At 40.2% G+C, this 131,334-nt stretch overlaps 3 protein-coding genes and 1 long non-coding RNA gene across 4 annotated transcripts in view; 3 read left to right on the forward strand and 1 right to left on the reverse strand.

The window, feature by feature from the left end:
• Positions 1-886, reverse strand: part of ufsp2 (ufm1-specific peptidase 2) — a 19,145-nt gene extending 18,259 nt beyond the window's left edge. Inside the window, exons 1-2 of the mRNA XM_034188585.1 lie at positions 767-886; positions 500-590 (exon numbers count right to left, since the gene is read on the reverse strand). Of these exons, the coding sequence (XP_034044476.1) occupies positions 500-590; positions 767-769 (94 nt within the window). The 5' untranslated portion in view covers positions 770-886. The remainder of the gene's footprint in view (positions 1-499; positions 591-766) is intronic.
• Positions 887-4,130: 3,244 nt separating this feature from the next.
• Positions 4,131-9,203, forward strand: LOC117527049. The gene is made up of 3 exons (XR_004565419.1): positions 4,131-4,293; positions 5,005-5,007; positions 9,193-9,203. It is a non-coding gene; the product is annotated as an uncharacterized LOC117527049 (long non-coding RNA).
• Positions 9,204-21,669: 12,466 nt separating this feature from the next.
• Positions 21,670-37,169, forward strand: gucy1a1 (guanylate cyclase 1 soluble subunit alpha 1). The gene is made up of 8 exons (XM_034188005.1): positions 21,670-22,173; positions 22,470-22,537; positions 24,793-24,881; positions 24,999-25,714; positions 30,304-30,789; positions 33,400-33,543; positions 35,944-36,098; positions 36,371-37,169. Exons 1-8 carry the CDS (start codon positions 21,940-21,942, stop codon positions 36,519-36,521), a joined length of 2,043 nt encoding a protein of 680 aa, XP_034043896.1. The 5' UTR covers positions 21,670-21,939; the 3' UTR covers positions 36,522-37,169.
• A 6,182-nt stretch (positions 37,170-43,351) lies between these two features.
• Positions 43,352-120,835, forward strand: gucy1b1 (guanylate cyclase 1 soluble subunit beta 1). Its single transcript, XM_034187693.1, has 13 exons — positions 43,352-43,492; positions 43,727-43,800; positions 54,904-55,004; positions 56,546-56,664; positions 56,823-57,020; positions 64,701-64,931; positions 65,227-65,343; positions 108,883-109,016; positions 111,278-111,475; positions 115,173-115,410; positions 116,121-116,261; positions 120,071-120,225; positions 120,476-120,835. The coding sequence occupies exons 1-13, from the start codon at positions 43,490-43,492 to the stop codon at positions 120,621-120,623; spliced, it is 1,857 nt and encodes a 618-aa protein (XP_034043584.1). The 5' UTR covers positions 43,352-43,489; the 3' UTR covers positions 120,624-120,835.
• Positions 120,836-131,334: the final 10,499 nt, after the last annotated feature.

Below are 131,334 nucleotides of genomic sequence, written 5' to 3' on the forward strand. Positions count from 1 at the left end.
TCAGCAACTTCTCAGACAAAGGAATTCAGACGAGGGGCTGGACGACTCCTCCCACAAGGAGTGCCCACAGGCGAATGACGTCACCGACAGGCGTGGGAAAACTCACGCATGCGCACGAGGGTTCAAGCATGTCTGACGTAAAAACATATGAATGAAATCCATATAGTTTTTGAAAAAAATAAAAAGGACCTATACTTTATGGACAGACCGCGTATATATATATATATATATATATATATATATTGATATCCTGTGGTTGTACACAGAAGTCAGTGGGAAGCAGGATTCCATAAATGGAGTTCTGTGACATATGTCGCAAAAGTCTTAAGTGTTCAGACCTGGGCTGTGCTTACAATATTTGTATTTTTACATACATCAACATGAAATTGTGCAGCTCTCAGGATATTTAACGTGAATCCTTAAACATGTCCAAGTGTTGTGCAAAATGAATGTAGCATATTACGTATTTAAATACATTCGCAGAAAGTTGTGACCATACCATCAGAGCTGTCCAGCTGGAATCTGAAATCCAGCAGTCCTCTCACACGTACGATGGTACTGATGTCAGAGGGATGTGAGCCAACAACAACCTGAGGTAAAATAAGAGTAGTCAGTCGGAGCGAAGCAGCAAACCTTTGATTATAAGTTTTATTTTTCTTCCTGCATCATGCCACCAGCTGGCAGTAATATCCACCAGCCTACAGCTGAGCCACACGCGACAGGCACAAAATTAACTTTTCGTTTAATTATTCAGCCACTCGCTCACCATGGTTTCGGAGTTGTAAAAAGTTTAATTTAAATAATAAAACAAAAACTCGGTTAGCTGTTCGCACAACACTGCCCCCAACCCTTCCCCTTCTTCTTCTTCTACTCCTCCTTCTTCTATTACTTCTTCTGTCGAGTTTATTGGCGGTTTCCAAACCGACACGGTGCATTACCGCCACCAACTGTTTGGATATGGAACATTAATGGAGTCTGACGTATACTGTAAAAAAAACAACAACAACAAAAAAAAGACAGAACCGCCTCGGGCTCAGCAGAGACACCCTACTGGACGGTGTTAAAAATAAAATAGTTGTTATCCCCCCAAAAAAATTCCACTTTTGAAAATGGCACACGTGTCTCTTGTTGCGTAATTGTATTGGTTCACATTAAGCCCGCCCAAGATTGATGCATTCGCCTTAACTCGTAATTTTGCCAATTTTAGCAACTTTTTTTGGGGGGGCGGCATTGTAAAGCGTTTCTGCATTGTGTGTGTGTTTCTCTTTTGTATTATAGAAATAGAAAAAAATAATAATAATAAAGAGAATTGTCCTCATGGGACCACAAAGTGTTTTTGTCAGAGAAAGACCAGCAGATTTGAATCTTGAAATCTACAGTAATATTGCTATGGAGAATTTTGTTTGTATTATTATTATTATTATTATTATTATTATTATTATTATTATTATTGTTGTTGTTGTTGTTTCTTCTGCTGCTACACAAGCTGAAACAAGTAACGGATATATACAAATTAATTTAAAGAAAAAACATTCTTATTTTGTAGCTTGACACGCTATAAAATCTGCATGATTCATCTACAGCAACAAACAGAAGCTAATATTCAATGTTTATTGAATTTATCAATATGATTTTCATTCAAAACAACAGGTTTCTTCACTGAAAACGATTCAAATGTAAAGGTGTTATTTCATATTTGAAGCTTTCCAGTATTTTGCTGCAACCCCTGTCACTCATCAGGACGCCCCATAAATATTTCAACAGACCGGGAAAGAAACAAATCAGACTGTAAAGAACCTACAAGCAACAATAATTGTAGATTTGTTATGACAAAATAAATCTGCAGTGTGCTGTGCCCCATTTAGAAACATGAACATTTCTGCAGAAATTGTAGTGCCTGAAATCTTCTATCAGCTTATTTGTGTCCTGTTAAATGTGCTGCAGTGGGCTCTGCTAAAGGTCTGAGGCCTGCTAGCATTTAGTGAAGCGTACCATATCGAATTATTCCAGCATCAGTGCTCATGTCACCCGTCGTATGCAGCGGCTGAAATGATGCATCAAATTCTTTCAGAATCTGTGTTTCTTGTTTTCTAGTATATTCATTTATTTATTGTTCTTATTCGATTCTGGCACACGAATGCTGCAGAATACAAATACTTGCAATGATCACAAAAGCGTGAATAGATTTTATTGGTGCATTGTGAAGTTGCCTAAGGGTTTTTTATGGCAGCCATGCGTGCTGGAACAGGCAGGCTGAGTGGACACAAGGTCAGACGTGCCACAACTTTTGCACACATAAGTGCAAGTTTTCATGAGCAACCTGCTGTAGCAACCACCACCAACAAACATCTCTGAATCACACACAATGCAACAAATAATTTTGTATTTGAAAAGTCACATTTATAATCCCAAGGCCGTATCACGCAGTCTTAAAAAAGGACAATGTACAGTAATAACGATAGATAGGTTAATGCGCTTGGTTTCAGTTCAGAAGGTTCCTTCAAATCCCACCCCTGCCACATTTCTCCATGTAATGTGGATGGAGTTGCTTCAGGAAGGGCATCCGGCATAAAACCTGTGCCAATTCAACATGTAGATCCACCTTGGATTTGCTGTGGCGACCCCGAGCGCAAACAAGGGAGCAGCCGAAGGGACTTGATAGATAGATAGATAGATAGATAGATAGATAGATAGATAGATAGATAGATAGATAGATAGATAGATAGATAGATAGATAGATAGATAGATAGATAGATAGATAGATAGATAGATAGATAGATAGATAGATAGATAGATAGATAGATAGATAGATAGATAGATAGATAGATAGATAGATAGATAGATAGATAGATAGATAGATAGATAGATAGATAGATAGATATTTTTGTATAAACCTGCTGTGAGTTAATGATATTTGAAAATGAAAGGACACGCTGAAAAAGGGTTTACATTACAGCCTTGTCGTTTTAGGTTTTAGATGAGGTAATGGACCTTTTATAGTTTGATATGTTAAAACATACAAATTATTTTTAGTCTTTATCGCACAAATACAATACATGCCAGGACGTGAAGGTGAAGCAAAGATCAGTCAGTGTATGAGATTTGTTCTAATGATGGTTCTGGTTAAAATCAGATGAGGGTTTGTTAGGATTAGCGGAAATAGGAACTGAAATGGTTCTTCTCAAAAAACAGTCAGAATCAATCTTCTGGTTGTAACAAATTGAAACACAAGAACTGTGTAAACACAAGTTACAGGGTGAAGATGTGTAATGTGCAAATGTTTTAGTATTTAGGAACAATGCTCAGTGCATAAGATACATGATTAAATATTAATGAATCACGTTTGACCTTTAAAAATATATAATGTATTTCAAATGGCAAATCAGGGTTTTTTTAAACAAAGTTTTTGCAACAATTTTGTAACTGATTGATCACTGGCAGTTATCTTTATTTTGGGTCACATTTCTGCTGTTTTGTTCTAACCTCAGGGTTGCTGTATTTCTAATGCTACCTCCTATGTTTCATTGTCACCTCCGCCAACAAAGTGGGAGTAGTTTATGGTTTTCTCCCTGTTTTTCTGTTGTTGTTTTTTTTTTCTGTTTGTGAACAGCCTGGAACCCACAATTTTTCATATCATTATGAAATTTTTGCTGAAGCTTCAAATCCTGATAGGCAAGAACTGATTTCATTTTCAAGGTCATAGGTTAAAGGTCAAAGTAAGGAAAAATCTTGAAAAACTGGGATAATCCTTATCCTTTAACACTGTAGGAATTTTCAAAAATTCATAACTCTGTCAAAAAAGATGAAATTTCTTTCATATTTGAGAGCATTATGTAGGACAATATCCTTTGCCGACTGATTGAGGTTGATCCAGATCTGATCCAGATTATAGATTTTGTGACCATTTAAATTAAGCATTGATAATCCCATTTAATGTATATTTTACATTATATTTTAATTAATAATGTCTTTCATGTTTCATGTCGTAGGATGGCATCCTTTATCAACTGACAAAGTCTGATCCAGATCTGATCCAGATTACAGATTTTGTGGCCATTTACATTGAAAACCCCATTTAAAGTACATTTTACACTATATCTTTATCAAACTTGCCCCAATCACTCTTGAAAGTGAGATGCAGACTGGCACTCACTATCACAGGACAAAGTTGGTTCTGGATCTGATCTAGAGTGTGGATTTTGTTGACATTTGAATTTAATATTGAAAAGCCCATTTGGTGAACATTTTGCATTATATCTCAGTCAAAAGTGCTTCAGTCACTCTCATTTTTCTGTTATGGGTTTACCTACACCACCAAAATTGGATGGAGGTTCCACTTTTATGCCTGTTTATCTTCCAGCTAGTCGGAAAAGTGCCAAAAAGCAGTGACACATTATGCATAGCAGAGATAACCAATGTTCTGTGAAAATGACTTGAAAAAGAATTCAGAAACTGATAAAGTAAAAAAAAAAAAAAAAAAAAAAAAAAAAAATCTGACACCACAAAAAAGCTTTGATTCAAGTGCATGAACTAAATACAAACTCCTGACATTTGAGCACATCTAATTTATTTTATGAAAAGTCACTTCTAACAGGACTTTGACCTTAATTTTTTTTTACAAGGTAAAATTTTATGGAATTGTAAACTATGTTGACGGACGTTTGTGCTCTGTGTTGTCTCATTGTTGTCGAATGATATTCTCCTCCCTCCGTGTTAATTGCTCTTTGCGGTCTTTTGTGATTCTCTATTAGTTATCTCTTTTGTTCTTATTCTGTCTAATCTTCTGTGTTTTCTGTGTAGTTTTAATTGCTGTTTTCTGGGTTCACATCGCTGCATTTCCATCTTTAGTTGCTTGTCACGCTATATAATCACTCACTCACTCACTCATGATCCAGAGACCTGCTGGTCCTTCTTGCCATTGTGGGAAATGACTTTCAGCTTCCAGCACAGTTCGTATCCTACAGATGCCTCCCAGGTAGCCTTATTATCAGTTATCCATGCTAGGTAGTGGCCAGTGGCCAAGAAGGACCCACAATCTGCCATTTGTTGATTGGACATTCCTTCTCCCAAGCCATTGGGAAGGTTTTTGATGATGCGGTTAAGTTGTGGACTATGGCCACAGACAGCAGCTGGAACACCTCAGTACTCTGTGATGTCTTCATTGAGGGCCTCTCCAAGCAGAAGGATCATCGACTTGACCTACCCTTGAGCCTTGGTGACCTGTCAACCTGGATAAGCAGCCATCTCCAGTTCAAGTTTCTTCTGAACAACCAGTGCAGATTGGTCAATATTAAGTACCCCTGAAACAACACCATCAATGCATGAACTAAAAGGGTTGTGCATCTACTGCAGGTTTGCCGCACACTTCATCGAGATCTGTCTGGTAAAAGACCAAGCTCATCATTGGACCACTGGATCTCAGCATGTTTATTGATACTGGAGCTGACAAGGACTTCATTGACAAAAATCTCATAGCCCAGCTTCAAGTTCCCCTGAAGCCATTGGGAGCGCTGCTCTGGATGGCTGGCTACTGATGGTTGTTACTCACCAGACTAGTAATGCCAGGCAACATTCTGAATTTCTACAATTCCATGTTATTTGTTCTCCTGTAAAACCACAAATTTTTGGTTTCCCGTGATTATGGGTTCATGAATTCATATACTTGCAATTAGTTAACAAAATATAGTTCAGTCTGTTAAAAGAAATACTTCAATATTTCTGAAGAAATTCTAAAATACACAGTAAAATCACCTGTGTCAAATTAATACTGACAGTTTACATATGGTCCCACTCTGGCCAGAGTAAGACCATATGTAAACTGTCAGTGTTAATTTAACACTGTCAGTATTAGTTTTACACTGGTGATTTTACTGTGTACTAAATTCAATATTTCTTACGAATTACATCCGTCATTGGCATTTATTCATTTATTTATTTGTCTGTCTGCCTGTCTGTCTGTTAGCAAGATTATGTCAAAACTACTACACTTATTTTGATGAAATTTTCACCACAGATAGATATTAGTCCATGGAAGGATCCATTAAATTTTGGAGGTGATACAGATCTGGAGCCAGATTCTGGATCAAGTTTCACTTTATATAGTCTTTGAAGGATTACGTCAAAACTACTTCACAGATTCTCACCAATTTTGCACCACAGATACACATTAGGGCATGGAAAACTCCTGATTTTTAAAAGTGATCTGGATCCGGATTGGCGGATGTCAGAAATCTCTGATCACTCTTGTTTCTTACTAAATTATTGAGTGTACAACCCCAATTCCAATGAAGTTGGGTCGTTGTGTAAAATGTAAATAAAAACAGAATACAATGATTTGCAAATCCTCTTCAACTTATATTCAATTGAATACACCACAAAGACAAGATATTTAATTGTCAAACTGATAAACGTTATTGTTTTTGTGCAAATATTTACTTATTTTGAAATGGATGCCTGCAACACATTTCAAAAACGCTGGGACAGTGGCAACAAAAGACTGGGAAAGTTGATGAATGCTCAAAGAACACCTGTTTGGAACATTCCACAGATGAACAGGTTAATTGGAAACAGGTGAGTGTCATGATTTGGTATAAAAGGAGCATCCCCCAAAGTCTCAGCCGTTCACAAGCAAAGATGGGGCAAGGATCACCACTTTGTGAACAACTTTGTGAAAAAATAGTCCAACAGTTTAAGAACAATTTTTCCCAACGTTCAATTGCAAGGAATTTAGGGATTCCATCATCTACAGTCCATAATATAATCAGAAGATTCAGAGAATCTGGAGAACTTTCTACACGTAAGCGGCAAGGCCGAAAACCAACATTGAATGCCTGTGACCTTCGATCTCTCAGGCGGCATTAAAGTGAAAGTCATACATCAACAACATCCAGAAACACTGCTGCCTTCTCTGGGCCCAAGTTCATTTGAAATGGACAGACACAAAATGGAAAAGTGTGCTGTGGTCTGATGAGTCCACATTTCAAATTGTTTTTGGAAATCATGGATGTCGTGTCCTCTGGACAAAAGAGGAAAAAGTTTAAAAGCCAGCATCTGTGATGGTATGGGGGTGTGTTAGTGCCCATGGCATAGGCAACTTACACATCTGTGATGGCACCATCAATGCTGAAAGGTATATCCAGGTTTTGGAGCAACACATGCTGCCATCCAAGGAACATCTTTTTCAGGGACGCCCCTGCTTATTTCAACAAGACAATACCAAGCCACATTCTGCACGTGTTACAACAGCGTGGCTTCGTAGTAAAAGAGTGCTGGTATAAGACTGACCAGCCTGCAGTCCAGACCTGTCGCCCATTGAAAATGTGTGGCACATGATGAAGCGCAAAATATAATGAAGACCTCGGACTGTTAAAGAACTGAAGCCATACATCAAGCAAGAATGGGAAAGAATTCCACCTACAAAGCTTCAACAATTAGTGTCCTCAGTTCCCAAACGTTTATTGAGTGTTGTTAGAAGGAAAGGTGATGTAACATAGTGGTAAACATACCACTGTCCCAGCTTTTTTGAAACGTGTTGCAGGCATCCATTTCAAAATGAGCACATATTTGCACAAAAACAATAAAATTTATTAGTTTGAACATTAAATATCTTGTCTTTGTGGTGTATTCAGTTGAATATAAGTTGAAGAGGATTTGCAAATCATTGTATTCTGTTTTTATTTACATTTTACACAACGTCCCAACTTCATTGGAATTGGGGTTGTCTAAAGAATACATATTTGGTGAATATAAATTGTAGATTTTTAAGTTTTCTGAGTGAATGTCTGGTTTTGGCATTTCTCACTGATTCATTTCACATTGTTTTTTTGTTTTTTTTTGCTTCTGTAGTTGTAAAAATTGCTAATCGCTTTGATTATTTCATCAGGCTTAATGAATGAAACCGTTTTTTTCATCGAGGTCTAAAAAAAGCAGTGTGTCTGAATAAAAGGATAAGCACTTTGGCAAACTGGTTTTGACCCTCAGTGTTGTGGTTCAAAAGACCCACTTTAAAATCCTCTTTAGTAGCCGACATTAAAAGCAACATTACCAAAGGAGATTTACTGTCAGTTTCTAGTAAAGTGCTTTATGTGCCTGAATGTTGTAACATGTCCTAAAACATGTTTCTTTTTGTTAGATTAAATCCAGCTGTCTGTACCTGCTAAGTATTGTACATATATTTTCACTGTATTATCTCCTGGCTCTGAGTTGCTGTGGAGTTTGCCTGTCCCACTTTGATCTGTGATGAGATTATATCTCAGGGATATCATAAATATTTTGCAGACCTTTGGGAGGCTGTGTGCAGGGGCGGAATACATGGCACACAACCACATTACAAATGCACATTCATCACAATGCACATCTATCTTTAGAAATATTTGATTGTGTAAATCTGTGACAACATGACAAATGGTAGGATGTTTGAGTAAAAAGTTTCAAGATATACAAACAAATACTTGTGAGTGTAAAATGAAGATTTTGTTGTTTTTTTTTTCAGGAAAACTTTCTGCTTTCTTTCTAAAATGTTTTATTTACTTGTCTTTTGTGATTCAGTCACTGGCACCTAAAAAAATGTCGTCAGTTTATTTTTTATTTTTTCATAAGAAAAAATTTATGCTTTCTTAAAAAAAAAATTGCTTGTCCTTTGTGATTTGGTCACTGACACCTAACAAATGTTTTCAGTTTTTTTTTTTTTTTTTTTTTTTTTTTTTTGGAAAAACTTTCTGCTTTCTTTTAAAATTTTTATTTGTCTTTTGTGATTCAGTCACTGGCACCTAAAAAAATGTCGTCAGTTTTTTTTTTTTTCTTTTTTCATAAGAAAAACTTTATGCTTTCTTAAAAAAAAAATTTGCTTGTCCTTTGTGATTTGGTCACTGACACCTAACAAATGTTTTCAGTTTTTTTTTTTTTGGAAAAACTTTCTGCTTTCTTTTTAAAATTTTTATTTACTTGTCTTTTGTGATTCAGTCACTGACACCTAAACAGATGTTTTCAGTTTTTGTTTTTTTTTTTTTGGTTTTTTTGGAAAAACTTTCTGCTTTCTTTTTAAAATTTTTATTTGTCTTTTGTGATTCAGTCACTGACACCTAAACAAATGTTTTCATTTTTTAAGAAAACTGAACAATTACTTGTAAGCTGTTTACACATTAAAATGTCCATCTTTTGTCCAAGTGCAAACAAAAGTGACAGCAGCCAGAGACAGATATCCTCTGCAGTGGTAGGGATGGACTGGTTACCTGCCTGGATGTTTGCCATCCAAACTGTAAAATAATTTGTCCAATGGTCACTTAAAAAATGTGGAAACAAAGTGACACATAATATAACTGAATAGATTTTAAGTTCTACAACCATTAGTCATTTTTTTTTTACAGTGCAAGACCCAATGTAGTTCCATTGTAAGGTGGATGCAGCAACATGCAGCACCAACGTACGCTCCCGGATGCCACCATTCCTACCTTGTGGTGCTGGTGTGGCATTTCACACACACTGTAAAACCGAACAGTACATGTTACTAAATTAATAAAGTTAACTCAACTCAAACTTTGAAAAAAGTTATAGTCACTCATTTCTATTAATTAAACAAACTCAAAAATGAAATATTCTTGTAACAACTCAAATGTTTTGAGTGCATTTAAAGTTTTGGAAGCAATTAAGTCTTGGTTATGTATTTCCAGTTCATTCCATTAACTCATTTAAATAGAGTTTATACCAATTTTAAAAACTGTGAGTCCAGGGCCAGCATCAAACGGCCTTGAAGAAGGGAAGTTAACTTCCTTTCCAACTATCCCCAAGGAGAAACAAAGCAGATACTTGAGACCCAGAGGCTTGTAATGGTCGAGCAATTCAAGAGGACATCGTTGGAAAGAGACATGATTTCCATCAATCAACATATGCAATGCACCTTTGCATTCAGACATGATGAAATTGTGGATTTAGCTCCTCCAGTTGCCGAACTGAAGGACAGATGGCCTGCACTTTTTTGTAAAGCCCAAGTGAGTAAAAATTTACACATAGTACCGAAAGCTATGCATGTGTATCATCAAAGTCATTATTTTTTTGTTTTTCATGCAGCTCTACAGTGAATTCCACAGGATCACAAATGTAAACCTTCCATCGACATTCTATGCTGCTCTTGACAATTACACACCTCAGCTGCTACAGCTCTACAAAAAGATGAAGACTGGCACTTTTGGACAGAGGATGGAAGCAATTATGATGGCATTTAAACAACAGGTAAATATTTTTTCATCTTTCATGCATTAACTTGTTGAATGTGAACCGTGAACACTAACATCTGCTCGTATATATGGTGTCTTTCTGTAACAGGACAAAAATGATATCTGCACAGCTCGTACAGCAGCCCTGGCCGGCTTGCCGCTCTACTTGAAGGAGGATTCATCAGAAATCTTAAGAACATGCAAGGTAATCATGTGTTCAGCTGTAGCTCTTTTCTGCATTGTTTAGGAGTGGAATTGTTGATACAGAAATTTGAATTATTGCTGTCGTCCCCGAGTCTGGCTGGCTGACTAAACGTTGCCTCTGCCTGCTTCATAATGACTTGCTATGGGCATTCACTATAGCTGGGGTATGTTCATGCTGACCATGTGGCTATTCTATGCCCAGTCCTTTGACAATGTAGGAGCATTAACTAAAAAAAAAAAAATCTTATTTCCAATTAATGTGAGCCTACAGAAATGAAGTATTTGACTAAGGCCCAATCTCAATTCCACCCCTCAGCCCTTGCTCTTGCCCCTTCACCTTGGGGGAAAAAAAGGGCTAAGGGCTGAAAGACTGCCCTAAGAAATGAGACAGCTCTGATCTTTCTGCATTCTTTGCACAAGCACAAATATAGGGGTGATAATAATCTTCATATGTTCGAGACAATTATTCATTTTTCGAAACATGTTACAAATTAAGCCTTTCAAAGATGTCTATAGCCTACTACATCAGTAATTTGACAGACTGATGTTGTGACCTGTTGCATCTATTTAATGTCAAAACTAGAGACCCTGGAGCTCACAGTGTCAGCCCAAATACTCCACAACTATCTAAGCTTTTCTGTTGTTTTACAGCTACTCATCCAGAGGCAGCTCTGAGGAGGTCTACTCTCTAGCTGTCCCCGCTCTCTGACCGTCTCCGTTCTGAGTGCACTGTGGGCGGGAGCGTAGCGCTAAGATCCGCTCTTCCAGCGTGATGCACTGAAACTGGAAATCCAGACACTAGCAACATATCGAGCTTTTAAATGAAATGTAATCTGCAAATGTCACATTTATAACCACATGGGGAAGTGTGTAAACTCAGAAATCAGCCTAGATACATGTTCACATTATATTTGGGAGTTTATTTTGCCAGAATGTGTCAGTGATTAGTGAAGCTCCTCCTATCCCTTCGCTGTTAGGGGTATGTGAATTTGCTCCATTTGGAGGGGTAGAAACCCCTTTGCCTTCGCCCTTAGCCTCCCTAGAAGAGAGGATTGAGAAAGCCCTTAATTTTTAAGGCCCAATCTCAATTCTACCCCTTACCCCTTTGCCTCAGCCCCTTACCTCAGTTTTGCACGTTCACGAGAAACCAAGGGGCATACCATTCCTCTCTTCTCGAGAGGGTAAGGATGAAGGCAAGCAAAACGGATCAAATTCTCATGCTACCTTACAGCGAAGGGGTAGGAGGGGCTTCACTGAACACTGACACATTCTGGTGAAATAAACTCACAAATATAACATGAACATGTATCTGGACTGATTTCTGAGTTTACACAATTTCCCACGTGGATATAAACAAGACATTTGTGGGTCACATTTCATTCAAAAGCTCTATGTCACTAGTGGATTTCCAGGTTCAGTGCATCACACTGGGAGAGCGGAGCTCAGCGCTACGCTCCCGCCCACAGTGCAGTCAAGGGGCTGGGGACAGTCAAGAGTAGACCCCCTCAGAGCTGCCTCTGGATGAGTAGCTGTAAAAGAACAGAAAAGCTTAGATCGTTGTGGAGTGTTTGGGCTGGCACTGTGAGCTCCAGGGTCTCTCATTTTGACATTATATAGATGCACTGGGTCACAGTATCAGTCTGTCAAATTACTGATGTAGTAGGCTATAGACATCCTTGAAAGGCTTAATTTGTAACATGTCTCTCAAATGAATCTTTCAAAATTGTCTCAAACCTATGAAGACTATAATTCCCCTATATTTGTTTGTGCAAAGAATGCAGAAAGATCAGAGCTGTCTCATCTCTTAGGGCAGTCTTTCAGCCCTTAGCCCTCATACCTTTTTTTTTTTTTTTCCTTTTCCAAGACGTAGGCAAAGGGGCAAGGGCTGAGGGGAAGGCAAAGGGCTGATGGGTGGAACTGAGATTGAGCCAAAGGTTTGAACCCGTTATCATGTTTCAGTCAGTGGTGGAAAGTAATAACTATTAGTTCAACTTTTATGTAACTGGATTAATTCTGATTTATATCTGGTTAGATTTGGTTTAGTCTTGCACATTTACTTTATTAATTATTTAAGTAAATTTGTTGCTCCTTTATCTGTACTGCAGGAAAAATTTGTACTTCTTCCACCACTGGTTTCAAGACACGTCAAGTTACTGGATTGCCATTTTACGCCTTTAGGTGCCTTTTTACTTTTTGATTGGCCCTGCGGGCCGTCCAGAAAAACAACAACAACAAAAAAAAACTAATGGTATGCTGGATGTTCAGCAGTAGCCCATGCCTAAACAGCATGGTCCCCCGACATGCACCATGCATTTTTTTTTTTTTCTCTCTCTCAACAGCACCCAGTCATTTGCTGTGAAGTGTGTGTGGAGGTGGTAGGACAGGCCTTTCCCTTGTCCTTTAACAGTTGAAAAAAAAAAAAAATGCATAGGGCATTGTGGTGATGTGGTGCTTACACTTGGCCTACTATTGAACATTTAGCTATCCAATATTTTTACTTTTTTTTTTTTCCCCCAATGGCCCTGCTAATTAGAGAAATTGGCACCTAAAGGGTTAAAAGACAGTTAAAGGCCTGGCCTGCTACCTCCACACACACCTCACAGCACAATGACTGGGGTGCTGTTTGGCATTTGATTTGTAAAATTTATCATTGGACTGTTTTTTTTTTTTTTTTTTTTTGGCCCTTCTTTAGGATGACTTGGAAGGTCCCCAGGTGTGAGCAGTAGCTCTGATGGCAGTGATTAATGACGAGGAGGATGAGATGCTGCAAATTCCCTTTTCAAACCCAGCATATATCCATTGTTCTTGAACATATTGTCATGTCACACACATCATGGCCTGATGCACTGATGAATTTATTTGCATTGGTGTATGCACTGCATTTGAAGAACCCGGAGAAGGTTAGTGGCTTCTTTGAGTTCATTCAGGTAATTCTCCTTGACCTGGATGATGGTAGGAAGCAGCTCAAGCCTAAACGATTGGCCTTAAAAAATGAGCTGGAGTAAAGTTTTATGGTAAAATTGCATTGTAAAGCAGTTGTCTGAAGTTTTAAAATATCTGTTTATTGTAGTTCTGGTTAACAATTTTTCTATGCACATGTATTGTATCACCAGTTTTAATTTAGCACCAGAGAGGCAAGTCTGTTCTGACTTAAAATTATTAATCATTAAAGTTTTGTTATGCTTGTAAGGCATTACCAGATTTGATACTGATTGATCTGAGTCCAAGAGCAGCGAGACTGTTCTGATTTCAGATGCTAACTTGACATTTTGTCAAAGCTTTAACACTGTTAAACTTTCATATGCATGAAATGTGTTACAGGTTTTGTCACTGATTAATTTGAGCCCTAGAGAGGCATGTCTGTTTTATTGTATTTTGGATGTTGAGCATTCAATTAAATAAAACTGTCAAGTTATGACACACACTTTAAGTTTGTGCTTTGTTAGAAGTCATTGTTTAAGGCAGTGTTTTTACTCAAACTCAGTTGTCAGAACTAGAATGTAATAATTTATGAGATGATAGTAAACTGAGTAGATACAACTCAAGGAGTAACAATTATGTACAAAAGAATTTAAGTTACTGGTATTTAATTCTCCTCAGTTCATGTAAACATTTTGAATAAGTCTGTGGAACTGTAAAAAACAAGTACACTATACTTATTAGGTTTAAGTTAATTGAAATGAATGAAATAGTACTTTAAACTTAATTTAACCAAGTTAATTAACAAGAAATAATTAAGAGTAACTTGAACAATTCAACTGTAGAAAATTAATTGATTTAAGTTAATAAACTGGTGACAAAGGGCAGCCCTGGCGGAGGCCAACATGCACTGGAAACAGGTTTGACTTACTACCGGCAATGCGAACCAAGCTCCTGCTGCGGTCGTACAGGGACCGGATAGCCCTTAGCAAAGCACCCCGGACCCCGTACTCCCGGAGCACTCCCCATAGGATGCGCCGAGGGACACGGTCGAATGCCTTCTCCAGATCCACAAAACACATGTGGACTGGTTGGGCAAACTCCCATGAACCCTCGAGCACCCGATGGAGTGTGTAGAACTGGTCCAGTGTGCCGTGACCAGGACGAAAACCACACTGCTCCTCCTGAATCCGAGGTTCGACCATCAGTCGAATTCTCCTCTCCAGTACTCTGGAATAGATCTTACCGGGGAGGCTGAGGAGTGTGATCCCCCTATAGTTGGAACACACCCTCCGGTCCCCCTTCTTAAACAGAGGGACCACCACCCCGGTCTGCCAATCCAGAGGCACTGTCCCCGATCGCCACGCAATGTTGCAGAGGCGTGTCAGCCAAGACAGCCCCACAACATCCAGAGACTTAAGGTACTCAGGACGGATTTCATCCACCCCAGGAGCCTTGCCACCGTGGAGCTTTCTAACCACCTCTGTGACTTCGGCCTAGGTAATGGATGAGTCTGCCTCCGAGTCCCCAGTCTGCTTCCTCTTCGGAAGACGTGACGATGGGATTGAGGAGATCCTCGAAGTACTCCTTCCACCGCCCGCCAACATCCCCAGTCAGGGTCAACAGCTCCCCACCCGCACCGTAAACAGTGCTGGTGGAGAGCTGCTTCCGCCTCCTGAGGCGTCGGACGGTTTGCCAGAATCTCTTCGAGGCCGACCGATAGTCCTCCTCCATAGCCTCCCCGAACTCCTCCCAGACCCGAGTTTTTGCCTCTGCGACCGCACGGGCTGCGGCACGCTTGGCCTGCCGGTACCTGTCAGCTGCCTCTGGGGTCCCACCTACCAACAAAGATAAGTAGGACTCCTTCAGCTTGATGGCATCCCTTACTTCCGGTGTCCACCACCGGGTTCGGGGATTGCCGCCGCGACAGGCACCAGAGACCTTGCAACCACAGCTACGAGCAGCCGCATCGACAATGGAGGTGGAGAACATGGTCCACTCAGACTCCATGTCTCCAACCTCCCCCGGGATCTGGAAGAAGCTCTCCCAGAGGTGGGAGTTGAAGACCTCGCTGACAGAGGGTTCCGCCAGTCGTTCCCAGCAGACCATGATACGTTTGGGCCTGCCAGGTCTTACCAGCTTCCTACCCTCCCAGCGGATCCAACTCACCACCAGGTGGTGATCAGTTGACAGCTCTGCTCCTCTCTTCACTCGAGTGTCCAAGACACGTGGCCGAAGGTCAGATGATACGACTACAAAGTCAATCATCGACCTCCGGCTCAGGGTGTCCTGGTGCCACATGCACTTATGGACACCTTGTGCTCGAACATGGTGTTCGTGATGGACAAACTGTGACTAGCACAGAAGTCCAACAACTGAACACCACTCGGGTTCAGATCGGGGAGGCCGTGCTTCCCAATCACCCCCCTCCAGGTCTCACTGTCGCCGCCCACGTGGGCGTTGAAATCCCCCAGGAGAACAATGGAGTCCCCAGTCGGAGCACTATCTAGTACCCCTCCCAGGGACTCCAGGAAGGTCGGGTATTCTGCACTGCCGCTTGGCCCGTAGGCCGAGACAACGGTGAGAGACCTGTCCCCGACCCGAAGGCATAGGGACGCGACCCTCTCGTTCACTGGAGTGAACTCCAACACTTGGTGACTGAGCTGGGGAGCAATAAGCAATGCGACCCCAGCTCTCCGCCTCTCCCCGTGGGCGAAGCCGGAAAAATGAAGCATCCAGCCCCTCTCCAGGAGTTGGGTAGCAGAGCCCAAGCTGTGCTTGGAGGTGAGCCCGACTATCTCTAGTCGGTATCTCTCAACCTCCCGTACAAGCTCAGGCTCCTTCCCCCCTAGCGAGGTGACATTCCACGTCCCAGCAGCCAGGGGCTGTGAGCATGGACCGGGCCGCCGGGCCACCCGCCCTCGACCGCCACCCAATACTCTCTGCACCCAACCCTCATGGCTCCCTCTGCAGGTGGTGAACCCACAGGAGGGCGGGCCCATGTCACTCTTTCGGGCTGAGCCCGGCCGGGCCCCATGGGCTAAGGCCCAACCACCCGGGGAAGACCCAGGACACGCTGGAGGGACTACATCTCTCGGCTGGCTTGGGAACGCCTTGGGGTTCCCCCGGAGGAGCTGGGGGAGATGTGTGTGGATCGGGAGGTCTGGGCGGCTTTGCTTGAGCTGCTGCCCCTGCGACCCGACTCCGGATAAAGCGGAAGAAAATGGATGGATGGATGGAAGTTAATAAATTTAAATGGTTTAAGGTAATCGGTTACATCAAATGGTTTGAGTTCAACTAACTCATTAGGTTTTACAGTGCACCTACCCCGCAAAGCCTCTAACCCCTAACCCTACTCTACTTACCGTCTGAAAGGTGATGGGATTGGGTGTACCGAAAGCAGCATGGTCACTGCCAACATCAAACAAGTGCACCTTCGAAAGTGGTTGTATTTTTGGTTTGCGGGCAGATCACATCTGTGAGCATTGGCTGGTTCCATGTATTGTAGCACCGCCACCCGGACGGGCTTCGGGTCTTGGATGGCAACCACCTGGTGCATCCTCACCTCTCAAAAGTCAGGTGTAATGTGGGTGTCCCCTTGGCCTTCTCCAGCTGCTGAAGTCCCCACCACTGAGGCAGCTGGTGCTGTGAATGGCCAAAATGTCACAGCTGACATTCCTTCACAATGCATAAATGCATACATGTAATGCAGTAAGACAGTAAGCATCAGGATAGTCAGGATTTGGACCTTCGTTCTCCTGCAAAGATATCAGCATCACCAAACAACTCTGTCCAGGGACCTCATGATTCTATAAACTTTTCCCAGACTATTCGTAGCCTCAGAGGCCGAGAATCCAGAGACATGAATATCACTGCCAAGATAAGAACATCTCTACAAGTACTTTCACAGCATACAAATACTTTTCCAATGGCTGAGTCCTGGAAATCGTTGAAAGCACAGCTATTACTCTTAATCCAGGACAGTTACAAACTCAGACAGTAATTTGGTTTGAGACTCACATGGAAGAACATGCTACCCCCCAAACAGGCAAAGTTCAAAAATAGGTTACCAGCTCACTCCATTTAGCTTGTCTAAACCTAATCGTAAACAAATGCCTCTGTGACGTGCACGGTCTTTGATTTTCTTTCAAACACATGAGACAGTTAATGACATTCACCAACCAACAAAGTGTGTTGTTCTGTCCGTGTCCAGTGATTTGACCTTCCGTTAGGACAGAGCACGTAGGTTTTCAGTTTGTTCTTTCTTTCCTGGTGGGCTGATAAGCTCTGCTGAGATTATATATCTCAGAGATAGTTCAGAATTATTATGTTACTTCTCTTTGCTGTAAAGGCACAGAAGAGTAAAATAAAACCTAGAAAAAAAAATAAAAGTAGAATAAAACCTATTTTTATTCTCTCTTATGGATAGTTTTTATTTTTATTTGTTTTATTCTTTTAGTTGTTTTTATTTATGTATTGAATTTTTTATTCATTTTTAATTATTTATTCAATTTTATGTTGACTTGTTTTATGTAAGGCACCTTGAGACGACTTTTGCTGTGATTTGGCGCATTATAAGCTAATTAAATTAAGAGTCCGCATGCAAAAATGGTAACAAAAAAATTAGTTTCAAGAGATTATGAGGTTTTAATCTGACAATGTATTAAACATCACAGCTATAATAATAATAATAATAATAATAATAATGTATTGCTGAAACAACTGCACAGTGTCAAATATTGAGTTCATCAGCTCTGATGGCAAATGTCTGTACTTTGTGTTGTTTCACATCGGTTGGGCTTTGCATCCATTCAGCAGCATGTTGGTGAAGAGCTCTCCACGGTCATAGCCAGTGGAGTGCTAATGGGTGCCACTTCCCCCCAACTAACCCTCATACTTACGGCAGAAAAGTTGGAAGAGGCCTTAATTGTTGGCCACCAGAACCTAGGCTTTCAAAATTAAACAAACTGACAATCAAGCTAATTTCAAGCTACACGTAACTTTACCCTCACATTTTTTTGTGCCTCCGTCACGAAAATGGGGAGCTTTTTGTTATGCGGTTTTTGAATTTACTGTTTACCCTCAGGGCAGCACGGTGGCTTAGTGGTTAGCAATGTTGCCTCACAGCGAGAAGGTCGTGGGTTCAATTCCCGTGGCCTTTCTGTGTGGAGTTTGCATGTTCTCCCCGTGTTTGCGTGGGTTTCCTCCGGGTGCTCCAGTTTCCTCCCACATCCAAAGACATGCGGGTTAGGTGGATTGGAATCTTTAAATTGTCCGTAGGTGTGTGTGTGGGTGTGTCTGTGTTTGTTTGTCTGTTTGTGGCCCTGCGACAGACTGGCGTCCTGTCCTGGTTGCACCCTGCCTCACGCTCTATGGCTGCTGGGATAGGCTCCAGCCCCCCGTGACCCTTAAATGGACTAAGCTGTAGAAGATGAATGAATGAATGAATGTTTACCCTCCCTTCTCCTAACGCTAACCATAATGTAAGCATCTTCCTTCCCCTAACCCTAACATAATGCCCCAGACTCCCCCGTCACCCTACAGTCCATGCCCCGTCTCAAATTGAATTTGTACCCCTGTCAATGAAAAGCGCACCATTTTGGTGACAATATTACAAACCAATAGATTAATTGACTTTTCACAATGCCATCATGAACTGCTGTGAGACTGGGTTGTGCATGTGATGTTATTCCCTGCAACAAGCCCATTCATGTCCAGAAGGTAGTAGACAAGCTACATGTGAGTTCCACTACCTGCTCCTAATTTCCCACACCCACATTTTCTGACCCTTGCAATGATACATTATGAAAGTGTACTATTTTTAACACTACACATTCTACTTTAACACTGCTCAGAATAAAAATCATAATAGTTTGGAGGATGTTTATGTGAATACCACAAACAGCACAGGTTGGTTTGAAGAGAGGTTGTTTTAATTGTTGCAAATTCTTTCCGAAAACTGAACTCACAGTAAATTTTGCAGTGTTAAATTAACACTGCACAAAATGCATATGAGCCCAAATCCATTGTGTTAAATCAACTCTATTGTAGTGTTAAATAATCTTGTTTTAAAATACCACTCAAGATCTTCCAGTGTATGAGATTTGAATGGGACCATATGCAGTGTTAATTTAACACTGAAAACTGTACTGTATGTAGAGATTACAAAACACAGAGGTTCTTCGATCCTTCTCCTTCTGTTATGTGTCGGACGCAGCTCGGAGAACCGACCAGTGTTTGAAGGACCCAGTATGAAATAAGCAGAGCACGGTACAAAGGCTAACTGAATTTAATACATAACAGTGATACAAAAAATAACAAAAGAAAGTGCGGTCTGGCGTGGTGCGCTCCCAGCAGCGCTAACGGTCCGGAGCCAGAAGCTGTTCGGACCCAAGGACCCCGCCGACACCCCCCAGGTGGCCGCAACAAACCGAGTCTGTGAAAGAAGGAACCATTATGTGAGTCCACACTCTACACACAGAGAGAACACTTAAAGGTGTACAAACAGCAAACACTTCCTGGCTTGATTACTAATCAGCTTCCCAACCTGCAGGCATGGAACATCCAGTTCACAAAACTCCACTGCAGTGGAAGCCGATACATGACTAACATACAGCTCAATATAAAAAGGTGTGAGGGACACCACATTTGCTGACTGTATAAATGTTAGTCACAAAATCTAACGTACCTCAGGAAGTGTGCTGACGAGTGTGAGACCTCACCCCCTCCTCTTTCACAGACCGTGCATCAAACCCTGGACGTTCTCTGCATCCACTGATGATGAGATGGCTCCCGAGACGACGATCTCACCCGTCTGGTCACAAGGTCGAGTCTCTGGCAAATACACACTGTACACTCCAGTCTTAAATGCCACCATGTTCCAATCCATATAGATGCACCACAGCTGTGAGTCCTGACGAGCCGCAGGTGATCAGGGTGAGGTCCTGATAACCTCAGCAACACAGCCACTCAGTCCCAAATGCAAGCCACCTGGAAGGAAAAACAAAAGACAGAAACAAAAAGGCAGCCAGGCCCCCCAGCCATACAACACCTTCAGCTTGTTCTTTGAGTGTTTTGCCTTCAGTGAGCAACCTGTATCTTGGCTTGGATTTAGCGTTCAGGTCAGATGATGGCACATGTCTGTTCCACAAGTTCCTGGGTTGGGTGTGGAGTCTACATGAGTGCCCATCAGCAGGGATGCTGCCAGGGATTTTGGGCCCCATGAAAAGAAATGTTACTGGCCCACCCCCCATATTATTTTGTCAGTATTATAATTGTATTAGGGGCCTCTTTGGGCCCCTGTCAATCATAGGCCCCCACAATCCTTCTCCTTATTCTCTCCTTTACAGCACCCCCGCCATTGAACCATGGAATTTTTTTAAAGCATTCAGCTCAAAGTTATCAGATCAAAATTCGTCCTCCTGATTTTGAGAGAGCCAGTTCCCCTGGCACACATGTCCACATCACATCACCTCCACCAGGTTCCACGGATGAGGTGACACAATTTTCCACCTTTTTTGTTGCTTTTTATTTCTATTTCCATAAATGGACTGCATTTATGGACTGCATCAGACGCTCAAAGTGCTTTACAATTATGCCTCACATTCACCCCGATGTCCGGGTGCTGCCATACAAGGTGCTCACTACACACCGGGAGCAATAGGGGATTAAAGGCCTTGCCCAGGGACCCTTAGTGATTTTCCAGTCAGGTGGAGATTTGAACCCATGATCTTCTGGACTCAAGCCCAACACCTTAACCACTAGACCATCCTATATCATAGGATGTTGTTCCAAATATAACTGTGACACTTAAAATATAGACATTTTTGTGCTTATTTCACAATGAAATGAATGGAATAAGATGCTGGTGGTGGGCTCCTTGTCCAAATATTTTTGCTCCCTGCAAAAAGCGCTGCAATTCCTAAATAAATCGCCTACAGTGAAAAATAAAAAGTAGATGCGTTTTGAGCTCCTGCGTTGATTGGCCGAGAGCTAAATTAACAAAAGCAAGAAATACAGCACAGTTATTGACATTAAATATTTAAAATAATATAAATAATGTGATCTAAATTGCAAGTAGCTATTCTGTAGTGATGTAGGAACTCATTATGTTGCCATTGCAGGTGCAGTTTAACGCACCACTGAGCGCCAGACGCGCGCATGGCCTACATTGCAGTTCCGTCAGAATATCAATAATTCCTCATGAACACGATCAGGTTTGTTTGTTTATTTATTTTTTATGTAGACCCAGTCCAAAGGTTGATGGTGGGGGAAAAAAATCCAATGCATCCGACGAGTCCCTTGGAAATAATTTCTCATTGCTGATAGGCTGTTGCGCCAGCGCCAGTTGCGCATGGATTGGTCTAACGGTGGGCTTTTTTTGTGCAGTTTCTCATTGGCTTTTGGAAATGACAGTTCGGTGCCATCGTTTGCCGTTTTTCAATGAATGCTGTATGCACTTTGTGGCTCTGTTGTTGTTGATCATTTTGGATCAGTGGCGCTGCGAGAAAGATGCGCGCGTCTGATGATGGAATTTCTCCCAGAGACCGCAACGGCTCCATCGTCTCCGTGCGACATTAGGTAGAAGCAACCTGACAGCGGGAAGATGTTCTGCTCCAAGCTCAAAGAGCTCAACATACCAGCAGAGTGCTCGTTCTCCGCCAGCGCCGCAAATGATGCGCTCGGGGACTTTCAGGAGCGCGCGAGGGTCGCCGCAGACACCGCGGCTGGAAATAAGGACGAGCACGGAAAAACAGGCGAGGATCGACAGAAAACCATCAGAGCCAAAGTTAACCTCCATACACTTGGAGACAGCATCCGAAAATTGGCATGTCCCGAGGTACGTATTTTCATATATATATATATATATATATATATATATATATATATATATATATATATATATATATATATATATATATATATATATATATATATATATATATATATATATATATACACACGTGTGTGTGTGTGTGTAATTGCAGCTGTGTGTTAAATTAAGCTTCTTTCTTTTTTTAAACCTGCTCATTGTTTTTGAATTATTGCATTTTACTGTTGCTTCTGTAATTAAATATGCTTTTAAGTGCTGTCAGATGATGACCTTTAACCCTTTGCTGGCCGTTTACCATGCAGTTTGACAGGTTGCATGCTGCCCTCCAACGAATGATGAAATTATCCGCTAATAGCAGGGAGTCAGAAAGGTAAGAGGTGTATTTTTTTAACAGATCATATCAATAACAACTAGCTTTTTAGTGCCACTCACACTTCCACTGTTAGAAGACCCCTATTTAGACCCGATACCACTATTACTACAACACATGATTCATTGCTCATTTCTACTCCCACTACACATGCTGATAATAATAAAAAAATATCGATATACGTAGGTACTACAAGGGGACTTGGAAGCACATCAAGGCTGAGCCTTCCTGGAATTTTGGATTGGGATTAATCATATTATTGCATGTTTATTTTTTGTGACAGCTCAGCAACTTCACTAATAGTATAAATATATATTTTCACCAGAAAAGAGAGATCTTTTTTTTCCAGATCAGCATCATTTCTGTCTTGACTGTTAGGTTTGATCAAAATTGGCACATGTGAGAACGTGACAGAATGTCCAATCTTGACCCATTTCTCCCATGGAACAGAAAGATTGAATAAAACTCCACATTTCACATCTGATCTCTAAGCACTGGTCTAATCCCATCACATATTGCATTGAGTAGTGGACAGCCTTTTCAGAATTTGCCGAATGTATCAACATAATTACCATAAGTCAAAAGGGCTCTGAGAGTGCAGCAACGCCCACCCACATTTCAAAGTTTCAACTATCAAGCATGGAGAGAAACTGTTAAATGGGTTTTTAAATACTCTAGTTCACTAATAATAAAATGTCATCTCATTTCCATCAAATTAGATATTGTCCTGTATATTGGCAGAGGTTGGAAGTTTGACCTTGAACTCTCCTTTGATCGTTGATAAATTTGCCAAAAAAGAAAACTACTTATTCCCACCCACTGGTCCAGTCTACCTGCCAAGGTGGCTCAAAATGTTCTTAAGATATCGTGATACAGCATGCGCATACAAACAGAGAGACCGTGATCACTCCTTTGAATCCCAGTGATAGTGGATTTATTCTCTTGATCGATTTACTTAGTTCACCAGTTGTTGTGGTGACTGGCTGAGTTTTTGTTTAAAATGTTTAAAAAATAGCCTCACACAGAATGTAAAAGACATCTGATGAAATTAGTCAGAATCTTCCTCCAGATCCCAATCAACACCAAAATGTAATGGGGCTCTTCCTGTTAATATGTTTTTGTCATTTCACCACATTTAATGGTTATTGGCTATAAACCTGCTGACAAATTGATCAATATGTCAAAAAGGCAACTTACCTCAATTTATGATCCAGAAACTACATAAAGATCCTAATCAACTAAACATTTAATTCACTTCTTCACTTGGTAATTTTGCTAATTCTGTCAGTTGCTTGAAAACCCTTTATCATACAGAACATGAAGTAAAAAAAATTTAATTAAATGATCCAGAAACCACATCCAAATTCCAACTGACACCAAAATTTAATGGACTTCTTCACTACATAAGTTTGATCATTCTATCAAGTTCCGCTGCAATTATCTGATAATCTTAAAAGAAACTAATCAGCATGTAACCCCCCCCCACCGCCCCCACCGCCCTAACAAAAAAAACTAAAAAAATTAAAAATAAAAAAAATTGCTTAAAAAGTTAAAGGAAGCTTTGAAAAGATCTAGAATCCACATCTGGAGCCTGGTGAAGACCAAAATTCAGTTGGATCCTTCTATGAGTAATGACCGACTTTAGCGTCGACTGGCTGAAAACACTGAGGAATTCATCAATATGGGACCCCCCCCCCCCCCCCCCCAACAAACATGCTAATAGAAAGTTAAAAAGCTCCCAGATTCCATACTTATTTGTATGTGATCGGTCATTCCAAGAAGTGCAATAAGTGACAGACTGATTGATTGAAAACCTTTTTCAGAAATTGGTCTTTATATCATAAAGCATCTCAACTTGCAAAATAAAAAAACAAAAAAGATCCAGAATCTACGTCCATATCCCAATCGACCTTCCTTTTGAGATAATGGGGCCAGAAATTTGAACTTGACCTGTGATCTTGATAATTAACTGATCCTAATGGAGATCAACTCTTGCCCGGTGTACCCGCCAAGTTTGATCAAAATCAGGTTAGATGATCTTAAGATATCTTGCTCAAACTGAGACACTCAAACCAGCTGCACTGCTTAATGATAATAGCAATATAAAGGTATAATTATGGACCCACAAGCTTCTCATTAATCTACCTTGATTTGGTAAAGCATTTTTTTGTAATGATCTCAGTATTATTCATAATGAATAACTGAAGAGAAAATATAGCTTTGGACTATAACAAAGATGTTTATTGTCTTTCCAGCCCAGTATTGTGCAGTACTGACTGTCAAAATTGCAGCGATAAATCAGAGCATTTATTGGAGGTTATGAACACTTACGCAACCAAAACAGGTAATGTCAAGTCTTCACTTGTGCTACTCTTCATCCAAATGACTGTCATTGACATTTTGAGGCAGCGGGTCATGTGGGCCGCACGTCGTCACCTGTTTCCCCTCGTGTGTTCAACAGAAACACCGATGGACACTTTGAAAGTTGCTCTTGGTGAGGAGCTCTTCAACATGTGCTATGAAGAGGATGGACATATTTTGCGGGTTGTAGGGGGCGCTCTTCAGGACTTCCTCAACAGCTTCAATGTTTTGTTGAAGCAGAGCAGTGCTCAGCCCAACCCAGACAGAGAGGATTGTGGAAATGAGCCCTCGGTGCTGTGCTTAGACAAGGATCCAGGCCTGCTTACTGTCTATTTCTTTAACCCCCAACTGACCACCGAGCTGTTTTTCCCTGGAGTCATCAAAGCGGCTGCCCACCTACTGTACCAGACCATTGTGGAGGTGTTGATGGACCCCCCTTGTGCCAAAGACAGCATCTTGCAGTCCAGCCCACAGCCCAGTCTTCTGTACACAGTTATAGTGAAGGATGCTCAAAATCTGACACCTAGTCCGCTACAGGCCACCGCAGCGGGGACCCTTCCTACGTCTCTTTTCTCCACCATTTTCCCTTTCCACCTGATCTTGGACCAGGACTTGGTCCTGGTGCAAATAGGACACGGGCTCAGGAAAAGACTGATCAGAAAGGATGGACTGAGACGTTCAGCTACTTTCCAAGAACACTTCTCTATTGTCTCGCCACAGATCAGATGCACTTTTCAAGGTATTCTGTCGATGTTAAATACCCAGTTTATCATTCGGATCAAGCATGGAGTTTCCAGCACTGATAACACCGGGAAGGTATGGTAGAGTTTTTGTGAGCTGTGTCTTAAAAATTGTTTATTGGGAAAAAAGTTATTTTTTAAATCACATCTTGAATCTGGTAGTTTATGCAGTTGCTTATTTGTGATGTACTTAATTGGGTGCCTAAATCTCTGAGGAAGGGATTGATGTTAGACCCCCTACGTCCCCCGCTGAGATGTGAAGTAAATGTCAGAGCATTTTCACCATCAAAGGCGCATCCATACTCATGCTGTTTATGTGAGGATGCAAAGCAATTAGCTGCTTTAGACTTTAGATGTTGGTACCACATCTAAAGGGCTTGATGGTGCTAACTGTTGTATCTAAACCACGAGTCCCTTCATTACAAACAGGATTATGAAGTGTTATAAATTCAATACAAAATTTGCTGGTTTCAAATTATATCTTGATGGATTTTATTTATGTATGACATAACAAGAGATCCTTCCTGCAGGATAGAAGAAGTATCCTATAATCCCTGAGGTCTGTTGCTTATCTCCAGATTCCACAGTGTCAGGGTCTGTGACTCACAGGAAGCCAGTCTGACACAGGTTACTTCCCCAGCTGAGGCTGGTACCCATTTACAGCCAGGGGGACTGACACAATGTCAATTAAGTGTCTTGGAAAACAGTTACCACGAAGTCTACATTTTGGGTCATTCCATTTGAAATCACCCAAAGGTTCCCAGGTCACTCCTCAGCCCTGTTTAGCTAATTTGCTATGTTGTTCCAAAAGTTACAGTGAAATACCAAATATTAGGTCTGTATCTTGAAAAGTTTGAAAGTTACAGCCCAAGGAATCTTTTGTGATTTTTTTTTTTCACATTTTGCGAAAACTGAGTTTGTACCAACTTCAGACATTAATAACTAACTTGTTATTAGATTCACAGATGTGAAACTGCTCATTCTGGGCTTACGTTTCATGTAGAGTGAGGAATTTGAGTTATTTTTGGTCTGTCTATGTAATGTGGTCTGCCTTTCACAAAGGCCTGAAAAAGGTAGCAAGCCCAAAATTTGACATGTCGTTCATATTTCTGATTGCTCAAAAAGCAAAGAAATACACTAGATATGGCAGTTTAATTTTTTGCACCATAATGTATGATATGTTAGAGCATATTTATACAGTCAAATAATAAATCAGGCTGTTTGGAGCAAAATCTATACACAGTAAAATCACCAGTGTTTAATTATCACTGCCAGTGTACAGTGGGACCATATGTTCACTGGCAGTGTTAATTTAACACTGTCAGTGTTTGTTTTACACTGGCGATTTTACTGTGTAGTCATTAGAAATCTGCTAATTTTGAACAAGATTCAAAATATGCCCATTTTCTGCACCCCAGGTGGCAATGTGGGTATTTGAGCATTGCATTCATATTTTTACCATGTATTCTTGCATGTCTCAAGTGTCTAAGTGACTCTAAGCTTCCTTACAGCCCTAGAAAATTTTGATGAATTCTTCACATTTTGCAAAAACAGTGTTTTGTACCAACTATCGACTTTAATAACTCACCGGTTATTAGCTTCACACATGTGATACTGCTGATTTTTGGGTAACTTTTCATGTACATTGGGAAAACTGAGTCAGTTTTGGTTTGTCTTGTGTGATCTGCCTTCCATGAGGGTCTGGAAATGGAAGCAAGCCATATTTTTGAATGCTCAAAAATCAAAGAAATACACTAGATATGGCAGTCTATTTTTTTTGCACCATGATTTATGGTGTGTTACTGCATATCTATACAGTCAAATCATAAATCACATTGTTCGGAGCAAAATCTATAGTTTCATTTAATTCAGCCTTTATGTAACCAGATTAGTCCTGCTGAGATCAAGATCTCTTTTGCAAGGGAGACCTGGACAATTATAAAGTTTCCAACTGTTTTTTGGAAATATGCTAATTTTGACCATTCTTCAAAATATACTCTTATAACCCAGATGGCAATGAGGGTAATTGACCATTATATTCATATTTTTTTACCAGGTATTCGTACATATCTCAAAATGATGTGTAGCAAATATGGTGCAGAGTTTAAGCTTCCTTCCAGTCATGAAGAATATGAATGACTTGTCAAAGTTTGGGTTTGGTAGCATTTTCAGGACTTTGTTGAAGGCAGAACACACTAGACAGACCACAACGGACTCAATTTGCCCACTCTTCAGAAAAGGTTAGTCCAAGGCGAGCAATTTCCAAGATGAGAAATTGAATACAACATTAATAACTATATGTTCATTAGTGTCTAATTATCTGCAACAATGTGTTTTCATGAGCTTAGAATGGACCCTTCACATCTACACACTCAAAAAACTGACTCATTGGATTGGATTTCCATCTAATAAATATATGTAGTCCCAACTAAATGAAATGTATAACCCCTGGCAAAAATTATGGAATCACCAGCCTCGGAGGATGTTCATTCAGGTGTTTAATTTTGTAGAAAAAAAGTAGATCAAAGACATGACACAAAACTAAAGTCATTTCAAATGACAACTTTCTGGCTTTAAGAAACACTATAAGAAATCAGGAAAAATAATTGTGGCAGTCAGTAACGGTTACTTTTTAGACCAAGCAGAGGGAAAAAAAAATATGACTCACTCAATTCTGAGGAATAAATTATGGAATCATGAAAAACAAAAGAACACTCCAACACATCACTAGTATTTTGTTGCACCACCTCTGGCTTTTATAACAGCTTGCAGTCTCTGAGGCATGGACTTAATGAGTGACAAACAGTACTCTTCATCAATCTGGCTCCAACTTTCTCTGATTGCTGTTGCCAGATCAGCTTTGCAGGTTGGAGCCTTGTCATGGACCATTTTCTTCAACTTCCACCAAAGATTTTCAATTGGATTAAGATCCGGACTATTTGCAGGCCATGACATTGACCCTATGTGTCTTTTTGCAAGGAATGTTTTCACAGTTTTTGCTCTATGGCAAGATGCATTATCATCTTGAAAAATGATTTCATCATCCCCAAACATCCTTTCAATTGATGGGATAAGAAAAGTGTCCAAAATATCAACGTAAACTTGTGCATTTATTGATGATGTAATGACAGCCATCTCCCCAGTGCCTTTACCTGACATGCAGCCCCATATCATCAATGACTGTGGAAATGTACATGTTCTCTTCAGGCAGTCATCTTTATAAATCTCATTGGAACGGCACCAAACAAAAGTTCCAGCATCATCACCTTGCCCAGTGCAGATTTGAGATTCATCACTGAATATGACTTTCATCCAGTCATCCACAGTCCACGATTGCTTTTCCTTAGCCCTTTGTAACCTTGTTTTTTTCTGTTTAGGTGTTAATGATGGCTTTCGTTTAGCTTTTCTGTATGTAAATCCCATTTCGTTTAGGCGGTTTCTTACAGTTCGGTCACAGACGTTGACTCCAGTTTCCTCCCATTTGTTCCTCATTTGTTTTGTTGTGCATTTTTGATTTTTGAGACATATTGCTTTAAGTTTTCTGTCTTGACGCTTTGCTGTCTTCCTTTGTCTACCAGTATGTTTGCCTTTAACAACCTTCCCATGTTGTTTGTATTTGGTCCAGAGTTTAGACACAGCTGACTGTGAACAACCAACATCTTTTGCAACATTGCGTGATGATTTACCCTCTTTTAAGAGTTTGATCATCCTCTCCTTTGTTTCAATTGACATCTCTCATGTTGGAGCCATGATTCATGTCAGTCCACTTGGTGCAACAGCTCTCCAAGGTGTGATCACTCCTTTTTAGATGCAGACTAACGAGCAGATCTGATTTGATGCAGGTGTTAGTTTTGGGGATGAAAATTTACAGGATGACTCCATAATTTATTCCTCAGAATTGAGTGAGTCCATATTTTTTTCCCTCTGCTTGGTCTAAAAAAGTAACCGTTACTGACTGCCACAATTTTTTTTCTTGATTTCTTATAGTGTTTCTTAAAGCCAGAAAGTTGCCATTTGAAACTACTTTAGTTTTGTGTCATGTCTCTGATCTGCCTTTTTTCCTACAAAATTAAACAACTGAATGAACATCCTCTGAGGCCGGTGATTCCATAATTAGTGCCAGGGGTTGTAATTATCCTGCATGGATGTGCTTTAGTTGAGTTGGGGCTACATTTTTTTTTATAATTAGATGGAATCCTGCTCATAATTGAATTGAGTTTATCCATTGAGTCATTTTTTTGAGTGTATGGGAGTGGGCTCCCTCATGGAAGCCACCATGCAGCAGTGCCATGAGTATCCCAAAAGAGACATGTTTACTCCACCCTGCACATTTTGCAGTGCGATCAGAAAACTAAAGAAAAAGGAAGAAGAATCAGTTGTTGCTCCCCTTTACACTGTCTACTGGTTGCTAGTGCAGACTAACAACTTTGAGAACTCTCATTTTTGTAAAATATGGGAACATACATAATGATTTTCACTGGAAAAGACAAGGGACCATGAATCCCTGTTGCCAACCAAGCAAAAAACGTGATGGGAAACAAAACCACTATCGGCGATGGTAAAGGTCAATCTGCAACCTCCCCACTAGATGACACTAAGTCCTGCACACTGTAGTTTTAAATTTCTAAATATGAAATTGTCTCATTAATTGATTTTTCTTTGCAGCTCATGGACATTAAAGGTCAGATGATCTACGTTCCTGAGTCTAATGCCATTTTGTTCTTGGGCTCGCCTTGTGTGGACAAGCTTGAGGAGCTGACAGGTCGCGGCTTGTACCTGTCTGATATCCCCATTCATAACGCTTTGCGTGATGTTGTCCTGGTTGGTGAACAGGCCAAGGCTCAGGATGGTTTGAAGAAACGGTTAGGGAAAGCCAAGGCTGCATTGGAGCATGCTCACCAAGCACTAGAAGAGGAGAAGAAGAAGACGGTGGACCTCCTCTTCTCCATCTTCCCTGGCACTGTGGCACAGCAGCTGTGGCAGGGACAAACAGTCCAAGCCAAGAAGTTTGACCATGTTACCATGCTCTTCTCTGACATTGTGGGCTTCACTGCTGTTTGCTCACACTGTACACCGATGCAAGTGATCACCATGCTCAATGAGCTGTACACCAGGTTTGACCACCAGTGTGGAGAGCTTGATGTTTATAAGGTACGGTAATGAAATATACAAGGCTGATAGTTGTGACATATGTTGGAATTCCTTGTGCATAGCAGGTCAAGCATAGGAGTAATAGAGTCAGGCAGTCAGACAATGGCTCTACAAAAAGTAGTTTGGGTTCTGATAAATACCGATAAGGACCAGTGAACCTCCTATTATGGGCCATATTGGTTTTTTAACCATGCATGGTGACCATTTAATTTAATATTTGTTTAACCAGGTTAGTCCCATTGAGATGGAGACCTCTTTTGCAAGGGAGACCTGGACAATTATGAAGTTTCCAATTAACCTAACCTGCATGTCTTTATATGTGGGAGGAAGCCGGAGCACCTGTAGGAAACCCACGCAAACATGGGAAGAACATGCAAACTCCACACAAAAAGGCTACACATGGGACTCAAACCCATGACCTTCTTGCTGTGAGGCAACAGTGCTAACCACTCAGCCACCGTGCACTGTAAAAAATGTCTGTGAAAATTACAGTGAAAACCTGTGAAATGGCAACAGGAATAAACTGTAAAGCAAGAAGAAGCTTAAACACTGAATTACCAATAAATTTAAAAACTGTCAAAAATGTTATTTTTAAATGTTTTAACATGTGAAATATATGGTGAAAAGCTGAAATGGTGACAGCATTGGACAGTCATATTAAAAATAGCACATTACTGTATTATTCACGGAATATCACCCAAGTCATCCAGAGGCATACATTTTTAACTTATGGCTCAAATTTTAACCTACTCATTTTGGACAAGTTATTTAAAATTACTGTCATGTCTGAAGTTTTATAAAGTGAAAATATCAGATATATGTTTTCATTTTAAAGTAATGTGCTAATTTTTAAGAACCAATCAGTGTTTAGCAGAGGCAATTTTACCCAGAATGCTTTGCGGTCCGTTTGTTACAAAACCTCAGAATTAGTGCATTATTCAACATTAAAAGATATATGTTATATTTTAACTTTGTACAAATGACAGAATTGACATTAATGGAGTTATTCTATCAGTATTTTCACAAAACCATAAGTTAGTATGACTTTATTTTTCAAGACCTCCGCCTGACCGGACCATTATGATTAGTAGAGAGCTGATTTTGTGGGTGCTCTCAGGATTTGTATGTGCAGCTTCCTACAGGGGGTAGTATGGTCAAATGTGGAAATACTGGCTCATTCTTTGGGTCTTTTGTATCGTGTTAAAAGTCAATTTCAGCTTCTTAGTAATTGCAAATGTACCAGAAAAAACACCGGAATTTATTGATTATCTCTAAATTCCAATACATTTTTGTGCTGTTGTTTTTAGAAGGAATAAACCATAAAATAGGGTAATAAATTATGTGGAATGGATAGAAATTCACCTTAAAAGCAAAGGGTTTATACTGTGAATTGAACAGTCATACCGTCAAGGCATAAATAATTGTGCTGTTGTTTTAACAGAAATTGACCATAAAATAGGACAATAAATGCTGTGGAATGGATAGTATTTCACTTAAAAAGCAACAGGGTTACAGTGTGAGTTGTACAGCTATACCATGAGCCTATATACAATTTCACCATTATTTTAACAGTAACTCATCTTTATTGGAACATTTTCAAACTGTTGTTTTTACAAGTGTTAATATACCTTACCGTGAAGCCATATACAATATCACTGTATTTTTTACGGTGAAAAAATGGCAACCACAGCTGCCAGTTTTTCACCGTAAATTTGACAAGATTTTTTTTACAGTGTGCTGCCATAATACAAAATAAAGACATACTGATCTATCAGTGCATGTGTCATTACTGATTGAAAGATTTGAATAGTTTTAATTATTAAAATGTTCCAGTCAGTTTCCCCCAAAATGTTTAAATGCATTAGCAGCAAAAATTTCAGTATCAGCGGTTCTATCAGGTAGAATATGTCCAAAAGTAAGTTAATTTAAAATGATTTCTATAAAATAAGAATATATAAAATCAGGGTTCAGGCAAAGTGTATGATCACACAGTGGTAAATACTATATCGAGTTCCTTCATAGAGTTTTCATTGTTTTCATCAAGATGCTTTTTAGAACATATGAAAACTGTCGGCAATAAACATTGTACCAACCAAAGGCTGATCTAATCTACAGAGAGGCTGGTAATGTAATCAGGCTGTCACTGAAACATAACAGTGAGAACAGAATGTTTGATGAATACCTTGTAAAACTCTAGGAAGTCAAAAGATCCTGCAGGACCCTGTTTCCACTCTATGGGTATGCCTAAAAATAGTTTCCCTTCGTCACGTAGCTGCTGAAGGCTCAGCTCCAAATTTACATGTAAGAAAAAGGAGAGAAACCACTAACACACTTCTAATCCACGGATCAGGCTTTAACAATAGTGTTTTTACGCTCTGGCTCCTTCTGCAACACAAAAAGCATCTCATAAGTGTTTTCACAATGACATACAGCTATAGCTGGGCTTCTACAGGATTTTAAATTTTGGATAAATTACCTTCGCACAGTTCGTGACCTCCAGTGCAGTCATCATGAAGTGGTGAAGTAAGGGTGGAGGGAGTATAACAAAGTCCTGAACACACTGTTTGCATCTCCAGCTCAGACATGACTGATAATTGTGTACTTTTTTAGGTGGAGACCATTGGTGATGCGTATTGTGTAGCAGGTGGCTTACACAAGGAAAGCAAGACTCATGCCATCCAGATTGCACTCATGGCCTTAAAGATGATGGATCTTTCAGATGAAGTAAAGACGCCTACCGGAGGACCAATACAGGTGATAGTCAGACTACTGTAATACTGATTATTTGGCTTTGTGAGGTATTGTAGTTATATACATCCTACCCTAGAGATTTCATAGAAGGAAGTTTTATTGGAACAAAACATTTCCAGCAGAAGGGTTGCATTGGTTTTAGTGGGGTTGAGTGCCAGTTAATGTACATTTAAAGCAACAGTCAAAGGAACGTCTTTTTCTGAGGTTGTATCACCTCCTAGGAGGCCAACTCACTGAGCTAAGTAAGCTTTGTTTGATGGTTGACAGCCTATTAAGAACAATGGGCCTCACAAACCGTTCTTAAGGATAAATTTGTTCCTAAGTCCTGCTTACGAAATTTTTACGAAGATTTTGGCAGTCGTGAATGGTTTCCTATCCAGGTTTCTGACGAACACTCAAGAGTACTCTTGTTGTCTCATGTTGTCACGTTGGTTGCGTTGTCTACTTATGTGAAGGTCATTAAAATACAATATTGCAGTGATATGTCCGTGATATCTCTGTTTATTATTATATGTTGCATTTTGGTAATTTACTGAGTATTTTTTGTGTTAAACTACACTATAAAAAATTATTGCCCCATTAAGTTAAGTGAACTAATGTCTTCTCATTTACTCCACTTGGAATGGCAAGTTTAGGATACTGGACTCAAGTTTATATGTTTTCATTTCAAAATCTGAAATTAAAGCTAATCTTTAAGGTGAGTTAACTGACATTCAGTTGAATTACTGTAATTCACCTATTCAAGGCAGCTGGTGAACCTCAGTTTTTACAGTGTACCAACACTTTAACATTAATCAAGTGGCGTAACAGCCGCATAGGGAGAGGATGGAAGTGTTGCCTCTGGGCCCAGGTCTGTATCCAGAGTTCATGGTACTCCTAAAAAGTAGGGGAAAATTAAATATAAAATGATTTAGATTTTTCCCGTAGCCTACCAGAGAGTGCCCTCTCCCGATGATGGCCCTCATGCACTGGTCCAATTCAGACAGCTTTTGGGTGTCTGCTGTTCCCCCTCCAATCAGTTGCGTCTTCCGTTGGGATTTTAAGATTGCTTTTTTAGTGTCGGATTTTAAATCAAACCATTTCTAAATTGATTTTCCTTTTGCTCTCAGCATTTTGTTTCATCTTTATGACATGGACATGCAGTTCCATGCCCTTTTATGGGCATTGATGGGCTGTTACTTATGCTAATTATACATTAATTAGGCTCACCTGGCACGCACTTTCAGTTTATGAAGATGTGGGATTCATCAATTTAAGAACACAGCTGCAAACAATTCTGTGGTTTAAGAAAACATTGATGAATCTGACATAGAGTTTTCTTAAGAATCTTCTTAGGAACAGCTTAAGAAGGAATCTAAGAAGATTCTTAAGAAGATATTGGTGAATGAGGCCCAATCTTTGCAAGCAGCTTTCCCAGCACAGAGAGCAGTATAATACCCCTGTAGTTATTACAATCGAGACAACCACCTTTTCCTTTCCAGAGTGGGAAGGCAGTTGCTTTCTTCCAGTCTGCCTCCTAGACCAAAATAGATAAATAAATAAAGACCATTGGCGATGACAAAAGAACAGTATCTTCACCAGTCTAGAGGAATTTATCTTCAGTATCAACCATCTCTGGAGCTTTCCCTCCCCTTAGCTTTGCAGTTTCATCATCATGTGGTGGCTTACATTTTACTGGAGGAACAGCCACCACAAACCTGGTACTGGAGATGTTTAACATCCTGGCAAGAGGATCGGTCTTATACAACTACTCAAACTAGTGCTCCCAATAGGAAAGTACAGCGAAAGGATCTGTCAGGATCAAGCTGTCACCCACCACAACAGGGCAAGATGTAGGTTTGGAGGAACAAAGTGCTTTGATTCCTCTGTAACCAGGTGAGGGTCATTAGACCACAAATGGTGAGTCACCTGATCATAGCTTCTTGAGCATAGGTCTCTTCATCTACTCTCTGGGCCATCACAGCTTGCTTTCTGGGTTCCTACACAGTCTGGAATTCCCATCAAACCACTGCGGCTCCTTGATCATTTTAAGACTGCCCTCAGATTGGGAACATCTCCTCCTGTACACATTAGCGACTGCAGTTGAATTCCCATGACTTTCAGGGTCTGGCTGTAGAAGAACTCCCACATTCCATTGAGGTCACCATTTGTGTCCACGTCTGCAAGCCTTCCGAGCAGATGCAAAGTCCCGGAAATTCGGACCTTGAACTCTGATCCAATTTATTCTTGGATGCTGACAACAGTTTTCAGTAGTCAGGACTCCAAATTAATCCGTAGGGAAGCTACAGGAAGTCTGTGATCAGAAGTTACAGTGTTCAATAATAATAACAACAACAATAATAATAGTAATAATTAATAATAATAATATGTTCTTTCTTTCTTTCTTTTTCTTTTTTGTTTTAGATGCGCATAGGCCTCCATACAGGTTCAGTACTGGCTGGTGTAGTTGGTGTACAGATGCCACGATACTGCCTTTTTGGAAACAATGTGACATTGGCCAACAAGTTTGAATCGTGCAGCCAACCTCGAAAAATTAACATCAGCCCCACAACCTACAGGTGAAGTACTATACTGCAAAGGCAGGTTGTAGTATACTGTAAAAGCAACTGTTGCAGTTTATTATGATTAACAGAATATGTGCAAATGCATTTTTATTTCCATAAAAGTTACAAAATGAGAAAATGTCTGCACATCTTATTTACGCACCAATAATGCATGAAATCAGCGCTCTAGACAGAAACCGTAGAGCAGCACTGTGTCTCCTCTCGTGTCAAATAATTTGCCACAGCGTACTCAGATTTGTGCTTTGTTTGTGTTCTCTTTGTCCCAGATTACTGAAGGATCATCCAGAGTTTGACTTCATTCCCAGGACCAGAGAGGAGCTTCCAGCCAATTTCCCAGAGGACATTTCTGGCGTTTGTTACTTTTTGGAGGCGTCCATGAAAGTGTCAAGTGACTCTGAAAGAAAGTCAAGCTGTTAGAGCCCCGAAAATATTAGACTGGAACAAGCTTAAACTTATGTATAGTGCAAACACCTTGTACAGTTCAGTTTGGGTGGTTTAGATTATAATATTGTTTTCAGTCAGATTCTTCCAGAAGCTTACAGAGATGTCAGTTTGGTGTTGAATATTTGAGTCTTGTCCATTTTTTAATTGTAAAGTTGTAGTTCAGAAAACTTTTTTTTTTGGTCTTAATTTTTTTTTTTATCATCGCGAAGCTCCTGTCTGAGTGAAAGAGCATGCCAGATAGAGATGATGAGACACATTACCATTATTTAAGGTGCAGAAATGTCAAGAATCATAAAAAAACAGGACAAAATATTTAAAGGGATCATATTGTGCAAAATTTTTTTAATATCCCTTTTGCAGTTAAATATGCGTTGCATTTTGTGTTAAATATCTTCAAAGTCTCCCAATTCTAGGTGCAAAATAAACCCATCTACTACAAGCAAACATTATGGTGAAAACAACTTGTTTAGTCTTCCGTGACTTATGTCACAAAATTTGTGTGTGGATTCCAGCTTCGATCTTTGAAGCTACGCTCACATTAGCTACAAATGACGGCAACTAGCATTTGGCTTTGTCACTTGCTGGGTGTCCCCGGGGTGTGCATGCTAACATCTCTGTAAAATGGCTATCGAGTATTGTGAAAACTTTGCATCTGTCCATCCGTCTGCCTGTGCTCAGCAGAAGTCCAGTCCTATTACTGGGACATAGTTCAAAGATGGCTAACCTTGACTTATTTTAAGAGGTATTTTCAGAGGTTAGAAAGCCACATTCTGTTTCATTCTGTTTCTTTTTTTTAAGTTGTTGTTTTGGTTTTGTTTTGAGTGGCGGGGATGACAGCCAATCAGAGTAGAGGTGTCAGTGGCTGGTCTAGCTAGCTGCAGACTCCATTTGTGTGTAAATATAATGTCTTTGTCATATATTACGTAAAAGCTAGTGACAAATAAGCACTTCTAAAACTAAAAATGCTATTTTGTAACCTAATGACACCTCTGGAGTGATTTGCAAGACATTTTGAGGACGTCGGCATGCATGCTAAGTTCCGCTAACTCAAAGCTAACTTCTGCTCTTGTCAAAAGCTCATGTACAGTATTTTAGCATTGCATTATATTTAGATTTAAAAGTGTTTATTTCACCAAAACTAGATGAGAAACATATTTGATTTATACAGAAATAAGCTGTTTCTGACCAATTTTCGCCATTTTGGTATATTTTGTTTGAGCGAGCAGCCAGCTGACATCACGCTGCCTATTCATTTTGATTGGCTGCGCTGTGTTGCGTTGCTCACTCTTTGCAGAAAATAGATTCTGGCCTATTTTGGCCCCGCCTAGTTGGCGGCAGAGCATTGTCAATCAAATCAAATCAAATATACTTGATTGTCCCGGCACGAAAATTTGTCTTAGGCATAAGTGCTATGAACAGCAGAGCAGAAAATGACAAATGGTCAAACAGACAGATATGACATTGATAAAGACATGACATAAAAAAACAGATACGGCATTGATAAAATCACAGAATAAAGTATAAAACCTACGTAAAAAAAAACAACCTACATAAAAAAATAACACTATCCATCAAATTCACAACCTTATAAAATCGCTACATTAAAGGTCAGTGCACAAATAAGAGCAAATGCTAAAGTGCCAAGTAAAAAGATCCTATCTACATAGATGTGCCTTTCTCCTTATTAAGGAATATTATCTTGATATTCCTTTTAAATTTAACATTTCTTTTTTTACTTATTAAGGAATATTAGTTTTCAATATTAGTTTGTTGTCTTTTGCTGCTGCAAAATAACCACTCTGATTGAAAATGTATGACAAGTCGTCGCTTTGCTTCTGTTGTTTGCTGTCGCTTGTAGCTAATGTGACCGTAGGGTAAGACACGCCCACTACAACAGGCCATGCAGTCTGTCATGGAGTGATAGAGAGACTTGGTTCAGAGATGGGGTGCAAAGAGCATCAGCTCCTTTCCATTTAAAGCAACAAGCACGGAGCTCAACAGAAAGCCAGATGTTTCATTCACTTCAACAGAAAAGCATCAAGCTTCTAACAGTGTGAAGAAAAGCACTTGCGCCATAGCGGCACGCCATTGGCGACTGACAATGGTTTATCAAGGAAGTTGCCTTCTGCGTCTTTTGGTATTGCAGAGCATTTCATGTAAAAATGGACATTGAATGTCTCATACACTGTGTGCATTCATGTAAAACAGAAAGGTTTTCCGAGATGACAGAAGAGGAAAAGACTGGGAAGGATGTACTGCCCAGCTAATTGTTCCAAGTAATGGTATGATGTATGTTATGTATTGCAACTTAGCATCAAATCTATCTATCTATCTATCTATCTATCTATCTATCTATCTATCTATCTATCTATCTATCTATCTATCTATCTATCTATCTATCTATCTATCTATCTATCTATCTATCTATCTATCTATCTATCTATCTATCTATCTATCTATCTATCTATCTATCTATCTATCTATCTATCTATCTATCTATCTATCATGCTAAATCAAAGCGATCCATTGTAAGAGTTGATTTAACACTATCTGGAGTGGGACCATGTCTACTCACTGCAGAATTAATTGTGTCGTGTTACGTAATTCTGTGGGAATATGCTGTCATGGTCACTGCTACTATCTAAACAAACCTTTAGAGACCTGAAAAGATTTTTATGTTGGTTTATCATTATCATTATTATTATTATTATTATTATTTATTTGGGGGAGGTGATGGTCTAGTGGTTAAGGTGTTGGGCTTGAGACCAGAAGATCCTCGGTTCAAATCCCTGCCTGACTAGAAAATCACTAAGGGCACTTGGGCAAGGCCTTTAATCCCCTATTGCTCCCGGTGTGTAGTGAGTGCCTTGTATGGCAGCACCCTGACATCGGGGTGAATGTGAGGCATAATTGTAAAGCGCTTTGAGCATCTGATGCAGATGGAAAAGTGCTATATAAATGCAGTCCATTTACCATACCATGGCCACTAACGTTAATATTTATTTAAAATATGACAACCAGCATTAGGTTGCTGAAAAGATACACAGTATGACCCCTTTAAAGCCGTTGGAATAGATGATCTTTCATGAAGTTAATACAATAAAATCAGATCTTCTGTAGTTTCTGTTCAGCAGAGCATTTCCTTTGATCAAGACTGTTTTCCATGAATATCGGAGTGTTCCATTCACATCTTTTAAGCGCTGACTTGGTGGATACTTGCTGAAGAGACTCTGATGGGAATCAATATACAGTGCTCTCCAAATCTATTAGGCTACAAACTCCATTTGTGTGTAAATATAATGTCTTTGTCATATATTTTTTAAAAAAAGCCTGCGACAACTTAAATAAGGCTTATCAACATAAAAATTTAAAAATTAAGTAAAAATTATCTTCCTTAAACTCAAAGTAAATCTCTGCAGCTTGATATAATTTAAATAAAAATATAAAAGCCAAGATGATGGGTTGCATAAGTAATGGGCCCCTTTGGTATAATACCTGTAAATAATCTGTTTTATTGCCAGTTTTCTTCAGTCAAGTCAGGGGATGGATACATGAACATTTCCAAGTTATTGAATACTGGACTTTATTTACATCAAGAAATACAAATAGGATTTTCCAAAAAGAAAAAAAAAAGACCTGAAAGTTCAGCTATCAGAGATGCTAGCCTAGATTTAATCTTTAGATCAAAGAAAATCCTCCTCTGCTACTTCATCATGAAGCTGTATAACTGGTGATACAAAATGCAAAACATGCACAATGCACAATTTCTCACAGAAGCCTATAACTTCATCTGGGTTGTCTGGGTGTCTTGGTGGCTTTCCTCACTCTTCTCCTTCTTGCACAGTCACTCAGTTTTTGAGAACTGTCTACTCCACACAAATTTACCACAGAGTGACATACTGTTTATATTTCTTCATAACTCATCTAAATAAAGTCCAAGACATATTCAATAACTTGGAAATGTTCATGTATCCATCCCCTGACTTGACTGAAGAAAACTGGCAATAAAACATTATTTACAGGTATTAAACCAGAGGAGCTGATTACTTATGCAACCCATCATTTTGGCTTTTATACTTTTATTTAATTTACATCAAGTTGTAGAGATTTGCATTCAGTGTGAGTTTAAAGAAGATAATTTTTTAATTTTTTATATTGAGAAGCCTGTTTTTTTATTTTTTTTGAAAAGGCATAAACAAATTAAAATGTGTGAAATACCAAGGGGACCTATACCTTTGAAGGGCATCGTATACACTGCATCAACATTGTCAGTTTTATCTTAAAGGTTGATGAAAGTAAATTTCACCACATTTGTAAATTCAGATTCTCCCTGTAATGAAGTGACACAGAGTAGTTTCAGGTGCCTTATGGAAACTATGGGCGGACCAAGTTGCTCTCGGTGTGCAGTTGAGCGCCTTTGTGTGGCAGCACCCTGACATCGGTGTGTGCGAGTGTGTGTGTGAATAGGTGAATGTGATGCATCACTGTAAAGCACTTTGAGCATGAAAGCGCTATATAAATGCATCCATTTACCATTCACCACGTTAGTTTTCATAGAGTTGAAATATTTGTACATACCCTTCATTTTCTTTGGATATGCTCAACATGGGCTAACATTTTTCTTCCTCAGCAAACAGAAAACAGTCAGAAAAAAAAATGTTAGGGTTTATGTCATTTTTAAGGTGTGTAGTTTTAACTTAGTATATATTTGTAACTGAAACCTCTGTATTTTACTTATACATGAAGCATTCTAAATTGAAAACATTTTCCAAACACAAATCTTGCATTTTTACTTTTTTTTTTTTTTTTTCACAGTAAACATGTTTATACTACATTTATTAAACTGGTTTCACTGATTTCCCATAGAATGGGAAGAAGATACAATAATGTGATTAATATTTTATTGTCACTCATACTGGTGTCCTTTAGTTATTAATGTAATAGAATCAAAATGCAATAAATATTGACATGGCAAGACTTAAGTGATTGACTACTCAGTATTTGGATAATAAGTACAATTGCAATTTATTTTTCAATTTTTTTTATTTTTATTTAACTTGGCCATTGCTGGTGAGTGAGATCTTATGTAAAGTGAAAACATTAAGGATAAACAATTAACTGCGAACCATTCACCTGGCTGATGACGCATGCACAGTGAAGGCAGGGCGGACCGATTTTTAGGGGGGGACCGTTCGGTCAGTAACACTGGTTCAGGGCACAATGTAAACAAACCTCGTGAAGTATGGACAAAAAGACAACATCGGGTGGCAGCAGACGTCCACCACAGGTGCTACACCTCCTCTAGATAACCCGCTCAACTTGGGATAATGTATCATCATAATCACCCATGAACTTGCTGGGTCAACACCATCCACATCCTCACTATAGGCATTTTTTACATTTGCTGTGAGACGCTGAAACTCTGCTGGTGTCTTGGTGCATTCTGGGAAACACAGGGGGCCACCAGGGGGATTATGGGAAATGTTAAAGTACTGAGTTTTTGGGTCCATCCCAGATAGTCCCCCTGTGGAATTAATTCCAAGGTAAAATATAACTGTTGACCCTTGGCTTCAAGGATACTCATAGCATTAAAGTCATTGATGAAGCCCCATGTGTTACGAAAATGTAAAAAAAAACCTTTAAAGGCAGCTATGCCATACTCCTAATTTTTTTAATTTTTAATGTGTATTGCAGGATTTTTTTGTAATCTGGTGTTATTTCCACATGCGTACGCTACCAGTCAAATGTTTTGGGAAAGTGTGTTTGAACTTTTGACGGGGAGTGTATGTTTGCCAATTGTTAAAGTTGATCAAGATTGATTTAAATGTATTTCCTTCACAGTTAAACCAAAATGAATAATTTGCACACAGAATTGGAAAATTATTAAGACTGAAAAAATATCACTATTTTAAAATATCGTTATTAAAAATAAAATCTTGTTTCATGCCACAAAATTAAAAATTATTTCACTGATGTCCGTTGTTTGGCACTTCTTTTCATTTTATTCAAGTTTTTTGAAATTTTATGCCAACATTTTGGTAAAGCAACATTTTATAATAGTTTCCAATATACTGCATAAAGAGCTAATACTCCAAACTTGGAATAAACTGTCATATAGAGTTGGGTAAAAAAAAAAAAATCCACAATATCTGAATGCAAAGTAGCATTTATTTTTGAGCAACCAGTGGGTCAACAACAACAACAACAACAACAACAATAACAATAACAATAACAAGTCAAACTTCTTATTCTCAGAAAAATGTTTTTTTTTCAAATGTATCTTGCTATTTAATTCAAGAAACCAATTATCCATCAATTACAAGCTTCATTTTCATATTAAGTAACATGTCTAACCAAAAAGAAGTTGATTTAAAAGTCAAATGATGATGAAAACACAACTCAGCAGAGTGTGGTTTTCATATAAATGGTAGGAGACAACTGAAAATAAATTGTATGATTTTATTAATTAAGATTAATTAAGATTAATTAATTCATATTGCTTGTTGGTGTGCATTTGTAGCTAATCTATATCTGAATTAGTAGTTTTGACTTTTTCTAAAATTTTTAACATATCATACATGCCTTCTTACTCCCATATTCACTTGTAATTTTATCACAAAGTTTTTACTAAAACATGATTCCATTGTGTGCTTTGTTCGAATCCGCAGATAATGTTATTTGCAAAGTGGACACTTTATAAATACCACAGTCTGTGGAGCTGCATCGCCAGCAGCAGTGGAAAAATCGTAGCTTCCAACCCATTGGTCAGAAAGTGGTTACGTAACAGTCATCCTCTTATCCTATTGGTCACTGTAGCTGTCAGTCACCAGCGGCTGAATGGTCGTTCAGCTGCTCAGCATCTGGACTAAACGATGAAGGTTATTATGCCAGACAGAACGATTTCTGCTTAAAAATAAAGAAAGAAGAGCTCGGCTGCTATCATGGTATGTACATAACGGGTTTTATTGGACGTCCGTGATATTTAAGCATGCAGTTTGTGCCGCACGGCGCTATGTGTGTCGGATATTGTACAGTAATTTGTCTCCTCGACCTGTAAATATGAACAGGTGGACATAATCGGCATCCATCTGACGCGTTTTTGGGCAGATAATGGAAGAATGTGTGCGTGGGAATGTAGATATGTCTGATTCCATATTGATGGTGTTTCCTATTTGCAGTACGGATTCGTGAATCACGCCTTGGAGCTCCTTGTTTTAAGGAATTATGGCCCAGAAGTGTGGGAAGACATCAAGTGAGTTTATCACAGTTACAGTGAACACTCAGGCCCGCATCTGTGTCCAACACGGCTGCTTTCCTTCACCAACCCTGACAATCTAACTACCAATCGTTTAAAGTCATCTCAGAGACACTTCACTTTTTTTGTTTTTTGTTTTCCTGGAGTCGTGATTTCAAACATGAAACTAGCGCACCGAGCTCCTAGAGGGCAAACCTCCAGCAACACTAGTTTCCAGTTCCACAAAATTTTGCCTTGGAAAATTTTTCAAGGTCAAAGTCCTGTTAGAAGTGGCTTTTCATAAGCTATTAGATTTGATCAAATGTCAGCAGTATGTATTTAGTTCATGCACTTGAATCAAAAAGTTATTTTTTTGTGGTGTCAGGGTTTTTTTTTTCCAACTTTTTCAGCTTCTGCATTCTTTTTCAGGTAATTTTCACAGAACATTAGTTATCTCTGCTATGCACAATTTGTCATTGCTTTTTGGCACTTGTTTTCTGACTAACTGGAAGATAAACAGGCATAAAAGTGGAACCTCCATCCAATTTTGGTGTTGTAGGTAAATCCATAACAAAAAAATAAGACTGACCGAGGCACTTTTGATTGAGATGTAATGCAAAATGTACACCAAATGGGATTTTCAATATTAAATTCAAATGTCAATAAAATCCACAATCCGGATCAGATCTGGATCAAACATTGTCAGGCAATAGTGAGTCTGCACCTCACTTTCAAATATGATAGTGATTGGGGCATGTCTGATTAAAATAAAATGTAAAATATACATTAAATGGGTTATCAATGTTTACTTTAAATGGTCACAAAATCTATAATCTGGATTAGATCCTGATCAAACTTTGTTAGTCAATAAAGGATATCATCCTACATAATGCTGTCAAATATGAAATAAATTTTATCTGTTTTGTCAGAGTTATGAATTCTTGAAAATTTGTTCAACGTTAAAGTTAGGGATTTGTCCAGTTTTCAAATGGGATTTTCAATGTTAAATTCAAATGTCAACAAAATCCACAATCTGGATCAGATCTGCATCAAACTTTGTCAGGCAATAGTGAGTCTGCACCTCATTTTCAAATATGAGAGTGATTGGGGCATGTCTGACTAAAATATAATGTAAAATATACATTAAATGGGTTATCAGTGTTTACTTTAAATGGCCACAAAATCTATAATCTGGATTAGATCCTGATCAAACTTTTAGTCGATAAAGGACATCATCCTACATAATGCTCTCAAATACTGTATGAAAGAAATTTGATCTGTTTTGACAAAGTTATAAATTCTTGAAAATTCATTCACTGTTAAAGATAGGGATTTGTTCAATTTTCAAAATTTTTCCTGACTTTGACCTTTGGCCCATGACCTTGAAAATTAAATCACTATCAATACCTATCAGGATATGAATCTTCAGTTTAAAAAAAAAATCATAATGATATATGAAAAATTTTGGGCTCCAGGCTGTTCAAAAACAAACAGACAAACAAACACACAGGGGTGAAAACATAACCTCTGCCGACTTCATTGGCAAAGGTAATGAGTTTAAGGCTCATAATTAGGCTGTTTCTTCCCTAAAATTCCATGTTCATTGATTATGTATTGTTTACTGTGTTGTAAATTATATTTGCACTGCTAATTGTTTTCTGCTATGTTGAAGTTCCAAATGGAAACTAATATTCCTTGAACTGAAAGGGAGAATGATCCCTACATCAGTGTTAGATGTTCGTGTGTGTCACCTGGAATATGGGTGACACCTGCTGTGAGAGGGATCGATGGGTTCGCTCGCACGGTGCACACTCTGTCTTTCAGCCACTGGTGTGCGCAAATACATGTAGCAACAGTTGTACGAGGCAGCTACGATTTTACACGTTTTACACACGCTTCACACTATGTGTGAAGGGGCCCTTAGTGGTGGACTCATATTCTGCAACTACTATGAAACAAATCATTTCCCTCCTGCAATTTTATTTAAAAAATGAGGCATGTTGTTTTCACTATTCAAATTTTATTGGGAGAGATTTTATCTTCAAAAAGACACCAGTGCAGTGATGTCACAGCAGCGCAAAAGATTCAGAGACAGCTATAATGATAAATTATTGTCCACTTATTAAAGTTTGTTAAAGTTGTGTCTAAGTGATCATGATCAAAATTAATATGCAACATACTGCACCATGAGTGAATCATTATTTTGAATGGTTGGATTCAAAACTACTCGTGGGCTCAACATTGTTACCTAGCATTGTCACTTGATGCATTTGGGGTCTTTATTGAAGTTGGAAAACATATAAATTATGTTAAATCTAAAATGTCAAAGATCATTGCCATTTTGTATAAAGCACAAGACTTCCTCCCCTAACACTCATTAGTTACTTTATATCATTCATTACTTGTTCCATACATGACCTACTGTATTCAAATTTGGGGAAGCACCTACAAAACTATCGCAAAGCCTATATTTTTACTTAAAAAAAAAAGCTACAAGAATTATTAGTAAGAAACCTTATTGTGAACCAACTAATCCTTTGTCTGTTTGCATATTTTGAAATTTTGGGACTTGATTGATTACATCCTAATACAAATTATGTTCAAAGTGAAAAACAGACTTCTGCCACAACACGTCCAGGACCTGTTTAGAATGAGGGACTCCAGTTATAATTTACAAGGAACATTATTATTTTAGAAATCAACGATTCGAACTACTGTAAAAAGTCATTGTATTTCTGTTAAAGGTGTAAATATTTGGAATAACTGCCCGAATAACATGAAATCACTCAGTAGTTTGGTTGGTTTTAAAAGGCTCTATAAAAATTATTTGATTAGTTGCGATAGCATGTCGAATTAGTGCACTGCTGCTTGCATGTTTGTGTGTTTTTTTTTGTTTTTTGTTTTTTTTTTTAATTCTACATCATGGATCAATGTATACAAGGTCTGTGAGAAAACTATCCGACCTTTTTATTTTTTTCAAAAACTATATGGATTTGAATCATGTGCGCTTGCATCAGACAAGCTTGAACCTTCGTGCGCATGTGTGAGTTTTTTCACGCCTGTCGGTTGCGTCATTCGCCTGTGGGCAGGCTTTGAGTGAGCACTGGTCCAGCCCCCTCCTTGGATTTTTATTGTCAGTGAAATGGCTGAGAGGCTGCCGCTTTGCTCCATGAAATTTTTTTCAGAAACTGTTAGAGACAGCCAGTTGGAAACCATTCGAAAGATTCAGATGGATTTCGGTGAAGATTCTGTTGGCGTCACATGGATTAAGGAGTGTTAAAACCTTTTTAAAGATGGCCCACAGTGGCGGAGGGCATGCGTCGCACCGAGCGGCCATCGACAGGCTGGAACGACCAGATCATTTCTAAACTGAACGCTGTGTTTTGCACTTTTGCAGCACATTCCACTGTTACAGGAGATTTTGTAATGAAAGACGTGCGGAGGATTTTGCAACGCGCTCAACAAAAAAAACGTTCAACAAAAAAACACCTCCGTGTTGGAAACCATTTGTAAGATTCAGACGGCTTTCGGTGGCTTTTCAATCGAGTGAGTATCCGAGAAATTGTTTAACAGCTGGGCATGTTCCAACTTGTCCTGTGAGACTTCCAACACGGAGGTGTTGTTTGTCCTGCGCCATGAGCGGCTGCCTCCCGACGCGCGAATCTGTCCGCACTTCTTTCATTACAAAATCTCCTTTAACAGTGGAATGTGCCGATAAAGTGCTCATCCCGACCTCTTCTGAAACTTCTCTGCTAGTCACACGACGTCCTGCATCAACAGAGCCTTAAATTTGGAAGTGATCTGCTCGTTCCAGCCTGTCGATGGCCGCTCGGGGCGCGGTGCGCCCTCCGCCACCGTGGGCCGTTTTAATCCAGTTTTAATGGTCCTTAATCCGTGTGATACCGACAGAATCTTCACCGAAATCCATCTGAATTTTTCGAATGGTTTCCAACTGGCTGTCTCTAACAGTTTCTGAAAAAAATTTCATGGAGCAAAGCGGCAGTCTCTCAGCCATTTCACTGACAATAAAAATCCGACGAGGGGGTGGACCAGTGCTCTCTCAAAGCCTGCTCACAGGCGAATGATGCAACCGACAGGTGTGAAAAAACTCACGCATGCGCACGAAGGTTCAAGCTTGGCTGATGCAATCACACGTGATTCAAACCATATAGTTTTTGAAAAAAAAATAAAAATGTCGGATTACTTTTCTAACAGACCTCGTACTTTGTATTAGTTATGATGGGTATATGTATAATTTTATTATACATAGTATAATTGTATTTTAGGTTAAAGGGGTAGATGTTTACAAGCTTTTGCTTCTGCCTACACCCTTTCGGGGGCATGGGTGCATTGTTGGATTATTTTCTTTCTTCTTTGTAAGTTTTTGTTGTTCTGGACCTGTGTGGCCAAATAAATTCATTTCGTTCATTCATTTTTTCTGTTATTCCACTGCTTGATCACACCCAAATACCTCAATTATGTTTCAGAAATGTTTCTTTTTCCTGCTGTTCTTCTGGTGCTATGATAAGGACACATTTCAGGCTTCATGTGTATGCTTGAAAATCCACAATGTGTATTGTAATCACCATTTGTTGTTTAAATGTGGGCATGTACAGGGCAGGATATGTGGCAGAGACACTTGCGCACAGTTTTGAAATAGTGTGTGATTTATAAAGAGAACTTGCTTGCAGGTATGAACAGTTTTATGCCTGATTATTATTATTTTATTTTATTTCATTTTTTTGCACAAAAATGAATGAATCCTATGTTATGTTACTAAATAAATGAGGCCATGATGTTCCATGTGGTCTTGAGCAAATACTAATCAGGACCTACTCTGATTCACTTTGAAGATCTGATGGGATCAGGTGTGCTCAGAATGGCACAGCTGTTGCTAATGTTGCTAATGTAAAAAAGTGATTGATTGATTGATAATGTGCCAAATAATAAATTACTAAATTAATCCTGTAGTCTGTTTGGTGACAAAAATGTCAATCACAGTTTCCTAAAGCCCAAAGCAGTGTCTTCCCATTCTTGTCTTTTGTAAAGTCCAAACCCCAAAAACATTCCACATAGATTAGTATGAAACAATAAAAGAATGGAAACTAGTCAAAGAATGCCAATTCTTCTGGAAGATCATTTAAACAATTAGTTCATTATTCATGTAGTTGATTCTTATTTTTTATGATTTTCCTGTACATGTGCTGTTTTTCTCTGGTACCCTGGCTTCCTTCCATACAGCACTACATATAACATACAGATTAGGCTAACTGGTGACCCTCAAATCGACCAGAGCTCCTGTTGGTTGTTACAGTAAATCAGGAAAGTATTCACTGTGCTTCACTTTTCCCACATTTTGTTACAGCCTTATTCCCAAATGGAGTAAATTAATTTTTTCCCCTCAGAGTTCTATTCACAACACCCCATAATGAGGACATAAATTTTTTTTGCAAATTTATAAAAAAAATCCCCCCCCCCAAACTAAGAAATCACTTCTACATAAGTATTCACAACATTTGCTCAATACTTTGTTGATGCACCTTTGGCAGCAATTACAGCCTTAAGTCTTAAATATGAGGCTACAAGCTTGGTGCACCTATCTTTGGGCTGTTTTGCACATTCCTCTTTGCTGCACCTCTTAAACTCCATCAGGTTGGATGGGGAGTGTTGGTGCACAGCCATTTTCAGATCTCTCCAGAGATGTTCAATCAGATTCAGGTCTGGGCTCTGGCTGGACCACTCAAGGACATTCACAGAGGTGTCCTGAAGCCACTGATATTGATATCTTGGCTGTGTGCTTAAAGATAAACCGTTGCCCCAGTCTGAGGTCAAGAGCGCTCTGGAGCAGGTTTTCATCCAGGATGTCTCTGTACATTGCTGCATTCATCTTTCCCTCAATCCTGATTGTCTCCTAGTTCCTGCTGCTGAAACATATCCCCACAGCATGATGCTGACACCACCATGCTTCACTGTAGGGATGGTGTCTGGTTTCCTCCAAAAGAGATGCCTGGCATTCACATCAAAGATTTCAATCTTTGTCTCATCAGACTACAGAATTTTGTTTCTCATGGTCTGAAAGTCTGTCAGGTGCCTTTTGGCAAACTCCAGGTGGGCTGCCATGTGCCTTTTAGTAAGGAGTGGTTTTCGTCTGGCCACTCTACCATACAGGCCTTACTGGTGGATTGCTGCACAGATGATTGTCCTTAAGGAAGGTTCTCCTCTCTCCACAGAGGAATGCTAGTGCTCTGACAGAGTGACCACCGGGTTGTTGGTCACCTCCCTGAGTAAGGCCCTTCCCCCTGATTGGTCAGTTTAGATGGGCGGTCAGCTCAAGGAAGAGTCCTGGTGGATCCGAACTTCTTCCTATTTATGGATGATGGAGGCCACTGCACTCACTGGGACATTCAAAGCAGCAGAAATGTTTCTGTACCCCTTCCCCAGATTTGTTCCTTGAGACAATCCTGTCTCGGAGGTCTACAGACAGTTCCTTTGACTTCATGCTTGGTTTGTGCTCTGACATGCACTGTCAACTGTGGGACCTTAAATGTAGACTGGTGTGTGCCTTTCCAAATCATGTCCAATCACTGAATTCACTCCAAGTGGACTCCAATTAATCTGTAGAAGCATCTCAAGGGTGATCAGTGTAAACAGGATGCAAATGAGCTCAATTTTAGCTTCATGGCAAAGGGTGTGATTAGATATGTAAATGTGATTTCCTAGTTGTTTTTTTTAAATAAATTTGCAAAAATAAAAATAAAACCCTTTTCCATATTTTCATTGTTGGGGTATTGTGTGTAGAATTTTGAGGGAAACCTTTTCTTTTTCAAACATTTTGGAATAAGGCTGTAATGTAACATGGTGGAAAAAGTGAAGCGCTGGAATATTTACAGGTGCACTGTAGTCCAGTGATTGACAGGTAAACAGACTATAGTTCTCCGTCACATTTCATCTTGAGAACAGTCCTTCAAAGCACTTAATAAAGATGCTTTACATCCATCCATAATCTCACTCATGATACTCTGGTTAAAAATTCAAAGTTTGTTTTCTTGTTTTAAAACTGGGCTTGGTCAGACACAGGTGGTGCCCACAGCCCTGAACAGGATACAGATACTACAAGGATAGTTTAATGTTCAGTAAATTGACAAATTAATTACTCAGTAGTTTCTGTTTTAATTGATTGTTTTTATGTTGACTAAGTGATTGTTTCAGCTTTTCTGTTGCTTGAAGTTCCTGCAACATTTTATGAGCGTGTAGAAATGTTTGGCTCAAATTATTGTAAGTTTATTTATCTTCTGCTGTATGATCTGGCCCAGACCTGACCCAGACAAAAAACAAAAACAAAAAAAAACAGCAGCAGCTGCCTTGTGTAAATGTTTCCACAGTGGTCATTCCTCAACCTCTAAAAAACTGGGCGCTCTGCAATCTCTGCAAATGTAACTCATCATTATTTAATGCACTATTTAACAGCATAGTTGTGTTTTCACATTCTGATGAGCTTAGTAATTAAAAAAAAAAATTCCTTGTTTTCTTTGCAAATCTGTTCAGAGTTTGCTGTGTTGTATCAGCTGGTATTTAATTATGATTAAAATTGGAGCATTTGTTAGTCTTCAAAACCATTTTTGGTTCCACACTCAAACTTGAATGTTTTTAGGTTTTCCCCTGTAATTCGCACAGCAAAGAGCGTAAAATTAATGGAATCAGTCAGTCCGTGAGCCAGCGGGTCAGTAGAATTTCCATAAATAACTATGTAAAAATTTAATGAATGTCCAGCTCTGAAATTTTGGATTCTGATAGATATAGGTGAGGACAAGTGAATCTCATCTTTAGGGCCGTATTGGCATTTTTCTTTAACATTCACAATGACCATAACATAAAGTAAACACAGGCAGGCCTATTGTAATATTCTGGCATCCACTAAAGCCACTGTTGTTTGTATCATAATTACATCATATGTGTGTGAATAGCCCATTGCCATTGTACTCTGAACAGGGTAGCATGGTGAATAGGATGCTTACCTCCCAGCAGGAAGGTTGTGTTCAATTCCATCAATTCCCTGTTGGTTTCTGTTTAGGCATCTGGAAAGCATTCAGAGCGCTTCACGTTTTCCACATTTCATGTTACAGCCTTATTCCAAAATGTAATCAATTAAATTTTTCCCCTTAAACTTATACTCAGAATACCCCATAATGAGTGACAACATGAAACAAATTTTTTTTTTCATTTTTGCAAATTTATTAAAAATATAAAACTAAGGAATCACGTGTACATAAGTATTCACACCCTTTGCTCAGTACTTTGTTGATGCACCTTTTGCAGCAATTCAAGTCTTAAGTCTTCTTGAATATGATGCCACAAACTTGGTGTACCTATCTTTGGGCAGTTTTGCCCATTTCTCTTTGCAGTACCTCTTAAACTCCATCAGGTTGGATGAGGTGTATCAGTGCACAGCCATTTTCAGGTCTCTCCAGAGATGTTCAATCAGATTCAGGTCTGGGCTCTGGCTGGGCCACTCAAGGACATTCACAGAGTTGTCCTGAAGCCACTCCTTTGATATCTAGGATGTGTGCTTAGGATCATTGTCCTGCTGAAAGATGAACCGTCACCCCAGTTTGAGGTCAAGAGCGCTCTGGAGCAGATTTTCATCCAGGATGTTTCTGTACATTGCTGCATTCATCTTTCCCTCAATCCTGACTAGTCTCTCAGTTCCTGCCGCTGGAAAACATTCCCACAGCATGATGCTGCCACCACCATGCTTCACCATAGGGATGGTGCCTGATTTCCTCCAAACATGATGCCTGACATTCATGCCTAAGAGTTCAATCTCTATCTCATCAGACCAGGGAATTTTGTTTCTCATGGTCTGAGAATCCTTCAGGTGCTTTTTGGCAAACTCCAGGTGGTGTCATGTGCCTTTTACTAAGGAGTGGCATCCGTCTGGCCACTCTACCATGAAGGCCTGATTGGTGGATTGCTGCAGAAATGGTTGTCCTGCTAAACGTTTGTGCTCTCTCCACAGAGGAATACTGGAGCTTTGGCAGAATTACCATTGGGTTCTTGGTCACCTCCCTGACTAAGGCCCGTCTCCCCGATCGCTCAGTTTAGATGGGCTGCTAGCACTGAGAAGTGTCCTGGTGGATCCGAACGTTTTCCATTTACAGATGATAGAGGCCACTGTGCTCATTGGGACCTTCAAAGCAGCAGAAATGTTTCTGTACCCTTCCCCAGATTTGTGCCTCAAGACAATATTGTGTTGGAGTTCTACACACAATTAGTTTGACCTCTTGCTTGGTTTGTGCTCTGACGCGCACTGTCAACTGTGGGACCTTATATAATGTAGACAGGTGTGTGCCTTTCCAAATCATGTTCAGTCAACTGAATTTACCTCAGGTGAACTCCAATTAAGCTGTAGAAACATCTCGAGGATGATCAGTGGAAACAAGACGCACCTGGACTCAATTTTGAGCTTCATGGCAAAGGCTGTGCATACTTATGTACATGTGATTTGTTAGTTTTTTATTTTTAATGAATTTACCTTTTCCCCATCTCTCCCTGGGTTTCATATCACTATTGGGAGACATCATGGTCTGTAGGTTAAACCAATGGACTTGATATTAAAGAATCCTTAGGTTGAGTCCTTGTCAAAGAGGAAAATCACAAAGGTCCCCTGAGCAAGCCATAATATTATCTGCAAACATCACAGCTCCTGGAGACTCTTGTCTGATGTCGTCTGTCAACCTCTCCATCACCAAACAAAAAAGGGTACATATCCGATCCTTGATCTAATCCCACCTCCACCTTGAATGCATCTGTTATTCCTACCCTCACGTACTTCTCTGCCACTCCAGGCTTCCTCAGACAATATCACAACTCTTCTCTTGGCACCCTGTCATAAGCTTTCTCTAAATCTATGAACACACAGTGCAACTCCTTGTCTATACTTCTCCATCAGCACTCTCAGTGAAAACATTGCATCTGTAAGCTCTTTCTTGGCATGAAACCATATTGCTGCTCACAGATCGTTGCCTCTTGTCAATACATAGCTTCCACTACTCTTTGCCATAACATAATGCAGTGGCTGATCAACTTTATGCCTCTGTATTTAAGGGAACTCTGCACAGCCTTATTCTTAAAAATCAGAACAGTGCACCTCAGCTCCACTCCTCAGGGATTGTCTGCCATCTGCCCTTCCACGTTCTTCTCCTTGATACCATATCTACCCATTACTTGCTCATTACCTCACACGCCTTCAGCAACATGAACCATTGAATTCCACTCCAGTCACCACTTGTTCATCTTTGGATCCGCTCTCTACCACCTCATCTAACTCACTCCACTAATCTTCTTTCTCCTTCATTGCACAACCAATCTGTGGGGTATATGCAATGATGACATTCATCATTATGCTTTCACGTCCAACTTCACACTCATCACCCTGTCAGACATTTGCTTCACCTCCATCACACTTCTTCATGTCCTCTTCCTTTAGAATGAACCAGCACCATTTCCACACCACGATTCAACAGTTTGAACAAACCTCTAATGCTCCTGGACTGACTTCTCTTCCATTTGGTCTCTTCTACATAAAATACAGTATATCCACTTTTCTCCCCTCTGTAATATCAGCTAATTCTCTTCCTTTACCAGTCATACACCCAACATTCAAATGCCCATCTCTCACTTCCACACTTCTAAACTTCCACTTCTCAAGCTACCTTTGGACACGTTCACTGCCTCTTCTTCTTCTTCTTCTTCACCCCTGATTTTTGAAAACTGAAGCTGACTGACTAGTGGCTGGAGCCAAAAACGATTCTTCTCATGCCAATTATGCAGCTGCACACTCATGCAACAATCATGTTAACTTTATCATTTGTGTTAAAGTCCTTGTGTGTGACTAAAACAATAAAAAAGAAGCTCCTCTATCAGGATGTTTGTGCACCATGTTGTCTTCAAAATATGGATTTGAACTGTGTCTGCTGTGAACTTTTGATACTCCATGTGCTTCTTATGCTGTGAGCTGCTATTCAGTGCTGCTGGAACCTTAATTTCCCTGCGGGAGTCTTCCCAGGGGATTAATAAGGTTCTAATCTCTAATCTAATCTAATTGCATTACTGTCCTAACAGGCGGGAGGCTCAACTTGATATTGAGGGTCAGTTCCTGGTTCGACTCATATATGAAGATGGAAAAACATACGACCTTGTTGCTGCTGCAAGTAAAGTTCTCAGTAAGTGACTTTTTTTTAATTAAGTAAATTTTTATTTTGCCATGCCTTAAGGTGCCTTGATGCTAGCACGCTTGCAATCTAGCATGCCAGTGAGTAAACTTGTTGTAAACTGTACTTGAGCTGTGGGGAGCCGCATGCAAGTGCGTAAAGAAAATTTTTAAATGTTCAAAATTTCTGGCACGCATTGATTTTGTGAACTAGATGTGAACATTGTACAAACTATTTGAAAACACTGTCACTGCGAGCCAGTGCGTCTCACTGCAGCAGCGCATCTGAACGAGATGTTACATCTATAATAAACATAATGTTACAGATCTAACACATAAGAAGGAATGACAATGCAACTGTTTTACCAAGCCACACACTCATTTTCAATCGCCTAGTCCAATTAAGGTCACAGGGGGCTGGAGCCTATCCCAGCAATCATAGAGCGTGAGGCAGGGTACACCCTGGACAGGATGTACCCTGTTGCAGGGCCACATATAGACAAACACGGGGAGAACATGCAAACTCCACACAGAAAGGCCACAGGTGGGAATCAAACCCATGACCTTCTCGCTGTAAGGCAACAGCGCTAACCACTAAGCCACCGTGCCACCCTTTACCAAGCCATTACAATATAAATATTATAAATAATTACTTTTGAGATGATTCCAAATGCGTTCTCCAAAACACGACGTTAGGGCTGTTCATATTATGTAGTGAAAAAAATAAAAGTTGTGAGAGACTACGGGCCACATGTTGTTTTTGTTCCACTTTGGGGTTTTATAGGTGCAGACCAAATTTGAACTCAATCAGATAAGATTTATAGGTCCTCCAGAGTGACACATTTTCCTCTCCCTCCACTGGCAAGGCATCGTCACCCTAATGGGAGAAGACTCTGAAGCCATTATTTTCTTTTACTTTTTTCCTTTACATGTGATGGCTTCTAATCGCAAAAAGTGGTGGTTGATTGATCACCCAGAGGAGAACATTACTGGAATTACTGGATTACTACATTGCTTGTTTGGGGAAAATCGTTGCTTTGTGGGGGACCCCTAAACAATGTCCGATTACAATTAAATTTTGGCGCAGATCTTTTGTTTTATTAATGGAACAAGAACAACATGTGGCCCAGATGATTTTGTAACATTTGACAATTTGAAGAGGTCTACACGATGTGCATGAGAGAAGCCGCAGCTGCAGATAATTTCTCTGTGATTCTGGGAGCCATGAGAGATGATTTCATCAGCCAGTGTCTGAGAGCAAAAGTGTCATCAGCTATGAAATGATTATTTTACATAACGTGGCGTCAAATGAGACAAAGCGTGACATCCAGCGAGACAAAGCGGGTTGCATTGGTGAATTGCGCAGCAGTGCGGGGATAAAATTTGTGCAAGTGTCAAGGTGGCTTTAATGATATGGGTCCAGTGATTTTGACAGAACAATCACATTCTAAGATGAACAAGAAATACACCAATAAATATGAAGCTTAATAGCAGTTACACCTTGTCAAAAAGAAAAGAAAAAACAATGATAAGAAAGTATTTTCTGTATTTCAGAGATGAATGCGGGAGACATCTTGCAGCTGTTTGGGAAGATGTTTTTTGAATTTTGCCAGGAGTCAGGTTATGACACTATCCTGCGAGTGTTAGGCTCGAATGTTCGTGAATTTCTGCAGGTAGGTTCTCTCCTCTTCACATGCTGAATAGCTGTCTGATAATGATTGTTGAAAGCAGGTGTGAATTTTTAATGCTAAGTATATAACTCAACATCATTTTTAATTAATTATTAATTAATAATTATCTGTATATGATTCAATTATTTTTTCATTTTCAGAATTTGGATGCTCTGCATGACCACCTGGGCACCATCTATCCCGGGATGAGGGCTCCCTCATTCCGCTGCACCGACGCAGAGAAGGGGAACAATCTGATTCTTCACTACTACTCGGAGAGGGAAGGCCTGGAAGACATTGTGATTGGCATCATTAAAACTGTGGCTCAACAAATCCACGGGACAGAGATAGATATGAAGGTCTGCTCCGTGCCGTGCGCTCTGAACTCACCCTCTCTAAGTGGTTCATTCGCTGATGATAAATTGCCATGAATTAATTGATGCATCGTTGCATGGCGTATTTATGCCCCTATCGAGCTTCATGTCTAATGTGATGATGAAAGATTAGAAAGATTTTGAATGTCTGACTGCAAGCAGAGCAGCACTATGACTTCTGCAGTTCCACAACATGTTTTTTGGCAAATGTCTGGAAGTCAGAATATTTTTAGATCTGTAGATCCTCAGTCTCAGAGACGTCTGGAGCATCTTCTACACACCCACAACCCCCACCCCACTTTTAATTTATGTTTGTGTGACTCTTTATCTTGTCTGTTCACTGATTATTAAACATGAACAGAAATCCCTATTTTTTACTTTTGCTAATGTAACCAGTCCAAATGATCATAATTGTAAAAACTCATTAAGTGTCACTGACATTTTTATGTGCATGTTGACATGCAGCCCCCAAATCAGGGCTTATAGTCGACAAACCTCTGACATTCCAGACGTCTTTCTGTACCATTGCCAGATCTCCCTTTTCATTTCATAAGCAATGCTCACACCTAATCATATTGTACAGACAGAATATTTTTCAGTAACAGTGTCTACAGAAAGAGCAGAAAATGGCAGACGCTCCAAATGTGACACCCAGTTTCTGGAAATATTAAGCACTGTTGCCACAGCAACAGTGTGCAGATACAGCAGCTTGACGTCAGCATGCCTTATGCCTATTAACTCTCTGAATAATGTCATTGCACACTTAATTCTTACGCCTTAATTCTATAATAACAGGCTTGACGTTAAAACGATTGCTTTTATTTGAGTACAAGACTTAAAGGCAGACTTCATATTGTGTAAAATGTATTTATATCTACCTTTTACAGTTAATTATGATTTAGGTTTTATTTTAAACATCTCCAAAGTCCCACAACTCTCTGACTTAACACAAAGAATTTTTATTGTAATAGCAAAAATTTAGGCCTCTAGCAGCTTTTTAAAGGCAAAGCAGGAAAATTCATTTGTATAACACCATTCACACACAAGGGAAATCAAAGCCCTGATCATAAAATTAAATAAAAACATTAAAATTTAAACATTACATTAAACTACTACTAAAGGCACGAAAGCAACATTAAACCGTTATTAACATAGAATATTATGGCAGTAAAGCTGCATGTAAAAGTCAATAAAAACCATTAAAACACGCAAATTAAGGGATAAATAGTATTAAAAGAAGCTGTGTGTTGCATTTATGGGAAAGCTGCAGTGTTAGTGTAGCTAGTGTTTTCAGCCCTGATTTAAAGGAGATGACAGTTTGAGGAGATCTCAGGTATTTGGGGAGGTTGTTCCACAGGTGAGGAGCATAGAAACAGAATGCTGATTTTCAGCTTGCTTGCTTTAATCCTGAGGACACTGAATCTCAGATGATCTGAGGAGACCCAGTGCTTCATAACTAATACGTAGCTCTGAGATAGGTGTATTTAGGCCCAAGACTATTCATTGCTTTGCAGAAAAGGAACAAGATTTTAAACTCTATCCTTGGACACACAGGAATTGATTTAGGACACGTGTGATTGGGGCCATTTTCCCCTAAGGTCTCTGTATTCTTGACAAACTGCAGCTGCCTGCTTGACTTTTTGCTCAGACCAGTGAAAATAACATTTCAGTAATCTAACCTACTGAAAATGCACACAAAATTTGTTGTGGTGTGTGTGTGTGTGTGTGTCTTGTTTCGACAGAAGTGTTTTTGTTCTTGCCATAATTTTGAGGTAATACAGTAACAGGTTGATTTTGTAATAGTCTTTATGTGATTGTTGAAATAGAGGTCCAAGTGTGTAACTACATCAATATTTCTGGGTGAGCACTGATCTTTGATCTTTTATATTTGGGACCAAATGCAATTAATTAAATTTTTTCTGAATTTTGGTTGGAGAAAATTCTGCCGCATCCACTTATTGATTTTGTGAAAGGACTGTAGTCACATGATGTCACTGTAAAATAGAATTATGTGTCAGCAGCATATGTATGGCCAGAGATGATGTAGTATTCCTAATTTTGGGGTGGGGTGGAGGGGAGGGGGGCATGTGGATATTGATTAAAAGTGGTGTAACAATTGACCCTTGAGGACCGCTGCGTCTAATCTTTGCCCACTCTGATTCTTGATTTCCAATTGAGACTAAACAATATCTTTCTTGTAAGTAAGATCTGAACCAATTTGTCAGTTTCAGAGAGTCTCACCCTCCTCTTTAGTCTGTGGAGCAGTATGTTTGGCTCAACTGCATGGAATACATCACTAAGATCCAAAACTGAATTTTTTTATGCATTATTGTTTAGGTGTATGCCATTTAAGATTTTAATAAGTGCCATTTCAGTGTTTCAGAATTCACACTGAAAAACAATGAGATTGGTTCAATTCAGGAAAGCACAAATTTGCTGAAAACAACCCTTTTAATGATTTTTTTTTTTTTTTACTAAGAATGGCAGGTTTGATACGGACCTACAGTGAATCCGGAAAGTATTCACTTTTTCCTTTTGTTATTCCAAAATGGAGTAAATTAATTTTCCCCTCAAAATTCTACTCGCAACACCCCATAATGACAACAAATTTTGGACGGGGAATTTTTGCAAATTTATTAAAAATAAAAAATTAGAAATCACGTGTACGTAGGTATTCACACTTTTTCCTCAAGACTTTGTTGATGCACCTTTGGCAGCAATTACAGCCTCAAGTCTTCTTGATTATGATGCCACAAGCTTGGTGCACCTATCGTTGGGCAGTTTTCCCCATTACTTTTTGCAGCACCTCTCAAGCTCCATCAGGTTGGATGTAGAGCATCGGTGCACAGCCATTTTCAAAGCCCTCCAGAGATGTTCAATCAGATTCAGGTCTGGGTTCTGGCTGGTCCACTCAAGGAAATTCACAGAATTTTCCTGAAGCTCCTTTGATATCTTGGCTGTGTGCTTAGGGTCATTGTCCTGCTGAAAGATGAACCCTCACCTCAGTCTGAGATGAAGAGCGCTCTGGAGCAGGTTTTCATCCAGGATGTCTCTTTACATTGCTGCATTAATCCTTCCATGCTTCACTGTAAGGATGGTGTCTGGTTTCCTCCAAACATGACGCCCAGCATTCACGCCAAAGAGTTCAATTTTTGTCTCATCAGACCAGAGAATATTTTTTTCTCATGGTCTGAGGGTCATTCAGGTGCCTTTTGACAAATTCCAGGTGGGCTGCCATGTGCCTTTTATTAAGGAGTGGCTTCAGTCTGGTCACTCTAGAATGTTGCTATTGTTATCCTTTCGGCTGCTCCCATATCTTACGGGTTGCCACAGCGAATACAGCCAGGCCTAGAGTGCCTTAATTGAGAGAGTGGCGTCAACTCAGAACATGGTGCCATTTTGGTTCCAACTGCACTGAACTACTGAATGAACCTTTTATGTTTTCAACATTTTTTAAAATGATTTAACCACATACAGCAACACATCCAGGTACAGGAGCTATCAAAATGAATATAAAAATCATTAAGCTGTCAAATTTACATAAATTTGCAATTCATGATGATTTATTTAATTAATTTAAAGCCTGATTTATGCAGCTGCACAGCTGTCATTCTGTGTCATGCAATGACGTGCGTGACAGTTTTAAAGTTCTCCGTCTCTGGATTATGCTTTATTCTGGACTAATTTGACCCTCAACAAGCTTTACTTTCTACAGTCATCACCTCCAAATCAAAGGTAAGCTGTACAATTTCCTCTTTTTCCGACTTCGTGCTGTAAATGTGTGGACTTTTCTCATTTATTTGTAATCAGCGTGCGCACTGCAAAAACTATTAAAATATGACAGGAGATGGAGTGAAAGCAGAAAAGCATCAAATCACAGCCTTTTGTGTCTGATTTAACAGGTGCATGTCGGGCTTCAGGTGCCATTCTGAACATGGTTTGAAAAAATAAACGGTCTGGCTTTTAATTACAGAAATGGCTCCAGTCCCACTTTCCTCAAATCGGCGAGTATCAGCAGTGAACTTTAATTTGTACTTCTGTTACTGTGCACGTCCAGACTGCTCGGGGTTTTACTGGAAATACATTGCAATCGAACGGGACATTTTATCCGATGCGAGTGAAAATCTGTTGTACAAAATCCATTATACACAGTGTTTATTACATGGAAAACAATGCAAAAGCATTGGGACTTTTTTGCTTGGTGACTGCGAATATCTGGTTTATACGATGACGGTTTTACTATACATGGGACTGAACAATAAATTTACTTATCAAAACTTTGATGGTTGGCTTCCATCCCACATGGCTGACTTTATTTTCTCAAATGCTTCTTCTGTTCGAATCTGAAGGGCATCTATACATATTGAAGCCCTTGTTGTGTCTATTTGTGCCTCCAAATGCACAACAACCAGCAAATAAATAAATAAAATAACTGGATTTTCATGCAGACAGATTAACAGCCAGTGCTACATTGGAACCAAGATGGCACCATGAGTCACGTGACTGTTTTATTTCGACTCATCTTGTCTCCACTCTCTCATTTAAGGCACATTAGCCAGAACCACATTGGTATTTGATTATACGCCGGATGTCCTTCCTAACACAACTCCAGTTTTACCTGGAGAAACACACACAGCCCCCGGTGCCCTGAAAAGGCCTCCCATCCAAGTACTAACCAGGCCCCGCATTGCTTAGCTTCTGAGATCTAACGGGATCAGGCTTACCCAGAGCAGACTAGCTGCCTGGCCACTCTACCATACAGACCTGATTAGTGGGTTGCTGCAGAGATGGTTGTACTTCTCCCCGGCTTGCTCATTTTAGATGGGTGGCCAGCTCTAGGAAGAGTCTTGGTGGATCCGAACGTCATCCATTTATGGATGAGTGGTCATTGGGACCTTCAAAGCAGAAGAAATATTTCTGTACCTTTCCCTAGATTTGTACCTCAAGATAATCTTGTCTTGGAGGTCTACAGACAATTCCTTTGATTTCATGCTTGGTTTGTGTTCCGACATGTGCTGTCACCTGTAGGACCTTATATGTAGACAAGTGTGTGCCTTTCCAATTCATGTCCAATCAACTGAATTTATCCCAGGTGGATTCCAGTTAAGCTGTAGAAACTTCTCAAGGAGGACCAGTGGAAACAGAAAGCACCCGTGCTCAATTTTGAGTTTCAAGGCAAAGGCTGTGAATACTTATGTAGTCGTACATGTGATTTCTTAGTTTTTTTAATTTGCAAAAATGTCAAAATAACGTTTTCCACATTGTCATTCTGCGGTATTGTGTGTAGAATTTGATGAATGAATGAATTTCATCCATTTTGGAATAGGGCTGTCACATAACTAGGGATGGGTATCGAGAACCGGTTCTTTTCGGGTATCGTTAAGAAATGATTTGATCCACTGACATCAATAAGCTTTTTGCTTAATGATTCTGTAATCGGTCCTTCAGAGTGGTCGTTGTTTTTGGGGGTGTTTGTCAGGAAAATGATAATCTCTCTACATTGATTACAGACCCTGCAGCGGGTCCGTAATCAACTTTTCTGCAGTGCGGCTTTGCTTTGAACCTTGAACCAATCGAAGTAGTGATTCGCAGATTGAGGCAGTGCCTCGATCTATTGCTTCGTTTATTGTTTCTTTCCTTCGCTTAATTTTCCCCTGCTAAAACCCTAAAGAGCATACATCTGTGAGTATTATTTACCTTTTTTTATGTTAAACCGACCTGTTATGGTCTTCTGAAACAGTTGATAGATGTATTTTATAACTTAAAAACTGGAGCGGTGCTAACGCGTTAGTATGTCTATGGCATTTTCAATGTTAAAAGTTAGCATTAAGCAGTTGCAGCTATCATCACGTTCGGGTGCATTTGTTTTCAAATTGCAATATTTTTTTAAATTTATTTTTGTTTATATATTAATAATCTAATGATTATTATATACAATATATACTTATTATATACAATTTTAGAGAAAGAGACAAAAAGAACCTGAATAGAAACACAACAGAAAATATAAATCCAACTTACAATGAACATACATACATAAATAAATAAATACATACGTACAGAAAAAAATGTGTTTCCTGTGAACACCTAGTGACTCTTACACCTCCATTTCATCCCTGTCTTATTTAAGTTTAATGACAGTTTGGTTCGGTCAAACCATATTTTCAATTTGTTCATTTCTGCCCAGCTCTCCACAATTTCTCTTATACTCACTGCTGGTAAGCATTGAAAGCCGAGATAGCCATGTCCCAACTTGTCCCCTGGCACTCCGAAACGGAGGTGTTCCTTTGTCTTGCTCGATCAGCGAATCGGTCCTGACGCGCGAAGCCTCCGCACGGCTTTCCATGACAAAATCTCTTGTTAAAAGTGAAATCTGCCGGAAAATGGCTGATGTCCAGCTCTTGTGATAACCAGAGAAATTGCTCACGACGGTCCCAGCTCCACACAGCCATCCGTTTAGAAATGATGTGGTGTTTTCTGCCTCTCAATGGCGGCTCGGAGCGCGGCGCGCCGTGTGCCATTGTGGGGCGTCCTTAAAGCTGTAGTAACCGTCCTTATTCTCTGTGAAGCCCGTAAAATTTTCACCGAAAGCCAGATAAATTTTTCGAATGGTTTCCAGCTGCTTGTCTCTAACAGTTTCTGAAAAAATTCTGATGGAAAAAAAGCCCAAATCATTCCGCCATTTCCTCGCAATGAAACAACGACGAGAGGGGTGGAGCAGTGCTCATTCAAAGCCTGCCCACAGGCGAATGACGCAACCGACAGGCGTGGAAAAACTCACACATGCGCATGAAGGTTCAAGCTTGGCTGACGTAAAAACATACGAATCAAATCCATATGGTTTTTGAAAAAAATAAAAAGGTATGATACTTTTCTCACAGACCTTGTATGTCAATTGTGAGTCACTTTTCTGCGGATTAAAGTTACTAACTGGGACTCCTGTCTTGTTGCGAGAAAGAAACGAGAATCGTCCTCTGTTCTGTTCACACAGCTCCAAACATTGCGCGGCTCTCTGCCGAGTCAAGTTAGAACAATCCATTTGGAATGAATAACTTCAAAGCAAAACACCGTTTTTTTTAAAATTATTTTTAATTTATGTCCAGAGATCAAGGATACAGTGACCAATTTCATATTTATTTACTTTAAGACTCAATGAAATACATAGAAAACCTGTAAAGCCTACTTTTAATACAAAATTCACAAGGTATCGATAAGGGAATCGATAAGGAATAGGATCGATAAGCAGAATCGATAATGGCATCGATATCGATAAAATCTTATCAGTACCCATCCCTACACATAACAGTGAAGCACAAAACAGTGTCACAAAAAGTGAAGCACTGTGAATACTTTCTGGATGCACTGTATTGTTCCTCATTACTGAGCCATTCAGATGAGAAAAGAGGTTTAATGACTACAGTTGACAGAGCCTCTAGAAAATGCCCTGATTGGAAGGGTGGAATGGGGTATTCTTTGGTTACAAACTTTATTATCTGCTTTTAAGACTCTTTGCTGAAAAGATGTTTCCTTTAAATGGTTAATTAACAAGATCTCATTGTTGCCGTAATCTGCAACAATGTGGAACAGTTTAACTTGTTTCTGACTTATTTCTTTAAAATAATCATCAGAATTGTAAACAGGGTCTTAACTGAATCTGTTATGTAGATGATCCAGCCAAAAAATGAGGACTGTGACCACATCAAGTTCCTGATTGAAGAGAAGGAGTCAGAGGAAGAGGCGCTCTACGAGGACCTGGATGGCTTTGAGGAGAACGGCACCCAGGAGACACGGATCAGCCCGTACACTTTTTGCAAGGCCTTCCCGTTCCACCTTATGTTTGACAAGGACCTGACGTTGACACAGTGCGGGAACGCCATTTATCGTGTCTTGCCGCAGGTGTGGATTTGCATCCAGAGACAATGTCTGATTTCTCTGAAAATATAATTTCCTTAACTCATGTCTTCATCATGCTTTGCTGAATGATGTCACAGAAACTTGTTTTAGTCTCAAATGATTGACTGTGTTACATCATATGACCACACAGAATACTACACAAATTAATTTTCTCTGACAGGTGACTCAGATCCACCCATCACATTTTGCAAGGCCTTCAACTCGTGTTTGACAATGACGTGAAATATGTAAAATCATGTCAGTGAAATATATATTTTTTTATGTATTTTTATTTCAGCTCCAGCCTGGAAGCTGCATCCTCCCTTCAGTTTTTTCCTTGGTCCGTCCTCACATTGACTTCAGTTTTCATGGGATTCTTTCACACATCAACACTGTCTTTGTCCTGAGAAGCAAGGTAAGTATGACATTCTCCACTTAAGGCTGAAGAGAAGTACTGTATGCCTGTGATCAAAGGGTCATAGGTTCAATTAAATCTTCATAAAAATTTTCTCCTGGGATGCAGTTCAGTGCTCTGAGAGCACGCCAAAACTGAAGTCCTTATTTTAGTCACAGGTTCCATGCAGAGAAATTGACAGGAAAATTGAACAGGAATCTCCCATAGAGTTGTATATAGTGAAGGTAACGTAAGGCCGCCCTGCCGACATGGGGGCGGGCAAAAAGGACGCGAAGCACCCAGAAGCACTCCCATACAGCATGCATGTTGAGTGAATGAGGAAGTACCAAGGCCAATTACTAGAGTGGGCTTACACGGGCAGTAAATGCCGTACCTACCCGTTTTTGGTTCACTTTTTATTTAAAATAATATTATTAAGTTACAATAAAGAGTTTAATTTCTTACCTTCCTGGCAGAAATAGCGGGGCTTCAGGATAATAACACCCGGGTATAACACTGACATGGAAACACTCGATCATTGCTAAACACAGCAGAGTGCATCATGCAATGTAAATAAATCCATGGATAAATTCTGATGTCATTGTCCCAAGATCATAATAACATGAAATTTCCAATTTAGCGCAGAATAATGCTCACTGCACACTTTGGAGTTGACCGTGGGATTAAAGAGAGTGAATGCAAACATGCATTTAAGTAAAATCCACACAGAGTACAACACGTTGGTTGCAGTATCCTCACTGAGTAAATGCTAATCCCTGGTTTCCAGTGGTTGCAACAGTCGATTCAGGCACATAAATGCGACATTTCGGGTGATATTTTCCGTCTGAAAACGCGACAGCATGATCACACCGTGTCACTTGTAGCATTGAAGTGTGTGGCTTTTTGCCCTGTTTGGTAATGGCAGCGCATGCTCCTTGATGGCACACGGCCAGGCATGCATGGGTGCAATTTGGTTGGGGATAGGGGGACATGTCCCCCCCCCACCTTTTCAACTGGGAGGACAGAATATGGCATGTCCCCCCCCACCTTCTGACATATATCTGTGTACTTGAAACATGCTATGCCAGTCTTATATGCAAACCATGTCAGTCTTATGTGCAAAACCATGTCAGAATAGTATCTTTGTTTCTGCAAGTTTGTATTTTAGCAGCATTGACTTGTTTACAACACCTGTTTCTTGTTTGTCACATTCGGAATTTTCTGGGACTGCATTTGCCCAGATTTGAAACCAAAAATAGTATCAATGGACCATATGCTAATTTACTAAATTCTGAAAGTTAGAAAAGGAAATCAGAAAAACTATCTGGGACCTCAGAAAGCCCATCTGCCATTATTGCTTGATCTCCAAAATCAGTCTATGCAAGCGAAATTATGTTCAGTATGAGTGTTGTCATTAGTGCCACTTCGAAAATTAAATTCATGATAAGTAATTTATCCTAAACTTATGATCTGTTGTTTCTTCAAACTTATGCAAAAACAAATCTTGAGAATAAAAATACAGTATACGATAGTTAATAATTATTAAGAGCCTGGTTTTTTCATATTTATGAACAATTTACCATATTGCAGTTGTTTTTTTTGTTTTTGTTTTTTAATGAAAACTCAACCTATCATTCTTTTTGAGTTCTACACATGTGGTGATACCTTATTTACACCAGGATGTTAATAAAATCAATGCTGGCTATTCTCAGAATAAAGTACTTATATCCACAGTTTCAGATTGCATAAGTCAAATGGTGTCCACTTTATGGTCTTATCAAAACATTAAAATTACTGTTCTGGATGCTCAGAGTGCATCTGAGCTTATCTAGAAACCGTTGGCTGCTGGGGGCCTAAAGCGGCCCTCAGACCCCCGGCCTATGGGCTTTGGCCCTGCGGGCCTCGCACTTTGTCCCCCAATTTCTAGTTCTAAATTGCGCCCTTGCAGGCGTGGCGTTGCCCTCTCACTTTGCTATATCCAACTCTATGGAATCTCCTAATTCTGAACTTCCCTTCGCGTAATGAGAACATGCTGGCATCCTCGCTTATATTGGGTAAGTAGAACATAAGAAATTGGGTTGGAAACCAGCAACTCTATTTTTCTCCACATAATCTGTGAGCATACAAACATAATGTTTATTTTTGATGCCCATTAACGTAAAAGTTTAATCATTTGGTTGTAGTCATTTCATCAGTGGCGGAACAGGTACCTGAGTGAATAAGGAGCTGCCCTGTCAATATGTAGAGCTGGGTTCAAATTCTGCTCATGCTACTTGGTTGTGTCTTTTCGGACCCCTTTACACATAGTACGAATGTGGTCGAATTGTACACCGCCAACCCGTTCACATTTCTAACCGTTTTTCCCCACTCGACGACACACCCGCCGAGGATCAAACTCTGGTTATTGGCGACTCTGTTTTGAGAAATGTGAAGTTAGCGACACCAGCAACCATAGTCAGTTGTCTTCCGGGGACCAGAGCAGGCGACATTGAAGGAAATTTGAAACTGCTGGCTAAGGCTAAGCGTAAATTTGGTAAGATTGTAATTCACGTCGGCAGTAATGACACCCTTTTACGCCAATCGGAGGTCACTAAAATTAACATTGAATCGGTGTGTAACTTTGCAAAAACAATGTCGGACTCTGTAGTTTTCTCTGGGCCCTTCCCCAATCGGACCAGGAGTGACATGTTTAGCCGCATGTTCTCCTTGAATTGCTGGCTGTCTGAGTGGTGTCAAAAAAATGAGGTGGGCTTCATAGATAATTGGCAAAGCTTCTGGGGAAAAACTGGTCTTGTTGGGAGAGACGGCATCCATCCCACTTTGGATGGAGCAGCTCTCATTTCTAGAAATCTGGCCAATTTTCTTAAATCCTCCAAACCGTGACTATCCAGGGTTGGGACCAGGAAGCAGAGTTGTAGTCTTACACACCTCTCTGCAGCTTCTCTCCCCCTGCCATCCCCTCATTACCCCATCCCCGTAGAGACGGTGCCTGCTCCCAGACTACCAATAACCAGCAAAAATCTATTTAAGCATAAAATTCAAAAAGAAAAAACAATATAGCACCTTCAACTGCACCACAGACTAAAACAGTTAAATGTGGTCTATTAAACATTAGGTCTCTCTCTTCTAAGTCCCTGTTAGTAAATGATATAATAATGGATCAACATATTGATTGTTTCTGCCTTACAGAAACCTGGTTACAGCAGGATGAATATGTTAGTTTAAATGAGTCAACACCCCCGAGTCACACTAACTGCCAGAACGCTCGTAGCATGGGCCGAGGCGGAGGATTAGCAGCAATCTTCCATTCCAGCTTATTAATTAATCAAAAACCCAGACAGAGCTTTTATTCATTTGAAAGCTTGGCTCTTAGTCTTGTCCATCCAAATTGGAAGTCCCAAAAACCAGTTTTATTTATTATCTCTCGTCCACCTGGTCGTTACTGTGAGTTTCTCTGTGAATTTTCAGACCTTTTGTCTGACTTAGTGCTTAGCTCAGATAAGACAATTATAGTGGGTGATTTTAACATCCACACAGATGCTGAGAATGACAGCCTCAACACTGCATTTAATCTATTATTAGACTCAATTGGCTTTGCTCAAAATGTAAATGAGTCCACCCACCACTTTAATCATATCTTAGATCTTGTTCTGACTTATGGTATGGAAATTGAAGACTTAACAGTATTCCCTGAAAACTCCCTTCTGTCTGATCATTTCTTAATAACATTTACATTTACTCTGATGGACTATCCAGCAGTGGGGAATAAGTTTCATTACACTAGAAATCTTTCAGAAAGCGCTGTAACTAGGTTGAAGGATATGATTCCTTCTTTATGTTCTCTAATGCCATATACCAACACAGTGCAGAGTAGCTACCTAAACTCTGTAAGTGAGATAGAGTATCTCATCAATAGTTTTACATCCTCATTGAAGACAACTTTGGATGCTGTAGCTCCTCTGAAAAAGAGAGCTTTAAATCAGAAGTGCCTGACTCCGTGGTATAACTCACAAACTCGCAGCTTAAGCAGATAACCCTTAAGTTGGAGAGGAAATGGCGTCTCACTAATTTAGAAGATCTTCACTTAGCCTGGAAAAAGAGTCTGTTGCTCTATAAAAAAGCTCTCCATAAAGCTAGGACATCTTACTACTCATCACTAATTGAAGAAAATAAGAACAACCCCAGGTTTCTTTTCAGCACTGTAGCCAGGCTGACAAAGAGTCAGAGCTCTATTGAGCCGAGTATTCCTTTATCTTTAACTAGTAATGATTTCATGACTTTCTTTGCTAATAAAATTTTAACTATTAGAGAAAAAATTACTCATAACCATCCCAAAGACGTATCGTTATCTTTGGCTGCTTTCAGTGATGCCGGTATTGGTTAGACTCTTTCTCTCCAATTGTTCTGTCTGAGTTATTTTCATTAGTTACTTCCTCCAAACCATCAACATGTCTATTAGACCCCATTCCTACCAGGCTGCTCAAGGAAGCCCTACCATTATTTAATGCTTCAATCTTAAATATGATCAATCTATCTTTATTAGTGGCTATGTACCACAGGCTTTTAAGGTGGCAGTAATTAAACCATTACTTAAAAAGCCATCACTTGACCCAGCTATCGTAGCTAATTATAGGCCAATCTCCAACCTTCCTTTTCTCTCAAAAATTCTTGAAAGGGTAGTTGTAAAACAGCTAACTGATCATCTGCAGAGTTTCAGTCAGGGTTTAGAATTCATCATAGTACAGAAACAGCATTAGTGAAGGTTACAAATGATCTTCTTATGGCCTCAGATCTTCTTGACCATAAAATTTTATTACAGAGATTAGAGCATGCCATAGGTATTAAAGCCACTGCGTGCGGTGGTTTGAATCATATTTATCTAATAGATTACAATTTGTTCATGTAAATGGGGAATCTTCTTCACAGACTAAGGTTAATTATGGAGTTCCACAAGGTTCTGTGCTAGGACCAATTTTATTCACTTTATACAACCCTTGGCAAAAATTATGGAATCACCGGCCTCGAAGGATGTTCATTCAGTTGTTTAATTTTGTAGAAAAAAAGCAGATCACAGACATGACACAAAACTAAAGTCATTTCAAATGGCAACTTTCTGGCTTTAAGAAACACTATAAGAAATCAAGAAAAAAAGATTGTGGCAGTCAGTAATGGTTACTTTTTTAGACCAAGCAGAGGAAAAAAATATGGAATCACTCAATTCTGAGGAAAAAATTATGGAATCACCCTGTAAATTTTCATCCCCAAAACTAACACCTGCATCATATCAGATCTGCTCGTTAGTCTGCATCTAAAAAGGAGTGAACACACCTTGGAGAGCTGTTGCACCAAGTGGACTGACATGAATCATGGCTCCAACACGAGAGATGTCAATTGAAACAAAGGAGAGGATTATCAAACTCTTAAAAGAGAGTAAATCATCACGCAATGTTGCAAAAGATGTTGGTTGTTCACAGTCAGCTGTGTCTAAACTCTGGACCAAACACAAACAACATGGGAAGGTTGTTAAAGGCAAACATACTGGTAGACCAAGGAAGACATCAAAGCGTCAAGACAGAAAACGTAAAGCAATATGTCTCAAAAATCGAAAAATGTACAACAAAACAAATGAGGAACGAATGGGAGGAAACTGGAGGAAACTGGAGTCAACGTCTGTGACCGAACTGTAAGAAACCGCCTAAAGGAAATGGGATTTACATACAGAAAAGCTAAACGAAAGGCATCATTAACACCTAAACAGAAAAAAACAAGGTTACAGTGGGCTAAGGAAAAGCAATTGTGGACTGTGGAGGACTGGATGAAAGTCATATTCAGTGATGAATCTCGAATCTACATTTGGCAAGGTGATGATGCTGGAGCTTTTGTTTGGTGCCGTTCCAATGAGATTATAAAGATGACTGCCTGAAGAGAACATGTAAATTTCCACAGTCATTGATGATATAGGGCTGCATGTCAGGTAAAGGCACTGGGGAGATGGCTGTCATTACATCATCAATAAATGCACAAGTTTACGTTGATATTTTGGACACTTTTCTTATCCCATCAATTGAAAGGATGTTTGGGGATGATGAAATCATTTTTCAAGATGATAATGCATCTTGCCATAGAGCAAAAACTGCAAAAACATTCCTTGCAAAAAGACACATAGGGTCAATGTCATGGCATGAGCAGATCTGATTTGATGCAGGTGTTAATTTGGGGGATGAAAATTACAGGGTGATTCCATAATTTTTTCCTCAGAATTGAGTGATTCCATATTTTTTTCCTGTGCTTGGTCTAAAAAAGTAACCGTTACTGACTGCCACAATCTTTTTTTCTTGATTTCTTACAGTGTTTCTTAAAGCCAGAAAGTTGCCATTTGAATGACTTTAGTTTTGTGTCATGTCTGTGATCTGCTTTTTTTCTACAAAATTAAACAACTGAATGAACATCCTCTGAGGCCGGTGATTCCATAATTTTTGCCAGGGGTTGTACATGCTTCCCTTAGGCAGTATTATTAGACGGCATTGCTTAAATTTTCATTGTTACGCAGATGATACCCAGCTTTATCTATCCATGAAGCCAGAGGACACACACCAATTAGCTAAACTGCAGGATTGTCTTACAGACATAAATACATGGATGACCTCTAATTTCCTGCTTTTAAACTCAGATAAAACTGAAGTTATTGTACTTGGCCCCACAAATCTTAGAAACATGGTGTCTAACCAGATCCTTACTCTGGATGGCATTACCCTGACCTCTAGTAATACTGTGAGAAATCTTGGAGTCATTTTTGATCAGGATATGTCATTCAATGCACATATTAAACAAATATGTAGGACTGCTTTTTTGCATTTACGCAATATCTCTAAAATTAGAAAGGTCTTGTCTCAGAGTGATGCTGAAAAACTAATTCATGCATTTATTTCCTCTAGGCTGGACTATTGTAATTCATTATTATCAGGTTGTCCTAAAAGTTCCCTGAAAAGCCTTCAGTTAATTCAAAATGCTGCAGCTAGAGTACTAACAGGGGCTAGAAGGAGAGAGCATATCTCACCCATATTGCCCTCTCTTCATTGGCTTCCTGTTAATTCTAGAATAGAATTTAAAATTCTTCTTCTTACTTATAAGGTTTTGAATAATCAATCAATCAATCAATCAACTTTTTTCTTGTATAGCGCCAAATCACAACAAACAGTTGCCCCAAGGCGCTCCACATTGCAAGGCAAGGCCATACAATAATTATGAAACACAGTCTACGTCTAAAGCAACATAACTAAGGGATGGTCCAGGGTCACCCGATCCAGCCCTAACTATAAGCCTTAGCGAAAAGGAAAGTTTTAAGCCTAATCTTAAAAGTAGAGAGGGTATCTGTCTCCCTGATCTGAATTGGGAGCTGGTTCCACAGGAGAGGAGCCTGAAAGCTGAAGGCTCTGCCTCCCATTCTACTCTTACAAACCCTAGGAACTACAAGTAAGCCCGCAGTCTGAGAGCGAAGCGCTCTAATGGGGTAATATGGTACTACGAGGTCCCTAAGATAAGATGGGACCTGATTATTCAAAACTTTATAAGTAAGAAGAAGAATTTTAAATTCTATTCTAGCATTAACAGGAAGCCAATGAAGTGAGGCCAACACGGGTGAGATATGCTCTCTCCTGCTAGTCCCCGTCAGTACTCTAGCTGCAGCATTCTGAACCAACTGAAGGCTTTTTAGGGAACTTTTAGGACAACCTGATAATAATGAATTACAATAGTCCAGCCTAGAGGAAACAAATGCATGAATTAGTTTTTCAGCATCACTCTGAGACAAGACCTTTCTGATTTTAGAGATATTGCGTAAATGCAAAAGGCAAGTCCTACATATTTGTTTAATATGCGCTTTGAATGACATATCCTGATCAAAAATAACTCCAAGATTTCTCACAGTATTACTAGAGATCAGGGAAATGCCATCCAGAGTAACGATCTGGTTAGACACCATGCTTCTAAGATTTGTGGGGCCAAGTACAATAACTTCAGTTTTATCTGAGTTTAAAAGCAGGAAATTAGAGGTCATCCATGTCTTTATGTCTGTAAGACAATCCTGCAGTTTAGCTAATTGGTGCGTATCCTCTGGCTTCATGGATAGATAAAGCTGGGTATCATCTGCGTAACAATGAAATTTAAGCAATACCGTCTAATAATACTGCCCAAGGGAAGCATGTATAAAGTGAATAAAATTGGTCCTAGCACAGAACCTTGTGGAACTCCATAATTAACTTTAGTCTGTGAAGAAGATTCCCCATTTACATGAACAAACTGTAATCTATTAGACAAATATGATTCAAACCACCGCAGCGCAATGCCTTTAATACCTATGACATGCTCTAATCTCTGTAATAAAATTTTATGGTCAACAGTATCAAAAGCAGCACTGAGGTCCAACAGAACAAGCACAGAGATAAGTCCACTGTCCGAAGCCATAAGATCATTTGTAACCTTCACTAATGCTGTTTCTGTACTATGATGAATTCTAAAACCTGACTGAAACTCTTCAAATAGACCATTCCTCTGCAGGTGATCAGTTAGCTGTTTTACAACTACCCTCTCAAGAATCTTTGAGAGAAAAGGAAGGTTGGAGATTGGCCTATAATTAGCTAAGATAGCTGGGTCAAGTGATGGCTTTTTAAGTAATGGTTTAATTACTGCCACCTTAAAGCCTGTGGTACATAACCAACTAACAAAGATAGATTGATCATATTTAAGATTGAAGCATTAAATAATGGTAGGACTTCCTTGAGCAGCCTGGCAGGAATGGGGTCTAATAAGCATGTTGATGGTTTGGATGAAGTAACTAATGAAAATAACTCGGACAGAACAATCGGAGAGAAAGAGTCTAACCAAATACCGGCATCACTGAAAGCAGCCAAAGATAACGATACATCTTTGGGATGGTTATGAGTAATTTTTTCTCTAATAGTCAAATTTTGTTAGCAAAGAAAGTCATGAAGTCATTACTAGTTAAAGTTAATGGAATACTCAGCTCAATAGAGCTCTGACTCTTTGTCAGCCTGGCTACAGTGCTGAAAAGAAACCTGGGGTTGTTCTTATTTTCTTCTATTAGTGATGAGTAGAAAGATGTCCTAGCTTCACGAGGGGCTTTCTTATAGAGCAACAAACTCTTTTTCCAGGCTAAGTGAAGATCTTCTAAATTAGTGAGACGCCATTTCCTCTCCAACTTACGGGTTATCTGCTTTAAGCTACGAGTTTGTGAGTTATACCACGGAAGTCAGACACTTCTGATTAAAGCTCTCTTTTTCAGAGGAGCTACAGCATCCAAAGTTGTCTTCAATGAGGATGTAAAACTATTGACAAGATACTCTACTCCCTTACAGAGTTTAGGTAGCTACTCTGCTCTGTGTTGGTATATGACATTAGAGAACATAAAGAAGGAATCATATCCTTAAACCTAGTTACAGCGCTTTCTGAAAGACTTCTAGTGTAATGAAACTTATTCCCCACTGCAGGGTAGTCCATCAGAGTAAATGTAAATGTTATTAAAAAATGATCAGACAAAAGGGATTTTCAGGGAATACTGTTAAGTCTTCTATTTCCATACCATAAGTCAGAACAAGATCTAAAATATGATTAAAGTGGTGGGTGGACTCATTTACTTTTGAGCAAAGCCGATAGAGTCTAAAATAGATTAAATGCAGTGTTGAGGCTGTCATTCTAGCATCTGTGTGGATGTTAAAATCGCCCACTATAATTATCTTATCTGAGCTAAGCACTAAGTCAGACAAAGGTCTGAAAATTCACAGAGAAACTCACAGTAACGACCAGGTGGACGATAGAATAACAAATAAAACTGGTTTTTGGGACTTCCAATTTGGATGGACAAGACTAAGAGACAAGCTTTCAAATGAATTAAAGCTCTGTCTAGGTTTTTGATTAATTAATAAGCTGGAATGGAAGATTGCTGCATTCCTCCGCCCCGGCCCGTGCTACGAGCATTCTGACAGTTAGTGTGACTCGGGGGTGTTGACTCATTTAAACTAACATATTCCTGCTGTAACCAAGTTTCTGTTAGGCAGAATAAATCAATACGTTGATCTATTATATCATTTACCAACAGGGACTTAGAAGAAAGAGACCTAATGTTTAATAGACCACATTTAACTGTTTTAGTCTGTGGTGCAATTGAAGGTGCTATATTATTTTTTCTTTTTGAATTTTTATGCTTAAATAGATTTTTGCTAGTTATTGGTGGTCTGGGAGCAGGCACCGTCTCTACGGGGATGGGGTAATAGGGGGATGGCAGGGGGAGAGAAGCTGCAGAGAGGTGTATAAGACCACAGCTCTGCCTCCTGGTCCCAACGCTAGACAGTCACAGTTTGGAGGATCCCAAAAAATTGGCCAGATTTCTAGAAATGAGAGCTGCTCCCTCTAAAGTGGGATGGATGCCGTCTCTCCTAACAAGACCAGGTTTTCCCAGAAGCTTTGCCAATTATCAATGAAGCCCACCTCATTTTTTGGACACCACTCAGACAGCCAGTAATTCAAGGAGAACATGCGGCCAAACATGCACTCCCGGTCTGATTGGGGAGGGGCCCAGAGAAAACAACAGAGTCCGACATTGTTTTTGCAAAGTTACACACCGATTCAATGTTAATTTTAGTGACCTCCGATTGGCGTAACCGAGTGTCATTACTGCCGACGTGAATTACAATCTTACCAAATTTACGCTTAGCCTTAGCCAGCAATTTCAAATGTCCTTCGATGTCGCCTGCTCTGGCCCCCGGAAGACAATTGACAATGGTTGCTGGTGTCGCTAACTTCACATTTCTCAAAACAGAGTCGCCAATAACCAGAGTTTGATCCTCGGCGAGTGTATCGTCGAGTGGGATAAAACGGTTAGAGATGTGAACGGTGACGGTGTACACGGGGCTTCTGTTTAGGGCTACGCTTCCTCCTCACAGTCACCCAGTCAGCCTGCCTTCCCGACTGCACGGGGTCTGCCAGGGGGGAACTAACGGCGGCTAAGCTACCTTGGTCCGCACCGACTACAGGGGCCTGGCTAGCTGTAGAATTTTCCACGGTGCGGAGCCGAGCCTCCAATTCGCCCAGCCTGGCCTCCAAAGCTACGAATAAGCTGCACTTATTACATGTACCGTTACTGCTAAAAGAGGCCGAGGAATAACTAAACATTTCACACCCAGAGCAGAAAAGTACGGGAGAGACAGGAGAACCCCCATGCTAAAACGGCTAAGAGCTAGTAGCTACGCTAGCTAGCGGATTCCCAACAGGGAATCCGACACTAGACAGGCTGTGGAGCAGCACAGGTACGCACGACAACAGTGCTAAAATAAAATAAAAATCCACTAGACAGGCTGTGGAGCAGCACAGGTAACGCACACAACAGTGCTAAAAAATAAAATAAAATAAAATAAAATCCACTGGACAGGCTGTGGAAATCATAGAGCGTGAGGCAGGGTACACCCTGGACAGGATGTACCCTGTTGCAGGGCCACATATAGACAAACACGGGGGAACATGCAAACTCCCACAGAAAGGCCACAGGTGGGAATCAAACCCATGACCTTCTCGCTGTAAGGCAACAGCGCTAACCACTAAGCCACCGTGCCACCCTTTACCAAGCCATTACAATATAAATATTATAAATAATTACTTTTGAGATGATTCCAAATGCGTTCTCCAAACACGACGTTAGGGCTGTTCATATTATGTAGTGAAAAAATAAAAGTTGTGAGAGACTACGGGCCACATGTTTTTTTGTTCCACTTTGGGGTTTTATAGGTGCAGACCAAATTTGAACTCAATCAGATAAGATTTATAGGTCCTCCAGAGTGACACATTTTCCTCTCCCTCCACTGGCAAGGCATCGTCACCCTAATGGGAGAAGACTCTGAAGCCATTATTTTCTTTTACTTTTTTCCTTTACATGTGATGGCTTCTAATCGCAAAAAGTGGTGGTTGATTGATCACCCAGAGGAGAACATTACTGGAATTACTGGATTACTACATTGCTTGTTTGGGGAAAATCGTTGCTTTGTGGGGGACCCCTAAACAATGTCCGATTACAATTAAATTTTGGCGCAGATCTTTTGTTTTATTAATGGAACAAGAACAACATGTGGCCCAGATGATTTTGTAACATTTGACAATTTGAAGAGGTCTACACGATGTGCATGAGAGAAGCCGCAGCTGCAGATAATTTCTCTGTGATTCTGGGAGCCATGAGAGATGATTTCATCAGCCAGTGTCTGAGAGCAAAAGTGTCATCAGCTATGAAATGATTATTTTACATAACGTGGCGTCAAATGAGACAAAGCGTGACATCCAGCGAGACAAAGCGGGTTGCATTGGTGAATTGCGCAGCAGTGCGGGGATAAAATTTGTGCAAGTGTCAAGGTGGCTTTAATGATATGGGTCCAGTGATTTTGACAGAACAATCACATTCTAAGATGAACAAGAAATACACCAATAAATATGAAGCTTAATAGCAGTTACACCTTGTCAAAAAGAAAAGAAAAAACAATGATAAGAAAGTATTTTCTGTATTTCAGAGATGAATGCGGGAGACATCTTGCAGCTGTTTGGGAAGATGTTTTTTGAATTTTGCCAGGAGTCAGGTTATGACACTATCCTGCGAGTGTTAGGCTCGAATGTTCGTGAATTTCTGCAGGTAGGTTCTCTCCTCTTCACATGCTGAATAGCTGTCTGATAATGATTGTTGAAAGCAGGTGTGAATTTTTAATGCTAAGTATATAACTCAACATCATTTTTAATTAATTATTAATTAATAATTATCTGTATATGATTCAATTATTTTTTCATTTTCAGAATTTGGATGCTCTGCATGACCACCTGGGCACCATCTATCCCGGGATGAGGGCTCCCTCATTCCGCTGCACCGACGCAGAGAAAGGGGAACAATCTGATTCTTCACTACTACTCGGAGAGGGAAGGCCTGGAAGACATTGTGATTGGCATCATTAAAACTGTGGCTCAACAAATCCACGGGACAGAGATAGATATGAAGGTCTGCTCCGTGCCGTGCGCTCTGAACTCACCCTCTCTAAGTGGTTCATTCGCTGATGATAAATTGCCATAATTAATTGATGCATCGTTGCATGGCGTATTTATGCCCCTATCGAGCTTCATGTCTAATGTGATGATGAAAGATTAGAAAGATTTTGAATGTCTGACTGCAAGCAGAGCAGCACTATGACTTCTGCAGTTCCACAACATGTTTTTTGGCAAATGTCTGGAAGTCAGAATATTTTTAGATCTGTAAGATCCTCAGTCTCAGAGACGTCTGGAGCATCTTCTACACACCCACAACCCCCACCCCACTTTTAATTTATGTTTGTGTGACTCTTTATCTTGTCTGTTCACTGATTATTAAACATGAACAGAAATCCCTATTTTTTACTTTTGCTAATGTAACCAGTCCAAATGATCATAATTGTAAAAACTCATTAAGTGTCACTGACATTTTTATGTGCATGTTGACATGCAGCCCCCAAATCAGGGCTTATAGTCGACAAACCTCTGACATTCCAGACGTCTTTCTGTACCATTGCCAGATCTCCCTTTTCATTTCATAGCAATGCTCACAACCTAATCATATTGTACAGACAGAATATTTTTCAGTAACAGTGTCTACAGAAAGAGCAGAAAATGGCAGACGCTCCAAATGTGACACCCAGTTTCTGGAAATATTAAGCACTGTTGCCACAGCAACAGTGTGCAGATACAGCAGCTTGACGTCAGCATGCCTTATGCCTATTAACTCTCTGAATAATGTCATTGCAACACTTAATTCTTACGCCTTAATTCTATAATAACAGGCTTGACGTTAAAACGATTGCTTTTATTTGAGTACAAGACTTAAAGGCAGACTTCATATTGTGTAAAATGTATTTATATCTACCTTTTACAGTTAATTATGATTTAGGTTTTATTTTAAACATCTCCAAAGTCCCACAACTCTCTGACTTAACACAAAGAATTTTTATTGTAATAGCAAAAATTTAGGCCTCTAGCAGCTTTTAAAGGCAAAGCAGGAAAATTCATTTGTATAACACCATTCACACACAAGGGAAATCAAAGCCCTGATCATAAAATTAAATAAAAACATTAAAATTAAACATTACATTAAACTACTACTAAAGGCACGAAAGCAACATTAAACCGTTATTAACATAGAATATTATGGCAGTAAAGCTGCATGTAAAAGTCAATAAAAACCATTAAAACACGCAAATTAAGGGATAAATAGTATTAAAAGAAGCTGTGTGTTGCATTTATGGGAAAGCTGCAGTGTTAGTGTAGCTAGTGTTTTCAGCCCTGATTTAAAGGAGATGACAGTTTGAGGAGATCTCAGGTATTTGGGGAGGTTGTTCCACAGGTGAGGAGCATAGAAACAGAATGCTGATTTTCAGCTTGCCTTGCTTTAATCCTGAGGACACTGAATCTCAGATGATCTGAGGAGACCCAGTGCTTCATAACTAATACGTAGCTCTGAGATAGGTGTATTTAGGCCCAAGACTATTCATTGCTTTGCAGAAAAGGAACAAGATTTTAAACTCTATCCTTGGACACACAGGAATGATTTAGGACACGTGTGATTGGGGCCATTTTCCCCTAAGGTCTCTGTATTCTTGACAAACTGCAGCTGCCTGCTTGACTTTTTGCTCAGACCAGTGAAAATAACATTTCAGTAATCTAACCTACTGAAATGCACACAAAATTTGTTGTGGTGGTGTGTGTGTGTGTGTGTCTTGTTTCGACAGAAGTGTTTTGTTCTTGCCATAATTTTGAGGTAATACAGTAACAGGTTGATTTTGTAATAGTCTTTATGTGATTGTTGAAATAGAGGTCCAAGTGTGTAACTACATCAATATTTCTGGGTGAGCACTGATCTTTGATCTTTTATATTTGGGACCAAATGCAATTAATTAAATTTTTTCTGAATTTTGGTTGGAGAAAATTCTGCCGCATCCACTTATTGATTTTGTGAAAGGACTGTAGTCACATGATGTCACTGTAAAATAGAATTATGTGTCAGCAGCATATGTATGGCCAGAGATGATGTAGTATTCCTAATTTTGTGGGTGGGGTGGAGGGGAGGGGGGCATGTGGATATTGATTAAAAGTGGTGTAACAATTGACCCTTGAGGACGCTGCGTCTAATCTTTGCCCACTCTGATTCTTGATTTCCAATTGAGACTAAACAATATCTTTTCTTGTACGTACGATCTGAACCAATTTGTCAGTTTCAGAGAGTCTCACCTCCCTCTTAGTCTGTGGAGCAGTATGTTTGGCTCAACGCATGGACTACATCACTAAGATCCAAACTGAATTTTTTTTATGCATTATTGTTTAGGTGTATGCCAATTTAAGATTTTAAATAAGTGCCATTTCAGTGTTTCAGAATTCACACTGAAAACAATGAGATTGGTTCAATTCAGGAAAGCACAAATTTGCTGAAAACAACCCTTTTAAGATTTTTTTTTTTTTTACTAAGAATGGCAGGTTTGATACGGACCTACAGTGAATCCGGAAAGTATTCACTTTTTCCTTTTGTTATTCCAAAATGGAGTAAATTAATTTTCCCCTCAAAATTCTACTCGCAACACCCCATAATGACAACAAATTTTGGGACGGGGAATTTTTGCAAATTTATAAAATAAAAAATTAGAAATCACGTGTACGTAGGTATTCACACTTTTTCCTCAAGACTTTGTTGATGCACCTTTGGCAGCAATTACAGCCTCAGTCTTCTTGATTATGATGCCACAAGCTTGGTGCACCTATCGTTGGGCAGTTTCCCCATTACTTTTTGCAGCACCTCTCAAGCTCCATCAGGTTGGATGTAGAGCATCGGTGCACACAGCCATTTTCAAAGCCCTCCAGAGATGTTCAATCAGATTCAGGTCTGGGTTCTGCTGGTCCACTCAAGGAAATTCACAGAATTTTCCTGAAGCTCCTTTATGATATCTTGGCTGTGTGCTTAGGGTCATTGTCCTGCTGAAAGATGAACCTCACCTCAGTCTGAGATGAAGAGCGCCTGGAGCAGGTTTCATCCAGGATTCTCTTTACATTGCGTGCCTTAATCCTTCCATGCTTCACTGTAAGGATGGTGTCTGGTTTCCTCCAAAATGACGCCCAGCATTTCACGCCAAAGAGTTCAATTTTTGTCTCATCAGACCAGAGAATATTTTTTTCTCATGGTCTGAGGGTCATTCAGGTGCCTTTTGACAAATTCCAGGTGGGCTGCCATGTGCCTTTTATTAAGGAGTGGCTTCAGTCTGGTCACTCTAGAATGTTGCTATTGGTTATCCTTTCGGCTGCTCCCATATCTTACGGGTTGCCACAGCGAATACAGCCAGGCCTAGAGTGCCTTAATTGAGAGAGTGGCGTCAACTCAGAACATGGTGCCATTTGGTTCCAACTGCACTGAACTACTGAATGAACCTTTTATGTTTTCAACATTTTTTAAAATGATTAACCACATACAGCAACACATCCATGTACAGGAGCTATCAAAATGAATATAAAAATCATTAAGCTGTCAAATTTACATAAATTTGCAATCATGATGATTATTTAATTAATTTAAAGCCTGATTTATGCAGCTGCACAGCTGTCATTCTGTGTCATGCAATGACGTGCGTGACAGTTTTAAAGTTCTCCGTCTCTGGATTATGCTTTATTCTGGACTAATTTGACCCTCAACAAGCTTTACTTTCTACAGTCATCACCTCCAAATCAAAGGTAAGCTGTACAATTCCTCTTTTTCCGACTTCGTGCTGTAATGTGTGGACTTTTCTCATTTATTTGTAATCAGCGTGCGCACTGCAAAAACTATTAAATATGACAGGAGATGGAGTGAAAGCAGAAAAGCATCAAATCACAGCCTTTTGTGTCTGATTTAACAGGTGCATGTCGGGCTTCAGGTGCCATTCTGAACATGGTTTGAAAAATAAACGGTCTGGCTTTTAATTACAGAAATGGCTCCAGTCCCACTTTCCTCAAATCGGCGAGTATCAGCAGTGAACTTTAATTTGTACTTCTGTTACTGTGCACGTCCAGACTGCTCGGGGTTTTACTGGAAATACATTGCAATCGAACGGGACATTTTATCCGATGCGAGTGAAAATCTTGTTGTACAAATCCATTATACACAGTGTTTATTACATGGAAAACAATGCAAAAGCATTGGGACTTTTTGCTTGGTGACTGCGAATATCTGGTTTATACGATGACGGTTTACTATACATGGGACTGAACAATAAATTTACTTATCAAAACTTTGATGGTTGGCTTCCATCCCACATGGCTGACTTTATTTTCTCAAATGCTTCTTCTGTTCGAATCTGAAGGGCATCTATACATATTGAAGCCCTTGTTGTGTCTATTTGTGCCTCCAATGCACAACAACCAGCAAATAAATAAATAAAATAACTGGATTTTCATGCAGACAGATTAACAGCCAGTGCTACATTGGAACCAAGATGGCACCATGAGTCACGTGACTGGTTTATTTTCGACTCATCTTGTCTCCACTCTCTCATTTAAGGCACATTAGGCCAGAACCACATTGGTATTTGATTATACGCCGGATGTCCTTCCTAACACAACTCCAGTTTTACCTGGAGAAACACACACAGCCCCCGGTGCCCTGAAAAAGGCCCTCCCATCCAAGTACTAACCAGGCCCCGCATTGCCTTAGCTTCTGAGATCTAACGGGATCAGGGCTTACCAGAGCAGACTAGCTGCTGGCCACTCTACCATACAGACCTGATTAGTGGGTTGCTGCAGAGATGGTTGTACTTCTCCCGGCTTGCTCATTTTAGATGGGTGGCCAGCTCTAGGAAGAGTCTTGGTGGATCCGAACGTCATCCATTTATGGATGAGTGGTCATTGGGACCTTCAAAGGCAGAAGAAATATTTCTGTACCTTTCCCTAGATTTGTACCTCAAGATAATCTTGTCTTGGAGGTCTACAGACAATTCCTTTGATTTCATGCTTGGTTTGTGTTCCGACATGTGCTGTCACCTGTAGGACCTTATATGTAGACAAGTGTGTGCCTTTCCAATTCATGTCCAATCAACTGAATTTATCCCAGGTGGATTCCAGTTAAGCTGTAGAAACTTCTCAAGGAGGACCAGTGGAAACAGAAAGCACCCGTGCTCAATTTTGAGTTTCAAGGCAAAGGCTGTGAATACTTATGTAGTCGTACATGTGATTTCTTAGTTTTTTAATTTGCAAAAATGTCAAAATAACGTTTTCCACATTGTCATTCTGCGGTATTGTGTGTAGAATTTGATGAATGAATGAATTTCATCCATTTTGGAATAGGGCTGTCACATAACTAGGGATGGGTATCGAGAACCGGTTCTTTTCGGGTATCGTTAAGAAATGATTTGATCCACTGACATCAATAAGCTTTTTGCTAATGATTCTGTAATCGGTCCTTCAGAGTGGTCGTTGTTTTTGGGGGTGTTTGTCAGGAAAATGATAATCTCTCTACATTGATTACAGACCCTGCAGCGGGTCCGTAATCAACTTTTCTGCAGTGCGTCTTTGCTTTGAACCTTGAACCAATCGAAGTAGTGATTCGCAGATTGAGGGCAGTGCCTCGATCTATTGCTTCGTTTATTGTTTCTTTCCTTCGGCTTAATTTCCCCCTGCTAAAACCCTAAAGAGCAATACATCTGTGAGTATTATTTACCTTTTTTTATGTTAAACCGACCTGTTATGGTCTTCTGAAACAGTTGATAGATGTATTTATATAACTTAAAAACTGGAGCGGTGCTAACGCGTTAGTATGTCTATGGCATTTTCAATGTTAAAAGTTAGCATTAAGCAGTTGCAGCTATCATCACGTTCGGGTGCATTTGTTTTCAAATTGCAATATTTTTTTAAATTTATTTTTGTTATATATTAATAATCTAATGATTATTATATACAATATATACTTATTAATACAATTTTAGAGAAAGAGACAAAAAGAACCTGAATAGAAACACAACAGAAAATATAAATCCAACTTACAATGAACATACATACATAAATAAATAAATACATACGTACAGAAAAAAATGTGTTTCCTGTGAACACCTAGTGACTCTTACACCTCCATTTCATCCCTGTCTTATTAAGTTTAATGACAGTTTGGTTCGGTCAAACCATATTTTCAATTTGTTCATTTCTGCCCAGCTCTCCACAATTTCTCTTATACTCACTGCTGGTAAGCATTGAAGCCGAGATAGCCATGTCCCAACTTGTCCCCTGGCACTCCGAAACGGAGGTGTGTCCTTTGTCTTGCTCGATCAGCGAATCGGTCCTGACGCGCGAAGCCTCCGCACGCTTCCATGACAAAATCTCTTGTTAAAAGTGAAATCTGCCGGAAAATGGCTGATGTCCAGCTCTTGTGATAACCAGAGAAATTGCTCACGACGGTCCCCAGCTCCACACAGCCATCCGTTTAGAAATGATGTGGTGTTTTCTGCCTCTCAATGGCGGCTCGGAGCGCGGCGCGCCGTGTGCCATTGTGGGGCGTCCTTAAAGCTGTAGTAAACCGTCCTTATTCTCTGTGAAGCCCGTAAAATTTTCACCCGAAAGCCAGATAAATTTTTCGAATGGTTTCCAGCTGCTTGTCTCTAACAGTTTCTGAAAAAATTCTGATGGAAAAAAAGCCCAATCATTCCGCCATTTCCTCGCAATGAAACAACGACGAGAGGGGTGGAGCAGTGCTCATTCAAAGCCTGCCCACAGGCGAATGACGCAACCGACAGCGTGGAAAAACTCACAACATGCGCATGAAGGTTCAAGCTTGGCTGACGTAAAAACATACGAATCAAATCCATATGGTTTTTGAAAAAAATAAAAAGGTATGATACTTTCTCACAGACCTTGTATGTCAATTGTGAGTCACTTTTCTGCGGATTAAAGTTACTAACTGGGACTCCTGTCTTGTTGCGAGAAAGAAACGAGAATCGTCCTCTGTCGTTCACACAGCTCCAAACATTGCGCGGCTCTCTGCCGAGTCAAGTTAGAACAATCCATTTGGAATGAATAACTTCAAAGCAAAACACCGTTTTTTTTAAAATTATTTTTAATTTATGTCCAGAGATCAAGGATACAGTGACCAATTTCATATTTATTTACTTTAAGACTCAATGAAATACATAGAAAAACCTGTAAAGCCTACTTTTAATACAAAATTCACAAGGTATCGATAAGGGAATCGATAAGGAATAGGATCGATAAGCAGAATCGATAATGGCATCGATATCGATAAAATCTTATCAGTACCCATCCTACACATAACAGTGAAGCACAAAACAGTGTCACAAAAAGTGAAGCACTGTGAATACTTTCTGGATGCACTGTATTGTTCCTCATTACTGAGCCATTCAGATGAGAAAAGAGGTTTAATGACTACAGTTGACAGAGCCTCTAGAAAATGCCCTGATTGGAAGGGTGGAATGGGGTATTCTTGGTTACAAACTTTATTATCTGCTTTTAAGACTCTTTGCTGAAAAGATGTTTCCTTTAAATGGTTAATTAACAAGATCTCATTGTTGCCGTAATCTGCAACAATGTGGAACAGTTTAACTTGTTTCTGACTTATTTCTTTAAAATAATCATCAGAATTGTAAACAGGGTCTTAACTGAATCTGTTATGTAGATGATCCAGCCAAAAAATGAGGACTGTGAACCACATCAAGTTCCTGATTGAAGAGAAGGAGTCAGAGGAAGAGGCGCTCTACGAGGACCTGGATGGCTTTGAGGAGAACGGCACCCAGGAGACACGGATCAGCCCGTACACTTTTGCAAGGCCTTCCCGTTCCACCTTATGTTTGACAAGGACCTGACGTTGACACAGTGCGGGAACGCCATTTATCGTGTCTTGCCGCAGGTGTGGATTTGCATCCAGAGACAATGTCTGATTTCTCTGAAAATATAATTTCCTTAACTCATGTCTTCATCATGCTTTGCTGAATGATGTCACAGAAACTTGTTTAGTCTCAAATGATTGACTGTGTTACATCATATGACCACACAGAATACTACACAAATTAATTTTCTCTGACAGGTGACTCAGATCCACCCATCACATTTTGCAAGGCCTTCAACTCGTGTTTGACAATGACGTGAAATATGTAAAATCATGTCAGTGAAATATATATTTTTTTATGTATTTTATTTCAGCTCCAGCCTGGAAGCTGCATCCTCCCTTCAGTTTTTTCCTTGGTCCGTCCTCACATTGACTTCAGTTTTCATGGGATTCTTTCACACATCAACACTGTCTTTGTCCTGAGAAGCAAGGTAAGTATGACATTCTCCACTTAAGGCTGAAGAGAAGTACTGTATGCCTGTGATCAAAGGGTCATAGGTTCAATTAAATCTTCATAAAAATTTTCTCCTGGGATGCAGTTCAGTGCTCTGAGAGCACGCCAAAACTGAAGTCCTTATTTTAGTCACAGGTTCCATGCAGAGAAATTGACAGGAAAATTGAACAGGAATCTCCCATAGAGTTGTATATAGTGAAGGTAACGTAAGGCCGCCCTGCCGACATGGGGGCGGGCAAAAAGGACGCGAAGCACCCAGAAGCACTCCCATACAGCATGCATGTTGAGTGAATGAGGAAGTACCAAGGCCAATTACTAGAGTGGGCTTACACGGGCAGTAAATGCCGTACCTACCCGTTTTGGTTCACTTTTATTTAAAATAATATTATTAAGTTACAATAAAGAGTTTAATTTCTTACCTTCCTGGCAGAAATAGCGGGGCTTCAGGATAATAACACCGGGTATAACACTGACATGGAAACACTCGATCATTGCTAAACACAGCAGAGTGCATCATGCAATGTAAATAAATCCATGGATAAATTCTGATGTCATTGTCCCAAGATCATAATAACATGAAATTTCCAATTTAGCGCAGAATAATGCTCACTGCACACTTTGGAGTTGACCGTGGGATTAAAGAGAGTGAATGCAAACATGCATTTAAGTAAAATCCACACAGAGTACAACACGTTGGTTGCAGTATCCTCACTGAGTAAATGCTAATCCCTGGTTTCCAGTGGTTGCAACAGTCGATTCAGGCACATAAATGCGACATTTCGGGTGATATTTTCCGTCTGAAAACGCGACAGCATGATCACACCGTGTCACTTGTAGCATTGAAGTGTGTGGCTTTTGCCCTGTTTGGTAATGGCAGCGCATGCTCCTTGATGGCACACGGCCAGGCATGCATGGGTGCAATTTGGTTGGGGATAGGGGGACATGTCCCCCCCCCACCTTTTCAACTGGGAGGACAGAATATGGCATGTCCCCCCCCACCTTCTGACATATATCTGTGTACTTGAAACATGCTATGCCAGTCTTATATGCAAACCATGTCAGTCTTATGTGCAAAACCATGTCAGAATAGTATCTTTGTTTCTGCAAGTTTGTATTTTTAGCAGCATTGACTTGTTTACAACACCTGTTTCTTGTTTGTCACATTCGGAATTTTCTGGGACTGCATTTGCCCAGATTTGAAACCAAAAATAGTATCAATGGACCATATGCTAATTTACTAAATTCTGAAAGTTAGAAAAGGAAATCAGAAAAACTATCTGGGACCTCAGAAAGCCCATCTGCCATTATTGCTTGATCTCCAAAATCAGTCTATGCAAGCGAAATTATGTTCAGTATGAGTGTTGTCATTAGTGCCACTTCGAAAATTAAATTCATGATAAGTAATTTATCCTAAACTTATGATCTGTTGTTTCTTCAAACTTATGCAAAAACAAATCTTGAGAATAAAAAATACAGTATACGATAGTTAATAATTATTAAGAGCCTGGTTTTTTCATATTTATGAACAATTTACCATATTGCAGTTGTTTTTTTGTTTTTGTTTTTTAATGAAAACTCAACCTATCATTCTTTTTGAGTTCTACACATGTGGTGATACCTTATTTACACCAGGATGTTAATAAAATCAATGCTGGCTATTCTCAGAATAAAGTACTTATATCCACAGTTTCAGATTGCATAAGTCAAATGGTGTCCACTTTATGGTCTTATCAAAACATTAAAATTACTGTTCTGGATGCTCAGAGTGCATCTGAGCTTATCTAGAAACCGTTGGCTGCTGGGGGCCTAAAGCGGCCCTCAGACCCCCGGCCTATGGGCTTTGGCCCTGCGGGCCTCGCACTTTGTCCCCCAATTTCTAGTTCTAAATTGCGCCCTTGCAGGCGTGGCGTTGCCCTCTCACTTTGCTATATCCAACTCTATGGAATCTCCTAATTCTGAACTTCCCTTCGCGTAATGAGAACATGCTGGCATCCTCGCTTATATTGGGTAAGTAGAACATAAGAAATTGGGTTGGAAACCAGCAACTCTATTTTTCTCCACATAATCTGTGAGCATACAAACATAATGTTTATTTTTGATGCCCATTAACGTAAAAGTTTAATCATTTGGTTGTAGTCATTTCATCAGTGGCGGAACAGGTACCTGAGTGAATAAGGAGCTGCCCTGTCAATATGTAGAGCTGGGTTCAAATTCTGCTCATGCTACTTGGTTGTGTCTTTTCGGACCCCTTTACACATAGTACGAATGTGGTCGAATTGTACACCGCCAACCCGTTCACATTTCTAACCGTTTTTTCCCCACTCGACGACACACCCGCCGAGGATCAAACTCTGGTTATTGGCGACTCTGTTTTGAGAAATGTGAAGTTAGCGACACCAGCAACCATAGTCAGTTGTCTTCCGGGGACCAGAGCAGGCGACATTGAAGGAAATTTGAAACTGCTGGCTAAGGCTAAGCGTAAATTTGGTAAGATTGTAATTCACGTCGGCAGTAATGACACCCTTTTACGCCAATCGGAGGTCACTAAAATTAACATTGAATCGGTGTGTAACTTTGCAAAAACAATGTCGGACTCTGTAGTTTTCTCTGGGCCCTTCCCCAATCGGACCAGGAGTGACATGTTTAGCCGCATGTTCTCCTTGAATTGCTGGCTGTCTGAGTGGTGTCAAAAAAATGAGGTGGGCTTCATAGATAATTGGCAAAGCTTCTGGGGAAAAACTGGTCTTGTTGGGAGAGACGGCATCCATCCCACTTTGGATGGAGCAGCTCTCATTTCTAGAAATCTGGCCAATTTTCTTAATCCTCCAAACCGTGACTATCCAGGGTTGGGACCAGGAAGCAGAGTTGTAGTCTTACACACCTCTCTGCAGCTTCTCTCCCCCTGCCATCCCCTCATTACCCCATCCCCGTAGAGACGGTGCCTGCTCCCAGACTACCAATAACCAGCAAAAATCTATTTAAGCATAAAAATTCAAAAAGAAAAAACAATATAGCACCTTCAACTGCACCACAGACTAAAACAGTTAAATGTGGTCTATTAAACATTAGGTCTCTCTCTTCTAAGTCCCTGTTAGTAAATGATATAATAATGGATCAACATATTGATTGTTTCTGCCTTACAGAAACCTGGTTACAGCAGGATGAATATGTTAGTTTAAATGAGTCAACACCCCCGAGTCACACTAACTGCCAGAACGCTCGTAGCATGGGCCGAGGCGGAGGATTAGCAGCAATCTTCCATTCCAGCTTATTAATTAATCAAAAACCCAGACAGAGCTTTTATTCATTTGAAAGCTTGGCTCTTAGTCTTGTCCATCCAAATTGGAAGTCCCAAAAACCAGTTTTATTTATTATCTCTCGTCCACCTGGTCGTTACTGTGAGTTTCTCTGTGAATTTTCAGACCTTTTGTCTGACTTAGTGCTTAGCTCAGATAAGACAATTATAGTGGGTGATTTTAACATCCACACAGATGCTGAGAATGACAGCCTCAACACTGCATTTAATCTATTATTAGACTCAATTGGCTTTGCTCAAAATGTAAATGAGTCCACCCACCACTTTAATCATATCTTAGATCTTGTTCTGACTTATGGTATGGAAATTGAAGACTTAACAGTATTCCCTGAAAACTCCCTTCTGTCTGATCATTTCTTAATAACATTTACATTTACTCTGATGGACTATCCAGCAGTGGGGAATAAGTTTCATTACACTAGAAATCTTTCAGAAAGCGCTGTAACTAGGTTGAAGGATATGATTCCTTCTTTATGTTCTCTAATGCCATATACCAACACAGTGCAGAGTAGCTACCTAAACTCTGTAAGTGAGATAGAGTATCTCATCAATAGTTTTACATCCTCATTGAAGACAACTTTGGATGCTGTAGCTCCTCTGAAAAAGAGAGCTTTAAATCAGAAGTGCCTGACTCCGTGGTATAACTCACAAACTCGCAGCTTAAAGCAGATAACCCTTAAGTTGGAGAGGAAATGGCGTCTCACTAATTTAGAAGATCTTCACTTAGCCTGGAAAAAGAGTCTGTTGCTCTATAAAAAAGCTCTCCATAAAGCTAGGACATCTTACTACTCATCACTAATTGAAGAAAATAAGAACAACCCCAGGTTTCTTTTCAGCACTGTAGCCAGGCTGACAAAGAGTCAGAGCTCTATTGAGCCGAGTATTCCTTTATCTTTAACTAGTAATGATTTCATGACTTTCTTTGCTAATAAAATTTTAACTATTAGAGAAAAAATTACTCATAACCATCCCAAAGACGTATCGTTATCTTTGGCTGCTTTCAGTGATGCCGGTATTTGGTTAGACTCTTTCTCTCCAATTGTTCTGTCTGAGTTATTTTCATTAGTTACTTCCTCCAAACCATCAACATGTCTATTAGACCCCATTCCTACCAGGCTGCTCAAGGAAGCCCTACCATTATTTAATGCTTCAATCTTAAATATGATCAATCTATCTTTATTAGTTGGCTATGTACCACAGGCTTTTAAGGTGGCAGTAATTAAACCATTACTTAAAAAGCCATCACTTGACCCAGCTATCGTAGCTAATTATAGGCCAATCTCCAACCTTCCTTTTCTCTCAAAAATTCTTGAAAGGGTAGTTGTAAAACAGCTAACTGATCATCTGCAGAGTTTCAGTCAGGGTTTAGAATTCATCATAGTACAGAAACAGCATTAGTGAAGGTTACAAATGATCTTCTTATGGCCTCAGATCTTCTTGACCATAAAATTTTATTACAGAGATTAGAGCATGCCATAGGTATTAAAGCCACTGCGTTGCGGTGGTTTGAATCATATTTATCTAATAGATTACAATTTGTTCATGTAAATGGGGAATCTTCTTCACAGACTAAGGTTAATTATGGAGTTCCACAAGGTTCTGTGCTAGGACCAATTTTATTCACTTTATACAACCCTTGGCAAAAATTATGGAATCACCGGCCTCGAAGGATGTTCATTCAGTTGTTTAATTTTGTAGAAAAAAAAGCAGATCACAGACATGACACAAAACTAAAGTCATTTCAAATGGCAACTTTCTGGCTTTAAGAAACACTATAAGAAATCAAGAAAAAAAGATTGTGGCAGTCAGTAATGGTTACTTTTTTAGACCAAGCAGAGGAAAAAAATATGGAATCACTCAATTCTGAGGAAAAAATTATGGAATCACCCTGTAAATTTTCATCCCCAAAACTAACACCTGCATCATATCAGATCTGCTCGTTAGTCTGCATCTAAAAAGGAGTGAACACACCTTGGAGAGCTGTTGCACCAAGTGGACTGACATGAATCATGGCTCCAACACGAGAGATGTCAATTGAAACAAAGGAGAGGATTATCAAACTCTTAAAAGAGAGTAAATCATCACGCAATGTTGCAAAAGATGTTGGTTGTTCACAGTCAGCTGTGTCTAAACTCTGGACCAAACACAAACAACATGGGAAGGTTGTTAAAGGCAAACATACTGGTAGACCAAGGAAGACATCAAAGCGTCAAGACAGAAAACGTAAAGCAATATGTCTCAAAAATCGAAAAATGTACAACAAAACAAATGAGGAACGAATGGGAGGAAACTGGAGGAAACTGGAGTCAACGTCTGTGACCGAACTGTAAGAAACCGCCTAAAGGAAATGGGATTTACATACAGAAAAGCTAAACGAAAGGCATCATTAACACCTAAACAGAAAAAAACAAGGTTACAGTGGGCTAAGGAAAAGCAATTGTGGACTGTGGATGACTGGATGAAAGTCATATTCAGTGATGAATCTCGAATCTACATTTGGCAAGGTGATGATGCTGGAGCTTTTGTTTGGTGCCGTTCCAATGAGATTTATAAAGATGACTGCCTGAAGAGAACATGTAAATTTCCACAGTCATTGATGATATAGGGCTGCATGTCAGGTAAAGGCACTGGGGAGATGGCTGTCATTACATCATCAATAAATGCACAAGTTTACGTTGATATTTTGGACACTTTTCTTATCCCATCAATTGAAAGGATGTTTGGGGATGATGAAATCATTTTTCAAGATGATAATGCATCTTGCCATAGAGCAAAAACTGCAAAAACATTCCTTGCAAAAAGACACATAGGGTCAATGTCATGGCATGAGCAGATCTGATTTGATGCAGGTGTTAATTTGGGGGATGAAAATTTACAGGGTGATTCCATAATTTTTTCCTCAGAATTGAGTGATTCCATATTTTTTTCCTGTGCTTGGTCTAAAAAAGTAACCGTTACTGACTGCCACAATCTTTTTTTCTTGATTTCTTACAGTGTTTCTTAAAGCCAGAAAGTTGCCATTTGAAATGACTTTAGTTTTGTGTCATGTCTGTGATCTGCTTTTTTTCTACAAAATTAAACAACTGAATGAACATCCTCTGAGGCCGGTGATTCCATAATTTTTGCCAGGGGTTGTACATGCTTCCCTTAGGCAGTATTATTAGACGGCATTGCTTAAATTTTCATTGTTACGCAGATGATACCCAGCTTTATCTATCCATGAAGCCAGAGGACACACACCAATTAGCTAAACTGCAGGATTGTCTTACAGACATAAATACATGGATGACCTCTAATTTCCTGCTTTTAAACTCAGATAAAACTGAAGTTATTGTACTTGGCCCCACAAATCTTAGAAACATGGTGTCTAACCAGATCCTTACTCTGGATGGCATTACCCTGACCTCTAGTAATACTGTGAGAAATCTTGGAGTCATTTTTGATCAGGATATGTCATTCAATGCACATATTAAACAAATATGTAGGACTGCTTTTTTGCATTTACGCAATATCTCTAAAATTAGAAAGGTCTTGTCTCAGAGTGATGCTGAAAAACTAATTCATGCATTTATTTCCTCTAGGCTGGACTATTGTAATTCATTATTATCAGGTTGTCCTAAAAGTTCCCTGAAAAGCCTTCAGTTAATTCAAAATGCTGCAGCTAGAGTACTAACAGGGGCTAGAAGGAGAGAGCATATCTCACCCATATTGCCCTCTCTTCATTGGCTTCCTGTTAATTCTAGAATAGAATTTAAAATTCTTCTTCTTACTTATAAGGTTTTGAATAATCAATCAATCAATCAATCAACTTTTTTCTTGTATAGCGCCAAATCACAACAAACAGTTGCCCCAAGGCGCTCCACATTGCAAGGCAAGGCCATACAATAATTATGAAACACAGTCTACGTCTAAAGCAACATAACTAAGGGATGGTCCAGGGTCACCCGATCCAGCCCTAACTATAAGCCTTAGCGAAAAGGAAAGTTTTAAGCCTAATCTTAAAAGTAGAGAGGGTATCTGTCTCCCTGATCTGAATTGGGAGCTGGTTCCACAGGAGAGGAGCCTGAAAGCTGAAGGCTCTGCCTCCCATTCTACTCTTACAAACCCTAGGAACTACAAGTAAGCCCGCAGTCTGAGAGCGAAGCGCTCTAATGGGGTAATATGGTACTACGAGGTCCCTAAGATAAGATGGGACCTGATTATTCAAAACTTTATAAGTAAGAAGAAGAATTTTAAATTCTATTCTAGCATTAACAGGAAGCCAATGAAGGGAGGCCAACACGGGTGAGATATGCTCTCTCCTGCTAGTCCCCGTCAGTACTCTAGCTGCAGCATTCTGAACCAACTGAAGGCTTTTTAGGGAACTTTTAGGACAACCTGATAATAATGAATTACAATAGTCCAGCCTAGAGGAAACAAATGCATGAATTAGTTTTTCAGCATCACTCTGAGACAAGACCTTTCTGATTTTAGAGATATTGCGTAAATGCAAAAAGGCAGTCCTACATATTTGTTTAATATGCGCTTTGAATGACATATCCTGATCAAAAATAACTCCAAGATTTCTCACAGTATTACTAGAGATCAGGGAAATGCCATCCAGAGTAACGATCTGGTTAGACACCATGCTTCTAAGATTTGTGGGGCCAAGTACAATAACTTCAGTTTTATCTGAGTTTAAAAGCAGGAAATTAGAGGTCATCCATGTCTTTATGTCTGTAAGACAATCCTGCAGTTTAGCTAATTGGTGCGTATCCTCTGGCTTCATGGATAGATAAAGCTGGGTATCATCTGCGTAACAATGAAAATTTAAGCAATACCGTCTAATAATACTGCCCAAGGGAAGCATGTATAAAGTGAATAAAATTGGTCCTAGCACAGAACCTTGTGGAACTCCATAATTAACTTTAGTCTGTGAAGAAGATTCCCCATTTACATGAACAAACTGTAATCTATTAGACAAATATGATTCAAACCACCGCAGCGCAATGCCTTTAATACCTATGACATGCTCTAATCTCTGTAATAAAATTTTATGGTCAACAGTATCAAAAGCAGCACTGAGGTCCAACAGAACAAGCACAGAGATAAGTCCACTGTCCGAAGCCATAAGATCATTTGTAACCTTCACTAATGCTGTTTCTGTACTATGATGAATTCTAAAACCTGACTGAAACTCTTCAAATAGACCATTCCTCTGCAGGTGATCAGTTAGCTGTTTTACAACTACCCTCTCAAGAATCTTTGAGAGAAAAGGAAGGTTGGAGATTGGCCTATAATTAGCTAAGATAGCTGGGTCAAGTGATGGCTTTTTAAGTAATGGTTTAATTACTGCCACCTTAAAGGCCTGTGGTACATAACCAACTAACAAAGATAGATTGATCATATTTAAGATTGAAGCATTAAATAATGGTAGGACTTCCTTGAGCAGCCTGGCAGGAATGGGGTCTAATAAGCATGTTGATGGTTTGGATGAAGTAACTAATGAAAATAACTCAGGACAGAACAATCGGAGAGAAAGAGTCTAACCAAATACCGGCATCACTGAAAGCAGCCAAAGATAACGATACATCTTTGGGATGGTTATGAGTAATTTTTTCTCTAATAGTCAAAATTTTGTTAGCAAAGAAAGTCATGAAGTCATTACTAGTTAAAGTTAATGGAATACTCAGCTCAATAGAGCTCTGACTCTTTGTCAGCCTGGCTACAGTGCTGAAAAGAAACCTGGGGTTGTTCTTATTTTCTTCTATTAGTGATGAGTAGAAAGATGTCCTAGCTTCACGAGGGGCTTTCTTATAGAGCAACAAACTCTTTTTCCAGGCTAAGTGAAGATCTTCTAAATTAGTGAGACGCCATTTCCTCTCCAACTTACGGGTTATCTGCTTTAAGCTACGAGTTTGTGAGTTATACCACGGAGTCAGACACTTCTGATTTAAAGCTCTCTTTTTCAGAGGAGCTACAGCATCCAAAGTTGTCTTCAATGAGGATGTAAAACTATTGACAAGATACTCTAACTCCCTTACAGAGTTTAGGTAGCTACTCTGCTCTGTGTTGGTATATGACATTAGAGAACATAAAGAAGGAATCATATCCTTAAACCTAGTTACAGCGCTTTCTGAAAGACTTCTAGTGTAATGAAACTTATTCCCCACTGCAGGGTAGTCCATCAGAGTAAATGTAAATGTTATTAAAAAATGATCAGACAAAAGGGAGTTTTCAGGGAATACTGTTAAGTCTTCTATTTCCATACCATAAGTCAGAACAAGATCTAAATATGATTAAAGTGGTGGGTGGACTCATTTACTTTTTGAGCAAAGCCGATAGAGTCTAATAATAGATTAAATGCAGTGTTGAGGCTGTCATTCTCAGCATCTGTGTGGATGTTAAAATCGCCCACTATAATTATCTTATCTGAGCTAAGCACTAAGTCAGACAAAAGGTCTGAAAATTCACAGAGAAACTCACAGTAACGACCAGGTGGACGATAGATAATAACAAATAAAACTGGTTTTTGGGACTTCCAATTTGGATGGACAAGACTAAGAGACAAGCTTTCAAATGAATTAAAGCTCTGTCTAGGTTTTTGATTAATTAATAAGCTGGAATGGAAGATTGCTGCTAATCCTCCGCCCCGGCCCGTGCTACGAGCATTCTGACAGTTAGTGTGACTCGGGGGTGTTGACTCATTTAAACTAACATATTCATCCTGCTGTAACCAAGTTTCTGTTAGGCAGAATAAATCAATACGTTGATCAATTATTATATCATTTACCAACAGGGACTTAGAAGAAAGAGACCTAATGTTTAATAGACCACATTTAACTGTTTTAGTCTGTGGTGCAATTGAAGGTGCTATATTATTTTTTCTTTTTGAATTTTTATGCTTAAATAGATTTTTGCTAGTTATTGGTGGTCTGGGAGCAGGCACCGTCTCTACGGGGATGGGGTAATAGGGGGATGGCAGGGGGAGAGAAGCTGCAGAGAGGTGTATAAGACCACAGCTCTGCCTCCTGGTCCCAACGCTAGACAGTCACAGTTTGGAGGATCCCAAAAAATTGGCCAGATTTCTAGAAATGAGAGCTGCTCCCTCTAAAGTGGGATGGATGCCGTCTCTCCTAACAAGACCAGGTTTTCCCCAGAAGCTTTGCCAATTATCAATGAAGCCCACCTCATTTTTTGGACACCACTCAGACAGCCAGTAATTCAAGGAGAACATGCGGCCAAACATGTCACTCCCGGTCTGATTGGGGAGGGGCCCAGAGAAAACAACAGAGTCCGACATTGTTTTTGCAAAGTTACACACCGATTCAATGTTAATTTTAGTGACCTCCGATTGGCGTAACCGAGTGTCATTACTGCCGACGTGAATTACAATCTTACCAAATTTACGCTTAGCCTTAGCCAGCAATTTCAAATGTCCTTCGATGTCGCCTGCTCTGGCCCCCGGAAGACAATTGACAATGGTTGCTGGTGTCGCTAACTTCACATTTCTCAAAACAGAGTCGCCAATAACCAGAGTTTGATCCTCGGCGAGTGTATCGTCGAGTGGGAAAAAACGGTTAGAGATGTGAACGGGTTGACGGTGTACACGGGGCTTCTGTTTAGGGCTACGCTTCCTCCTCACAGTCACCCAGTCAGCCTGCCTTCCCGACTGCACGGGGTCTGCCAGGGGGGAACTAACGGCGGCTAAGCTACCTTGGTCCGCACCGACTACAGGGGCCTGGCTAGCTGTAGAATTTTCCACGGTGCGGAGCCGAGCCTCCAATTCGCCCAGCCTGGCCTCCAAAGCTACGAATAAGCTGCACTTATTACATGTACCGTTACTGCTAAAAGAGGCCGAGGAATAACTAAACATTTCACACCCAGAGCAGAAAAGTACGGGAGAGACAGGAGAAGCCGCCATGCTAAAACGGCTAAGAGCTAGTAGCTACAGGGAATCCGACACTAGACAGGCTGTGGAGCAGCACAGGTAACGCACGACAACAGTGCTAAAATAAAATAAAAATCCACTAGACAGGCTGTGGAGCAGCACAGGTAACGCACAACAACAGTGCTAAAAAATAAAATAAAATAAAAATAAAAATCCACTGGACAGGCTGTGGAGCAGCACAGGCAACGCACGACAACAGTGCTAAAACAAAATAAAAATCCACTAGACAGGCTGTGGAGCAGCACAGGTAACGCACGACAACAGTGCTAAAATAAAATAAAAATCCACTAGACAGGCTGTGGAGCAGCACAGGTAACGCACAACAACAGTGCTAAAAAATAAAATAAAATAAAATAAAAATCCACTGGACAGGCTGTGGAGCAGCACAGGTAACGCACAACAACAGTGCTAAAAAATAAAATAAAATAAAAATAAAAATCCACTGGACAGGCTGTGGAGCAGCACAGGCAACGCACGACAACAGTGCTAAAACAAAATAAAAATCCACTAGACAGGCTGTGGAGCAGCACAGGTCCCATCTTATCTTAGGGACCTCATAGTACCATATCACCCCAATAGAGCGCTTCGCTCTCAGACTGCAGGCTTACTTGTAGTTCCTAGGGTTTGTAAGAGTAGAATGGGAGGCAGAGCCTTCAGCTTTCAGGCTCCTCTCCTGTGGAACCAGCTCCCAATTCAGATTAGGGAGACAGACACCCTCTCTACTTTTAAGATTAATCTTAAAACTTTCCTTTTTGCTAAAGCTTATAGTTAGGGCTGGATCAGGTGACCCTGAACCATCCCTTAGTTATGTTGCTATAGACTTAGACTGCTGGGGGGTTCCCATGATGCACTGAGTGATTCTTTTTATTCACCTCTTTTTGCTCTGTATGCACCACTCTGCATTTAATCATTAGTGGTTGATCTCTGCTCTCTTCCACAGCATGTGTTTTTCCTGGTTCTCTCCCTCAGCCCCAACCAGTCCCAGCAGAGGACTGCCCCTCCCTGAGCCTGGTTCTGCTGGAGGTTTCTTCCTGTTAAAAGGGAGTTTTTCCTTCCCACTGTCGCCAAGTGCTTGCTCACAGGGGGTCGTTTTGACCGTTGGGGTTTTTACGTAATTATTGTATGGCCTTGCCTTACAATTTAAAGCGCCTTGGGGCAACTGTTTGTTGTGATTTGGTGCTATATAAATAAAATTGATTTGATTTGAATTGATTGCGCATGAAGCAGGAATCGTATGCAATGCGTGTAAAATCGTAGCTGCCTCTAATGCCTCGTACACCTGTTGCTACAACTGTTTGCGCACACCAGTGTCTGAAAGACAGAATGTGCACTGTGAGAGCCCATTCGATCCCTGTCGCGGCAGGTGCCGGCCAAATTCCAGGTGACACACACAAACATCTAACACTGCTCGCTTGGCACTTAGAAAATGTGTGGCCATTCATGCTATAAGCACGAAAACAGTCAGCAGACAGTCACTTTCGAGCTGGCTGTGAAATTTGTCTAGGTGCCCCCACGACTGTGGAGTTGCTAAATACACATGTGGCGTGCCAGAGTGTTGGCTCCCCCACAACACGTGTGCGTATGTGTGCTGAATAGAATGGGGGCGTGGCTGGCTGCCAACAGCTGTGGAGACATCTCTGGTCCTGGACGTCACAGCTGCAGAACACGTACCGTGTTTTGATAGACACACGCATGTATGTGCTTGTTGTCCTCACGTGGACATACATAAAAACATACAGTATATCACTTTTGTGACGGGCTGGAGGAACGAACCATCAGTTCATGTGGACACGCAGCAGGCGATCTGAATGTCACATCTTCTCTGTCTGACAGGACACACTTGTCGGCCGGACACGCACGCGGGCCCAGTCCAATACGAGTGTCCTGTGAGAGGCGCACTGCAAGACCATATGACTAGCAAATAATATGCCACTTTCTGGGCCTATATAGGACTTACTTCATCAGAAATAAATATACTTGCATGCTCATAGAATATGTGAAAGTACAGAGTTGCAGGTTTATACACCAATTTGTATTCTTGATCTTGCTCAATGCAAATGCCCCCCCCCCCTTAAAATATAAATATTATACTATAATATGAATATAATATCAAATATTTTTTAAAATGTCTCAGTGTGAATATCTGATTTTTTTTTCATGATGGTCTGTGTATTAATTTCTGAGAAATTGAAAATTTCCTTGAAACTTTTGAAAAACTGTCAAAATCCTGGATCCACCCATCCATTTTCTTCCGCTTTATCCGGAGTTGGGTCGCGGGGGCAGCAGCTCAAGCAAAGCCGCCCAGACCTCCCGATCCACACACACCTCCTCCAGCTCCTCCGGGGGAACCCCAAGGCGTTCCCAAGCCAGCCGAGAGATGTAGTCCCTCCAGCGTGTCCTGGGTCTTCCCCGGGGCCTCCTCCCAGTGGGACGTGCCCGGAACACCTCTCCAGCGAGGCGTCCAGGGGGCATCCGGAAAAGATGCCCGAGCCACCTCAACTGACTCCTTTCGACGTGGAGGAGCAGCGGCTCGACTCCGAGCTCCTCCCGAGTGACTGAGCTCCTCACCCTATCTCTAATGGAGCGCCCAGCCACCCTGCGGAGGAAACTCATCTCGGCCGCTTGTACTCACGATCTCGTTCTTCCGGTCATGAGCCAAATCTCATGATCATAGGTGAGGATCGGAACGTAGATCGATCGGTAAATCGAGAGCTTTGCCCCCCTACTCAGCTCTCTTCACCACGACGGTCCGATACAGCGACCGCATCACTGCAGATGCTGCACCGATCCGTCTGTCGATCTCACGCTCCATCCGTCCCTCACTCGTGAACAAGACCCCGAGATACTTAAACATCCCCTACTTGAGGCAAGGACACTCCACCGACCTGAAGAGGGCAAAGCACCTTTTTCCGGTCGAGAACCATGGCCTCGGATTTGGAGGTGCTGATTTTCATCCCGGACGCTTCACACTTGGCTGCAAACCGCCCCAGTGCACGCTGAAGGTCCTGATTTGACGAAGCCAACAGAACCACATCGTCCGCAAACAGCAGAGACGAGATGCTGTGGTTCCCAAACCAGACCCCCTCTACACCCTGGCTGCGCCTAGAAATTCTGTCCATAAAAATAATGAACAGAACCGGTGACAAAGAGCAGCCCTGGCGGAGGCCAACGTGCACTGGAAACAGGTTTGACTTACTACCGGCAATGCGAACCAAGCTCCTGCTGCTGTCCTACAGGGACCGGATAGCCCTTAGCAAAGGCCCCCGGACCCCGTACTCCCGGAGCACTCCCCACAGGGTGCGCCGAGGGACACGGTCGAATGCCTTCTCCAGATCCACAAAACACATGTGGACTGGTTGGGCAAACTCCCGTGAACCCTCGAGCACCTGATGGAGCGTGTAGAGCTGGTCCAGTGTGCTGCGACCAGGATGAAAACCACACTGCTCCTCCTGAATCCGAGGTTCAACCATCGGTCGAATTCTCCTCTCCAGTACTCTGGAATAGACCTTACTGGGGAGGCTGAGGAGTGTGATCCCCCTATAGTTGGAACACACCCTCCGGTCCCCCTTCTTAAACAGAGGGACCACCACCCCGGTCTGCCAATCCAGAGGCACTGTCCCCGATCGCCACGCGATGTTGCAGAGGCGTGTCAGCCAAGACAGCCCCACAACATCCAGAGACTTAAGGTACTCAGGACGGATTTCATCCACCCCAGGAGCCTTGCCACCGAGGAGCTTTCTAACCACCTCGGTGACTTCGGCCTGGGTAATGGATGAGTCCGCCTCCGAGTCCCCAGTCTCTGCTTCCTCTTCGGAAGACGTGACGATGGGATTGAGGAGATCCTCGAAGTACTCCTTCCACCGCCCGACAACATCCCCAGTCAGGGTCAACAGCTCCCCACCCGCACCGTAAACAGTGCTGGTGGAGAGCTGCTTCCGCCTCCTGAGGCGTCGGACGGTTTGCCAGAATCTCTTCGAGGCTGACCGATAGTCCTCCTCCATAGCCTCCCCGAACTCCGCCCAGACCCGAGTTTTTGCCTCTGCGACCGCACGGGCTGCGGCACACTTGGCCTGCCGGTACCTGTCAGCTGCCTCTGGGGTCCCACCTACCAACAAAGATAAGTAGGACTCCTTCTTCAGCTTGATGGCATCCCTTACTTCCGGTGTCCACCACCGGGTTCGGGGATTGCCGCCACGACAGGCACCAGAGACCTTGCGACCACAGCTACGAGCAGCCGCATCGACAGTGGAGGTGGAGAACATGGTCCACTCGGACTCCATGTCTCCAACCTCCCCCGGGATCTGGGAGAAGCTCTCCCGGAGGTGGGAGTTGAAGACCTCGCTGACAGAGGGTTCCGCCAGTCGTTCCCAGCAGACCCTCACGATACGTTTGGGCCTGCCAGGTCTTACCGGCTTCCTACCCTCCCAGCGGATCCAACTCACCACCAGGTGGTGATCAGTCGACAGCTCTGCCCCTCTCTTCACTCGAGTGTCCGAGACACGTAGCCGAAGGTCAGATGATATGACTACAAAGTCGATCATCGACCTCCAGCTCAGGGTGTCCTGGTGCCACGTGCAGTTATGGTAAATGGACTGCATTTATATAGCACTTTTCCATCTGCATCAGATGCTCAAAGCGCTTTACAATAATGCCTCACATTCACCCCGATGTCACTACACACCGGGAGCAATGGGGGATTAAAGACCTTGCCCAAGGGCCCTTAGTGATTTTCCAGTCAGGCGAGGATTTGAACCCAGGATCTTCTGGTCTCAAGCCCAACACCTTAACCACTAGACCATCACCTCCCCCAGACCATCACCTCCCCCAATGGACACCCTTGTGCTCGAACATGGTGTTCGTGATGGACAAACTGTGACTAGCACAGAAGTCCAACAACTGAACACCACTCGGGTTCAGATCGGGGAGGCCGTGCTTCCCGATCACCCCCCTCCAGGTCTCACTGTCGCCGCCCACGTGGGCGTTGAAATCCTCCAGGAGAACAATGGAGTCCCCAGTCGGAGCGCTATCTAGTACCCCTTCCAGGGACTCCAGGAAGGTCGGGTACTCTGCACTGCTGCTCGGCCCATAGGCCGAGACAACGGTGAGAGACCTGTCCCCGACCTGAAGGCGTAGGGACGCGACCCTCTCATTCACCGGAGTGAACTCCAACACTTGGCGACTGAGCTGGGGAGCAATAAGCAATGCGACCCCAGCTCTCCGCCTCTCCCCGTGGGCGATGCCAGAAAAATGAAGCGTCCAGCCCCTCTCCAGGAGTTGGGTACCAGAGCCCAAGCTGTGCGTGGAGGTGAGCCCGACTATCTCTAGTCGGTATCTCTCAACCTCCCGCACAAGCTCAGGCTCCTTCCCCCCTAGCGAGGTGACATTCCACGTCCCAACAGCCAGGGGCTGTGAGCATGGACCGGGCCGCCGGGCCACCCGCACCTCGACCGCCACCCAATCCTCTCTGCACCCGACCCCCATGGCCCCCTCTGCAGGTGGTGAACCCACAGGAGGGCGGGCCCACGTCACTCTTTCGGGCTGAGCCCGGCCGGGCCCCATGGGCTAAGGCCCAACCACCAGGCGCTCGCGCGCAAGCCCCAACCCCAGGCCTGGCTCCAGGGTGGGACCCCTGCTCCACCATACCGGGCGACGTCACGGTCCTTGATCTTTTACTGGTCATGGAGGTTCTGGATCCACCCCTTAAACAAATATTCTTAAAAAGTTAATGGTTTCCTCCTTGGCCTCCCCCCACTCTTCCACCAAGTTTCAAGAATATCGGTTCAGTAGTTTGTGTGTATAATCCTGCTATTAGACAAACAGCACTGAAAAATTACCTTGTTGGCAAAGATTATTAAAAAGGATGCACTTCATCTGGAATTGTCAATCAATCAATTTTTTTATATAGCGCCAAATCACAACAAACAGTTGCCCCAAGGCGCTTTATATTGTAAGGCAAGGCCATACAATAATTATGTAAAACCCCAACGGTCAAAACGACCCCCTGTGAGCAAGCACTTGGCTACAGTGGGAAGGAAAAACTCCCTTTTAACAGGAAGAAACCTCCAGCAGAACCAGGCTCAGGGAGGGGCAGTCTTCTGCTGGGACTGGTTGGGGCTGAGGGAGAGAACCAGGAAAAAGACATGCTGTGGAGGGGAGCAGAGATCGATCACTAATGATTAAATGCAGAGTGGTGCATACAGAGCAAAAAGAGAAAGAAACAATGCATCATGGGAACCCTCCAGCAGTCTACGTCTATAGCAGCATAACTAAGGGATGGTTCAGGGTCACCTGATCCAGCCCTAACTATAAGATTTAGCAAAAAGGAAAGTTTTAAGCCTAATCTTAAAAGTAGAGAGGGTGTCTGTCTCCCTGATCTGAATTGGGAGCTGGTTCCACAGGAGAGGAGCCTGAAAGCTGAAGGCTCTGCCTCCCATTCTACTCTTACAAACCCTAGGAACTACAAGTAAGCCTGCAGTCTGAGAGCGAAGCGCTCTATTGGGGTGATATGGTACTACGAGGTCCCTAAGATAAGATGGGACCTGATTATTCAAAACCTTATAAGTAAGAAGAAGAATTTTAAATTCTATTCTAGAATTAACAGGAAGCCAATGAAGAGAGGCCAATATGGGTGAGATATGCTCTCTCCTTCTAGTCCCCGTCAGTACTCTAGCTGCAGCATTTTGAATTAACTGAAGGCTTTTTAGGGAACTTTTAGGACAACCTGATAATAATGAATTACAATAGTCCAGCCTAGAGAAAAATAAATGCATGAATTAGTTTTTCAACATCACTCTGAGACAAGACCTTTCTGATTTTAGAGATATTGCGTAAATGCAAAAAAGCAGTCCTACATATTTGTTTAATATGCGCTTTGAAAGACATATCCTGATCAAAAATGACTCCAAGATTTCTCACAGTATTACTAGAGGTCAGGGTAATGCCATCCAGAGTAAGGATCTGGTTAGACACCATGTTTCTAAGATTTGTGGGGCCAAGTACAATAACTTCAGTTTTATCTGCGTTTAAAAGCAGGAAATTAGAGGTCATCCATGTCTTTATGTCTGTAAGACAATCCTGCAGTTTAGCTAATTGGTGTGTGTCCTCTGGCTTCATGGATAGATAAAGCTGGGTATCATCTGCGTAACAATGAAAATTTAAGCAATACCGTCTAATAATACTGCCTAAGGGAAGCATGTATAAAGTAAATAAAATAGGTCCTAGCACAGAACCTTGTGGAACTCCATAATCTATTAGACAAATATGATTCAAACCACCGCAGCGCAGTGCCTTTAATACCTATGGCATGCTCTAATCTCTGTAATAAAATTTTATGGTCAACAGTATCAAAAGCAGCACTGAGGTCTAACAGAACAAGCACAGAGATGAGTCCACTGTCCGAGGCCATAAGAAGATCATTTGTAACCTTCACTAATGCTGTTTCTGTACTATGATGAATTCTAAAACCTGACTGAAACTCTTCAAATAGACCATTCCTCTGCAGATGATCAGTTAGCTGTTTTACAACTACCCTTTCAAGATTTTTTGAGAGAAAAGGAAGGTTGGAGATTGGCCTATAATTAGCTAAGATAGCTGGGTCAAGTGATGGCTTTTTAAGTAATGGTTTAATTACTGCCACCTTAAAAGCCTGTGGTACATAGCCAACTAACAAAGATAGATTGATCATATTTAAGATCAAAGCATTAAATAATGGTAAGGCTTCCTTGAGCAGCCTGGTAGGAATGGGGTCTAATAAACATGTTGATGGTTTGGATGAAGTAACTAATGAAAATAACTCAGATAGAACAATCGGAGAGAAAGAGTCTAACCAAATACCGGCATCACTGAAAGCAGCCAAAGATAACGATACGTCTTTGGGATGGTTATGAGTAATTTTTTCTCTAATAGTTAAAATTTTGTTAGCAAAGAAAGTCATGAAGTCATTACTAGTTAAAGTTAATGGAATACTCAGCTCAATAGAGCTCTGACTCTTTGTCAGCCTGGCTACAGTGCTGAAAAGAAACCTGGGGTTGTTCTTATTTTCTTCAATTAGTGATGAGTAGAAAGATGTCCTAGCTTTCCGGAGGGCTTTTTATAGAGCAACAGACTCTTTTTCCAGGCTAAGTGAAGATCTTCTAAATTAGTGAGACGCCATTTCCTCTCCAACTTACGGGTTATCTGCTTTAAGCTACGAGTTTGTGAGTTATACCACGGAGTCAGGCACTTCTGATTTAAAGCTCTCTTTTTCAGAGGAGCTACAGCATCCAAAGTTGTCTTCAATGAGGATGTAAAACTATTGACGAGATACTCTATCTCACTTACAGAGTTTAGGTAGCTACTCTGCACTGTGTTGGTATATGGCATTAGAGAACATAAAGAAGGAATCATATCCTTAAACCTAGTTACAGCGCTTTCTGAAAGACTTCTAGTGTAATGAAACTTATTCCCCACTGCTGGGTAGTCCATCAGAGTAAATGTAAATGTTATTAAGAAATGATCAGACAGAAGGGAGTTTTCAGGGAATACTGTTCAGTCTTCTATTTCCATACCATAAGTCAGAACAAGATCCAAGATATGATTAAAGTGGTGGGTGGACTCATTTACTTTTTGAGCAAAGCCAATAGAGTCTAATAATAGATTAAATGCAGTGTTGAGGCTGTCATTCTCAGCATCTGTGTGGATGTTAAAATCGCCCACTATAATTATCTTATCTGAGCTAAGCACTAAGTCAGACAAAAGGTCTGAAAATTCACAGAGAAACTCACAGTAACGACCAGGTGGACGATAGATAATAACAAATAAAACTGGTTTTTGGGACTTCCAATTTGGATGGACAAGACTAAGAGTCAAGCTTTCAAATGAATTAAAGCTCTGTCTGGGTTTTTGATTAATTAATAAGCTGGAATGGAAGATTGCTGCTAATCCTCCGCCCCGGCCCGTGCTCCGAGCATTCTGACAGTTAGTGTGACTCGGGGGTGTTGACTCATTTAAACTAACATATTCATCCTGCTGTAACCACGTTTCTGTAAGGCAGAATAAATCAATATGTTGATCAATTATTATATCATTTACCAACAGGGACTTAGAAGAGAGAGACCTAATGTTTAAAAGACCACATTTAACTGTTTTAGTCTGTGGTGCAGTTGAAGGTGCTATATTATTTTTTCTTTTTGAATTTTTATGCTTAAATAGATTTTTGCTGGTTATTGGTAGTCTGGGAGCAGGCACCGTCTCTACGGGGATGGGGTAATAAGGGGATGGCAGGGGGAGAGAAGCTGCAGAGAGGTGTGTAAGACTACAACTCTGCTTCCTGGTCCCAACCCTGGATAGTCACGGTTTGGAGGATTTAAGAAAATTGGCCAGATTTCTAGAAATGAGAGCTGCTCCATCCAAAGTGGGATGGATGCCGTCTCTCCTAACAAGACCAGGTTTTCCCCAGAAGCTTTGCCAATTATCTATGAAGCCCACCTCATTTTTTGGACACCACTCAGACAGCCAGCAATTCAAGGAGAACATGCGGCTAAACATGTCACTCCCGGTCTGATTGGGGAGGGGCCCAGAGAAAACTACAGAGTCCGACATTGTTTTTGCAAAGTTACACACCGATTTAATGTTAATTTTAGTGACCTCCGATTGGCGTAACCGGGTGTCATTACTGCCGACGTGAATTACAATCTTACCAAATTTACGCTTAGCCTTAGCCAGCAGTTTCAAATTTCCTTCAATGTCGCCTGCTCTGGCCCCCGGAAGACAATTGACTATGGTTGCTGGTGTTGCTAACTTAACATTTCTCAAAACAGAGTCGCCAATAACCAGAGTTTGATCCTCGGCGGGTGTGTCGTCGAGTGGGGAAAAACGGTTAGAGATGTGAACGGGTTGGCGGTGTACACGGGGCTTCTGTTTAGGGTTACGCTTCCTCCTCACAGTCACCCAGTCGGCCTGCTTTCCCGGCTGCTCGGGATCTGCCAGGGGGTAACTAACGGCGGCTAAGCTACCTTGGTCCGCACCGACTACAGGGGCCTGGCTAGCTGTAGAATTTTCCACGGTGCGGAGCCGAGTCTCCAATTCGCCCAGCCTGGCCTCCAAAGCTACGAATAAGCTACACTTATTACAAGTACCGTTACTGCTAAAGGAGGCCGAGGAATAACTAAACATTTCACACCCAGAGCAGAAAAGTGCGGGAGAGACAGGAGAAGCCGCCATGCTAAATCGGCTAAGAGCTAGTAGCTACGCTAAGCTAGCGGATTCCTAAAAACACGCAAAGTGAATAATGTGTAAATAATTTAGAGGTGATTCAGCAGAAGGAGTGCTTTAGTTAAGGCACGTAAAGATTACACTGGGAAACAAATTGTAATCTAGATAACTAGATCAATCTAACTGCGCAGATTAAACAGCTAACAGATACAGAAAAACACCGCTGTGCTCCGGAACAGGAAGTGATACAATACCGCAGTGAGAGCCAACCACCAGTAGAGGCAAGCAAAAATTGACACAAAAATTTTTGACACAAAAATTGATCACTTTAATAGAGGTATAAAGAAAATTGAATAACAAATAGTTGAAAGGTGTGGTAAATTTTATTTGGCAAATTAAAAAAAAAAATTGATTTCATGAGCACAAATGGGAACTCACAAGGTGAAAGATTCCAAAATACTGAACTGTTGATATCTTGAAAATACATTAAAGTAGTTTGACATCTTTATGGAAGAACTGGTTGAAAATGACCTAATAGTATAATTCTTTATGATGTACTATTTAAGCCACCATTAATAAATTAAATTACATTTTTTTCCTGGGATTTTTTTTTTTAGTCCACCCCTTAAATCCAAACTGGAATGCTTGTGAGATGAAAAACCATAAAGAGTGAGCTGAACTGATGCCTAGTTTTGAAGCAGATTTAGAGAAGAACATATTATGAAATATTCATCAGTGTGACGTAATCCTGACAGGAGGGCCTGCTGAATGTGGAGATGGTAGAGAATGAGGACGAGCTGACGGGGGTGGAGATCAGCTGTCTGAGATTGAAAGGACAGATGATTTACTTGCCAGAGGCGGAGAACATCCTTTTTCTCTGTTCACCCAGGTATGGAGCTATAGTGCAATCTGTCTTAAGAGAAGCACTGGCTGAATGTACGCACCAAAACACAAATACTCATTTACCTACCGAATAGAAGCAGTCAAGATTTCTGGCAAAGCTGCACTTCCTGAAATTCTAAATGTCAATGCGTTGATTTACTTTGAATGTTCACACAGTGATACAAAATAATTCTGTGGAAATGTGTGAACTATATGTATGAGACCCTGTCTATTTTAATGAAAGTTTAGTTTTATATACTGTAAGGATAGTGTTTTGCTATGATTATATTCAGAAAAAACAGAACAACAAAAAATGTTATTAATAAATAAATAAAATTGATAAACAAATTAATAATAATTAGTTTTTTATGGCTGTACATAAAAGGAGAGTTTCTTATAATTATTTCTGTTTTGTATTCAAATTTACACCACTAAGTTTTGGTACTAACGATAATTTACTATGTATGGATTGTGTAATAATAACTTATATTGCAGTTATATTGTAATTTAATATGATTCATTTAATTTGATCTTCATTCAAGTCCAAATTGATAGAAAATTCATGCATGGGAGGGTTATGCAGCCTCCAACACTCTAGCGACAGTATATTAGTTTTGAATGAATTAACAGTTCCACCAGAAAGTATTGGAACTTCTAAGCCCCTTCACTTGTTTTTGTGATTTTCTGAAGGCATTTGTTTTTGACATCAAATGTTGAATACAGAGAGACAGTTCATGTCAGCTTTTTTAAATTATATACATAACCAAATTAATACATAAAAGACTAGATTGTATGATAAAATAAATGAGCAGCACATGTTCATTATTTATTTCTAGTGCAGACTAAAATGCTCTTTGATTGCTCACCTCACATTGACTGTCCATGCCTAATTTATGTCTGTGTCTGTATTGCCCTTTTTTTTTATCTCATTTTTAAAAAGGAGTCTTATAATGTCTTCATCAGATTTTAAAGTTGGAACATGCATTTTAGGTAGCATTAACTGGCCACTGTTACTGTAGGACTGAGACTCAGAGGTGCAGTTAGCCAGAGAACAACTTTAACAAATCATTTTTATCTGCTGTTTCAATTTTAGTTGAAGTTTGTGCGTAATTTATGTCAGAACTGGGGATGTAGTGAAGTCTGTTGTATTCTGTGCTTTTGTATAAAAAAAATGCTCATTCTGCCAGTTTTATTCCTTCAGATATCAGCAAAGGAATTTCAAACTGTATAAAAGTTACAACATGAAGCTGTTTTCTTCTAAGCTGTTTCACAGTGAAATGCAAATCGTTAATGATCTCAGTCAAAGTAAGAGTATTTATTTTGTGTTCACTGAATTAAATAGCTTGCTTGAATGTTTTTTTTGCCTTTAGCATTTGGAAAATGTAAAATGTGTACATCCATGGATAGTCAAACTATTTTAGTTTCTTTTGTTTTGACATCTGTTAGCCTCTTTAGTCCTTTACTGTAGCCAGTCAGACATTCCTAATGATTTATTGTTTACAGGAAAAAAGGATTTAGCAGATTTTGTTCTTAAAGATCTAAGACACTTTGCACAGGATAAGTTCGGCCTTTTCATTCAAGGTTGTGCCTAAGAGGGACTAAAGCAGTGTGAGGAGTCACTGTACAGTGTCTGACTTCACTCCAATAAGACCAAAATTTATCTGGATGACAGGAGGCTGGAAGTAGAGCAGTGATGTCACTTCTGAAATCGTTGACTTGGTTCAGTTTAATTTATCTTGACTCACATAACCGCCATTGTAAATCCAACCTTTATTTGACAGCAATAATGCAGTTTCACAGGGTTAGTTGTGCGTATCTTAAATTGAAAAATGTTTTCATCATGAAAAAGTGATTTTATTTGCTTTTGCATTATTTATTTATTCATTTTTACATGTACCAATTTTAGTAATTTGATAACATTACAAGATATTAGGACAAAATTGTTTGTGGTTTAGAAAAAATACAGTTGGACACAGGTTGACAGTGGTTTTTAATATAACCAGTTGGATCATAAAACTGGAATTGCTACATGTAATTTATTCTGACTTAAGTGAAATAATTCGCTAATCCTCAAAAATTGTTTGCAGCATGGACATTACTGTGAAGAACGCAAGTAAAATAAAGTTAGAATAATTTAAATGAAATCATCTGGGTACTTAATAACACCAGAACCTTTTATTTAAGTTGTTTCAATGTTTTTTGTAAATAGTGTGGTTATGTGTTATTTGCTTTTGTGTCTATTTTTCTGGACTTTGCTTTTGTTTTTAGTGTAATGAACCTGGATGATCTAACAAGAAGGGGGCTGTACCTGAGTGACATACCACTCCATGATGCTACTCGTGACCTGGTGCTGCTGGGTGAACAGTTCCGTGAGGAATACAAGCTGACCCAAGAGCTGGAAATCTTGACAGATCGTCTGCAGCATACACTTCGAGCTTTGGAGGATGAGAAGAAAAAGACAGACAGGTTTGACCTTTTTTTTTATAGATATAAGTTATTGATGAATGTTGGTAAACTGAACATGTGCCATATATTATGAAAGTATGTTGTTCATGTTCTTCTCTTGTGGTCATATGTTGATCATGCCACTATCTGTGGCACGTTGGGGTGTCATTGTTCATTATGTGGCATTGTTTCTTTTCCCAGAAGTGCCACAGCTGTTTTCTAAGCAAGAGAATAATTTTTAATTTCCAGGAGGCCAGTCTAAAGGGGTTGACTGTCTCAGCTTCTTTGAGGTAATCGTTCACTTTGAAAATACGGTGGACTCCAGCTGTGAATCATTAGCTTGGTGTCATTCCCAAAGCATTAAATAGTGACACCTTGTTAGATTCCCTGAGCATCACTACATGCATGCAGAAGGTGCCCTTCAGCATTTGTCCCATTGTCTCTAAAACTCATTCTAAACTTTCAACATTCCATTCCCCGTGTGTCACTGCACCCTACAGATACAAACATATCCATATTATATATAGTATATTTTATCTGAAACCTATATAGATCCTTGACTTTTGATTAGTGGATCCTGTGTCAAGTGACATTCATTATTTGTCCCATTGTGTGGGTAATGGTACCAGCGTTTGCGGTGCATTTTTCTCCCAACCATTTCACACTATTGAACAGTTCCATTAACTTTTCTTAAACATGCTTCAGTGGTGCGAGGAAGCTAAATTTAGTAGCTGCAGTTTTCGTAGGGACATCTTTAGTGGCCACAGAATCTCGTTCTGGCTGGATTCAAGAAAGCAGCTATGTGTTTGCGCACATACTGCTGAGCTCCATCTGTATGTCGGCAGCTCACCTGCCAGCTTGAGGGAACTGCTGGATGGACACAAAGCCTACTCTGCTCCCTGCTTTCATCTTCCTGTACGTCAAACATGGATCTATTTAGATGTCAAATGATACAAATAATGAATGATTATGAGTTCAATGGTACAAATATTTCATGAGGCGAAAGATGGAATGATCCATGAATGGAACATTCCAGCTTTCACTGAATTAAATATTTGCTCTATTGAAATAATAAAAAAAAATTCATTATTTGTTTTATATAACAGCTAAAATAGACACTTGTCATTTGATATTTTATTAATTTGTAAACAACAGAAAAGGGACTTACATTTTGGTATATCAGTGGTGCTTTGATGTCAACAGTCCAACACGAACTGTTCTTCAACAAGCTCCATTTCTTTATACAATCATCAACCTCCAAACCAATGGTATGTGTAATTTCCCTCCATGAAATGCGGGTCATTTAAGCTTCTTTTTTTTTCTAACTCTGTGTTGTAAAGTTGGTGATATTGGCTGACTTTTCTGCCAAACGTATTTGATCCATGATCGAAATGTAATCAGTGGGCACACTGGAAAAAAACCCCACAGCCCTTTGTGGTCTCCGTCCAGCCCAGTTTCATGCTTTTTTCTCTAGTCTAAGTCTTCTGTTTTTTTTTCGTGCTCCCATTACGAGATGATTCAAATTTTCGTGACTGTTTTTTTTTAAACTCAATATTACTAACTCTACTCCTACCCCCAACCCTAACCATGACCACCCCTGCCCCCCCGCTTCACTTTTAAATTTAGTGCAGCCATCACGGAATGAACTAGACTGAATTCGTGCTGCCGTGACGAAAATGAGGCGCTTTTCGTGACAATATCACAAACTAATAGATTAATGTATATTTCGTGTTGCTGAATCACAACATACCGTGACACTGGGTTGTTCCGTCGTGTAGCAGGTACACGGATTCGCAGCCCTGTAGAGCGCTCTAATCTAAAGTGGTTGTCTTTGGTTCGTCACACCCAGGGATATGTGCATTTTGTTAATAATCACCTGCCTCGTTTAGGCACCATTTCTGAGCACGGTTTGAAAAAAATAAACGACAGGCCTTATCAAGGAAATACAGTACCCACTTTCCTCGAATCGGCGAGTGTCAGTGCTGAACTTAATTTCGTAGCTCTGTTACTGCGCAAGTCCAGACTGCTCTGTCTGGTATATGCGAGGGGTTTTTAATGAAAATGCATTGTGATGGGACAGGATGTTTTATCTGATGTGAGTGAAAATCTGTTATACAAAATCCAGTATATATGGTGTTTATTACATAGAAAACCATACAAAAGCATTCAGACTTTTTTTTGTCCGGTGAGTGCAAATATCCAATTTATACGATAATGGTTTGCATATCAAGAGATTGATTAGCATTGAGTTAATGTTTGATATCAGTTTCACATTGTGTCGTCCTCATTATTAGCTTCATTGTTTCCAGATCTGAGGTTTTCACGAGTGTCTACAGGTACTGTACAAGACCTGTAGACACTCCAGCACTCTGAGCAGCTGTGACAGCTACATGTGGTGATTATTCGTATTATATCTTTATTTTGATTTTCTATCTTGATATGTCATATTATTTATATGGAATTTATGTTATTGGTGCACTACATCTATGTCAAGTTCCACAAAAAGATCAGCAGTTTGTGTAATGTTAGATATTTTTAAGAAACCTTTCACAAATGCTCTCATTTAACGCTTACTAGTAGTAGTACTATAGTACATTGTTAATAACCACATGGTGTTACTGGGTCGCAACCTCACAAAGCATTGAACTGTTTGGAGATGAACCATGTAGGTGAAGCCTTATTTTGTCACAGATTGTAGATACAGTTTTTACTGTATATATGCACAGCGTGTGTGCATTACTGTGCATCGTAATACACAGTAATACTCTGCAGACACACAGACTTTATATCTAAGAAGACTCAGATATGCAAAAATTCTTAAAATGACTTTCTCCAAATCCTAAATTTCATGTTTTCTTTTCCAAAGCAAATTTATTTGCAAAGTGAATGGATCTGATTTACCAAGCTATGAGTCTGTCCCTTTTTTGAACAAATGTGAGGCACCAAAAACAGACATGAACAGGTCTCAGTCTTCTATAGTTACAGTACTCTTAAGGACCACTAAGAATCAGACTCTGGCTTACCATGTTGATATTTGCCAAAGATCATCTTCAGTTTTGGAGAATATTCTCAGTTTTCACTCTGACGTTCAGATAACGGTCTGTCATAGTAATTTGGCAGAACAGTGGGTGACAGCTGGAGAGGAGCACGGAGGTGGAAGTCTTTATTAAGACTGCTGTATCCCATTATAGCAAGACTTCCACTCTGCTGTTAGATTCCCGGATGATTATTCTTTACCTTCTCTGCTCTAAGAGTGCCTTGGGTTCCCAACATTGATTAGAATTCTTGGTGACACTGTAAATGTTTAATACAATCAGCACGTTATCATATTTCCAGAGTTTGATGATCCTGTTTTCACGTAATGCTATCGTACATCAATATGTTTCACTTTAAGAATATCACTGAGACTGGAATTGTTACATATAAATGTTTGTGTTCTTGTATGCTGGGTAAACATATAGATTATTGTGTGGTCACAGTTACCTCTGCGTACCATGTGGCCTGACATTGTAATGCATCATGCAAGGTATTTTGCTTTGAAGAGGCAGCCATGATCTAACCAGTTACCATAGAAACACCACCCTTCTATCTGAGAGCAGTTTGCTCAGAGAAATGACCAAAAGGTGGTGGGTGAGCAAATAAAATGCTGATCCAAAATAAGGCAGCCCCGGCCCACTACACGTTTACTCAATATCTTTATTTCTCTGCTTCTTTTCAGATTGCTGTATTCTGTTCTGCCACCGTCCGTCGCCAACGAGCTGCGACACAAGCGCCCCGTCCCGGCTAAACGTTACGACAACGTGACCATCCTCTTTAGCGGCATTGTGGGATTCAATAGTTTCTGCAGCAAGCATGCTTCAGCCGAGGGGGCCATCAAGATAGTTAACCTGCTCAATGATGTTTACACACGTTTCGACATCTTGACAGACTCGAGGAAGAATCCTTACGTATACAAGGTTGGAAAATAAATCGTACCATGGGATTATGAGATGGATTATTGTAATTATAGATATACAAAGAATATATACAGTCTGTGCAGCAAAGCTATAATGCTCAACAGCTTTTATTTATCATGCACTGCACTTAAGAATTGTTTTTAATAATGTTCGCTGTTGGCTCTGTAGCTTAAATCCAGGAGTGAAGCACAGTGGTCCTTATGAGTAATGTTACGTAACAGTCGACATACAAGTGAGCAAGAGTATATTTATATCAAGCAGCATGAGTTTTTCTCCATAAGAACGTAGTACTTAGGCCCAAACGGGGGGTAGTACTCATATAACACAGAGACTTCACTGTTTTAAATGCTGCAGATTTACACTCTAGGCTTTCAGACAAGAATGCACTTTAAGAAGCCTAACAGACCTCAGCATTGCTTGGTCACCAAAAGAAGTAATATTTACTCTCCAAGCTGAATGGCCCGGTGGTCCCGTGATTTTAGGAGGTCTCAGAGAGGCTCTACATGTCTAAAGCTGATGTAAGTGTTTAAGTGTTTATCTCAGGGTGTTTCAGTTTATTTTGAGCTTCACAGTGGCCCAAAAAAAAAAAAAATCTCTTGCACAGTGGGATCTGCTGATTTAACATAAACCTAAGACAGAGAGCCAATCAGGTTTCAGTATTCATGTCTTGCCAGTGTGGCGGATTGACAAAATGCTCTTTTTTTGCACAGGTGGAAACAGTGGGTGATAAGTACATGACAGTGAGTGGCCTGCCAGAACCATGCACACACCATGCCAAGTCTATCTGCCATCTCGCTCTTGACATGTTGGAGATTGCTGGACAAGTCAAAGTTGATGATGAACCCGTGCAGGTGTGATGTGGTTTATAGTCATTTTGCCGAACCTATTCTCATAGAATATTTCCTTTAATAATCTAAAGAGACTTTGTAACAAAGGCCTGGGTGGGCTTTCAAAGCCTGGATCACAGTCTTGATCCAGTGTACTGCAAAATCTCAAATGCCACAATCACTGTATCCTTTGCTTTGACAAAGATTACAACTTTGTTCACAAAATCAAGGTCAGTGAACCTTCACTTGTTGACACACTGATTAAAGTGAAACCTGGACCAACTTAATTGAATTTGTTACACCTAAATTTATTAGGTGTAAAAGCAAATTTGTAATACATGGTTTCAACCATGTTACAAATTTACTTTGGGAAAAACTACTAAATTCAGGTGTAACATGTTAGAGAATTTTTTTTTAAAGTTGAGTCAAAATTTCACATTTTTCAGATGAGATGCACTGACGTTCCAGTACCACCTGTGCACTGAACACAGTAGGAGCAACAATAATGTCCCTTACCAAAAAATAGTACTGATAAGTATATAAAAAGTAAACTAGAAGTATACTTGAAACATACTTGCATATACTACTTTTTGGTAAGGGGTACGTCCTTGAAGGGCGGCGGATTTCTCAAGGAAAAGGTCAGACAATATGCAGCAGGAGAGACACCGCGCCATGTGGAACAGAGCTCACGTGGATGACATGACATTCAGATCGCCTGCTGCGTGTTGTGATCTGATGGTCCGTTTCACCTGGGGTAGTCTGTCAATATGCGTACCGTGCGCTCGCTCACTGCAGCCCATTGGAACAGTGATATATGTTTTTAATGTATGTCTACGTGAGAACAGCAAACACACACGCATGTGTCCATCAAAACACGGTACGTGTCCTGCAGCTGGGATGTCCAGAACCAGAGATCTCAACACCTGCAGCTGTCGGCGGACACACCCCCTATCAGTCCAGCGGACACACCAACACACCATCTGTACATCCATATATCAGCAGCTCATGCAAGTGTGCGCATAGCACGCCGCATGTTTACGGATGGGGGGAGGGCGCAACACACAAGTGAGTCACACGCATGGCACATGTATGTGCAGGGGGAGCCAACACTCTGGCACCTCACGTGTGTTGCTGTTTTGCAAAGCCACACTCGTGGGGCACTTAGACACATTTCACATCCAGCTCAAAAGTGATCATCTGCTCGCTGTTTTCGTGCTAATAGCATGAATGGCCACACATTTTCTAGGTGCTAAACGAGCGGTGTTAGATGTTCGTGTGTGTCACCTGGAATTTGGCGACACCTGTCCCGAGAGGGTTCAATGAGCTCTCACAGCGCACACTCTGTCTTTCAGCCGCTGGTGTGTACATTTAGCTGTAGCAACAGGTGTACATGGTGTTGAAGACAGCTACGATTATACACGTATTGCATACGATTCCTGCTTCAAGTGCAATTCACACGCAATTTGGCCACATTCATATGTTTGAAGGGGCCCTTATGGTCTATTGGGGTGATACAGATCTTCCAAATGGAAACAAAGAGTGCTTCCAGCACCAGGAGAGTAGTATCTCCCCTTTTCAGAAGTTCAGTCCCGGTGCTATCAGGGCTGTGGTTTTATTATTCATTATTGTGGTATTATTATTTCTTATTATGGTTATTTGTTTAATGTTGAACATTCAGTCATCATCTGCAGTTGACTTAGTGCTGATTGCCATTCAACCTTATATGACCAGCACTTATCCACCAGGATCTTCATGAGTGATTTCAGAATGTGTGCATCTCGACATATTTCCACGCTGAAGTAATGAGCATTGATAAGTTGGACAAGAAACAGCAGCCGCTTGTTTAACCAAGTGGTTGAGTTTGTTATTGTATCGATGACTGCTAAGACTTAACTTTGGAAAATCATGTCTGGCTAACAAAAGGTTGTTTATTTTGGGACATGGCACCGGCTTAAGAGTCCAGTATAGCAGCAGAAACAAATTCACATCATCTCATGGTCCCGTGGTTAAAAATAGATTCTCATTTATCTCAGACACTCATGGCCCGAAGACACCGAACACTAAAGTGACTGCAATTTCTACTATAAATGAAAGGTTCACACACAAAACCCAGTATCTCCATTTTTTTGTAATGGAGAAAAATGCAGTTTAAAAAGGAGATTTAAATGAAAATGCATTAGAAAATACAGATTTTGATAAATGAAATGAAAATGGTATGTGCAGATTCTTTACTATTTTGCACATTGATAGCTACCTAAGCAGCCAAGTGTGTGTTAGTCTCAACAAAAAATTTATGGTTTTGGAAATACAGGGTTTTGCAACTGAGGGTTCAATTGCAAAACCCTGAATTTCAAATATTTAATATTAATATCAATAATATTTAATATTAATAGCAATATGTAATATTAAATATTTATATATAGATTCTGCAAAACACCCATATCTTTTCTTTGGAAGTATTATCTTATTGTGAAAAGTGACCAAGAAATTCATCCTGCTGTGTCCCTGGAGTGTTTTTGGTATACACCCACCACATTTTGCACCTTTTCAGTGGATAACTCAAAAAATTGTGCAGAAAGCTGTATCGCAACTAACATTTTAGAATTTGTCACTGTGTGGAGGACAAATATTTTATTTTGTCCTTTATAGAGATGTAACAATTCACTAATATGAATCAGAAAACAGTTTTAAAGTAATGTTCTATTTGTAATTTTCTACCTATTGAGAAGAATTAAACGTCATTTTCTACGTCAATTAAAAGTTGTATTTGTAGTGTAAATCAAGAAAAAATCTGGACCTTCTAAGTTTAGTTTCCTATCAGTTTATGAAAACTGGGGAAGAAGGTACTTCAAAACAACAGCAAAGTCTGGGGTCCCAAACTAAACTATACTTTGTCTGTGAAAGACATTTTTTGTCACAGCTAATGTTTTCAGAAATTTTATTAAGTGACAGAAGTCGTGATAATACTGTAGACGTATACACACATATATGAATGTATGTTGCTGTTCATGCACTGATAAAATGTATGGGTAATGAGTTACAGTTACTTGTTTCTTTCATTTACTTTTACTTAACAGCAAGGAAATTTAAATTGTACAAACTCATGTTTGTGAGTCAGTTCAAATACTGTTCCTTTGTATGATATGTAGAAAGGTAATAAAATACAGTGATAGCACAACAAATTACCTGGTAAGACAGCATGGTGAAACCTGTACAGTTGCTGAGGAGTCTATTCGGCTACAACTGAATCACAACTTGATCACACCATTTTTAGCCCATTTTATATTACGTTTAGTTATGTAGTTTAATTATGAAATTATATATTTTGTTTTCATTTTTTCCCTGTGTCATTAAGTATAAAATATACTTGAAATTCTGGTCTTTCGTGAAATAGCCCATATGCATTTCTATATTTGTAGGTAAGAAGTCTCATTACTGGCATATTCTAATTCATCATGGAAAATGAACGTCTACTTTAAACAAAAAACTATTGGGTTACATTGTGTTGCACCACATCGACTCACCGATTTGTGTCATTGCCCATGTATCGAGATACTGGATTTTCTCATGAAAGAACTATTCACCCTTCTCAGCCTTTAACCCATATTGAATATGGGGATGATTTTTTTTTTTCAGGCTCAAACTGCATCAACTGTCAGCCTGGTTTTAAAGTTAATTATGCCATAGATATTCTCTTCGAGTGCTTTAGCAGTGTAACACCTATGTGTTCTGATGATCAGCGCTGTGCACAGCAGAAGGTTTTAACAAGAACTATGTGGGCACTTATTATGGGTTTTAAGAGTAATTTGGTTTTGTGCTTGGGTTATTTCCAGATTACAATTGGGATCCACACAGGAGAAGTGGTGACAGGGGTGATTGGCCAGCGGATGCCTCGATATTGTCTTTTTGGAAATACGGTCAACCTCACGAGCCGTACAGAAACAACTGGCGAAAAGGGGAAAATAAATGTGTCAGAATATACTTACAGGTAAGAAGAAGTGCGTCTTTGTGTTATCAGTTTTCTTTGTTTCATGTTTGAGGTTTTAGCTCTGGCACTGCTGAAAAGATTTAGTATTAAAGAACAATATCAGGCATGAAGGACAAATTAAAATCCATTTTCAAGAGCAAGCCATGTGTCCACTGTCCTTATTTGTTGGTGAGGCAAAAATCTTGCTGCTGGGTCTTATTGAAAATAAGGCTGTGCAGCATCAGTAATGCTCCATGTTGTTGTGTCACAGGTGTTTGCAGTCTGCTGAGAATGCTGACCCTCAGTTTGAGTTGGAGTATCGAGGCCCCATCACTATGAAAGGAAAGAAGGATCCCATGAAAGTGTGGTTTCTAACCAGGAAGCCCACAGATGCTGAGGCAAACACAGCTAAAGCCTAATGTTTAAACACCAAATGTATCACCTAGTCACCGTGGCACCTGCTGTGTTTAGTAACATTACATTTTTTTCCACACAGCTTTTGATCTGAGGACGTGGACAAGGTGAAGATTAAGATCTAAAATGTTATCTATTCACAGACATGCAGATATTTTAATATAATGTAGCACAGTACAGTTTTTGTGACCTCACCACGCTGTATATTTTAGAAAGTGCAGTGGTGCATATACAACCCCTGGCAAAAATGATAGAATTACCGGCCTCGGAGGATGTTCATTCAGTTGTTTAATTTTGTAGAAAAAAAGCAAATCACAGACGTGACACAAAACTAAAGTCATTTCAAATGTCAACTTTCTGGCTTTAAGAAACACTATAAGAAATCAGGAAAAAAAATTGTGGCAGTCAGTAACGGTTACTTTTTTAGACCAAGCAGAGGGAAAAAAATATGGAATCACTCAATTCTGAGGAAAAAATTATGGAATCATGAAAAACAAAAGAATACTCCAACACATCACTAGTATTTTGTTGCACCATCTCTGGCTTTTATAACAGCTTGCAGTCTCTGAGGCATGGACTTAATGAGTGACAAGCAGTACTCTTCATCAGTGTGGCTCCAACTTTCTCTGATTGCTGTTGCCAGATCAGCTTTGCAGGTTGGAGCCTTGTCATGGACCATTTTCTTCAACTTCCACCAAAGATTTTCAATTGGATTAAGATCCGGACTATTTGCAGGCCATGACATTGACCCTATGTGTCTTTTTGCAAGGAATGTTTTCACAGTTTTTGCTCTATGGCAAGATGCATTATCATCTTGAAAAATGATTTCATCATCCCCAAACATCCTTTCAATTGATGGGATAAGAAAAGTGTCCAAAATATCAATGTAAACCTGTGCATTTATTGATGATGTAATGACAGCCATCTCCCCAGTGCCTTTACCTGACATGCAGCCCCATATCATCAATGACTGTGGAAATTTACATGTTCTCTTCAGGCAGTCATCTTTATAAATCTCATTGGAACGGCACCAAACAAAAGTTCTAGCATCATCACCTTGCCCAATGCAGATTCGAGATTCATCACTGAATATGACTTTCATCCAGTCATCCACAGTCCACGATTGCTTTTCCTTAGCCCATTGTAACCTTGTTTTTTTCTGTTTAGGTGTTAATGATGGCTTCGTTTAGCTTTTCTGTATGTAAATCCCATTTCCTTTAGGCGGTTTCTTACAGTTCAGTCACAGACGTTGACTCCAGTTTCCTCCCATTCGTTCCTCATTTGTTTTGTTGTGCATTTTCGATTTTTGAGACATACTGCTTTAAGTTTTCTGTCTTGACGCTTTGATGTCTTCCTTGGTCTATCAGTATGTTTGCCTTTAACAACCTTCCCATGTTGTTTGTATTTGGTCCAGAGTTTAGACACAGCTGACTGTGAACAACCAACATCTTTTGCAACATTGCATGATGATTTACTCTCTGAGTTTGATAATCCTCTCCTTGTTTCAATTGACATCTCGTGTTGGAGCCATGATTCATGTCAGTCCACTTGGTGCAACAGCTCTCCAAGGTGTGATCACTCCTTTTTAGATGCAGACTAACGAGCAGATCTGATTTGATGCAGGTGTTAGTTTTGGGGTTGAAAATTTACAGGGTGATTCCATAATTTATTCCTCAGAATTGAGTGAGTCCATATTTTTTTTTTTTTCCCCTCTGCTTGGTCTAAAAAAGTAACCGTTACTGACTGTCACAATCTTTTTTTCTTGATTTCTTATAGTGTTTCTTAAAGCCAGAAAGTTGCCATTTGAAATGACTTTAGTTTTGTGTCATGTCTGTGATCTGCTTTTTTTCTACAAAATTAAACAACTGAATGAACATCCTCCGAGGCCGGTGATTCCATAATTATTGCCAGGGGTTGTAGTAGATTAATAATATCGAATACATGTTATTTGGATATTTTCAAGACATAAAACTGTCACAGTATTCTTACATATAATATAAGTGAACAACCATTAGATACTTTAGTGTAAATATTTCTCATTTATGACAACAGTTTGTCTTCAACTTATTTCAGCTGCTTCCATCCTACAGATCATAAATCTCCATCTCACCCTGTCCTCTGTCCTCTGCATTCTCCTCTGTCACACCAACCACCTGCATATTAATGCAAAACACACCCATAAATCTCCTCTTTGGATTTTTATAACCTTCTAGCCTGATGGCTTCATCCTCAGCATCTATTTTCTAATTTACTCTGCACCCCTTATCTGCATATGCTCAAACTGTCGCAGCCTCACCTTTCTCACGTTGTCTCCATGCTGTGCCTCTTGCATGCTCATTCCTAATCATGTGCACCCTGCCCACACTTTTCTTCACCTTTCTGCTCCATTCCATGAGTTTGGACAATTATTTCCATGTATTTCCACGCATCAAACTTCAGCACCTCTACTACTTGCTACTGCACCCTCTCTCTCACTCACACTCTCCAGAGCATAGCGCCACTGCTCCTGGTTCTCCCCAGCAACTCTCTAATTTTACTATAAATCACAGTATCAGCAGCAAAACTCAAACTGCTCCTGTCTGAGTTCATATTTCAACTGGTCCAACACCACTGCAAGTGAGAGAGGGCTTAGAGCAGATATTTGATTTAATTCCACCTGCTGCTTGAACCATCCTTAATTCCTTACACACCCAACACCTCTGTCACACTGTCCACATGCAGATCGTGCACCTGCTACTCCTGTGTACTTTCTTCATCTCTCTATCTCAATTCTGTTATCTTGCAAACACCTTCCTCCTTATGCTTCCTATACTTCTTTCCTCAGTGGAGATATCACACCGTATTACCTTCATCATATTTTGTCTTCCTCTCCACTTCCATAGTAGTTGCCTGGTCATCGAGCATCTCTTCACCTCCACCCAGAGTGTTTCACCTCCTCACTGAATTTCATAGAACAGTGTTCCTTTATCTTCCACATCTGATCCTTAGTTCAGTTATCATTTTCTTCCTCTTCCTCACACCCAAAGTCATCCTACACACCACCATCCGATGCTGTCTCTCAACCTGCCGCCACCTTACAGACTCCAATATTTTTCATGTTTCATGTCCTGCACAGGACACAGTCTACCTGTGAGCACCTTCCTCCACTCTTAACCTTCACTTTGTGGTCTTCCTTATTCTAAAAACAAGTATTCTCCACAGACATTTCCATCCTTTTTCTTTTCTGTCCTTGCACATTCCTCTCCTTGATAACATATTTAACCATCACCTCTGTTGTCTTCACCAACACGCCCATTGAAGTCCACCTCAGTCACAGCTCTTTCTTCCTTGGGTACATTCTCTAGCACTTCATTGAACTCACTCCAGAAATATTCTTTCTCCTTCATCTCACAGCCATGTAACCCAAACCCAATCTGCACTGATCACATTCATCATCACTCTTTCTAGCTCATGACTCTCTCAGACACGTTCTTCACCTTCAGGATTACCCCAATACCATTTCTCCTCCCATCCACACCATCGGAGATGAATTTGGATTCTCCTCGCTCATGGCCTTAACCCCCCCTTCACTTGGTCTCTTGTACACACATTGTGTCTTCCCCATTCTTCTCCATCACAGCAGCCACCTCTGTCCCTTTCCAGTCATAGTGCCAATATTCAAAGTGACGTTGTCTTGTCCACCCCCAGTGGCTGAGTCATGTCACAACAGCATGTAGTTTTAAGCTTTATTCCTTTTAAATTCTGAGGCATCCTTGTTAAGTTTTCAGAAAATATGTAAACTAATAAGTACTGACAATTTATCACTTTCCTTTTCACTTGTAGAATAGGTTGACATCATGTTTTGTGGGTCCCTGCTACTGCCTTTTTTAACAAGTTGTATTAAATATGTTGCACTGACATTTAGCGTGTAAACATTTTGAAATCAGCATCAAACAGATTTCTGCAAACTATCTATTGGACAGATCACATTGGTCTCACAGGACCTCAGTTAGAAATGAAAATTTAGATATTGTGTATATTTCCCACCAAAGTTAATATACTGACTGTTTGTGTGCTGCAGTTAGACAAAATAAACAAATTCACAAAATTCAAATATAACAGTGTTAAATATGTATATTATCACTTGTAGTGTATTAGACTTCACTTTGTTAGCATCTATATAATATTTGAGTCAGATGTTCATTGTTAATTTTATTTGATTATTTATTATGTTACTTGGTGATAAGGACTCCAGGTTATTGTATGCCTAAGTAAATTATATGTTATTAGTAAATAGACACTACAGACAAAAGAAAATGTGGTAAAATGTATTAACTGCAATTTTAATTAAAATAAAACTTTATATGTTGTATGTGTTGAATTCAATTCTCAAGAGTTTTTGAACATTGTCTTTTCAGATTCCTGATTATTATACCTTTATTGTTAAAACTCACAAAACGTCTTTCCAAGCGATTCTCTGTGACAGTCCAGAATTCTGGTGCCTCTTTTAATGTGTGAATACGTTGTGTTTGTAAGAACTAATCATTTTCTTTCAGTAATATTTGTGTTCAAGGTTGACTAATAAAACAGCCTCAAGATGTTTTGTCGTTTCTTTTGTACACTGTGAGGTTGATTTTTAAAATCAATCAATCAATCAACTTTTTTCTTGTATAGCGCCAAATCACAACAAACAGTTGCCCCAAGGCGCTCCACATTGCAAGGCAAGGCCATACAATAATTATGAAACACAGTCTACGTCTAAAGCAACATAACCAAGGGATGGTCCAGGGTCACCCGATCCAGCCCTAACTATAAGCCTTAGCGAAAAGGAAAGTTTTAAGCCTAATCTTAAAAGTAGAGAGGGTATCTGTCTCCCTGATCTGAATTGGGAGCTGGTTCCACAGGAGAGGAGCCTGAAAGCTGAAGGCTCTGCCTCCCATTCTACTCTTACAAACCCTAGGAACTACAAGTAAGCCCGTAGTCTGAGAGCGAAGCGCTCTAATGGGGTAATATGGTACTATGAGGTCCCTAAGATAAGATGGGACCTGATTATTCAAAACCTTATAAGTAAGAAGAAGAATTTTAAATTCTATTCTAGCATTAACAGGAAGCCAATGAAGGGAGGCCAACACGGGTGAGATATGCTCTCTCCTGCTAGTCCCCGTCAGAAAAGACACATTACAGCAGAGTTTTATTATTATTTACCATTATATGGAGAATAAACTTTAAAAGTGAGAGCCAACAGCACTATGATATCACAAAGAATTATTTGATCAAGAGTTCCATCAAGTTGCCAGTCATATTGCAATCAAAATTACATTTAGAAAATATCACTGATCTTCTACAGACATTTTTAATGTATGTTTGTGTGATTCAGTTTTTCATGAAAAAATTACTGCTTGAATAATTAGACAATCAGCAGTTATGTGATTCAAATATGAAGTATTGACACAGTTTTGACTTTGATTTCACTTGGTTATTTTAAAATAAAGTCTTCATTTTGTATTAATTTCACATTACTTTTACTCAGTAAAACAAAACTGCATAATCAAGTCCCCAAGTATTTAGACAAGGACACAATTGTAGTTTAGTTTAATTGAAGCGGTTTCACAAAATATCAAGTATTTAGGAGTTGCAGATATTTTTATACACATCCCTCCATTTTCAGAGGCCACAAGTACTTTGTTAAACTAAATGCAACGGTCCAGTAACTGTGAAGGTCAGAAGGCCCCCTTTTCCTATCCATCAGTGCCGAGGAAGATAGTTTCTTGATCGATTCCAGGACAGGATGGTGTTTGCAGAGATGACTGAACAGGCCCAGTCTTGATGCGTACTGTTTCTTACAGGCGATGCACATGATTGCTGCAGGAAGCTTCTGCCGGTCAGGACCCGATTTATGTGCATATCTGATCTGAAACTGATCTTGTCAAAAGTCACATGCAAGCTGCTTTTACTTCTCAAATCAATTATTTCAAGCCACATTTGTAGGTGGTTTGAAATATGTGATTTGAATCAAATTGAAGTCCAGACTTGCATGTCTGACAAATGCTGCCTGAAATGCACTTCTTCAAATCTGTGCAACTATTTATGTGGTGCCCTGTGACAGCCTAGGGTCCGGTCCCGGAGGTATACAGCCACCTCACGCCCTGTGACTGCTGGGATAGGCTCCAGCTGCCCCCTGGTGAGTATTTAAAATGGATGGATATTTTTGCTGTCTGCCACTAGGTGGCAGCATGAGATACTAGAGTGAAACGCTCATAATTAATAAAATATCAATGTCTTGTGATCAAAAATAATCAGATATAGCAAAGTCCAATCTGTGTATATTCAACTGTGTTCATAAGCATTCTGAACTGAGTAACACACATTTTGAAGTCTGAGTCCTAGTTAATCCTGTAAATATTAATTTGATGCTCCATTGTCATAATTAGCTCATTTGAAATGGACAGAGCAAAGTGGAAAAGTGTGCTGTGGTCTGATGAGTCCACATTTCAAATTGTTTTTGGAAATCATGGACGTCATGTCCTCCGGACAAAAGGAAAAAGACCATCCAGATTGTTACCAGCGCAAAGTTCAAAAGCCAACATCTGTGATGGTATGGGGGTGTGTTAGTGCCCATGGCATGGTATGGGCAACTTGCACATCTGTGATGGCACCAACAATGCTGAAAGGTACATCCAGGTTTTGGAGGAACACATGCTGCCATCCAAGCAACATCTTTTTCAGGGACGTTCCTGCTTATTTCAGCAAGACAATGTCAAGCCACATTCTGCACGTGTTACAACTGCATGGCTTCGTAGTAAAAGAGTGCGAGTACTAGACTGGCCTGCCTACAGTCCAGACCTGTCACCCATTGAAAATGTGTGAAATGAAAAATGAGTTAGTGACCAACTCTTGGTGGTCTCGAACCAGTTCTCTCTCTGACTGTGCCTCTCTGGAATAGAAAGAGGAGTTTCTAAATAACACTGACTGCAACGTCTCACAAACACTATCGTATGTGTTCCATATTTCTTCTCATCATAATGTGGACTGTGAACATAAGAATCCAAAGAAAAACCATCCCAACTCTCTCAAAATCCCCCAGCCCAAAACATTCATATGTCCATTTTCAGAAACAGAATACATGTAACACAGAATGAATGACAGAAAAAAAAAATACAAGGTGTAAAAATAAGACGTCATGAGTAAAAGAATGAGTAAGAGAATAAATATCAGAATGAGAGACTGGATGATGTGTTCAGACTTTTTTCTCTGTAGGAGAGTGACAGTAAAATGAGCAGGGAGTGATATTAAGAGGGAGAAAGAATAAAAGGAATTGGGTGCACAGATTTGAATTTATTTTTTATTTTCTTTAATCTGCACAGGGACAAAACTATACATAGAGGCTCAAATATATGGACTGCAATTATTTAGCTCGTTTCCATTTGCATCAGATGCTCAAAGTGCTTTACAATAATGCCTCACATTCACCCCGATGTCAGGGTGCTGCCATACAAAGCGCTCACTACACACCGTGAGCAATAGGGGATTAAAGACCTTGCCCAAGGGCCCCTAGTGATTTTCCAGTCAGGCTGGGATTTGAACCAAGGATCTTCTGGTCTAAAGCCCAATGCCTTAACCACTAGACTATCACCACCCCTCAAATCCCAAATCCCCTCAGCAAGCTGCATCTTGACCAGACAGTTTTGGTAGCCATCAACAATCTTCTGGGATAATTCTGGCACAGAGTAAAAATCAAGTGATGTTGCTAACTGAGATTAATTAAGCGGATGTAGAACAAAATCCGCTCCACTCTGAGTCTCTGTTTGAATCTGTTGAATGTGTGGAATTCAACCTGTACACACTTTTTAAATTTTGTTAATAGGCCAAGTATAACTTGAATTATCATTAATAATTGACATGAGTTTTTTGGGGGGGATAATATTCTCATATTTGCTGCATGTTTTGCAGACACCCACAGCAAAAATGACTCATTTCCTCATTCTGCTGCAGGAAAGAGAGGGCTGGAATGAAGCAGGACTCCCTCAACTGCAGCAGGAGAAAAGGGTGTTTACCATTGGTGGAAAACTCAGGAGCGAACCAATCAAAATCACCCAGACCTCACATGGGTTTGATGACAACCCACAAGCCCAACGTGCTCGTGTGTGTGTGTGTGTGTGTGCGTGCGTGCACACGCGCATTTTGCGAACGGGACTTTTCTTCCATCTCTCTCTGTCTGCGACAGCAAATGTAAAAAAAAACAAATGCACGGCATTTTTTAACCAATTTTTTTAAACAAACAAGGCCAGGTAAATTTTTTTTAAGGTAAATTATGAAGATAAAACCAAAAGTAGTCAAAAATGCCCCAAAATACCCAAGACCCCAAAGGGATAGTAACAATAAATGGAATGTCACCTCACTGTGGGGATGGAGCCAGAATTTGTGCGGGGTGCTACCAGTTAGGTCTGGTGGGCCTCTCTTCCATGCACAGTCTCAGCTCTGGAACCGCTCTCCTTGATAGGAGTTGGCCCTTATTCTTCTCTGGAGTTGCCCAGGGTGTGAGGGATATACTCATGAGTCCCCAGCTGTGTGCTGCTACATTGGAGTTTACCCCGGTAGATGAGAGGGCCACCTCGCTGTGCCTTTGGGTGGTGGCGGGAAAGTTCTGACTGTTATTTGTGCATATGGACTGAACAGAAGTTTGGCTTATTCTGCTTTCTTGGAGTACCTGAATAGATTCCTGCATGGGGCTCCAGTTGTTCTGGGGGACTTCACCACACATATGGGCAATGACAGAGACATCTGGAGAGGTGTGATTGGGAGGAACGGCCTCCCTGACCTAAACCCGAGCGGCCGTTTGTTATTGGACTTCTGTGCTAGTCGTAGACTGTTCATCAGGCTGTACAACTCCTTATTCGGGGGGAGGAGGAGTAACAGGAAGACAGGGAGACAAGACATGTATGGGTTCATTAGAAAGAGCAATTAAAGGTCTTTAAAACAAGCCTACTTTTATTAAAATCTGTTAACAAATAGTGACAACAGAGCGAGAAAAGCAGCACAATTTGTCATAATTTCCCCAAATTTCTGCATTTTACGTAAATGTTTTTTTTTTATCCACCCACCCATGCAGAGGTTCATTGGAAAGAGCTTTAAAACAAGCCTACATTTATTAAAATCTGTTAAGAAATAGTGACGCTAGTGCAAAAAAAGCGGTCAGTTTATTATTGATGATCAGCACATTTCCACCCTTAGTAATGGCGCCTTCCTTTCCTGAGCGACACTAATAGATTGAGGCGCGCACGTCCATTCCAGTCTATATTTCCATGGGCAGGTCTGTCTAAAATCACTTAATTTATGTGTTATATACATGTTTCTCATATATTATGTAAAAGTTAGCCAGGAATAAGCACTTCTAAAACTGAAAATGCTGTTTTTGGAATCTAATAACACCTCTGAAATTATTTAGAAGACATTTTGTTGATGCTAGCACAATGACATCATAGGCTGGTTTAGCTAGCTGCAACACTCTGTTTTGTTTGTTTCTTAATATAACCTCTTTGTCATATAGTGTGTAAAAGTTAGCCAGGAATAAGCACTTCTAAAACTGAAAATGCTGTTTTTGGAATCTAATAACACCTCTGAAATTATTTAGAAGACATTTTGTTGATGCTAGCACAATGACATCATAGGCTGGTTTAGCTAGCTGCAACACTCTGTTTTGTTTGTTTCTTAATATAACCTCTTTGTCATATAGTGTGTAAAAGTTAGCCAGGAATAAGCACTTCTAAAACTGAAAATGCTGTTTTTGGAATCTAATAACACCTCTGAAATTATTTAGAAGACATTTTGTTGATGCTAGCACAATGACATCATAGGCTGGTTTAGCTAGCTGCAACACTCTGTTTTGTTTGTTTCTTAATATAACCTCTTTGTCATATAGTGTGTAAAAGTTAGCCAGGAATAAGCACTTCTAAAACTGAAAATGCTGTTTTTGGAATACTTCTGGAGTGAAACGTTAAGTTCCGTTAACTCAAAGTTAACTTCCTATAGAGTTACATTTGTCTCATTAATACGTTCAAATGCACAGAGGGTGATCTGCTTGATTTGCACTACAACGCTTGTTAAAAGCTCATGGACATGCACACGCACAGCCTTATGCAGATGTTAAAATGTAAATATTGTTTTTGATTAATTGATTGATAAAGGGGCTTTACCTGAACATGTACAAATTACACGGAAGACAACTGTAAATTATGAAGAACACAGTGATCATACGGCAATTGCAAACAACTGGGCAGCACGGTCTCGTTTGAGGGCGGGCACTAAAGGGGTAAAATATGACATATATGATGTAATTTCTCTACTTCCGGGGGAAAAAAAAACATATCATTTTCTCTGAGTTTTTGGGCAAATTACATGCAAACAAAGTGAAAATGCAAAGAAAAAGTGACGATGCGGTGGGAAAATGAACATGCATTGTGGTTTGTTTATGACCTGGAGCTCAAACATGTCAAGGCAGTTGTGCAGGGGAGAGAACGCAGCTACTCTGGTTAGCTGCATAGGCTCACACGTCCGACACGACGTCTCCCATTCGCCTCATCTTCTCCTCTGGGAACTAAAAAAACCCTCACTTTTCGTGACTGGTTCGGTGATTGCAGCTGAAAATTAGTACACCATTTCTCCGTGTGAAGTTATGCTGTGTATATATTGCACAACAGGAGCGGTTGTTCCCATACGTGGTCAAATCCTGTGATATTA

The sequence above is a fragment of the Thalassophryne amazonica genome, chromosome 15 (genome assembly GCF_902500255.1).
Source record: "Thalassophryne amazonica chromosome 15, fThaAma1.1, whole genome shotgun sequence".
NCBI classification, from domain to species: Eukaryota; Metazoa; Chordata; class Actinopteri; order Batrachoidiformes; family Batrachoididae; genus Thalassophryne; species Thalassophryne amazonica.

Bases quoted from the DNA above. Each gene is read 5' to 3' on its own strand.
- gucy1b1 (XM_034187693.1), top strand. The intron at 57,021-64,700 runs GTCTGCTCCGTG...TCTGTTATGTAG, and splicing joins GGACAGAGATAGATATGAAG to ATGATCCAGCCAAAAAATGA. The intron at 109,017-111,277 runs GTATGGAGCTAT...TTTTGTTTTTAG, and splicing joins CTTTTTCTCTGTTCACCCAG to TGTAATGAACCTGGATGATC.
- gucy1a1 (XM_034188005.1), top strand. From the start codon at position 21,940: ATGTTCTGCTCCAAGCTCAAAGAGCTCAACATACCAGCAGAGTGCTCG. The intron at 30,790-33,399 runs GTACGGTAATGA...GTACTTTTTTAG, and splicing joins GAGAGCTTGATGTTTATAAG to GTGGAGACCATTGGTGATGC. The intron at 36,099-36,370 runs GTGAAGTACTAT...TCTTTGTCCCAG, and splicing joins ATCAGCCCCACAACCTACAG to ATTACTGAAGGATCATCCAG.